The sequence below is a fragment of the Quercus robur genome, chromosome 11 (genome assembly GCF_932294415.1).
Source record: "Quercus robur chromosome 11, dhQueRobu3.1, whole genome shotgun sequence".
NCBI lineage: Eukaryota > Viridiplantae > Streptophyta > Magnoliopsida > Fagales > Fagaceae > Quercus > Quercus robur.
The window spans coordinates 43,315,496-43,433,489 of NC_065544.1; the positions used below are offsets into that span (position 1 = coordinate 43,315,496).

General features: G+C 38.1%; 10 protein-coding genes, 1 long non-coding RNA gene and 2 pseudogenes across 12 annotated transcripts; 6 read left to right on the top strand and 7 right to left on the bottom strand.

The window, feature by feature from the left end:
- Positions 1 to 11,729: 11,729 nt before the first annotated feature.
- Positions 11,730 to 12,932, top strand: LOC126705067 (toMV resistant protein Tm-2 netted virescent-like). Its single transcript, XM_050404021.1, has 2 exons — positions 11,730 to 11,960; positions 12,138 to 12,932. The coding sequence occupies exons 1-2, from the start codon at positions 11,730 to 11,732 to the stop codon at positions 12,930 to 12,932; spliced, it is 1,026 nt and encodes a 341-aa protein (XP_050259978.1).
- A 5,914-nt stretch (positions 12,933 to 18,846) lies between these two features.
- On the top strand, positions 18,847 to 27,474 carry LOC126705068 (4-hydroxy-3-methylbut-2-enyl diphosphate reductase, chloroplastic-like; annotated as a pseudogene).
- On the top strand, positions 24,004 to 24,461 carry LOC126707227 (uncharacterized). Its single transcript, XR_007648867.1, has 2 exons — positions 24,004 to 24,097; positions 24,248 to 24,461. It is a non-coding gene; the product is annotated as an uncharacterized LOC126707227 (long non-coding RNA).
- A 6,649-nt stretch (positions 27,475 to 34,123) lies between the features above and the next one.
- Positions 34,124 to 37,991, top strand: LOC126707218 (toMV susceptible protein tm-2-like). The gene has a single exon (XM_050406810.1). The coding sequence runs from the start codon at positions 34,976 to 34,978 to the stop codon at positions 37,853 to 37,855; it is 2,880 nt and encodes a 959-aa protein (XP_050262767.1). The 5' UTR covers positions 34,124 to 34,975; the 3' UTR covers positions 37,856 to 37,991.
- A 3,365-nt stretch (positions 37,992 to 41,356) lies between these two features.
- Positions 41,357 to 42,521, bottom strand: LOC126705069 (uncharacterized). The gene is made up of 2 exons (XM_050404023.1): positions 42,377 to 42,521; positions 41,357 to 42,237 (listed from the first exon to the last, which is right to left on the bottom strand). The coding sequence occupies exons 1-2, from the start codon at positions 42,519 to 42,521 to the stop codon at positions 41,357 to 41,359; spliced, it is 1,026 nt and encodes a 341-aa protein (XP_050259980.1).
- A 25,891-nt stretch (positions 42,522 to 68,412) lies between these two features.
- On the top strand, positions 68,413 to 69,547 carry LOC126707223 (uncharacterized). The gene is made up of 2 exons (XM_050406816.1): positions 68,413 to 68,522; positions 68,953 to 69,547. The coding sequence occupies exon 2, from the start codon at positions 68,958 to 68,960 to the stop codon at positions 69,405 to 69,407; it is 450 nt and encodes a 149-aa protein (XP_050262773.1). The 5' UTR covers positions 68,413 to 68,522; positions 68,953 to 68,957; the 3' UTR covers positions 69,408 to 69,547.
- Positions 69,548 to 80,331: 10,784 nt separating this feature from the next.
- LOC126705070 (B3 domain-containing protein At4g01580-like) lies at positions 80,332 to 81,702 on the bottom strand. Its single transcript, XM_050404024.1, has 2 exons — positions 81,601 to 81,702; positions 80,332 to 80,706 (listed from the first exon to the last, which is right to left on the bottom strand). The coding sequence occupies exons 1-2, from the start codon at positions 81,700 to 81,702 to the stop codon at positions 80,332 to 80,334; spliced, it is 477 nt and encodes a 158-aa protein (XP_050259981.1).
- Positions 81,703 to 83,679: 1,977 nt separating this feature from the next.
- LOC126705071 (uncharacterized) lies at positions 83,680 to 86,307 on the bottom strand. The gene has a single exon (XM_050404025.1). The coding sequence runs from the start codon at positions 86,305 to 86,307 to the stop codon at positions 83,680 to 83,682; it is 2,628 nt and encodes an 875-aa protein (XP_050259982.1).
- Positions 86,308 to 88,913: 2,606 nt separating this feature from the next.
- Positions 88,914 to 91,455, bottom strand: LOC126707224 (uncharacterized). Of its 2 annotated transcripts, none has more exons than XR_007648866.1 (5): positions 91,340 to 91,455; positions 90,742 to 91,222; positions 89,987 to 90,090; positions 89,763 to 89,831; positions 88,914 to 89,201 (listed from the first exon to the last, which is right to left on the bottom strand). XR_007648866.1 is itself a non-coding variant. In XM_050406817.1 (5 exons), the coding sequence occupies exons 2-5, from the start codon at positions 90,822 to 90,824 to the stop codon at positions 89,191 to 89,193; spliced, it is 267 nt and encodes an 88-aa protein (XP_050262774.1). In that variant the 5' UTR covers positions 90,825 to 91,222; positions 91,351 to 91,455; the 3' UTR covers positions 88,914 to 89,190. The 2 variants fall into 2 exon arrangements, 1 of the variants encoding a protein (XP_050262774.1); XM_050406817.1 differs by having other exon boundaries at positions 91,351 to 91,455.
- Positions 91,456 to 92,083: 628 nt separating this feature from the next.
- On the bottom strand, positions 92,084 to 98,097 carry LOC126707222 (serine/threonine-protein phosphatase 7 long form homolog). Its single transcript, XM_050406815.1, has 4 exons — positions 97,749 to 98,097; positions 97,489 to 97,576; positions 93,368 to 93,766; positions 92,084 to 92,220 (listed from the first exon to the last, which is right to left on the bottom strand). Exons 1-3 carry the CDS (start codon positions 98,024 to 98,026, stop codon positions 93,548 to 93,550), a joined length of 585 nt encoding a protein of 194 aa, XP_050262772.1. The 5' UTR covers positions 98,027 to 98,097; the 3' UTR covers positions 92,084 to 92,220; positions 93,368 to 93,547.
- Positions 96,261 to 96,371, bottom strand: LOC126707752 (U6 spliceosomal RNA; annotated as a pseudogene).
- Positions 98,098 to 98,101: 4 nt separating the features above from the next.
- LOC126705072 (serine/threonine-protein phosphatase 7 long form homolog) lies at positions 98,102 to 99,269 on the bottom strand. Its single transcript, XM_050404026.1, has 3 exons — positions 99,149 to 99,269; positions 98,590 to 98,696; positions 98,102 to 98,506 (listed from the first exon to the last, which is right to left on the bottom strand). Exons 2-3 carry the CDS (start codon positions 98,692 to 98,694, stop codon positions 98,102 to 98,104), a joined length of 510 nt encoding a protein of 169 aa, XP_050259983.1. The 5' UTR covers positions 98,695 to 98,696; positions 99,149 to 99,269.
- A 6,668-nt stretch (positions 99,270 to 105,937) lies between these two features.
- LOC126705073 (uncharacterized) lies at positions 105,938 to 107,682 on the top strand. Its single transcript, XM_050404027.1, has 2 exons — positions 105,938 to 107,404; positions 107,626 to 107,682. The coding sequence occupies exons 1-2, from the start codon at positions 105,938 to 105,940 to the stop codon at positions 107,680 to 107,682; spliced, it is 1,524 nt and encodes a 507-aa protein (XP_050259984.1).
- The last annotated feature ends 10,312 nt before the right edge of the window (positions 107,683 to 117,994 follow it).

Below are 117,994 nucleotides of genomic sequence, written 5' to 3' on the forward strand. Positions count from 1 at the left end.
ACTTGGGATAAGGCAGCCCTCGTGGCATCAAATGCTAATAGTAAAGCACTTAACACAATTTTTTGTGGTGTGTCCCCAGATGAATTCCATCGGACTTCTCATATCACCATTGCCCAGGAAGCATGGCAAATTTTGGAAACCACTTATGAGTGTACAAAGAAAGTCAAGAACACAGCTACAGATGCTAACTACCCAGTTTGAGGAGCTCAGGATGAGCGAAGATGAGTCCTTTGACTCTTTCTATAGTAAGCTAAATGAAGTGGTCGTCAGCAAGTTTAACTTAGGAGAGAAAACGGAGGACTTGAAAGTTGTAAGAAAAATTCTTTGTTCATTGCAGGAGAGCTTCCGTGCAAAGGTGACTGCAATTGAGGAGAAAAAAGACCTTGATGAAATCAAAGTCCAAGAGCTGATCGATTCTCTCTAAACGTATGAACTTTCATTACCAAATCAAAGAAAGAGCAAATCACTGGCTCTTAAGACAATAAATGAAAAGGTAGAAGGTCATGGCTCATCGGATAAAGATGCAGTAGAAAAGGATGTTGCCTACCTTGCAAAGAATTTTTGCAAATTTCTAAAGTTCAAAAACAGTGAGAAATTTGGTGATAAAGGGAAATTAATGAGTTCCGGAAAGGAAAAGAAAGACTTCAAAAAGAGAGAAGGGAAGGAGTCCCAATCTACACTAGAAGTCACTTGTTTTGAGTGTAATGGACAGGGCTATTTCAAAAAGGAATGTCCTAATTATCTAAGATCGAAGGGCAAGGTGTATGCCACCACTCTCAGTGACTCAAATTCCTCCATCTCTGATTGAGAGGATAGTTGTGATGAAGAAGGGAATTTCTCAGCATTCATGACTGTTGCTCATGTTGAGTCTTCGAAGGACTTGAATTTGCTTGTGGAAGAACTTGGGGAGCATAGTGATGAGGAATTCATGGGAATTGTAGAAGAATTAGATGCTAAAGAAGATAAAGATACAGCTCGTCTGAAAGAGAACTACAATTCTCTACTTCAGAAGTCAAGAGAATATGCTAGGGTGACCAAAGCAGCTGTGAAAAAGATGAAGAAAGCTGAAGAGGACTATAAAAATCTTCTAGTGAGATATAAAGAGGCCAAGTGTGAGGTAGAGATGCTAAATGGTGAGCTAACCGAGACTTACACCAAGGTAAAATTCCTTGAGCTTGATGTGATTCAAGCAAATGCCAAGGTGAAGCGAGTCTCTACAAAGAAGCTTGATGATGTCCTTTCTTCTCAAAAGACCTTATCCGACAAAACCGGATTAGGGTACATCGGAGAAAGTAGTTCAACTGTGAACATCTCCAAAGAAGTGAAGTTTGTGAAGGCCAAAGAGCATGTTGTAGTTGCCCCTACTATTGAAAAGACAAATATTGAGAAGAAGAAGAATGTAACTGACCAGTGAGTGTTGAACAAGCCCCGTAATCACTCTGTGGTTAGGTTTGAAGGCAGATCAAAATCTCTTCCTCGATCGCAAAGAGGTCCTAGAACGAATCATGTGTGCCATCACTGTGGACTTCAAGGGCACACCCGACCCAATTGTCATAAGCTGAAAGCATTGAGGAATGCTAGTGACCAAAGGCCAAGAAATGACAAGAGGACTTGGGCTGTTGAGCCATCAAGAGATCGAAATGTTGATCTCGGAATGATGGACGTGATGAAGATGATTGGTGCATTCACCAACTGCTTGGAAAACTTCACTAGAAGGTTTGAAAGTCCTAACTCTCATACCCAATCCTATACGGAAATCACCCCAAACGCACGACGTGTGGGTGATGAAGGGTACTCATACATAAGCATTACCACATGTCCATGCATTAATACTTCCTATGTTGTGTGACTATTGGTTTGTTTATTGATTATGAAATTTGAAAATTATTTGTTTGTTTCATTTTTTTTTTTTTGTTTTTTTTGTTTTTACATTATTGCTTCTTATCAATCTTTTCTTTCTTGTGTGTCAAAAATCCAAAAACCACATAAAAAGTAGAAAATCCAAAAAGATTGATCGACATTGTTGAGTTTTGTCTCAAAATATGTTTTATGATGTACCTTTGTGCAAATGGCTTTGTGCATCTACAAGCATAGCTTGTTCCCTATGCACTTATATCATTGTGGGAGAAATTTTGAAATCTTTGTGACTGTTGTAAATAGATCTTCAACCTTGACATGAATGATTAGTGAATGGTTTTGTTGATTTTGAGACATGCATAGACTTGTGTTTATATATCTTCCCACACTTTATTTTATTGTTTTTGCTAAAAGAGCTCACCAAATGTAAATCTCCAAATGAAAAGAGATATTGAGCTGCAAAAGTCTGTCGCACATATTAGTATTAGACTGGGAAAAAGGGAAAGCGCCCAAAAATTAGAAGTATATGATGCCCAAAAGGCCAAAGGCTAACTCATCAAAGTGAAATATCAAAAATTTCAGGCATTAATCTCAAAATGAGATGTGGTGATACAAATAGATCAAATGATATGTCAAACATCAAGCCAAATGAAAAGTTTCAAAGATATTGTACTCAAGCCTTTGTGGGAGGTCATATATGCATATTTTTATAATTGAGATGGATCACATTATCTAGTGCTAGTTGTGTATGTCTTGATTGAATTGATCATTAAAGTTTCACATTAGACTAAGAACTATCTCATCTTTGATATTCACACACAACACACATGTCTATGTTCAATGAATGTCATATTTATTCGTGTGATTGTACTTGATTAAATTTGTTTTCACATACTCTATCTTTGTTGATCTATCACAAAAAGATTTTTGAGTATTTTAGTTATTTTTGGAAAGTACTTTATTTTTACAAAAATTGTCAAAAACTTCAAAAATTGCTTTGCCCTATTATGGCAACTCAGTTGCAGGTAGAACTAGTCGCACACCCCAGTTGCAAGTCCACCACAGAGATTTTTCGCGACTCTTTGGCAGGTAAATGCTTCAGTCGCAAAAAGGACTTAGATTATTTTTCAAAAAATTGGATTTTCATGCTTCTCGCGGCTTAGGTTGGTGACTTGTTTGCAAGTGGAAGGTCTAGTCATGAGGGGTACACAGAGATTTTCGCAGCTCAGTTCGCGACTCTCTCGCGAGTGGAATTCCAGTTGCGAAAAACACTTATAATTTTTTTTTTTTTTCTAAGTTTTCTTTTTAGTGTTCTGGCGGCTGGTCCTGGCAACATGCACGCGACTTGTCTCAGTTGCGAAAATCTTGTGTTTTGGGCAAACTTGGTCAGTTTTTAAACCTTTTCAGTTTTCCCTCAAACATTTCTGACTATTCATCTTCTTCCTTACCTGACTCACTCTCAAAATCACTATGTCTCTCTCGAACAACCTCTGTCCTTGCATCATTTCATCTTTCAATCGTCAAGGAAAGGTTTGGGTTTTTGTCACTCACTCTTTTTCTTTCACATTTATTGCATATTCCTCTTGGATTGTGTATTTTTTTCTGATATCTGTATATCTCTTGTTTGTACATGGGTTTATGTTTTTCTGGTGAAATCATTGTGTGTATTTTGGTGGCTATTTTTTGATCTACTCTATCTTGAACTAATATTAGGTTATTAGTGACACATACACACTCATTGTCATGTTTAGCACATCTCCAGTTTTTAGGGTTTTCATTGTTTTTGAACTGACCCATTGCTAATAATGTTTGTGGCATTATGGGGTTTCTTTCTTTATGAAATATGATGCAGAGTGAAAATGTCTCCATTTAAGAGAGCAGCTGTGAAAGGAGGTAGTAACAAAGGGAAAGAGCCTGTCATTGATGTTGATGACATCTCACCTAGATCAAAAAGGACTCGTTCATCATCAGGAGTGTTCGATCCCACTAAGTTCAGATCCTATGCAGCTTTTCAAACTCATGAGAATTACTTCAGAGATGCTACACCTTTACTTGAGAGGGTTGTTGATCAATCGTCACTTTTTGACACCGACATCCCAAAATGGTTTGCCCATAAGGATTGGAATTACCTTCTTTCCGACCTTGATGTCGCCTATGAGAATGTGGTAAAAGAATTTTGAGCCACTGCAATTATGGAAGGTGGAGAACTCAAGTGCTGGGTTTGAAGTAAAAGCTTCTCAGTCTTTCCCGCATATTTGGCAGAGATCCTTCACATCAACAGACCGATGCTCAAAATCTCACTGGTTTATGATGATCTATGTCCAGACGAGGAACTTCTTCGAGGTGGTCTTGGACAAGACTTGGAATTCTCATCCAATGGAAACTCCGTTAGTGTTTCTTCTCTCCCTCCAAAATTGAGAGTGCTTACAATAGTCATGTTTCACAACTTGTACCCTTTATTCAGCACAGGGTATATGAACCTTGGACATGTCTTGTTTCTTCATGACCTAATCTCTGATGTAGAGATTGACATCTATGCTCATATCTTTCACATTCTGTGCAAAACGGTTCTACAAACTGAGTCAAGGATATGCGTTCCTTTTTGCTGTTCATTTCTAGAATTTTGAAGCTTAAAGGAATTCGGCCAACAGATGATGACTCTCCCTGCACAAAACCAAGTCCAATCACCATGCGTACATTCAACGCTAGCATTGGTCATAGTCAGAAGAAAGTCAAATCAGAAACTTGCACACCTCCCAGTGGTTCGTGCTCCAACTCATTCTCCTTTGACGACAAACTCGACAACATTGTGACATCTGTTCACGAATTAAACACCAAGACGTTCGGACTCACATCTATCTTACATCATCATAGCATTCGGTGGGATATGCAATTCACCTCCCTACAAGTTCAATTGGATCAGACTCAAAGGAAGCTAGAAGAAGATATGCACTAGCTATTCCATGACAAAAAGGGGGAGATGATGTTCATAGGGGGAGAACAATGAAAGGGGGAGAAGACTGTCAAAGGGGGAGATTTCAACAAGCAGGCCTATGTTCAATATTTCTGTTTATCATTTTACTTTTTATTAGCTTATGCTATTTTAGTATTTCTTTTAGTTTATGCCCATGTTGCTTTTGTAAGCTTTTAGGGTTTGTTTCAATGAATTTGTAGGCTTTTATGGTTTGTACCATGCTTATGCAGCCTTTATGTTATGTTGTCAATACTTCTAGCTAAATGTTATGCATTTTCTTTAAGTATTCTCACTCTTGTGCCCTAGTAGGATTTTGTTCCTAGATGCATATACTTTAAGTATTGTGCATTGGTTGAGTGTTGGGCATGCAAGTGATTTGTATTTAGCTTAGTAACTTGTATGTCCGAATGTTCATTCCAAGTGTGAATAAGTATTGTGGTCACTATTTTATAGTAATTGCCTATTTGGTCAAGCCATGGTTTATTTCTCATTCCATTTTGCTTAATCGCATTGTGCTTGCCTCATATGCCTTACAAGTTTACTGCATACAATGATCAAATTGTGTTATTGTGTTTCAGGAGTTATTTGTTCATATAATTCAAGAGCTTATCAGATTCTAGAGTTAGGTGTGAGTAAGTTTTGTTCAACTGTTCCCAACTCACATATTAAGTCTAGAGTTTGTTTTAGGGTTTTGTCACGGAATAGCCAAAGGGGGAGATTGTAAGGTTGAATTTTATCAACCATCTTGTTGACTTTATTCAATGCCAAATTTACTTGTATTTTAGCAATTAGTAACCCTGTATTTAGGTGAGAATCATGTAAGGATAGTATGTGAGAGAGTGTGAAGAAATATTCAAGATTGTGCAAAGAAGCAGGGACTCGCGACTAGATCTCGCGGGTGACTTGCGGCTTGCAAACCAACAAAAAGTTGCACACATGCCAAGCATGCCAGAAGCTGAAGAGTCGCGCTAGCTGTTGCACTATAGGACAAATGTCCCAGGCTGACTAGGCCGTTAGCTTGCGGCCTGAACTCGCGACTCAACCCAGTTGCGAGGCAAAGTCACTAGAACACCCTGTTTAGGAAAAAACTGACTTTTCACATTCCTTCTCACCCTACTATATATATACCCTTATAGCCATGATATTGAGAGAGCTTTCAGAGAGAATTTTGAGAGAGAAACCCTAGAGAAAAACAAGATTGATTCATTCACAATCTTCACATAGAGACTCTTCAAATTCCTCCACTCTCTTCCTCTCCATTGTCAAATCCTTGAGAGGTACATTACCAAAACCTTTTCTCACCATACCCATATCTGTGAGAATGCCATTTGGTGTTGGGAAAGTAGTTAAGAAGGGACCAATTTCATATTGGTGGTTGCTATGGTCAAGTAGCGGAATCCGACAAGTTAAAGAAGAAATAGGTTCGACGTAACCTCATTGGAGTAGGAGCTTGGAGGGGTTAGGTACATTGGGTAGATTAGGCTTGGAGGGTCTTCTATTGTTCATGTATCTTAACTACATTCTTTAGTGGATTGTTTACTGTTTGGAGGGCAGCCGAGAGGTTTTACGCTGAGGGCTTCGGTTTCCTTTTCGATAACACATCGAGTGTTGTCCTTGTGTTTGTATCTCTCTTCCCTTAATCTTTTCCATTTAATTTCTGCTGTGGATATGATTTTATTTGGTTTGGATTGTTTATCAATTCTGTTTTAAGCTTATGTTCATGTTCCACACATTAATTGTTTGACATTAAGTTTGAATTGGTAATTTGTAATTTGAGGGTCTAAATGTTCTTAGTGTTTTATACACTTATTGAACTTTCAACAACAATAATAATGTCAAGAACTACTTTGATGTCCAAGGGTGGGTTTATGTCTCTCAAGAAAATAGAATCCAAGACCTGTTGCTTGAAATTTTGAAGGATGTGACACCAATGCCAAAACTGAAAAAATTTATGTTGAAAGTCGAATTGAAAGACGAATTACTCCATGGTTTGGAAACTAAGTATAATCTAAACAAGGATAAACTGAAAGGGACACTAGTTGAAGTCAAAACTTGGTTTTCATTCATACTTTTCTTTTTACAATATATGGGCATAAATAGCCACTATACATAATTGGAATGCTAAATTTTAGGACTACAAATCTCCAAGCCAGTAGAGCAAATCTCTAATCTAGGAAACATATATATTTACAATCAATCTATATACGAAGTCTACCAACTTGGAATTATTTCTAGAATCTTCAACACTCCCCCTCAAGTTGGTGCGTAGATGTCGCTCATTCCCAATTTGTTGAGACCATCATGAAATGCTCGACTTGATACGGCCTTGGTGAGTAGGTTAGCAAGTTGTTCTTGAGATGAGACATGAGGTGTTTCAATGATCCTTTCTTCTAGTTTTTCCTTGATGAAATGCCTATCAACTTCCACATGTTTGGTTTGATCGTGCTGAATTGGGTTGTGGGCAATATCACAAGCTGCCTTGTTATCACAATAGAGCTTCATTGGGCTGTCATGCTTAATATTAAGATCTTTTAATAAATTACGGATCCATAATAATTCACATACTGCCTTAGCCATTCCTCTGAACTCAGCTTCAGCACTAGATAGAGCAACTACAGCTTGCTTCTTGCTTCGCCAAGTGACCAAATTTCCTCCTACAAAAGTGAAATATCCTACTGTAGACCGCCTATCTTTAATTGATCCAGCCCAATCTACATCAATGTATCCTTTGACATCCAGATTATTCCCCTTTTTAAACATAATCTCTTTCCCTGGAGATGACTTCAAGTAGCGCAAAATGCGGGTAACTACATTCATATGTTCTTCGCTTGGAGAATGCATGAATTGGCTCACGGCACTTAGTGCATATGCCAAGTCAAGCTGAGTATGTGCAAGATACATTAGTCTCCCAACTAATCTTAGATACCTCTCCTTGTTGGTTGGGACTTGATTCGGATATATGCCTAGCTTCAAATTTTCTTCCATAGATGTGCTAACTGGACTACATGCCGTCATACTAGTCTCACTTAGTAAATCCAAGTCATATTTTTGTTAAGATAGAAAGACACCTTCCTTTGATCTTGACACTTCAATATCGAGGAAGTATTTCAATGGACCAAGGTCCTTCATCTCAAATTCGAGAGCTAGATGGTTCTACAATGCTCTCCTTTCTTCTGAATCATTTCCCATTACTATCATATCATCAACATACACAATGAGACAAGTAATCATTCCTTTTTTATGCTTCACAAAAAGAGTATGATCTGAGTTACTCTGCTTGTATCCAAAAGCTTTCATTAACTTCATAAACCTTCCAAACCATGCTCTCAGAGATTGCTTCAGACCGGATAGGGCCTTTTTTAATCTGCAGACATGTTTTCCACCTTCTGACTGCATATTACATCCAGGGGGCAACTCCATGTATATTTCTTCTGGTAGGTCTCCATGCAAAAAGGCATTCTTCACATCAAATTGGTGCAATGGCCAGTCAAGATTCACTGCCAAGGATATAAGAATACGAATAGTATTGATTTTTGCTACTGGTGCAAATGTCTCCATGTAGTCAATTCCATAAGTTTGAGTGTACCCCTTGGCGACTAATCTAGCTTTGAATCGTTCAATGGTTCCACCTGCCTTGTATTTGACTGTGAAAAACCACCTACATCCAACAGGTTTCTTTCCTTCAGGAAGCTCGACAACTTTCCAAGTTGAGTTCTTTTGAAGTGGCTTCATTTCTTCATTCATAGCTTCCTTCCACCTAGGATCTCCTAGAGCTTCCTGCATGTTAGTAGGAATAGATACAACAGATAATTGATTCGCAAATGACTCACTTTCTTTTGATAGTCTATGGTAGGATACATAGTTCTCATGGGATACTTAGGATTGGAGCTAAGAACAGGTTCATAGTTTACTCTAGGCATACCTCTAGTGGCTCGATTAGGTAGTACTTTTGGAAGGAATTGAGATTCAGAATGTACCTGGGGTTGTACCTGGGGTTTAGGAAAGGAATTGACCTGAGAAAACAATTGGTTAGATGGTACTTGAAGTGCATTCGCTTCCATCTGATTCTGATTATTTTCCCCATTCAAACTAACGTCTGGTTGGTTGAGAACAGGTTGCTCACGCAGCATGGTTTCCTCCTCTGGACACTCACCACTTTTATCCAAAAATTCACCACTTGTATCCAAATGGTCCAAAGAAGGATTTAGATTTAGAGTCTGCAATTCATTTCGTCTCTCCCCCTGAATTGAGGACTCGGGAATAGTATAGTACATGTCATTTTCATGAAAGACAATGTCAAGGGTGACAAACATTTTTCGTGATGGGGGGTGATAGCAGTAGTGGCCTTTCTGAAGTGAGGCATAGCCAACAAAGACACATCGTAGGGCTCGTGGTTCCAATTTATCACGCAATGGCTTAGGAAGATGCACAAATGCCATGCACCCAAAATTTCTAGGTGATAAATTCGGAGCAGTAGGAGCAGTTACAATCGAATGAAGAACTTTAAAGGGAGTCTGAAAATTTAGCAAGCTAGAGGGTACACGGTTAATAAGGTAAGCCGCAACATTGAATGCTTCACCCCAGTAACTGGTGGGCATGTGAGCTCCAAACAAAGAGGCTCGTACAACTTCAAGTAGGTGGCGATTCTTGCGCTCTGCAACCCCATTTTGCTGAGGGGACAAAGGGCAAGTTGTCTGGTGAGATATGCCATGTTCTTGCAAGTACTTCTTCAGGTCCTGATTAACAAATTCTCCACCATTATCAGTGCGAAGAACTTGTATGTGAGATTGGTATTGAGTGGTAATCATCTTATGAAATTTCTGAAATAAGGAGCTAAATTCATTTTTTAATTTCATCAAGCAAACCCAAGTCATGCGAGTGTGATCATCAATAAATGAGACAAACCAACGAGAACCATTCAAGGACAGGTTTTTGGCCGGCCCCCATACATCAGAGTGAATCAACATAAAAGGTACTGGACTTTTATTCATACTCAATGGGAACGATACGCGGTGACTTTTTGCAAGTTCACAAATACTACATTTGAAATCTGAAGTATTTAATTAAGAAAACAACTTTGGGAACAATATTTTTAAATATCCAAAAGACACATGACCCAAGCGCCTGTGCTAGAACCAAATTTTGGAGGACTTGTCGATTTGACTCGTTGAAAGAGCTTGAGCCAACTGATGTGAGCTAGTAGGCTTCAAATCCAGATAGTACAGCTTCCCCCTTCTAGTACCACAACCAATCGTCTTCCGAGTTCGAATGTCCTTAAAAACACAAAGGTTAGGCCAAAAAATCACAACACAATACAACGCACTGGTTATTTGAGCGACAAACAATAAATTATGGTTGAGGAAAGGTACAACTAAAACAGAATCAAGATTCAAATTATCTGAGAGAGGAATTGAACATTCCCCAATCACAGGTGAGGGATTGCCATTGGCGGTAGAGACTATATGTGTGGTGGGCTGTTTCATAGACGGAACATGCTGATTGTCAAAGGTCATGTGATCCGTAGCTCTAGAATCAATTATCCATGTAATACTACTACTATCTGATGCAGAAGTAGCAATCAAAGAGGAAGCTTTTGCAACATCATTGGAAGGTTTGGTCACAGCAATAGAGGCTTGGTGGTTGTGGTTTGGCTTCGAATTGTGCTTGCGCGGTGCCTTTGCTGGATCCCACCAATCTGGATAGCCAATTAAGTCATAACATCGTGCCTTTGTATGGCCTGTCTCACCACAGTGAGTGCACAAACGTTCGGGTTTGGCAGCGCCTATTTCATAACTGCCCTTCTGAGATCGTGCTTGGTCAAAATCAGTCTTTTGAGCGAATTGTTGAGGCTGGGGCTTAAAGCGTCAAGCCATTAGAGCGGAAGACTCAGGATTATCGGGTTCAGCATTTAAGGTAGCTCGGCATATAGCATCTCAACGGACATAGGCATAGGTGTCGTCGAGGTCCATCGAGGGGTCCTTCCGAAGAGCCTCACCTCTAATCTGTTCGAATTATGCATCCAGACCACTAAGAAAGATGTGCACTCTCAACCGTGCAACAAATTTCTTATAGGTGACAATATCATCAGGATCCTTCATGATAACTTTATCACGATAATCTAATTCTTGGAAAATTTCGACAAGGTCACCGTAATAAGTTGATAGAGGTCGACTAGCTTGTTTGGTGGTGAAGGCACGTTGATTTAGTGCAAAGAGTTGTGTCTCATCCGATCCATCATCGAATGCTTTGGCAAGAGCACTCCAGATTTCCCTTGCGGTATGCAGTCTAAGATACCGCTTCATTATCTTTGGCGACATGGAGGTCAACAAACAACCCTTGACCTTTTGATTCTCTGCATACCACTTTGCATAGGTAGCATCAGTTTCCTTCGGTGGTTCAGTTTTACCCATAATAGATTTGAGCTTCTCACGTCCTGCGATTTGCATCTCTAATATTTGGGACCATACATCATAGTTAACTTCTGTGAGGACAACTCCGGCATGGAAGCCAGAATTTTCAGATTGGATATGGATTACTGGGATTGATGGTTCAAGAGTAGAGGATTCGGAAGCCATATGGTGGTAGTTGTTTACTGCAATGGTTGTTCAGAGTAGTATGGGAGTAGTTGTTTGCTGTGATGGAAATTTTTGGGAGGCTCTGATACCAAGTCAAAACTTGGTTTTCATTCATACTTTTCTTTTTACAATATTGTGGACATAAATAGCCACAATACATAATTGGAATGCTAAATTTTAGGACTACAAATCTCCAAGCCAGTAGAGCAAATCTCTAATCTAGGAAACATATATATTTACAATCAATCTATATACGGAAGTCTACCAACTTGGAATTATTTCTAGAATCTTCAACAGTTGAAGACTTGAAAGGTACCGTGGAAATGAATGATGAAGAATTCAGAAAGGCATTGTTTGAGTTCTTGGAACACATACAAGACCATACATTGAGAAATTCCTTGTCGAGTTTCGTGCGAGGTATTTACAGAAAGAATGGTGAAGCATTGCAAGATTTGAATGACAATGAATTGAAAAGTGCGTTGTTCCATTACTTGAAAGACAAGAGGTACCTACTTGTCATGGACGACATCTGGAAAACTGAAGTATGGAATGAGGTAAGTACTGCCTTTCCTAAAAACTTGAATGGAAGTAGAATATTGATTACTAGCAGAATAAAAGAAGTAGCATTGCATGCAAGTAGTCATAATAATAGTATTTATATTCCCCCTTATGAACTCCAATTACCTGACCAAGATAAAAGTTGGGAGCTCTTCTCTGAGAAGGTGTTTTAGGGAGATACATGTCCTCCAGAACTTGAAACTCTAGGGAGACAAATTGTAGAAAGTTGCCATGGTTTACCACTTGCAATTGTGGTATTGGGAGGTTTTTTGGCAAATAAGGAGAAAACACATCAAACATGGTTGAAATTGATTGGCCATGTCAATTGGTATCTGGATCAAAATAAATCATTTTGCAGAGATATATTGGCTTTAAGCTACAACCACCTATCCCAACACTTGAAACCATGCTTTCTATCTTTTGGTATCTACCCAAAAGACTTTGAGATACTAGTGATGCAACTAATCCGACTTTGGATAGCTGAGGGATTCATACAGCAAACTGGGAGTAGAAATATGGAGGATGTTACTGAGGACTACTTGGAGGAACTCATTGATCAAAGCTTGATTCAAATAGCAGCGAAGAGGCTTGATGGAGGAGTCAAAACATGTCGTATCCATAATCTTCTACGACACCTCTGTATATCGGTGAGTGCTGAAGAGAAGTTTCTTGAGGTTCGTTCAAATGTTAACCTTTCACCTATGAGCAAATCCCGTAGAATTTCCATCCACAGTGCCAACCATCCAGACATTTCTTCCAACCCTTGTGAGCCTTCAAATAGTCGTACTTTCATAGGCTTTGGGGAGGTTGTCAAGCTCGAGAGTCCTCTTTTTAAAAGCAACTACTTGAAATGGCTAGGTGAAACTAACAAGTTGGTTCGTGTGGTAGAGCTTAGTAATATGGGCATTTGTTGTTTGATCCCCAACAAAATTGAAAACCTGATCCTTTTGAGGTACTTGAGCATTTAAACTGGAGAGCTTCATGTCATTCCAGATTCCATATGCAGCCTTTGGAATCTAGAGACGTTGGACCTGAGAAATTCTGAAAGGACAAATTATAAAATAAAATGCTTGCCTAAAGGGATATGGAAGTTACAAAAATTAAGACATTTGTACTTGGATGGGCCAACATCTCTACCGAGAACTGACAATACAGTGACTTTACCGAATATTCAAGCCCTTACTGGTATAGCTATAAATGAAGACATTGAGAGTCTCTTTGCCAAGGCCAGATTTCCTAATGCGCGAAAATTAGAATTGCATTCAATAAGATGGACGGAGTCAGGACTTTTGTCAAGCCTCCATCCCTTGCGGCGTTTACAAACTTTGAAGATTTATGAACTTATGTTGCTTTCAAGTCCAACTTCATTCCACTTGACACTCGCGAAGATAACCATATTTGTAGGCGCAAACTTATTTGGTGGTGGCGTGATGAGAGTGTTGGGTAGCCTTATCAGAATCCAAGTAAGGATGAAGTCACCAAGACTAGTGGCAAGAGCAGAGAAGCATCAAGCAACACAGAGGATCAAAGACTCACTCACAGAGTTGAAGATTCTATAACAGAGCATAAACGGCAAGGCTGTATAAGTGAAGACTGATGTACACGACTTGTAGTTTAATACTCACTTAAGTGTTAGCACGTAGGAAGTTGGTTATTTCTGTAGCTTGCACGTGTAGTGGTTGGTTATTTCTGTTAGTCAGTTAGCTTTCGTGTTCACACCTGCATACATTGGTATATATATGTATTGCTTGTATTCAAGAATCAATTAATGAAATATACAGTTTTCCACTTCTGAATCTGTGATATGGTATCAAAGCAAAATTCCTAAATTCATATAGGATTTTTTTCTTTCTTGTTTCTCTCAATTTTCCGAGAAAATTTCTCTCTGTTCTTGAGAAAATTTTGTCTTCTGGAGATTGAGGTTGATTTTTCAATCGCCAATTGTCATCTATGGCTTCTACTACAAATACAAATGATTCTACAGATGCTTCCACATCTGTGAATCCATCTTCTTCATCAATGGACAATCCTATGGATAATCCTCTGTTTTTACATCATGCAGAGAATCCAAGTTTAGTCCTTGTTACACAGCCATTGTTAGGTGGTGAAAATTATGCTGCTTGGGCTCGTGCAGTTAGGAAAGCTTTACTCACAAAGAACAAACTAGGGTTTATTGATGGAAGCTTGACTCTTTCATCACCATTGGTATCAACTCCTTCGAATGTGCAAGCTTGGATAAGAAGTGATAATATGGTTGGGACATGGCTAACCAACTCAATCTCACCAAAGCTCCAATCAAGCATCATTTATGAAGATACTGCCCTAGAAATTTGGAATGACTTGAAGAATCGTTTTGCTCAAACAAATGGACCTAGAGTTTTCAACCTTCAAAAGGACAGAGCTGAGCTTCATCAAGGTGAATTGTCTATCACTGACTTCTTTACTCAACTAAAGGTGTTTTGGGATCAATTACAGAGCCTTAGTCCGTTTCCTACTTGCACATGTGGTAAATGCATTTGCAATGTCAACAAGAAACTCACTGATTTACAAATGAGAGAATCTGTCATGAAATTTCTCATGGGATTGAATGACTCTTTCTCCCAAGTTAGATCTCAGGTTCTGCTTATGGATCCAATTCCATCTCTTAGTAAGGTGTACTCCTTGCTAATCCAAGAAGAGACACAAAGATCAGTACCTAATTCAGCTTTTGTCAAGGTTGACTCTACTGCTTTAGCTGCTAAATTGACCAATGAACATCTTGGTTCATTTCTTGGTGGTGCTGTTGGGAGAGGGAAGGAGAGACCAATTTGCACACATTGTGGCAAGACTGGTCATACAGTGGATAAATGCTATAGAAAGCATGGTTTTCCACCGGGCTTCAAGTTCAAAAACAAGCCATTTATGGCTCATCAAGTGTCTTCAGATATGCTAGTTGCTCCTACTCCAATTGCTTCACCAATGCATCATCAATCTGTTTTCACTCCTGAACAGTATCAGCAACTTCATGCTTTATTTGGGGCTTCATCCACTCTACCTTCTGCTCCAGTCAGGGATGCTCCAATGGCAAATGTAGCATCTTGTTCTACATCTATTACTACTCCAATGTCAGGTATTGACCTATCTCATAGTGTCTTTTCTGCCCAAGTAGTGAATAGAAGGATCTATGATCAATGGACATGGGTGTTAGATACTGGGGCTACTGACCATTTTGTTTGCTCAGTTGATCTATTGACTTCAATCACTTCTACTATACAATCTTTGGTGCATTTGCCTAATGGGGAATCAGCTCAAATCACTCATATTGGCACTGTTGCTCTTTCCCCTTCCCTTACACTCACTAATGTTCTTTGTGTTCCCTCATTTAGTTTCAATCTATTATCTGTTAGTTCACTCACATTATCTCAGCCTTATTGCCTTGTTTTCCTTTCCAATTACTGTTTTATCCAGGACCTTTTACCTTGGAAAACGATTGGGATGGGCAAGGCTGTTGATGGCTTGTATTTGTTGCAGTGTGACAGTCTCCAAAATGTTTCTCCTACTTCCCTTGCTGATTACTTCAGCAGTCATAAGTCTACTGCTTCTTTTCTTCCTTTTTCTGCAGCAACTTCTGCAGGTTCTGCATCATCTTCTCTTTGGCATGCCAGATTAGGACATCCTTCAGATATGAAGCTTAAAACTTTAGGTCCTAGTCTTCCTTCTTTACAATTTCTATGTAATAAGACTTGCCATATCTGTCCTATGGCCAAGCTTAAACGTTTACCATTTCCTTTTAATAATAAAACCTGTGCTTGTGCTTTTGATTTAGTTCATATGGATGTTTGGGGTCCATATTCAGTTCCTACTTTGGATGGTCACAAATATTTCTTGACTATTGTAGATGATGCAACCCGAGCCACTTGGCTTTTTCTTATGAAATCCAAATCTGATGTCAGACCTTTATTTCAATCTTTTATGCTATGATTGTTACACAATTTAGCCAACACATTAAAGCCATTAGGACTGACAATGCCAAAGAGTTTGCCATGAATGACTTCCTTAGTTCACATGGCATTATTCACCAAACTAGTTGTGTCTATACCCCACAACAAAACTCTGTTGTAGAGAGAAAACACCAGCATCTACTCTCCATTGCTAGGGCTTTACAGATTCAGTCCCAAGTTCCCTTGTCTTTTTGGGGTGATTGTGTTTTAACTGTTGCATACCTCATCAATAGGCTCCCTTCTCCATTGCTACATGATAAAACACCTTTTGAGCTCTTGTTTCATAAGCCCCCTGAGTACAATCATCTAAAAGTCTTTGGATGCTTGTGTTTTGCCTCTACCATTGTTCATACCAGAAACAAATTCTCCCCAAGGGCAAGAAAATGTGTTTTCCTTGGCTACCCGTGTAATGTCAAAGGTTATAAGCTTTATGACCTTGATTCTCATGTTATCTTTGTATCCAGGGATGTCCTATTTCATGAATCTGTATTCCCTTTTGTGTCTTCTGCCAATGGTTCCATTCCTCTTAATTCCTTGCCCTTGCCATGTGCTTCACCTGTTCCTCCTTTATATGATGAGTCTTTCCTGTTTCAACCTGCCACTTCTGACTTTTCTCCTCATTCTATCACTCAAGTTCATCATAACATTGATAATGATTTACTTGATGATGTCCCAGAAGCTCCCCTTGATCCTATTGCAGATCCTATTCCTATTAGAAAGTCTACTAGAACCATTAAAAGACCTTCATACCTACAGGAGTTCCACTGCAATACTGTCACTTCTGTCCAGCCTTTGCTTTCTTCCCAATCAGGTACATCTCATCCTCTTTCTTCTCATGTGTCCTATCAGCATCTTTCTCCATCCTATAAAACCTTCTGTTGTGCCATTTCTTCCCTTGTTGAACCTCAGTTTTACTATCAAGCTGTCTCTGATCCCCAATGGCAGGCTGCCATGGCAGCTGAGATAGCAGCACTTGAGGCTAACCATACTTGGACCTTGACACCTTTACCTTCTGGTAAGAGGTCTATTGGCTGCAAATGGGTGTACAAAATCAAATATAAGGCTGATGGAAGCATTGAAAGATACAAAGCTAGGTTGGTGGCTAAGGGCTTCACTCAAAAGGAAGGCATTGACTACTTTGAAACATTCTCTCCAGTGGCTAAAATGGTGTCTGTCAAGGTTCTTCTTGCTGTTGCTGCCATTAAGGGTTGGTCTCTTAGTCAATTGGATGTCAATAATGCCTTTTTGCATGGAGATTTGGATGAAGAGGTGTATATGGCTCTTCCACAGGGGTTTCACAGCCAGGGGGAGGTTGTTTGTAAGCTTAACAAATCCATTTATGGTCTCAAGCAAGCCTCTAGGCAATGGTTTGCAAAGTTTTCAAACACTCTAATTCAGCTTGGTTTCATTCAATCCAAGGCTGACTACTCTTTGTTTACTAGAAGACATGACAACATTTTCATGATTCTCTTAGTCTATGTAGATGATGTTTTGATAGCTTGCAATGACAAGGCTGAAGTGGACAAGTTTAAAATCATGCTGGATTATAAGTTCAAGCTTAAGGATTTGGGGAATTTGAAATACTTCCTTGGTTTGGAAGTGGCAAGATCAGACAAAGGAATTGCTCTTTGTCAACGAAAATACACCCTTGAGCTGCTCAATGATGCTGGTTTACTGGGCTGTAAGTATGCTAAGACCCCCATGGAGCACAACTTAAGACTTAGCAAGTTTGAAGGTGAAGAATTGAAGGATCCCAGCCATTACAGAAGGCTTGTGGGCAGGCTCTTGTACTTAACAATCACAAGACCTGACATTACATTTGCTGTCCATAAACTCAGTCAGTTTATGTCCAAGCCAAGGAGACCCCATTTGGATGCAGTACATAGAGTGTTGCAGTATTTGAAGGGTGAACCGGGCAAAGGGCTTATGTTTTCTTCCAAGACAGACTTGCATTTGAAAGGATTTGCAGATGCAGATTGGGCTGCATGTCCTGACACTAGGAGATCCGTGACTGGCTATAGCATCTTCATTGGTGATTCTTTAGTATCTTGGAAATCCAAGAAGCAGTCCACAGTGTCAAGATCATCAGCTGAGGCTGAATACAGGTCCATGGCAGTTGCAACATGTGAAATCGTGTGGATCTTGTATTTTCTCAAAGACATTGGTGTGAGTCATGACAAGGAGGCTTTATTGTTCTGTGACAGCCAAGCTGCATTGCACATTGGTTCCAATCCAGTCTTCCATGAGAGGACAAAGCATATAGAAATCGATTGTCATGTGGTTAGGGATAAGGTGTTGGAAAGGGTGATTAAGCTGAATCATGTTAGATCAAATTGTCAGTTGGCTGATCTGCTCACTAAAGCTCTGAATTATAATCAATTCTCCATTCTTAGTTCTAAAATGGGGATGATTAATATACATGCTCCTGCTGCTCTTAAGGGGGAGTATCAGAATCCAAGTAAGGATGAAGTCACCAGGACTAGTGGCAAGAGCAGAGAAGCATCAAGCAACACAGAGGATCAAAGACTCACTCACAGAGTTGAAGATTCTATAACAGAGCATAAACGGCAAGGCTGTATAAGTGAAGACTGATGTACACGACTTGTAGTTTAATACTCACTTAAGTGTTAGCACGTAGGAAGTTGGTTATTTCTGTAGCTTGCACGTGTAGTGGTTGGTTATTTTTGTTAGTCAGTTAGCTTTCGTGTTCACACCTGCATACACTGGTATATATATGTATTGCTTGTATTCAAGAATCAATTAATGAAATATACAGTTTTCAACTTCTGAATCTGTGATAAGCCTTACAAACCTTCGAATACTCAAAGTAGTAGGAGATGGCCATCATCAGATCACTGTCGATTGTGATGAAAGAAGTTTTTGTCAACTTGAAGTCTTTAAAATGGCAAAAATGCAAGTTGTACATTGCTCTATGGGGAAAGGTGAAATGCCAAGGCTTCAACGTTTGATCATCGAGTGTTGTGATTTTTTTTTTATGCCCCCTGAAGAACTACGTTGGTTGACTGCCATTTGGAATGTGGAAGTTTTATATCCTGGTCCAACATTGGCAAAGATGGTTCAACAGTTGCAGAATCGGATGAGGAATGGATGTAAGCTCCAAGTCTATCCACCTCTTGACCCAACTTACCGAGAGAGTAGAAGTTGAGAGGCTTCATTTGTTGTGCTATGCTTTGGCGGGGGCAGAGTCCCGAGGGGGGGTCAATGCTCCTCTGTTTCGTCCTTTAGTTCACATATTGCTGGTATGATATGCTGTGTACTTGTTACTTTTTCTACATCCCTAATTATCCTAGCTCTTAAATCTTTACTGCTACTTAAAAATATAAAATAAATAAAATAAACTTTCTAATAATTTATTATGTTTATGATGATAAATTCATTTTGGTTTGGAGCACTGCCGACTCCACATGCAAGCTAGGGTGGTCACAGGACCACCCTGACTTGCAAAAAAATGTATATATACACTTGTTAAAAAAATATTATATGCTAAACTAACCTATTATGACTAATCTAATAAAAATGTTGAATACCCTGACTTGAGAATTACAAAAATTTGGGTTCAACAAAAATAAGAGTAATGCAATATTCACAACATTTTAACAATAATTTCACAACAAAGTCAATGTAATAAGCTATTGCTAATTCTAATTTGACCCAAATACTGATATTATTTTTTTACCCATCAATAACAATTTTTTGCATAAGATTTATTGTAAAAATGTGGTGGACATAGCATTACTCCAAAATTAATTCTGCCCCCCAAACATAATCCTTAATCCCTTTTATAATTTTTTTTTTAAAAATCTTAAATAACAACAATAAATATTAGCCCAAATAACAACAAACATAAACCAAACAAAAACAAGACAATACCAAACAACAAGTGAACAAATTGTTCAACAAAAAGCCAATTATAAAACAAAAAGATAAAAATCGCTAATCATTTAAATTTGTAGATCATTCAACATATTCAATAAAATAGTTTCTAATTTCATTTTTCCTTAAAAAATGGTACTATGAAAAATATTGTGGTTGTAAGTTCACTTTGATAGTGATGACAGTTATACTTTTTTTGGCTTTGCAATCGCAACAATTTTGCTCTCTTTAGTGACTTGACTCGCAATTGTAGCAAATATTCAAGTTATCGCTTTATTAGATTTTGTATAATTTAAATTTCTTAGTGACCACCCTAAAAAAAAATTCATAGAGTTGCCATTGATTTGGAGGAAGGTATCTTGGGACACTACTTAGTAAGTCTGTGATTGGGATCAATTATCTTATATTGATTTCTTAAGGTTCTTTTTTTTTAATTTTTAAAATTTTTCATTTTTACAAGAAGTTAGGTGGGAGATTTGAATCTTGATTTCTCTATAAGTGAGACTGAATAATATTACTAAGCCACAAACACACACATAAGGGAGAGAGAATGAGGTTCTAAATTGGTATTCTAAACTTAAGTTTACTGATCTGACAGCCTTCGGTTTTGAAAATGAACATGGAATATAATATCTAGCCGTTAGTTTTTTTCTTCAAAGATATCATGGAAAGGAGGCATTTACGAATTTGTTATAAGTTTTGGCAGTAAATTCTGCTGTGATTGTACTCAAAAGTAGTTATCATCGGTACATCAGTAAATGCACTATTTTCTTAGTCCTTTTTGTTCTTTTTCTTTTCAATGCTTAACAATATTTTTTCTATCTGCAATTGGTTAAATAATTTGTTTACCAAGCAGTTAATTACTTTGTATGATTCGATGAAGATTATCAATTGGGAATTAATAATTGAGCTACGTCATTGTTGTATTAGGAGATGAAAAAAAGAATGGAATTAGAAGTTTCATAAAGAAGAGCAAAATGGCTCAGTTGATAGTTCCAAAGACAATTGCACAAGCTGTCAATGAGAAACATCTTAACACACGCACAGGAGAAAAATCATAATTCTAGAACAACAGAGTTGTTGAAATTCTTGACTCATAGTTCTTGGGTAATATCCATATGATGGGAAGTGATGGTCCTCTAATTTTTTTGAGGATGTTAGGGCATATTTCACATGCATGCTGAAATATAGTAGGTATGTAATCAGACACCTTTTTTGAGGATGTTAGGGCATGTTTCAAGCTTTGCACAATCTTAAGTTTTTTCCCAATTGTTGTTCACTAGAGGCCACTTCTCATCTTAGTTCTGGCTCAAGAACTAGATATCTGCTTCTGCCTAGAGTTATTGTTTTAATTACCCTTTTGTAGATTACAGTAATTTGACAATATGAACACTTTCAGTTACCCAAAAATAGTTCAGGAAAAAAAAAAAATGTTACTCAAAAATAGATGATGAGAGATAGACTGGGAATTACAATTTATAAATTTGTATCCCCTACAAGTATAAGTGCTTGTGGGGTGTCGAGAGTAAGGATCGGGATTTAAGTTTCTAAGAGGGGGTTTCACACACATATATACTTAGATTAGACTAAAGTAGAAAAACATTCCAACTTTGGTTTATTACTAAAGATATACTAAAAGTGAGATTCCTGATTATTATGACAGGCATCAATATGTAAATTGTAATCATAGCCTGATTAGTATGACCAACTATAACACTATTATGAACCTTGATAAAAATTCAGGTATATAATTACAAGTTTTGAAACATATACAGCAAACCTCTATCAAGTAAAGAAATTTGACCTGTGAATATGATAGACAACTTATGCAAGTTGTGAGCATTAGAGCCCCAAATCCAGCATAATTTGGCACGCCGGGATCAGTCTCAGAAAAAAACATCTTTAGTTCTTGTGCTAATATTTTTGTGTAGGAAATTTCAGGTGATATCATAAAGACTTTGAAGGAGAATGGATATGAGTATAAATGGGGAAATGTTACTGTGAAATTGGTGGAAGCGTATGGCTTTTGCTGGGCTGTTGAGCGGGCTGTTCAGATTGCTTATGAGGCGAGGAAACAGTTTCCGGATGAGAGGATTTTGGTCACCAATGAGATTATTCACAACCCGACTGTTAATAAGGTTTTTCAATCTTATACTTGGCCTTCATACGCTTGAATTTGAAAGGAACTTGCCCAGTTTTGGTTTCTTTTTGCTGTTTTCTGGTGCTGAATTTTGAGAAAAATGGAAGTAGTCAACTGTGGTTTTATGCCTTTTGAAACTACTGATGTTTTATATATAGCTGATAATTATGTTAGTCATGAGTTTACTACTTTACCGACTGCATAATAAGAGACTTTTTTAAGAAAATAGTCCTTTCTCTAGGCACTTCAGGGAATTTCCTAAAGTTTGGATATTGTGTAATATGTTGCGAAGAAGTTCCTCATTGGTTTATATGGTATTTGTTCTATATTTGGTTTTAACTAATTTTGCTACTGAAGTTTTAAATCTTTATCACAGCGTTCGGAGGAGATGGAAGTGCAGAATATTCCCCTTGAGGAAGGGAAGAAGCAATTTGAAGTTGTTGGTAAGGGTGATGTTGTTATTTTGCCTGCTTTTGGAGCTGCAGTGGATGAGATGTTGACTTTGAGTGACAAAAATGTACAAATTGTTGATACAACTTGCCCGTGGGTGTCTAAGGTACCTTTTGCAGATATTGGCCTCTGTTTTGTCATGCATTTAAAAAAAAAATAGTATTCCTTTTTATATTCAGATGATACTTAATAAATTTGTGTGTAGGTCTGGAATACTATTGAGAAGCACAAGAAAGGAGATTACACCTCAATCATTCATGGTAAATATGCTCATGAGGAAACAGTAGCAGCTGCATCTTTTGCTGGGAAGTATATTATTGTCAAGAATATGAAGAGGTATGTCCAAGATGCAGATAATAATTTTACTCTGTTTTATTATATTTCATTGTTTTTGGTGTAGAACTATACATACATTTTTGTTCAAGAAATATGCTTTTACTATGAACTTTTTAACGAATGCAGGCAATGTATGTGTGTGACTACATTCTTGGGGGTGAACTTAATGGATCAAGCTCGACCAAAGAGGAATTTCTAAAGATACAGATTTTTGTTTCTGATTTGAGCTTTAATGTCAACTACTTTTGGTATAATGCAAGGTTTTAGTGATAATTATTGGCTTGTCTGCAGAAATTTAAATATGCAGTTTCAATGGAGTTTGATCCAGATAGTGACCTGGTAAAGCTTGGCATTGCAAATCAGACAACAATGCTCAAGGGAGAAACAGAAGAGATTGGTTAGTTATGGACTTAAACTATTTCAGTTTCTATTTTTATATAGTTTTCACTTACCCACAGAGGAAAAAAATCATTTGACAGGTAAATTAGTAGAAAGGACAATGATGCGCAAGTTGGAGTGGAAAATGTTAATGAGCACTTCTTAAGCTTCAATACCATTTGTGATGCTACTCAAGTAATTTTCTCCTTTCTTGGCTCATGGTATTGCTTTTCCATTAAAATTATATAAAAATGTTGTGTTCAACATTTTTAAGAATATGTAATCTTTCTTCGTATGATCTCCATCTTCACCTTATCCTCCTTGTTGCCTGTACTAAAATACAATGAAGGAAGAGAGAAGATGTTGTTCTCCTAAAACCCATTAGCAGATCTTCATCTACCCACTCATATGCCCTTGTGTAGCATAACCAACTTGCATTTTAGCCAAAAGCTAATCTGCCTTGAGACAGCTGCCACTCAATATGTTTATGTCCAGGCTTTCTGATTTTTCAGGTGGACTTCAACTAATTTAGTAATTTGTTTCATTGTCAGGAGCGCCAAGATGCAATGTACAAGCTGGTAGAGGAAAATTTAGATCTAATGTTGGTGATTGGTGGGTGGAACTCAAGCAGTACCTCACACCTACAAGAGATTGCAGAAGAAAGTGGAATCCCCTCATACTGGATTGACAGTGAGAAGAGAATAGGTCCTGGCAACAAAATCGCATATAAGCTTAATGTGAGTGTGAATGCATAGAGTTCCAATATTTCAATCAATATTAAATTTCAAATCTTTTTCCAATTTTCTCTCTCCCCCACTTCCTTTTCTTTAAATACTTCTTTGAATTGTTTCAATGTGACTTTGCAATAGCATGGGGAGTGGTTGAGAAAGAAAGCTTTTTACCAGAGGGTCCCATAACAATTGGTGTAACATCTGGTGCCTCTACTCCAGATAAGGTAATTTTATTATAGTCAGAGAATGTTGTTTTTACCATGGCAATCCTTTGTCATAAGCTAGTGTAACTCCCAGCCATTATATGTCAAGCTGAATTTTAATGATATTGGCTATAGAAGTGAGATAATAATATCCTTTTGGATTTTAACTAGGTTGTTGAGGATGCCCTTATCAAAGTGTTCGACATCAAACGTGAAGAGGCCTTGCAACTTGTGTAATTAGGTTAGCTTCAGATGTATACATTTGCCAAAGTATCAGTGTAACCATACAACTAAACAGGAGTATAATTGAAGAATCTATGTTATGCAGTCCCAATGCACCATCGAATTTTTATGTTGTATTGAAAGGTTATGGTTATTGTGGCTATCATGTTTTGAATTTCTTAATTAATATGTTTAGTGACCCAAAATTTTTCAAAACTACTAAGGTGGTATGTTGTGATTGGTAAAATGTGATGTCAGTCAGTGGTGAGCCAAGTAAAAATGATTTTGTAATACTCACTACTTGACACCTCAGCAACTTGCGAAATAAGTTGCGAAAGAAATTGTGCCTCTAACATTACTTGTGTACATAATATCTAGGGGTGGTTATGTTTTCAAGTTGATTCTTTGAAGACGTTTACTGGAAAGAGACTTTAAGAGAGTGTAGGGCATTGGTGAATTTGTCAATAGTTTTGAGAGTGAAGTCTGCTTATTGGTCTACTCGAAACTTCTGTTCAATTTACCTACTTTCACTTGGTGTAAACAGTATGTCCAAGTTGCTTTTTGATCAATTGAACTTGAAAGTTCAAAAACGTGTACAAAACACCTTTGAACGTTTAGACCCCCAAAATACAACTTAACCAATACAAGCAATATGTCAAACAACTAGTGTGCGGAAACTTAACACATGCTATAATACGAAATTGGTTAAAGACTATCTAAGCCATAACAAAATAAAACCACAGCAGATAATAAAAAGGCAAAGATAGAGAGGAAGGAAGATGCAAACACAAAGACAACACGCGATGTGTTATCGAAGAGGAAACCGAAGTCCTCGGCGAAAAACCTCTCCGCCGCCCTCCAAGCGGTAAACAATCCACTAGAAAATACAGTTGGGATACAAGGACAGCAATAGACCCTCCAAGCCTAATCTACCCAGTGCACCTAAGCCCTCCAAACTTCTTGCTCCAACGAGGTTGCGCCGAACCTTTTTCTTTTCTAACTTCCCGGATTCCGCTACTAGACCGTAGCATCAACCAATGAAGATTGGTTCCTTCCTAACTGCTTCCCAGAAATCCAAACAACTGTCTCACAGTGATGATGATGGTGAGAACCAGGTTTGGTATAATGCCTCTCAAGGATTTGACAATGGAGAGGAAGAGAGTTGAGGAATTTGAGGAGACTCTAAGGTAAAGATTGTGGGTGAAACAATTTGGTTTTTCTTTAGGGTTTCTCTCTCAAAATTCTCTCTGGAAGCTCTCTTTCAATCGTGGGTAAAAGGGGTATTTATACTGGAGTGGGAGAGGAATGTGAAACGTCAGGTTTTACAAAAACAGGGGTGGCTCGCGGCTTGACCTCGCGGCTTGACCTCGTGGCTTGACTAAGTCGCGAGATCCAGTCGCGAGTTAACCGTATGGCCAGTTGTCCTGTTTTGTCCTGTAGTGCTCCAGCTAGCATAACTGTTCATCTTCCAGCATGCTTGGCACGTATGCTGCTTCTGGCGGCTTGCAGCCGCGAGTCACCCGCGAGTCCCAGCCGCGAGTCTCTGTTTTCTTGCACACTCTTAAGCAATCTTCACTCTATCTCACTCACTACCCTTACAACAAACCCACCTAAATACAGGGTTACTAAATGCTGAATTACAAGCAAATTTGGCACGGAATAAAGCCAATTAGATGGTTGAATAAATTCAACCTTACAGAACTTTTCACAAAAATGCACGAACACTAGTTCAGTTGATGGTTGGAGCCAAGATACAGCTGTCCGCAAGAAACATCTCAATAAATAGAGAGAGAGAGAGAGAGAGAGAGCAAATTTTAGTGCAGAGAAGTAGTTGAAAATAGCCCAAACCCTTGAAAATCAGTAAATAATGGTGTCCTGAATTTAATTTCCTTGGCCTATATAATTTTTGCCCCACGTGATGGAAAGTGATGTTCTTCTAATTTTTCTGGGGATGTTAGTGCATTTCACATGCAGAATATAGGAACGAGTTCATTTTGCCTCTCATTCTTATACAACTTACATATTTGTCGATGTATGATTCATTTCATCACTTTCCCACTAGTATTTGTGAATATTAATTCAATCAACACTTGACGTGAGTATTATTTATGGCAAAATGTACGTTAAGGGTGTGTTCCCCTAGACTTTTAAGAATATAAATATATGATAGTGATGTAATCAACGGTCCACTTTGCTTTATTTTGGTGTATTCGGTCTATTTCGGTTCACTTTGGTCTATTTGGTCCACTTCAATTTATTCAGTCCAATTTGATCCATTTTGGTACACTTACTTAAGAGTGGGAAAAGATAAGTTCGGGTTGAGACTTGAGAGTGCCTATTCTAATTTCTAAATCTTAATTCACCTATCCGGTCCATTTCAGCCTACTTAGGTTCATTCAACCAGTTTGGTCTATTCGGTCCATTTTATTTCACTTTAGGCTATTTGGTTCACTTCGGTTTATTCGTTCCATTTCGGTGCACTTACTTAAGAATGAGAAAAGATAAGTTTGGCTTGAGACTTGAGAGTACATATTCTAATTTCTAAATCCTAACTCATTTATTCAGTCCATTTCGGCCTACTTGGGTTCATTCAATCCACTTTGGTCTATTCGGTCCATTTTATTTCACTTTGGGCTATTTGGTTCACTTCGGTTTATTCGTTCCATTTTGGTGCACTTACTTAAGAATGAGAAAAGATAAGTTTGGCTTGAGACTTGAGAGTACATATTCTAATTTCTAAATCCTAACTCATCTATTCAGTCCATTTCGGCCTACTTGGGTTCATTCAATCCACTTTGGTTCATTTTGGTCTATTCAATCCATTTTGGTTCACTTTGGTCTATTTGGTTCACTTTGGTTTATTTTGTTCATTTCGGTGCACTTACATAAGAATGGGAAAAGATAAGTTTAAGTTGAGACTTGAGAGTACCTATTCTAATTTCTAAATCCTAATCCACAAATATATATATATATATATATATCTCAAGTTTGTTCCAATATAAGCTGAATGTGAGTGTGAATGCATCGATTTCCAATATTCAACTAATATTAAATTCCAAATATTTTCTCATTTTTCTTTCTCCCCCCCCCCCCCCCAAAAAAAAAAAGGGAGTGTGCATTTTTTAAATGTGAATTTGCAATAGCACGGGGAGTTGGTTGAGAAAGAAAACCTATGAAGCATAGACATAGACATAGATACAGGCATGGGTACAGGTAAGGGTACGGCCATACGACATGTCAACATGGTGATTTTTGAAAAATTAGAAGACGAGTATGACGGGGATGCATATATTAATTAATTATTAAATACATTTTTATTTTTAAATATTGTTAAGCATTTTTGTTCATTTAATGTTAAACATATATAAATTTAAGAGCAATAAAGGATAATAAAGTGAATTCATAACTAATATATGATGTTTAGAAATTAGAATACAAACCAAGAATAAGATCTAAAAGAGCAAATAAAAGATGAGTAGATAAGTGTTTAAGATTTAAATTAAAAACAAATAAAAGATAAGTGCCCCTCTTGTACGTCATGCAATTTTTTATTTTTTATTTTAAAAGGACACAGGTGAAAAAGTGTTCTAGGCTTGTCTCATTTCTGAAACAAATACAACAACCCAAATGAAGTGTCCCCAATTTCCTGAACCAATCTAACACTATTATTTTTGCCATTCTTGATGATTGCAAGCAACTGGCTACCCAGATTTCCTAGGTATGGTTTAGCCACGATTATAGGGAAGTAAATAGATGCGCACATGGCTTAGCAAGGATGGGAAGACAGGAATCCTTTGATTTTATTTTGTATGAAGCTCCTCCATTGGAACTTCGATCTTGTCTTGATTTTTATGTTTTTGGTCTGTATGTTAATAGGTGTTGTCCATAACCTCTTGTTATTTCTTAATTTGGAATGAATTATCCTTTTTTTACCAAAAAAAAAGAAGTATATGTACTTTCTAGAAGAAAATTTTCTACCAGAGCACCATCATTTAGCTATTGCGATTCTTTTCCTGATAGCGGGTCACATGTATAGGACCAACTGGGGCATTGGTCATGGTATAAGAGATATTTTAGAGGCTCATAAAGGTCCATTTACAGGGCATGGACATAAGGGCCTATATGAGATCCTAACAACGTCATGGCATGCTCAATTATCTATTAACCTAGCCATGTTAGGATCTTCAACCATTGTTGTAGCTCACCATATATATTTGATGCCCTCTTATCCATATCTAGCAACTGACTACGGTACCCAACTTTCATTGTTCACACATCACATGTGGATTGGTGGGTCCCTTAACAAATTTTTTTCATAGGTCCCTTAAGAATTGGTGTAACATTTGGTTATTCTACTTCAGATAAGGTAATTTTCTTACTGTCAAAGAATGTTGTTTTAACCATGGAAATCCTTTGTCAAAAGCTAGGGTATATCCCAACCATTAAATGCCATACTGAATTTTTAATGATATTGGCTATGGAAGTGATACATGTACATGTCTTTTTGAATTTTAACTAGGTTATTGAGGATGTCTTTATCAAAGTGTTCGACATCAAACTTGAAGAGGTCTTGTAGCATGTGTAATCAGATGGTTGTTGTGACTAGCATGTTTTGAATTTCTAAATCAATTAGTTTAGTGACATTGACGCAACAATTTTCACAACTAAGGTGACATGTACTGTGATTAATGACATAACAATGCACAATAAAAATAATGTGGGCTATATGATATTGATGTTGCACCACTCATAACACCAAACCAAATTGTGAAATAGGTTGTGAAAAAAAAAAAAAATTGCCCCTATCATTACTCTGTGTATTGAATATCTAAAGGTTGTTATGTCTTCAAGATGATTCTTTGAAGACATTACTAGAAAAGGAATTTAGGGTATTGGTGAATTTTTTCATCTATATTCTCTAGCCAAGATATTCCCTGGAGAATTAAGGGTATCGACTGCGATATTTGATCTATACTCTCACAAGCCCCTCTCTGTTAATTGGATTCCTAAAGGGGCAAATGGCACTACGCATGCCTTGGAAAAGGATTATTATTGAACAATGTATTTGGCTCTTTTAATTTGGGCTGTGACCCTCCTTGTTTTGAATTTATAATCAGGGTGGAGGTCAGCAGACCACCCTTGAAATTCTCCTTGTTTGTAAATAAAATTCTCCAATTCATAAAAATAAAAAATTAAAAATTTTAAAAATTAAAAAAAAAAATTAAAAGAAGAAGAAGAAGAAGAGTTCAATATACCAGCGGTCCATTATGTTCAATAGACCTACTTTAACCTGGTGTAAACAATATATCTCACATTGAGTTTAAAGTAAAAAAATTAGTTAAAATTGTTGTAAACTGTGATGCTGCCAATTTAATACTAGATAACTATTGTGGGTTTCAATTAACTCAACTAGTAAATCTCTGATGGTTGTATAAGAGATCTGAGGTTTAATTCATGCCTAAACAAAAAACTGATTGGTGTATTGGTCTGATGATAAAAAAACTATTATCAGGAGCGGACGCCATAAGTTGAAACTCTCTATAAAAAAATAAAAGGGTAATTACAGTAAACCCGCCTGGGGTATGGCCCGTTTTCACTTTACCTACCCGTGGTTCAAAAATTTACACTTTGCCCACCTGAAGTTAGTTCTGTTAGCCTTCCGTAACCCACCTCTTTGTTTGCCGTTAGAAAAACACATTTTTAGGCAAAAACAAATATAATAAGAATCAAAAAGTAAGGGTTTTAAATTAAGAATTGGGCAACCAAATTTACTGTCATTATGTAACACACCAAGCATACAGCATGTTTTGGGACTCCCACCTTTTCTCCATTTGGATATTTGAATCATGCTTCTTTTCACAAGTTCTTCCAAGTATATTTCCACTGTATCCTCAGGAGTCATCCCTGGGGTTTGCTTCACAAATCCCTCTACAAGCCATAAACGCAGCAACCTTCTCACAGGAATATCATAATCTTTTGGGAAAAGCCGTAAATAGAGGAAGCAAGGCCTCAAGTGGAAGGATAGATCATTGTAACTCAGGGCCAAAACATTTGAGAATTGGACTTGCTTACTATCTGGTAAGCGTACCTTTTTTAAGAATAATTCCCAGGTGTCTTCGTCATTTAGCGAGTTGAGCTGATGAGGCTCTCCTCTTGTATCTGCTCTTAAAGCAATGCGATAATTGCTAAGTCAGCATGACTTTGCTACCATTTTTTGTGTCTGGAAAGGCATCAAGAAGTTTTTTCCATACATCAGGTGTCTGCAAATCGTCCAACACAACCAAGTATTGTTTCTCCTTCAAAATCATATGGATCTTCTGTGTCAATTCCTCTTTCATAGATTTCTTATCAACAATGAACTGACATTCTGTTCCAATGTGCTCAACAGCACATCTGTAAGGTTCCCAGAGGCAAGAACCCATATCGGCCTCCATCCCGGTCTCAGCCTCCATCTCAGCCAAAATGGAGCTCAATCTCGGATTGACCACTATCTTTGCTTCATGGGTTTTTTTTTTTTTTTTTTGGGTTGTGGGTTTGATAATGATCTGATTGTGGTGGGGTTATGGGTTGTGGCTTGTGGTGGTTGTGGATTGTGGGCGAGGTGATGGTGGTGCTAAGTTGTGGGTTCTGATAGTGGTGGTAGTGGAGTGGGTGGCAACACTTTGTCGGTTTCAATATATATATATATATATATATTTTTTTTTTTTTTTCTTTTTGATTGTGGGTTTTATTTGATTTTGGCTTGCTAGTGGTTTGAAAAATGAGAGGGATTTTTGGTCTAGATTCAAAGGATTTAATTGGTTTTGGATGTGTAATTGAAAATTTTGAAATATATTTACAAATGTTGTGTTCTTGTGTTCGTGAGAAAAAGATTCAATGGTTCATGTTTTTGATCCGTGTTATGTTTGATTTTTAATAAAATGGTGTTTTTCTAACGTCTGAGGGTGAGGTGGGTAATGGATGGGTAACAGATTGAAGTTCAGGTGGGAAAAGTGTAAAGTTTTGAACCACGGGTAGGCAAAGTGAAAACGGCCCATACCTTAGGTGAGTTTACTGTAATTATCCCCAAAAAAAATAATAACTAGATAACTACAATTGAACTATTTTCTGTGAGGCTTGAGGAGTCAATGGTCCAATTATTTATCTGATGATATTTTACAACTTTTTTTTTCTCACAATTGTAATGTGACAATGTGAGTGGTAGAGAAAAAATTGTAGGTTTGTGTATAAGAAGTAGGCAACCACCCACAATATGCCACTAAATAATTATGACAAAAAAGTTGTGAAATAGTTTGTAGTGCTAGAACCACTCATTTAAAATATAAGTGTTAATAAAATTTTATTTTAAAAAGATTCATTTTACCAAAATTATTGGATTTTAACTTTTAAGATTATAATTTTGTATTATAAAAAATGATAAATCCACATACTTTTTAACAATTTTTTTATTATTATTATTAAGAGAATCATTTATTATTATAGTGAAACCATTAATAATAATAATAATAATAATAATAATAATAATAATAATAATAAAACCACGGGTGCGGCTTGTTTCTAGTGGAAGTTTCCACTGGACACGTTGGATTGCGGAGTCGTGGACACGTGTCCATTCTTGGACACGTGTTCTAATCTTGATGTGTTTAGTGGAAACTTCCATTGGACACAAGCCCTTCCCTAAGACAAGAAGTATGAATTCTTAAAAAATAAAAATAAAAGAACACAAATATAAAGAGTATTGTCCTTTTTGCTAATTTATACTTCAAACTGCGATACTGATAAGTGTTTACCAAACACTCAACTTTTTCAAAAAGCATTTTCTGACAACTTTTATTAGACACTTTGCTTTTTTTTTAAAAACACAATTTCATACTGCACTATTTAAAACCACCACTTTTTCATAAAACACATTTTAAAAAGTTGAACCAAACTCACCCTTCGTTGTTTGGCCTATAAAATTTATAAAGATAGGGTGCACTTCTTTTTTTAACAATTGTTTATACAACATGTTTTAATTAAACATTTTTATTTTTATTTTGGATTTAAGGGAACGGTGTTTCAATATATACACTCCTTTCTTGTGAGTAGGGCTATCTAGAATGATCCGAGACCCGACCCACCTGAGGAAACCGACCAAATCCGATCTGACTCCGGTCGACCCAACTACTCTGGTGGTCAGCGGTGGATCTTCAACCCCAGAAACTAATTCCGGCAGGTTGGTTTTGGTTTTCCTCTTCTAAAACCCGAAAAACCCGAATCGACTGAAGAAACACAGAGTCCAGCAAAAATTTCCATATTTCAAAAAAACCTAGATTCCGGCCAAAGTTTTCCAGATCTCGGCGAAAAAACTCCGATTTTGACGATATTTCACTTAGATCCGGTGAAATTTTGACCGAATCTAGCGAAATCTCATTGAATCCGGTGAGGTTTTCGTCGGATCTAAGTTTTTCTCATTGTCTTCTCAAATTTGTGACTCCGATCGACCCGCCCGCCACCTGTTGATGGTTTGATTCGCCTGATTCGATTACTCCGGCTATCAGCAGTGGGTTCAATATTTTGCCACTCAATTCTGGCGGGTCAGTTCCAGGTTGGGCACAAACCCGACCCGGATTGACCTGTGGATAGCCCTACTTGTGAGACATCCCAAAAATCTATTTGATTGTTAATGTGGATGATAAAATAGTTCCCATTGAAGGAACTCGCTTTGTGGTCCTATCTAGTCAAATTTTGATTATTCACATAATTGATCATTCTTCGACTTTGTTGTACTTCTAAGAATTATTATTATTTTATTTTTTTTTGGTTAATAGGGAAATTTATAAACAACAACTACCCAACAGAAAGAGCAGCTGGGTCAGAACAAAGTCTAGTACAAATAGACCCCGAAGAGTCTCTAAACAAAAGCTGGATAATCTCCACAGGCGGAGTTTCCAGCAAAACAAAATCCTGCCCACCTCTAGAACCTGCCTTGGCTAGCCCATCGGCACAAGTGTTAGCTTCTCTAAAGTAATGGCTGATCTTCAGAGCTGGGATTAGGGTCATGAATTGTCTGCAATCATCAAGAATAGGGGCAAATTCAGCTGAAGAGCTTTCATTGTTAGAAAGTAAATAAACAACAGCTTTAGAATCAACATCTAGTTCAATAGCTAAGAATTATTTTTGAACCTTTAAAACACGTCTTTCAAATTAAATTAATTTACTTGTCAAATATCAAATCAATTAGTTTTCTAGGCAGTCACCACAACATATCATATATATATATATATATATATAGACAAAACTTACAAAACTTCAATTAGATTTTACAATTGAAGTATAATTTTGCATTGTGTCCTAAATTATGTATTTTAGAGAGAGTTCTATTTTTTAATTTGGAGTCAAATGTGAGACCACATCATAAATGTTAATTCAAGTGAGTTATTGCGTACAAAAATCAAAGAGTTTAGAATTAATGAATATAATTTTTTTTAAATTTAAAAAATAGACCATTAATATTTTTACCTATTAATATTCTTACAAGACTTTTTAAAGAATTAAAAAAAATAAGAATAACTATTAATAATTTTTTTTTTTTTTGAAATCAGTTATCAATAATATTTAAATTATATATATAAATTATATCATAATTTTAATGTATTTTTTTTAGGTATACCTCTCTCTCTCTCTCTATCTCTCTCTCTCTCTCTATATATATATATATATATATATGCACGAAGATACAACCCAATAAATAATATGTGTCGGCAGACGGCAGTACTGTAAAACGGACATTAATGTAATGTCTCTAAACAGCCAAAAATAAAAGGATAAGAAAGCAGTACTCATTATTATTGATCTCACAACAGACCAACAAGCCCATGAACAAGACAAGAACATTGCTGTTTGGACTGCCAAACTTTTCAGCTAAGAATTTTAGAGCTGGTACATGTGTTTGAAAACACTTTCCTTCACTCCTCCCTTCATTTCTAACTTCAAGTCCACATGATTGATAGTCATCATAAAACACTTTCGTTCATCCTTCCGGACTTTCCTTTCCCAACAACCCTCTGCCCCCGTGAGATGGCTCTCAATCAAGTCTCTCGGTTCTAGCAGCCCAGATTGGTTCAAGCTCAGCCTCATTCACTTCGGCCCGTGCTCTCTCTACCCCTTTGCAAGATCATTTTCTCTCTCTTGAGTTTTGGTGAGCAGTTTCTCTCTCCCTCTCTTCTCCCCTTTGCCAGATCGGTTCATCTCTCTCCTTAATATCGTATTTTTGTGATTTGGGTCTCCGATCTAAGGATTTGGGTCTCTGATCTAAGGATTTGGGTTTGGGTTTTTTTGTTGTGGTTGTGGTTTGAGGCTTGGGCTGTGGTGGAGCTTGTGGTTGTGGGTTTTCTGTGCATTCGTTTGGATTTTTTGGTGGAGGTGGAGGTTGTGGTTGTGTTGAGGGCTGTTGGTGGTGGAGGTTGTGGTTGTGGGTTTCTGGGTTTGCCGGTGGTGGTGGTGGAGCTGAGTTTTGTGACCAAATAAAAGTGTTGGATTTTTTGAGTGATAGTGGGGTTTGGGTTATGAGTTATGGATTTTGAGTTTGAGTTATGAAAACTGGGTCAGCCCTAAACCAAACGAGCCTTAATTGATTTGTACTAAGTTTTAGTGTTTTACTTTTACCCACAAAGAAGGGAAAATAATTAAGCAGACATGGTAGATAGTGTTGTGAGTTTCCTGTTGGAGAACGTGACTCAGTTGCTCTCCCAAGAATCAAAATTGCTAGGGGGAGTAGAGGATCAAGTGAGGTCACTTCAGAATGAGCTGTCTCTGATCAATGCCTTCCTGAAAAATACTGATGGGAAACGACATGACAATGAGTTGGTGAAAGAGGTAGTAAGCCAAATAAGGGACGTAGCTTATGAGGCTGAGGATGTTATTGATACGTTCATCATGGCTGTGACAAAGTACAGAAGAAAAGGCAAGCTGGGGAAGTTAATCCATTCTTGTAACCGAGCAATATCGTTTCACGAGGTTGCAAACAAGATAGAGAGCATCAAGATCATCAACAAGGAAATTCACGACAATAGGAACAAGTACGGCATAGAAATAGCTGAATCATCCGGAGGAGAAACAGAAGCAGAGGTGAAACTACACAAGCGCAGGAGATACGTAGAAGAAGATCACGTGGTGGGCTTTGGTCATGACACAGAGGCATTGGCGAAGCAGCTTATTGAAGGTAGTTTGCATCTTAATTTTGTTTCAATCATTGGCATGGGTGGCTTAGGTAAGACCACTCTTGCTAGGAAGATCTACAACGACAATCATGTCAAGAACCACTTTGATTTCCATGGGTGGGTGTATGTCTCTCAAGAATATAAAATCAGAGACATGTTGATTGAAATTTTGAAGGGTATGACACCAATGCCAAAATTGAAGAAGTTTATTTTGAAAGTTGAATTGAAAGAGGAATTACTTCACGGTCTGGAAGCTAAGTATAGCACGAACAAAGATAAATTGAAAGGGACAGTAATTGAAGACTTGAACGGAATCAAGGCAATGAATGATGAAGAATGCAGAAAGGCATTGTTTGCTTTCTTGGAACACATAAAAAAAAAAAATTTGCCAAAATGGTTGTCAGATTCCATGTCAGCTTTCGTGGAAGGTATTTACGAAAAGAATGGTGTAGGGTGGCAAGATTTGGATGAAGATGAATTGAGAAGTTTGTTGTTCGATTGCTTGAAAGACAAGAGATACCTAGTTGTCCTAGACGACATTTGGGAAATTGAAGCATGGAATGAGGTAAGTGCCGCCTTTCCTAATAACTCGAATGGGAGTAGAATATTGATTACTAGCCGAATAAAAGAAGTAGCATTACATGGAACTAGTGTTAATAGTGTTCCTATTCCTCCTTATGAACTCCCATTTCTTAATGAAGATAAAAGTTGGGAACTCTTTTGTAAGAAGGTGTTCCGAGGAGCTTCATGCCCTTTAGAACTTGAAACTTTAGGGAGACAAATTGTGGACAGTTGCCAAGGCTTACCACTTGCTATTGTGGTATTAGGGGGTCTTTTGGCGAATAAGGAGAAAACACATCGAACATGGTCGAAATATATTGGCCATGTCAATTCGTATCTGACTCAGGATAGATCAAGTTGCATGGACATATTGGCTCTAAGCTACAATCACTTACCCCGACGCTTGAAACCATGCTTTCTATATTTTGGTATTTACCCAGAAGACTTTGAGATACCAGTGAGGCAACTAATCCGACTATGGATAGCCGAGGGATTCATTCAACAAATTGGGAGTAGAAATATAGAGGACATTGCTGAAGACTACTTGGAGGAACTCATTGATTGGAGCTTGATTCAAGTGGCAACAAAAAGGCTAGATGGAGGAGTCAAAACATGTCGTATCCATGATCTTTTACGAGACCTTTGTATATCAGAAAGTGCTGAAGAGAAGTTTCTTGAGGTTTGTTCAGATGTTAAGCTTTCACCCATGAGCAAATGTCATAGAATTTCCATCCACTTTGCCAATAATCCATACATTTCTTCCAACCCTTGTAAGTCTTCAAATAATCGTTCTGTAATAGGCTTTCAGGGAGTTGTCGGGCTTGAGAGTCCTCTTGACAAAGGCTACTACTTGAAATGGCTATGCAAAAGTAACAAGTTGGTTCGGGTGGTAGAGCTTAGCAATATGGCCATTTGTTGCGCAATCCCCAAAAAGATTCAAAACCTGTTTCTTTTGAGGTACTTGAGCATTTCATCTGGTTTGCCTCATGTCATCATTCCAAATTCCTTATGCAACCTTTGGAATCTTGAGACGCTAGATATGAGAAATTCTAAAATTGAAAGCTTGCCCAAGGGGTTATGGAAGTTACAAAAATTAAGACATTTGTACTTGAATGGGCCAACATCTCTACCTGGAACAGACAATGAAGAGGGTTTACCCAATCTTCAAGTCCTTACTGGTATAGCATTAAATCACTACACTGAGAGTCTCTTTGCCAAGGCCAGATTTCCTAACCTAAGAAAATTAGGATTGTGTTCATCAAATGTGCACGAGTCAAGGTTATTCATATTGTCATTGTCAAGCATCCATCCCTTGCGTCATCTGCAGACTTTGAAGGTTTGTAAATATATTTATAAACTTTCAAATCCTAGTTCACTCCAGTTGATCCCAACAAAGTTAACCTTGCTGGATATGCCAAATTTTTCTCCATCTTTCGGAGTGTTGAGTAGCCTTACCAACCTTCGAATACTCAAAGTAGTTGGATGTGACAATTTAGTACTTGAATGCGATGAACGTAGTTTTTGTCAACTCCGAGTCTTCAAAATGGCAAAATTAAATCATATGCAATGGACTATGAAGAAAGGTGCAATGCCAAGGCTTCAACGTTTGGTCATCGAGCGTTGCAAGTTTTATATGCTGCCCCTGGACGAACTATGGTGCTCGAGCGCCTTGCAGGATGTGGAAGTTTTCTATCCCGATCCACAATTGGTTAAGGGGCTTCAACAGTTTCAGATGAGGGATGGATGTAGGCTCCAAGTCTATCCATCTCTGGACCCATTCCCAACAACTAATTGAGATAAGTAGTCTGTTGTGCTATGCTTTGGTGGTCAATGCTCCTCTCTTTCCTGATTATCTTAGCTGTTTGTTAACTTAAGCCTTTACTGTATTTGTTTTTTGTTTATGGACCTGTGGTGATAAATCCGTCTTGGTTTGGAGGAAGGTATAATCTTGGGATTGGAACACTACTAAATTGAAAAGCTTTTTTATTATTATTATTATTATTATTATTTAGTCTGTGTTTGAATTCAATTATATTATATTAATTTCTAAAGATTTTTTTTTTCAGTATAGATTTCCATCTTTTGTTTTTGTTTTTTGTTTTTGTTTTGTTTTTTTTTTTTTTTTTTTTAACAAGTAGGAAGGAAATTTGATTCCATGTGACATTGGTTCTGAAATAATGGGCACTGAACCTTTATTTTGTTTTTATTTTATATATATATATATATATATTTTTTTTTTTTGTCTTTTTTGATAATTCAAATAACGTTGCTTTTATCATAAAATGCTTCGACAAAGATATCTTGGAAACGGAATGCAATGCATCAACGAATTTGTCATATGTTTTGATGGTGAATTCTGCTTGTGCTTGTACTTAAAACTAGTAATTATTAGTTTTTTTTTTTTTTTTTTTTTTTGAGGGGAAACATCGAAATTTTTATTAAAAAGCGCCTCTTAAATCGGCTTGAACTACAGAATAAAGATGTGGTGGAACATCCTCCATCCACACTAGAAAATCTGGTATGCCAATGGCATGTCTAGCCAGACCATGAGCTAAAGAATTACCTTCTCTAAATGTATGAGAATAAAGTAATTTGACAAAATGTGAGGATAAACTTTTCGCCTCATCTATGAATAAACCAAATGGAGCTAAAGGGACTGAATCTTCTGTTTGAGTCTTAAAAACTTCCAGTGAGTCTCCTTCTAAGATAGCTTGTTGAACTCCTATGTCTGATGCCAAAGAAAGGGCTGTAACAGCCGCCATCGCCTCAACCTCTCTGCTGCTATAGGCTTGATGCAATAGTTTCGAGCATGAAGCTATCACTTCACCATCTCCATCTCTTATCACCACACCTATCCCTGATTTATTTTCGTTTGGAAAGATCGCGCCGCCGTAATTGATTTTCAAAAACTCACTTCTCGGAGGCTTCCACCTGCTTCTTGTCCGACGTGTTTCCTGTTGTACCTGAGGTGCACGAACTGCATTTCTCCTTTGGAATTCCAGTAGCCACATCCTGGCGGTATGGGCAAGTTGGTGAAGACTTTCAGCTGGTATATTGAGTCTTACTCTATTCCGCTGGTTCCAGATCATCCATACCGTTGCTGCAAATAATTCAACATCCTTTTTCTGCATAATCAACCACGACCATAGCTCTTTGAAATCCAGGAATTGCACTGAACTTCTGAAGCCCCATAACTCCGCTTTGTCCCACACCGGATCCAGTTCAGGACACTGCCACAGAGCATGTAAAGAATTTTCTGTCGAGTTGCAGCAGCGCTCACAATCTGAAACGTCAATGACTTTGCGACGGACTAAGGCATGCTTATCCCTGTTTTGATGATCTTGTGCAACATCACCCAGAGCAGCTGCCTCCTCCTTTAGAAATCTGTAGCCGGATTTACAGCTGTAGACACCATTGCTTGAATGGGGCCAAAACAGAGTATCCTCGGCTGAAGCTTGGCCTAAAGGAATTTTTTTAATCATCTCAGCATCCTCCCTTGTGAATAGGCCGTCAACCAGCTCCTCAACCCACTGCCTACTCACTGGATCAATGAGTGTATCTACCATTGAATCCTCAAAGTCTTGAATTGGACACTCCGGTAAATAAGGTGGGTGCTTCCTTGGCAGCCAATGGTGCTGCCATATCTTAATCTTCTGCCCATTACCAATCCGCCATCTAGCACCCCTCTGTAAAACATCCCTACCATGTAGGATACTCCTCCAAGCGTAGGAGCCCATCCGTGAATCTGTAGCTTCCATAATAGTCATGTTAGGAAAAAATCGGGCTTTGAAAACTTTGTAAAATAGTGAATCGGTATTGTGCAATAAACGCCATGCTTGCTTTGCAAGGAGAGAATCATTGTGCAAAGCAAGCTCTCGAAAACCCATTCCACCTAATATTTTTGATCTTGTCATATCTTCCCATTTAACCCAATGAATCCTCCTTCGGTCTCCTCTTTGGCCCCACCAAAACTTCTTGATTAGGCCCTCAATCTCATTACATAAGCCGATCGGAATTTTGAAACACCCCATTGTATAAGTAGGGATAGCTTGGATAACCGACTTAATCAACACTTCTCTACCCGCCTGAGAAAGTAACTTCCCTTCCCACCCTTGGAGTTTCCGCCACACCTTTTCTTTAATAAAATTGAAACTAGCCTTTTTTCCTTTACCCACAAAGGATGGGAGACCCAAGTATCTTTCATAATGCGTTATTTCTGACACACCCCAAGCCTCCTTGATAGCCCTCTTCGCTTCAACATTTGTTGCTTTACTAAAAACGATTGTGGTTTTGCTCTTGTTCACTTTTTGACCTGAAGCTTCCTCATATTGATTCAGCACTTCCAAAACCTTTCCACACTCCTCCATAGTTGCCCTGCAAAAAAGGAGACTATCTCTGCAAAAAGCAGATGTGTTAGTTTTGGACCCCGTCTGCATAGAGAAAAGCCATGGATATCACCCCTCCTCTCAGCCTGCTTTATCATCCCATTTAACCCCTCAGTACGCAACAGGAATAGGAAAGGAGAAAGGGGGTCTCCTTGTCTTATTCCTCTTGTGGGCTTAATCATACCACATGGTTCACCATTCACCAAAACAGAGTATGTAACTGATTTCACACACACCATCATCAGATTTACCCATTTTTCATTAAAACCCATCTTCTTCATAATCTCTTCAAGAAAACCCCAATCAACCCGATCATAGGCTTTACTCATATCTAATTTAACTGCCATATACCCATGGGAACCAGCATTATATTTTTGAAGGCAGTGTAAGGTCTCAAAGGCCACAAGAATATTATCAGAAATTAATCTATCTTTAGTAAAAGCAGATTGATGTTCTGTAATGATGGAAGGAAGCAGCTTTTTTAGACGGTTGGCTAAAACTTTGGAAAATATTTTATACAACACATTACAAAGGCTAATAGGGCGAAATTGGTTTGCATATTCGGGAGAATTAACCTTTGGTATAAGAGCTATAAAGGTATGATTCAAAGGAGTGGGTAAGGTACCTGAGTTCAACCACATCAGGATTGAAGAAGTGACATCATGACTAACAGTGCCCCAAAAATGCTGGTAAAAAAGGGGAGGCATTCCATCTGGTCCAGGTGCTTTGAGAGGCGCCATTTGATTCAACGCCTTGGTCACTTCACTCTCTTCAAACTTGCAGCACAATACTTCATTCATCTCATCCGTAATCATTGGTGGTACACATTCCAAAACACTTGGAGTCACACTTCGATCCGTGGATGCAAAGAGTGACTTATAATAATCAACTAAAACTGCACCTATCTCCTCCTATTGGACTCTCCACACCCCCTCATCATCTCTAATACTCTCAATCAAATTTTTTCGATGCCTTCTTGTTGCACAACTGTGAAAATATTTAGTATTTCTATCCCCCTCCCTTGCCCATAACAATCTGGACCGTTGTTGCCACATGATAGCTTCCTTATCAAGCAAAACCTCAATTTCAGCCTTCAAATGCCTTACTTGAAAATTATTACCACTGAGAATGGCCTCCCTTTCTGCCTTGATGAGCATTTTTTTAGCTTTCTCTAGCTCCCTTCGGACATTTCCAAAAACATTCCTATTCCACCAGTTTAAATCCTTACCACACTTCTCCACTTTATTCAAAACCTCTCTCCCATCTTCGGCCCCACTAGTGCAATACCAAGCGGCTTTGACAACCTCTTCACAACTAGTATTAGAAAGCCACATTTCCTCGAATCTAAATGGTTTCTTCCTCCTAGGATGTTCCAAACCCGAAAAGACAACAAGGATGGGTTGGTGATCGGAGGAATCACAATGCAAGTGATGTACCCTCGATCCTGGAAATTTAAGGAACCAATTATTTGTGGCCAAGCCTCTATCCAATCTTTCCCAAATAGAGCTACCGTCTTCATAGTGTCTTGCCCAAGTGAACTTTGGACCCACAAATCCCAAGTCCATAAATCCACACTCATCTAGAACGTCTCTAAAAAGTTGCATTTGATTATGAGACCTTAAAGCACCCCCCACCTTTTCATCTTGTCTGACAATTTCATTGAAGTCGCCCAAACACAGCCATGGACAAATTGGGTAGGAATTAAGACACCTAAGTTTGTTCCATGCCTCAATTCTGTTAGCCGTCTCTGGCTCACCATAAAACCCCGTTAACCTCCACTCACTCTCTTCACCTTTATCAACAAAAGCATCAATATAGTTTTTGCATGACCACCACCACCGTTAATTTCATCGAAGCCTTCCAAAAAAGAACCAATCCACCACTTCTACCCACTTTCGGAACCACCCATCTATGATCAAACCCTAAACTACCTTGAACAAATTCTAGCCTTGCTTCATCTGTTAGTGTCTCGGCTAAGAACACTAAAGAGGGATCTTTTGTCCGAACTATCTCCCCGAGCTCTCTCACTGTACATAGGTTCCCAAGCCCACGACAGTTCCATGCTAAGCAACTCATTGATTTTGGCGGGGCTGATGATCAGCCTCCACCAATAAAATAGATACTCCTTCCTCATTCTGAGAAGCCTGAAAACGTTTTGGTGGCAACTCGGAATGATCCTCTGAATCCCTTCTCTCCCTTTTCTTTCCTGAACAACAGTCACTACTTGCAGCAAACTCTTGAGTCGGTGGCCTGCCTCTGCGTGTCCAGGTTGGTAGAATCCGCTTCTGCCCTTCTTGTTTCAAAACCCTACTAGGTACGTGAGATGCATGTGCTTCATTAATCTGATCTGGCCCCTGTTTTCCTGAATCATCACTTACCAACGTGGCAGCTGTAACCGACCCCTCACACCTGTCCAAAACCACTTCAGTCAGCGCCGTTTCTTCCAAATTTGGAAGCTTTAAATTCTCTTTTATCACGGCATTATTGGAATTTATTGGTGACGTGATTTCAGGCTCCACGAAATAACTGGAATTTAATCCAAAACGACCGTTGTGCATTAATGGTTGGTCGTCGCTCCATCTGAAACGGTTGTCACCGTTTTGCTTCTGCCCCGGCATGGCACCAACATCAGAGGGCTGTGACTGGGCTGTGTGATCTTCTGGCATTGGTTGAGACTCCGTACTAGCTTCCGTGTTAGTCGTCTTCCTCGTGGAGTAATACCCAGGGACATTGATCATACTCTTTCGTGACATACTGAATGGAGCAGCTCTTAGATATGACCCGAACTCCCTCTGTTCAGCTTGCAATGTTCCTTCACTCTGTATCCAAAGATCGCAATCCTTATCATCGTGTGTAAGACGTCCACACCAGTAACATAAATTCGGTAGTCTCTCATATTTGAAAGAAATCCACACCTGCTTATCCTTGTTCAGGGAAACTAACCGACCTCTACACAAAGGAAGAGTTAAGTCTATGGATACTTGGATGCGCAAGAAACTGCCGCCATCATAAACTCTAGGATCCGTAGGACGAATCACCTTTCCCACAGTGCTACAGATTTTTTCTGCTGCTTCCATAGTCATATATCTCATTGGGATTCCATGTATCTGCACCCAAAAAACCGTCCTGTCAAACTTTATTTCTTGTAAAGGCCCCTCATTCTCATAGCGATGCATAACCACCAAATGTTTGTCGAAACTCCAAGGTTCGCTACTCATGATTCTGTCCACATCCTCTTTCTTTTCAAAGGAGAACAGAACCTTATGATCCCCAATGATCTTAACCTTAAAACCATTTCGAACTCTCCATAATGGCGTAAAAGTTCTAGCTATGATATCCACGTTAATGGCCCTTTTGGTGAGAAATTTTGCTGCCGTAATGCTATTTTTATGGATGTCTATTATTGCACTATTTTCTTAGTTATATTTTTAACGGTGCGTAACAATCTTTTTTCTTATGTTACTATGTATATCCTTCTCAAAAAAAAAAAAAAAAAAAGTTACTATGTATATCAATGACTAACACTCATTTCAGATGTGTGAACCAAGCATGACAATGTTCAATTGTAACTCACAAGGCCTGTTTCTATTTGCTCCTGGTAAAATAATTTATGAACCAAGTAGTTAATTACACTAGTAAGTTGCTTGTGCGATGCACGAATACTGTTGTAATGTTTTATATAAGATGATTTTGAAGAATGTTGTACATATATTATAGGATAATTATTATAAAACTTTGTCAATCAATAATAAGTTCATCATAAGAAGTATCAATTATAAATTACATACACATCCATTATAATTATTTAGTTCAAGCAATTAGAAATAAAAAAAAAAAAAAAAAAAAAAAAAAAAAAAAAAAAAAACTTTGGAGGAATATTGTAAAATAAAAGTTGATATAGAATGTGTTTTTCTCTTTTTCCTTAATTATAAAACAAAATACACATCCCAAAGGACCCAAATACTCACAGTTTTTCCAAAACCCACAAGTTCATGTCCAACCTTAACATCGGAGTTAATCTACGAAGTTTGCTAGTAAAACTAAATTCAAAGTAAACCTTAGTCCCTAACCATATTTTTTATTCCAAAGTAGGTATCCTTTGTTTTTGTTAAATATATTATTAGTAACGCGATGTGTTATACCATGTTGTATATGCTAGAGTGGATGCGGAAAATGAAACATAAAATAGGAACACTAAGAACACAAATGTAGGTTACGTAGTTTAGCCTTGTCGGTCTATATTCACGGAGGAATCCATTAAAAGTTACATCTTTATTATGTAAGAGTATAGTACAATAACTTATATTTCAGTGAATCCTAACATGAGTATATATATATAGGCGACTAAACCCTAGACTACTAGTATAAGTAAGAGTGGGCTTAGGCTTATTACATTGGGCTAATATGTCTAATATATCTCTAATACCCTTCCTCAAACTCAAGGTGAAAACTCGATGAAGACTTGAAGTTGGATAAGCATGAGAAGATCCCTTGGAGATGTCTTGAAGAACACCTTTGAAGAAACCACAATGAAGAATGTGCCAATTGACCAATTTTGGAGCTTCAAATGAAGCAACGGAGTCCAAGATCGGAATCTATGCAAAAACTGAGCAAGATTGGCCTTTTCAAAAATTTTAACTTTTGGTTAAAAGTCAACGCAAAAGTCAAGCCCAAAAGGTCAAAGTCATTAGTTAGCCAAAAGTCAACGGGTCAACGTCAGTCAACATGTTACACTATCTGGGTCAGTTTCGGGTTTCAGGATCAGGTCACAAATCGGGCTGCAGATCTGCTGACATCATGCGATGACATGAGCATGGGTTTTCGGCGAGTGGTTGGAGTGTGAGGGAGTGTATCGGCGCATGGTAGCAAGACAGAAATCTAGGAAGCACGTGAAGGTGCGTGTGATGTCAAATGAGAGCCAAATTATCGGATTCCATTAAGCGGCAAACGACAAGGCCTACATGGCGACGCATGTGTCTAAAAGCCGATCTAGAAGTGAAGAATCTGTGGCGACATGTGGAGTAAATGCTAGAATTCTTTTCAGCGCGTGGCGGCATGTGAAGATTCCGGTGGAAACTAGCTTCCTAGGTTTTCATCACAAGATGCCGCGGAGCACTTCTGTGTGATTAGTTTCAACAGGCGAAGCCTCGATTTGCGCAGATCTGATAGGGAGAGGCACAGATTGCTTGGGCTTAAGGATCTTGACACAGTAATGAGCCATGGCGGCTGCATGGAAACTAGATCTAATGTTAAGTAGGGGCACTGTGAATCTGTGCTATCCATGTATGAATCTTCTTTAATATGTAGAAATGTTTGTTTGATGCCAAAACGAAGTTTGGCTCTGATATCATGTTAAATATATTATTAGCAACGCGATGTGTTATACCATGTTGTATATGTTAGAGTGGATACGGAAGAGGCATAGAATAGCTAGGAACACGGAGAACATAAAGGTAGGTTACGTGGTTCAATCTTGTCGGCATACATCCACGAAGGAATCCCTTAAAGGCTACATCTTTATTATGTAAGAGTGTAATACAATAATCTATGTTACAATGAACCCTAACATAAGTATATATATAAACGACCTGAAAGTTCAAAAACGTGTACCAATACACTTTTGAACGTTTAGACCCCCAAAATACAACTTAACCAACTCAAGCAATATGTCAAACAACTAGTGTGCGGAAACTTAACACATGCTATAATATGAAATTGGTTAAACAACTATCTAAGCCATAACAAAATAAACCACAGCAGATAATGTAAAGGCAGAGATAGAGAGGAAGGAAGATGCAAACACAAAGATAACACCCGATGTGTTATCGAAGAGGAAACCGAAGACCTCGGCGAAAAACCTCTCCGCCGCCCTCCAAGCGGTAATCAATCCACTAGAAAATACAGTTGGGATACAAGGACAGCAATAGACCCTCCAAGCCTAATCTACCCAGTGCACCTTAGCCCTCCAAGCTTCTTGCTCCAACGAGGTTGCGCCGAACCTTTTTCTTTTCTAGCTTCCCGGATTCCGCTACTAGACCGTAGCATCAACCAATGAATATTGGCTCCTTCCTAACTGCTTCCCAGAACTCCAAACGACTGTCTCACAGAGATGATAATGGTGAGAACCAGGTTTGGTATAATGGCCTCTCAAGGATTTGACAATGGAGAGGAAGAGAGTGAGGGAATTTGATGAGACTCTAAGGTAGAGATTGTGGGTGAAACAATCTGGTTTTTCTTTAGGGTTTCTCTCTCAAAATTCTCTCTGGAAGCTCTCTTTCAATCGTGGGTTAAAAGGGTATTTATACTGAAGTGGAGTGGAATGCGAAACGTCAGGTTTTTCCAAAACAGGGGTGGCTCGCGGCTTGACCTCGCGGCTTAACTAAGTCGCGAGTTCCAGTCGCGAGTTAACCGTATGGCTAGTTGTCCTGTTTTGTCCTGTAGTGCTCCAGCTAGCATGACTGTTCATCTTCCAGCATGCTTGGCACGTCTGCATCTTCTGGCGGGTTGAAGCCGCGAGTCCAGCCGCGAGTCCCAGCCGCGACACTCTGTTTTCTTGCACACTCTTGAGCAATCTTCACACTATCTCACTCACTACCCTTACAACAATCCCACCTAAATACAGGGTTACTAAATGCTGAATTACAAGCAAATTTGGCACGGAATAAAGCCAATTAGATGGTTGAATAAATTCAACCTTACAATCTCCCCCTTTGGCTATTCCGTGACAAAACCCTAAAACAGACTCTAGACTTAACATGTGAGTTGGGAACAGTTGATCAAAACTCACTCACACCTAATTCTAGAAGCTGTGAAGCACTTGAATCATATGAACATAAACTCCTGAAACACAACAATACACCATGATCGTTGTAAGCAGAAAATTATAAATGCATATGAAACAGGCAATATGTGATCAAGCAAAGATGGAGTTAATAAACAAACCATGGCTTGATCAACCAAGTGAACACCACAAGGTAGTGATCACAGTGCTCATTCACACTTGGAATGAACACAAGGACATACAAGTTAACAAGCACAAGGCAAGACACTTGTATGCACAACACTCAACCAATGCATAGCACACAAGGCATATGCATCTAGGAACAATCCTACAAGGGCACAAGAGTGACAGTACAACAATCACAATGCAGAACATTTAGATTAAGGTACTGATTTCAACATAGCATAAAGGCTGCACTTAAGCATGGTACATACCACAAGGCCTACAAACTATGCATAAAACATAAACCCTAAAAGCTTACAAAAGCATATGGGTACAAAGCACATTAAATTGAATAAAAACTTAAACAATATAAACTAAAATTGCTTAAAGTTTCTCCCCTTCAAAATGATGAGAAGCTGTGATGCACTTGGAACATATATACTTGTAACCTGAAACACTTGCACAAAACACATTAGACCCTCAAGGTAAAGCAAGTAATAAAAGGACAAGTATAATGTAACAAGCAAATTACGATCAAGTAAACATGATGTAAAACATATGAGCAACTTGATCAAACACCAAAACAGTCATATAGAAATGACTACAATGATCACATAGTAAAACAATTGATCATCCGAACATGCATTCAATGAAGCACAGTAGCATAAGGAAGTATACATGTCCAAAACAAAAACATGATGCGAAGAGAATCACAAAACATAACTCAAAGCACCATAAAGCCTGTGCTAGTTCAAAACAAAGTTTTCTTATTATCTCAATGTCTTCTCCCCCTTGGTATATGCATCTCCCCTATGGAATATCTCTCCCCTTACAAATGTGCATGAGAAATAGAATTTCTCCCCCTAAGGATGTGCACAAGAGTCATATAGAAATGACAAAACACTCCGACATACTCATTAGAGTATACTCTCCCCCTTTTTGTCAGGAATAGACAAAGGGTCAAGGAGAAACAAGGGCAAGAGATGAAGGTACGAACAATGCCAATGATGCATGAGGGGAAAAATGAAAAAAAAAATTTTTTTTGAAAACAACTTTGAAAATAACCCTCAATATGCAAAACACGCGATTTTCGCGACTGAGTTAAGTCGCCAGGGCAAGCCGCCAAAACGCTCAAAGACAAAATTTTGAAAAATTTTCTAAGTGTTTTTCGCGACTGGAGGGTTTACCCGCGAGGGAGTCGCGAGTTGAGCCGCCAAAATCTCTGAGTAACCCTCGCGACTGGACCTTCCACTCGCGAACAAGTTGCCAAAAATGACCCGCGAAGACGCGACTGAGTCTCGCGACTTGACTTACCCGCGACTGAGTCGCCAAAACAGGGCAAAACTGGGTTTCTTGAAAAATTTCAGATTTTTTTTTTAACAAAATACTTTCCAAAAACACCTAAAACACTCAAAAATCTTTTTGCGCTTGAATTAACAAAGATTGAGCATGTGAAAACACATTTCATCAAGTACAATCACACAAATGAATATGGCATTTATTGAACATAAACTTGTGTGTTGTGTGTGGATATCAACAATGAAATAGTCCTTAGTCTAATGAAAAGTTTCAATGATCAATTCAACCAAGACATACACAATTAGCACTAGATCAAGTGATCCATCTCAATTATAGAAATATGTATATATGACCTCCCACAAAACTTGATAACATATCTTGGAGCTTTACATTTGACTCCATAACATTTGATCATTTTGATCTCTTGAGACAATCGCCTCTCATTGTGAGAGTGATATTTGATATTTCACTTTAATGAACAAGCCTTTGGCTTTTTGAATAAACATTCTCTTTAATATAAGGTCGCTTACCCTTTTTCCTAGTCGAATACTAGAATGTGCGACAGGCTTTTGCAGCTCAATATCTCTTTTCATTTCGAGATTTACATTTGGTGAGCTCTTCTTAGCAAAAACAAAAATAAAGAGTGGGAAGATATATAGACACAAGTCTATGCAAGTTTCAAGATCAACATAACCATTCACTAATCATTCATGACAAGTTTGAAGATCTATTTACAACAATCACATAGATTTCAAGATTTCTTCCACAGTGATATGAGTGCAAAGAAACAAGCAATGCTCGAAAATGCACAAAGCCATTAGCACAAAGGTACAAGGCAAAACAAGTTTTGAGACAAAACTCAACAACGTCGATCAAGCTTTTTGATTTTCTACTTTTTATGTGGTTTTGGATTTTTACACACACAAACCAAAGACATAAAAGTAAGATCAAAACAAAAACAAAACAATGCATATAAAGATATGCATGATGCACAAATGCATGACAATAAAGCATCTAATGCATGAAGGGTCCTACAAAGATCGAAAGAATTAGATCAAGGACCAAAGGAGCAAAAGCTCAACCATAGGAACCCTTCCTCATCCAAACAGAACAATTGTTTGGAATGAGTGTCTCATGAGAAGTGAGACGAGGGTTGGAAGAATGAGAACCGGAGATGCACATAGACAAGGAGTTAAGAGCATTAAACACTTTCTTTAACAACATGCTATTATCACTCAAATCCGGTTTATCCTTTTTAGCACAACTTCCAAGAAGCTCAAGTTTTTCTTTTCTTTTGATTCTTTTAAAAGCATGAAACTTAGAGCATTGAGGTCTTAGATGACCAAAGGCACCACAATGGTGACACACAATGTGTTTAGGTCCACTAGGCCTTTTGGGAAGGGATCTAGCAATATGGTTTTGTTCCCTCTTCAACTTATGACATTGAGGTCTTATATGACCAATCACACCACAATGGTGGCAAGTTGGAACAAACTTAGATCCATCCAAAGCCTTAGGTTGAGACCTAAACAGAGGCTTTGACTTAACAGCCTTTCTCTCCACCTTTTGATTTCTTTTATGTGGAGGAATGTACACCGATTTGTCCTTTAAGGTAGAACACACACTAGGCACAAAATCGGGTATCACAACATGATTGCAACAAATATTTTCATCCTTTTTAACAATAGGTTCAGCAATCAAACACTTGGCATGCATCTTAAGAGATTCATTTTCACATTTAAGATCATCAACAAGTTTGTTAGACAAAACAAGTTTAGCATCCAAGTCCATATTCAAACATTCAAACTCTTTCAGCTTTTCAAGAGAAATTTCAGCAAGTTTTTTATATTTCTCAACCAATTTGTTGGATTCATTGAGCTTAGCAATCAAATCATCATTTTCACAAAATAACTTGCTCAAATTCTTTTGAAACTTCTTAGCATTTTTCTTCAAGAGTTTGTCAACAACACCCATGGATTCAATTAACATGTCATCACAATTATGAGGATTAGCACTCATAGAGGCATTTTCACAAACACATGGCATGTTACAAACAACAATATCCATAGAAGCATACAAAGCATTATCCATGGCAAAACACACAAGGGGTCAAGGATCACACTTAGGTAATAAAACCAAAACAAGTGTACCCGCTCTGATACCAAATGAAAGTTCAAAAACGTGTACCAATACACTTTTGAACGTTTAGACCCCCAAAATACAACTTAACCAACTCAAGCAATATGTCAAACAACTAGTGTGCGGAAACTTAACACATGCTATAATATGAAATTGGTTAAACAACTATCTAAGCCATAACAAAATAAACCACAGCAGATAATGTAAAGGCAGAGATAGAGAGGAAGGAAGATGCAAACACAAAGATAACACCCGATGTGTTATCGAAGAGGAAACCGAAGACCTCGGCGAAAAACCTCTCCGCCGCCCTCCAAGCGGTAATCAATCCACTAGAAAATACAGTTGGGATACAAGGACAGCAATAGACCCTCCAAGCCTAATCTACCCAGTGCACCTTAGCCCTCCAAGCTTCTTGCTCCAACGAGGTTGCGCCGAACCTTTTTCTTTTCTAGCTTCCCGGATTCCGCTACTAGACCGTAGCATCAACCAATGAATATTGGCTCCTTCCTAACTGCTTCCCAGAACTCCAAACGACTGTCTCACAGAGATGATAATGGTGAGAACCAGGTTTGGTATAATGGCCTCTCAAGGATTTGACAATGGAGAGGAAGAGAGTGAGGGAATTTGATGAGACTCTAAGGTAGAGATTGTGGGTGAAACAATCTGGTTTTTCTTTAGGGTTTCTCTCTCAAAATTCTCTCTGGAAGCTCTCTTTCAATCGTGGGTTAAAAGGGTATTTATACTGAAGTGGAGTGGAATGCGAAACGTCAGGTTTTTCCAAAACAGGGGTGGCTCGCGGCTTGACCTCGCGGCTTAACTAAGTCGCGAGTTCCAGTCGCGAGTTAACCGTATGGCCAGTTGTCCTGTTTTGTCCTGTAGTGCTCCAGCTAGCATGACTATTCATCTTCCAGCATGCTTGGCACGTGTGCATCTTCTGGCGGGTTGAAGCCGCGAGTCTAGCCGCGAGTCCCAGCCGCGACACTCTGTTTTCTTGCACACTCTTGAGCAATCTTCACACTATCTCACTCACTACCCTTACAACAATCCCACCTAAATACAGGGTTACTAAATGCTGAATTACAAGCAAATTTGGCACGGAATAAAGCCAATTAGATGGTTGAATAAATTCAACCTTACACGACCAAATCCTAGACTACCAGTACAAGTAAGAGTGAGCTTGAGCCTATTATATTGGGCTAATATGTCTAATATATCTCTAACAGTTTTGTATTGTTTTGTCATAAATTGTAGAAGGGTAATGAGACATATATTTACCATATATGTTTAAGAAATTAAAGAAATCAGCATAAAAGTTTTTCTTAAAAAAAAGTACCACCATCCTCCATATTTCAATGTTTGATCAAATTCTATTAATGCTCAAAATTAATAAATTTTTTCTAGTGAGTACAGTTAGTGCCAAATTCAGATTTGGGAACACTTTGTTTTTTTATTTTTTTTAAGTCTCCCAAACTAATATGAATATGACCTTCTGCAATATGCAGTCATTTAACAATCTGAAACCACAAAGGTTAAAGAGTGATTTCAATATATATTTGGATGCCTCCATAACGCTTTCAAATCTTCATCTTTCATAGAACATTTTGTAAATCATACATCATACTATACATATAAGCATGTACATGCCTTAAAACTATACGTTATTATCAATTAAAAAAGCAAAGTTTCTTTTGGCTAGGAAATAGGAATGGAATTACAATCTTTAAATTAATATAGCGTCATTGTCTGAATGCTCCACCATCTAGGAAGATTACATAAATTTCATCATCGGCACATATAACTCATTGTCTTGCACTGAGTTCATTAAGAGCCAAATGAACTAAAATGAGATCTATTGCACTGATGCTTATTTACATCCAAATAACATTCAAAATTGATCAAGAATGAAAAATATCCCCATTTTTTTGGGAATCAAAAGCATATCTTTAATTAACAACAAAGAATCAACATTCATAAAGAGCTAAGTTAAACTCAAAAGAGAAATAACACTTAATTGAAATAGGCATGAAAAATTAAAATTTATAGTGTTGATATCTTGCAATAAAATATAGTTGAACCAAGTATTCCATATAAGGCCTTCAAGCCCCGTAGCAAAACCAAGCATCACTTTGTCCATAGAAAAGCATAAACCTCTACACCTACAATCATTATTTTTCTTTAAACCCATATGGTTTCAGTTACATCATTTGGACAATGAAGCCTTACCCGATCAAGAACAAAAAGTTCCTCAAACATCCCCACTTCTATGAGTCAAGAATCCAAGAACTATACTCTTCATTTGACTGTTCAAGAAATGCTTTAAAATATTAATATGGATTGCTTGCCAGCTACAACCTTAAAAAAATATTGATTTTTCTGTAAGTATAAAAAGATATAAATGTAATATTTTATATATGCCATCAATGCATGCTCAAAGAATGTCCATAAGGAGATGACAAATGCAAAATATCAATAATAATTTTTTCCTAGATGATCATCCTGTGAACCAAAAATTAAATTGAAATCTTCAAGATGGGACAATTTCATACTTACCGGTATATAATACTAATAGTTTAATAAAGAGCTTATTAGAGCATTTTCATCTGGTCCTTTAAAACTAGATGAAATGCAAAATACGTAAGGATATTCGTTAAAAAAAAATAGAAAAAGGAATGTTGAAATAATGCCTTTTGAGTGGAATCTTGTCGAATGTGTGGATTCCTCTGAGAACCTCATTGAGCCCATGCTGTAAGGACTCAATTTGTAACAACCCCAAGATGGTATTGGGTTCGTATGTTAAAGGCCCAAACAATATAATTTGTAGAGCGTGGGTTTGAAAGGCTAGGCCTTGGTCACCAAACGATGGTTGGTTGTAGTTCTCATGATAACATTCATGAGGGAGAACTTGGCGTATCTGACTAGACCTTTTCCCGGCGCAGCTTGGATGGCTCCGGTCATTGAACCTCATCCGAGGAGTTTATGGAGTTTCGTGCTCTTATTATCCTCCTTTTTTAGGACTCCATGGTTCGGAAGACGATTTATCCCCCCCCCCCTTCTGTATTGCTTCTCTTTCCTTTTTATACTAGCATTTACCCTCTCTCCAGTGTCCACGTATAAGCTCAACTTTCTGGGGTTGAGACTTGTCCTATCAGCCCATATCTAGAGTGGTTGGGGGTGGTTGTAAAAGCTGAAGAGTATGGACCTGTCAGGCGCAGAGTTCTTTATTGCAGTACTGGCAGCCTTTTACTTGAGTCGCTCCTACACTGTGCTCGCCCCTTCTTTTAGGGGTATTCTGGGATGCCGAGAACAAAATCGTCCTCAATCATATCCTTAGGTCGTTCGGACTTTCATTGTGCGTCCTCGGCAATATCCCTCCTCAGCTCGGGTCTTGGGCCTTAGTATAAAGTGGGCTGGGGTCATAAATTCTCTGACCCCACATTAGCCCCTCAAAATCCTGATGTCCGACCCCTTGGTCGGAGAGGAGGATTTTGATTATGCTAGACTTACATCACGGCTTACCCAGCTTTGCCCTTCATAAATGCCGGTGTCTCTTCATTTGCCAGGGAAAGGTGCCTAGTTATGAGACATTCTCTTAGTTTTACTCACGTCGTGCTCCTGCCGTTTCAATGCACGAGGCGCGTCTTTAATAAGTTCCCTTTATGAGGTAATTCACATCCAACGGTTGTATACGGCGTTGGGAGTCGAGTGGAAACTATCTCATTTGTAGCTCTTCTCGAAAATCTGTGTAGATTAAATGCCACCAATCCTTCCCTCCATATAAGAAGCAAGGAGGGAGGTTATTTCCTTTACACACAGACCCCTTAGTCTTTTCAAAATCCTAAACCTCCATCTGCGCTCAAAGTTTTCATTACCAGCGCAACTAAGACTTAGAAGGTGATATGTTTGAGGCAAAGGTGAGGGTGAAGGGACCACACCCTCTTCAAAAGCATTGGGTCTCTCCGAAACTTAAGATGGCTCGGTCAGGGCAAGGTAGACAAAGACTCAAGATATTTTTCCTCTCTTTCGAGCATAGCTAATATGACACCTGCGTTATAGGAGTCAGGGCTGATGCGGGGATTAACCATCCCTGCTTCTTCCTCTCTTCCTTCACTAGTGCCTCATTTTGCCTCCGCTTCTTCTTCTTCCCATCACCGGGGCCATCCTGGTGCTTTTACTTCTTTTTCTTCTTCTTCTTCCCTTCCATCAATGGGGTCATCCTGTCATGCGTAATCACTACTAGAGCAGAGTTTAGAAGAATTCGTTGTTTCCTTGTATCTTTTTATTTTTACTTTTCTTTTTGCTTTTGTAATTAGCTTCTGGAATAGGCTTGTTTAAGCCCCTCATTGTACGCTGTACTATTTCTTTGTATTAATAAAGAGATGACTTTATTTTATCCTAAGTACTCTTTCTTTTCTGCAATGATCATATTGTGAGTGGATGTGCTATTGTATGATTATTTTTTATTCTGAACGATACTTAGGGCCGAAACCCTTGTTAAGAAAAAGATATTATTCTAAACTTATTGAAACTAATCGGCATAATAATGCCGACCTGAAAAATTTTACACATATAAGACTAACCGAGATAACAGCTGAACGCTCGGTATTGCGTATGAGGTAATCATCCGAGGATGGGTAACCCAAAATGAATTACCTGTGCGGGTCGCCAAGTACTAGGGTGCTTTGCCATGTTCCTAATAACGTTCATAGCCTTAACCATTTTTGGCATCCGGTCTGAGGACCGAAGTATGACCGTACCAGACTTAAACGCTCGTTTGCATCAGTTCCCTTAAAGCTGAGGATCTGAGGACAGGTCGGGACCTTCATTCTGTCTAGGACTCAATCCGATTTTTAGTAAATAATCTTCCCATAGGTCTGAGTAACCTAGAATTCTCCTTAAGTAGTTGGTTTCTCCCAAGGTTTGAGTCCGAGGACCATACAATACCTTGGTTCTATCCAAAACTTAGCTTTTTAAGTAGTTGGTTTCCTCATAAGTTTGAGTCTGAGGACTATGCAATACCTTGGTTCTGTCCAAAACTTAGCTTTTTAAGTAGTTGGTTTCCCATAGGTTTGAGTCTGAGGACCATGCAATACCTTGGTTCTGTCCAAAACTTAGCTTTTTCTTTAAGTAGTTGGTTTCCCCATAGGTTTGAGTCCGAGGACCATGCAATACCTTGGTTCTGTCCAAAACTTAGCTTTTTTAAGTAGTTAGTTTCCCCATAGGTTTGAGTCCGAGGACCATGCAATACCTTGGTTCTATCTAAAACTTAGCTTTTTAAGTAGTTGGTTTCCCCATAGGTTTGACTCCGAGGATCAAGCAATACCTTGGTTCTGTCAAAAACTTAGCTTTTTAAGTAGTTGGTTTCCCCATAGGTTTGAGTTCGAGAACCATGCAATACCTTAGTTCTGTCCAAAACTTAGCTTTTTCTTTAAGTAGTTGGTTTCCCCATAGGTTTGAGTCCGAGGACCATGCAATACCTTGGTTCTGTCCAAAACTTAGATTTTTAAATAGTTGGTTTCCCCATAGGTTTGAGTCCAAGGACCATGCAATACCTTGGTTCTGTCCAAAACTTAGCTTTTAAGTAGTTGGTTTTCCCATAGGTTTGAGTCCGAGGACCATGCAATACCTTGGTTCTGTCCAAAACTTAGCTTTTTAAGTAGTTGGTTTCCCTATAGGTTTGAGTCCGAGGACTATGCAATACCTTGGTTCTGTCCAAAACTTAGCTTTTTAAGTAGTTGGTTTCCCCATAGGTTTGAGTCCGAGAACCATGCAATACATTGGTTCTGTCCAAAACTTAGCTTTTTGAGTAGTTGGTTTCCTCATGGTTTGAGTCCGAGGACCATGCAATACCTTGGTTCTATCCAAAATTTAGATTTTTCTTTAAGTAGTTGGTTTCCCCATAGGTTTGAGTCCGAGGACCATGCAATACCTTGGTTCTGTCCAAAACTTAGATTTTTAAGTAGTTGGTTTCCCCATAAATTTGAGTCTGAGGACCATGCAATACCTTGGTTCTGTCCAAAACTTAGCTTTTTAAGTTTGGGGGGATTAGCCTCTCTGCCGAGGTGTGGGACGTTGATCTGACGTTGGAAGCCCCTAGAACCGTCCGCGCTACTAGCGCCTCGAAGTGTAGCCCCCAGTGGAACTTTATGTTGGGGCACAACAACGAGCTACTGGAAGTGATGGAGGGACTTTCTCGATCCACCGCCTGGGCCAACGCACAAGCCTTTCTCACAGACGGCACCAATTGTAAGTACTCAATTTGTAACGACCACAAGATGGTATTGGGTTCGTACGTTAAAGGCCCAAACAATATAATTTGTAGAGCGTGGGTTTGAAAGGCTAGGCCTTGGTCACTAAACGATGGTTGGTCGTGGTTCTCATGATAACATTCATGAGGGAGAACTTGGCGTATCTGACTAGACCTTTTCCCGATGCAGCTTGGGTGGCTCCGATCATTGAACCTCGTCTGAGGAGTTTATGGAGTTTCGTGCTCTTATTATCCTCCTTTTTTAGGACTCCATGGTTCGGGAGACGATTTGTCCCCCCCTTTCTGTATTGCTTCTCTTTCCTTTTTATACTAGCATTTACCCTCTCTCTAGTGTCCACGTGTGAGCTCAACTTTCTGAGGTTGAGACTTGTCCTATCAGCCCATACCTAGAGTGGTTGGGGGTGGTTGTAAAAGCTGAAGAGTATGGTGAAGAGTATGGACCTGTCAGGCGCAGAGTTCTTTATTGCAGTATTGGCAGCCTTTTACTTGGGCCGCTCCTGCACTGTGCTCGCCCCTTCTTTTAGGGGCACTCTGGGATGCTGAGAACAAGATCGTCCTCGGTCATATTCTTAGGCCGTTCGGACTTTCATTGTGTGTCCTCAGCAATATCCCTCCTCGGCTCGGGCCTTGGGCCTTAGTATAAAGTGGACCGGGGTCATAAATTCTCCAACCCCACATGCTATTTAAGACAACAGAAATTAAATCAATGGACTTCAAGATTAATTTTCCTCAAGTCTGAAAAGTAAATTGTAGTCTATTAACATAAGAGGGCATCAACTTCTAGGAAAGTTGACACTCCTAAAATTGAAGTTATATGAGCTGATCATTTTTTTAATTCATACCAAAACTTGTATTTGGCCAAATGCAATCCAAGTCGTGTGGTTTCCAACAATATTTTAAAAATATTTATATAATCTATGAAGACCAATAATTTAGTTCATCAAAAAAAAAAAAAAAAGACCAATAATTTCATACGTATGGTGTTGTTTTAGTCTATCCTATGACATATCCAAGCAACAACCATGCATTGCCCATTTCCCAACATTATCCACTTGTCTAAGCTACACATAATCATAAATTAAAATAAAATTAGAAAAGAAAAGGAAAGAAAAAATGTGTTGAGAATAAATTAAAATACTAACTTCGAAGATCGAAGCGGAACCTTTACCTTTCTCTATTGAGACCTACAGGAAGGTCAACAGTAATCAAGTCCATTAAAGCCATGTGCTACATAAGATTAGAAATTGACTCAGGACCCTTTATTCCATGATTAATCTCTCCTTTCCTTTTTTAGTCTACAAACCAACCAATTTACAGTTAAATATTTTGAATTCTTCTAACTTTCATAGTTGCAGAATTTTTTGTCTGTTTTTATTTATTATGTTTTCATTTTTTGTTCTTGGTTTAGTGACAAAATTCTCAAATTAAGCAAACCATACACATTACAGAAAAGAAAGCAAAACCAAAATAGTGTCAATTTTGTTAGTATATAGCTTAGTCTAGTCTAGCCTATTGGGCTTAGCCCAGTATACTATATTTGTAGTGTACTCATATTACTTGTACTTTACACATACTTAGCCTATTTAAGGCTCTCTATTGTACAGTGTTACACACACATAATATACATCAATATACAAACTATCCAGTCTTTCTATCTCTCACTTTATATTCTTAACATGGTATCAGAGTCATTGCTTTGACTTTTTTGGTACCTGTGGTCATCTCTAGCATTCTTCCGTTGCCCTCGCTTTCATCAAGTAGCCACTGTTAGAAGCAAGTTATTGCCATCAAGCCACATCTCTTGCAACCCTCAGATCCAATCTATTCTTCGATCAACTCGTCGAACCACGGCCACGAATTCATAGATAGACTATCCCGAACAAAACCCAACCGGAAACATCCAGAGTCGTGTCTTCACACGTCCCCATGCCCTGTTGAAGCTTTCTACGAGTTGAACACGCACCTCACACGCCATCACGCTCCACTAGATCTTCCCATGTGCCAACACACTCTATATCCACGCGCCCCAGGCCTTCCACGTGCCAGTCACAGTTTGCATGTTGCCACATCAGCCTTAAGGTGATGTCATCTTGCCATATCAACATCCAGCATTAATAGCTATGTCAGCAAACGTCACCTTGTTAACCTTCTATCGTTGACCGTTGATTGCTGCGTTGACTTTTTTGCCAAAGTAAAAAAAAATTTCAACATGGCCTATCTTGCCCAGTTTTTCACATAGATTCCTATTTTGGGTTCCACTTCTTCATTTGAGGTCTCTAAATCCCTCTTTTTTTTTTCTTTTTTTTTTTTCTTTTTCTTCATTATGGCTCAACAAAATGAACGTGATATTATACATCCTATCATCATTATCTTGGATGCTCCTACTAGCTATCATGCATGGTTTCTATAATGTGACTATCTTTCTCAAGGGTCTCAAACTATGGACTTATGTAATTGGTTTGATTCCCAAGCCAGTACCAATACCTAAGTTCAAGCCACAACTGATGCCAATGTCTCCAAGACTACTGTTATAGAGGATGATTTTGAAGCACGCCTAGAAGAGCGGGGGAGTATTCATAGTAAGATCTTGTCTTGGTTTATCAATATCTCTGTACCTTCCATCTATAGTCTTCTTCCTCGTCTTGGTACTACTAAGGCTGCTTGGATATTTCTGTCCAATCGTTACAATTACACTAATGATTCAAGCCTGGAGTTCCATATTAAATTAAAGGCTTATCAAATGTGCCAAGAGATAGGTCAGTCTATTTTTTTATTATTATTCTTAGACTTCTTCTATATGGGGACAACTCTTTGCTGTAGATCCTCCACTACTGTATCTTGAGGACATTGAACTTTTTGCCAAATATTGGACCGCTGTCAATTTATGCATTTCATGATGGGTTTAACGTGAAGATTTTAAGCCTACTAGGGCTTTTTTGGTTAGTCGGTCTCCTACTCCTTCTGTTGATGCTGTAGTCAAGGGGCTCATCTCTGAGGAGAATCATCAGCCTTTTTATCACATGTCATCTTCTGACCATGTGTTGGCTACACCCTTTCCTCCCCCATAACCTCTTATTGTTGCATTTACTGTTCCTCCACGAATAAACTCTTGGTGTCCCACCTCTTAGTCTTCCAAAGGTACTCGTTGCGAGTTTTGCTATGCTAAAGGCCATGATACCTCTGTTTGCCGCAAACTGCAGAAATTCATGCAAGAGCAGAACAAAGCTCCTCTTCCTCGAGCTGCCACTATATGTCCCTCTGATCTATCAGTTTCTACAGGTCCATCTTCGACTTCCTCACTTACCACAATTGATATTAAGACAGTAGTTCAACAAGTTTTATCTTGAAATTCCACTGCCCTTTTTGTAACCTCAGGTAAACATTCTTAGTTCTTTGATACTGCATGTTGTAACCATATGACCCCTAATAAATCACAATTCTTTGATAAGGCACCTTTAGTACATCCCATTTTTATTTACACTGCTGATAGAACTCTTATGCCTGTTAATTATAAAGGAACAATCTTCTCCCCTTGTTTATCTCTTAGTGACACTTTTCATATTCTAAAGTGTTGATGTGCAGGATCCCTGGATGGGTCAAGTGCTTGGGACAGGTGTACACAATGCATTTTGTACACCTTATGACCCAGGCCCTTGTTCCACAATGATGGTAAAATTCTAAAGCCCAAGGTTGGTTTAGGGTTTGATCAGATTATAAATTGACTTGAGGAATATTTATATAGATAATGTAACTCCTTTATGAATAAAATAAAGCTATTTTTGGAAAATAAAGGTCATAGAAACCCTAGGGTTGCGTACGCATACACGCGTATGCGTACTTAGGTTTGATATAGGTGTACGTCCACACGGACACGCGTACGCAGCTAGGGTTCTAGAAGTTATGAAAAGCAGGTTTTTCTGCATTAAACCTAAGGTTTGGAATGAATTCCACATCGTCTGGGAGTTATTCCAAACCTCCATTTTTCAACTATATGAACCTTTACATGCTATATTTCAAAAACACAATAAAAATTCTAAGGAAAAATCTAAAATTCACTAGACATAGAAAGAGGGAGTTTTTCATAAAACATTCTCAAGTCAATTTTCTTTGGATTAAGACCTAATCTGGTTTTGATCTTCAAATTTTGAAGTTTACTAATCAATTTTGTTTGGTTGTAAATAGATTTGACTGAAAGGAATGGCCAAAATCAAGCTTGAAAAGCTTATTGTTTGAGGTATTGAGTTCTAACCCTTTTCTTTTCATTTCCTTGTTTTAATTCTATTTTTACTTATTTTCTTGTTTTGTTTATGTTTTAGTATATTTAGGTATCCTAGGGTTTAGCAATTTTCTGTTTTATAGCATGTTTAGATTGTTAGATTTGTTGTTTTAAGTTTTGCTCTATTTTCCATATTTCTGGTTTTTGTGTTAGGGTTCTTAGGGCATGTATGCTTATGCATGCTTCTTGCATGCGTACGTAGACTCGAAGTATGCATACGCATACAACTGGGCTATGAACACATGCCTATGTATGCAAAGCCTATTTTGAGTTTTCTACTTCTATTTCTTTATTTCTTTTACTTAATATGCCTATATTTTGCTCCTTTTTATGTTGTTTGAGTCTTGGGTTCTTTGTTAGATTATTTTTTTACCTTTTAACATGCTAGATTAGGGATTTTTTCCATGTCTTACTTTAATATGCCATGAACATGCATCATATGATCATGCATTGATGCATAGGTGCTGTGATGCATAGGTGCTCTGATGCAGTGATGTAAGTCATGCATTCACATGAACATGCATTTTGGATGATGTACATGATGAATATGCTTATTTAATGCTTTGATACTACACCTAAATGTTTGGAACACATTTGATATTAATACCTAGCTGCCATATCTATGTTTCTAACCTTGGATATCTTATTTGCTTGCCGCCTTGGATGAGATGACATGTAATGAGATAGGAATATGCTAGGGTTTATGATGATGATGCCATGATAGATGTATTTTAGGATTTTTGGGATGATTGATGCCAGGTTGATTGTTAGATGTAAGTTAGTGTGTGTGTGTGTGAGTATAGAATGCAATGTTGAATATGCCATTAATGAAATTAATAAATAAGACACAATGAGTGAAAGCTGACCCATGGGTCGGGCGATTTTGGGTGCCTAACACCTTCCCAAAATCGTAATTGAACTCCGAATTCATACTTTGGTAGTAAGGTCAGTCCTTTCATGTAAGGGAACTGTATAAATGGTTCCTAGACCTAATCTTGGTGGCAACTCTATCTTTTCTCTGCCCTGGTCTACTCGGTTGAGGCGTACTCCCCTTTCTTAAGAGAAAACTGTTGTACCCATAATGGCAACTCCACTGGGGGTAGATAGTTTGATTCTAATGTGTCTAATTTCTTAATCTTAATAAAGGCTTGTTCAATATTTGTTTGCACACACTTTTAGTTGGTTCTTTTGTTCCATTACCTCAGTTGGTGATGAGTGGGAAGTTAAGTATGCTCCATTTGGGCCAAAATCTTTTGAAGTTCATCCCACCAACTCACAATCTGTGCCATTGCCTATGATGGGCTTTGAGTACGCCAATGGTTTGCTACTAATCCACAGTGGTCCATTTAGGCCCAAGGTTGAAATCATGGCTCACGTAGTTGTGAGTGACCTCTATACTTATCTATCCTTTTAGCTCTAGGGAGCCTACCCACACTTAGAGAGATCTTAGATCCTATCAAAAAAAGGGTATCCTTTATATCTCTTATTTGTTCAACCATATACCTTGTGTTCACCTAATTCTAAAGGATAAACAAAGATAAAAGATGTAAAATTGAAGGATGGCACAAAATTTATGGCACACCCTAATACATTGGAACAAAAAGAAAAGAAGTTCTCACATATAAAAGGCTTGTCCCAAAGTCCAAAGGTATGTATTAACTTGAAAGGTTCATAAGACTATAGCCTAATTGCTATCATAAGTCCAAATCAAAAGGTCTTTTGAAAAAGAGGACCTTGAGCCTAAGGTAACAAGTATGCTATAGACTTAGCATCTAACATCTTACAATGTCAAATATGAAATTCCCTAATCTTTGGTCTCCATGTTTTATGCCAAGGTCCAAAATGATGAGAACTTCATGAATTTTGAGAGGAAGGTTACAATATATTCTAGATAGAGGGCTACTTTAAAAAAAAAAAAATGATGATGATGATGATAATGGAACAAAAATGAAGAAGAGCCCAAAAGCGATGAATACATTATAAGCCCATATTTGAGACAAAGGGTTGAAGATCTCTAAGTACATTCTAATGAAAACCCACGAGAGTAAGATGAGAGTTTTATTGTAAATGGACTAAAGCCCAATGAAACAAGGAGCAAGATCCATAAGAGGAAGGAGAGCAATTTTGTAATTGGGCCTTTATTAAAATGGACTTAAAGACATTTCTAAGAACACCTAATAAAGGACTTTTGATTGGGACATGGACTTAATAAAATGAGACTTCTTTTCAGGCACCATTGCACCACCAAGATCAAGAAAGCACGTCCCCTCTCCAATTTGGGTCCGAGAAAAGAATGGAAGACATTTGGTCCCGATTGAGGAAACTTACCAAGAAGAAGTATTTCAAGGAGAGGCATTGCAAGGGGAAGTATCTCAAGAAGTGATGGCTGCTCCAATTGATGATGAGACCACACAAAAGATATTGAAGGCAATAGAGGAACAAAGCGATGTCCTCAAGAAGATGGGAGGGCGCCTCACCAAACTAGAAGAGGCCAAACTCAAAAAGCCCATACATGTGGAGATACATGATGAAGAAGAAGGAGATGATTGGGATGAAAGGGATAAAGCCGACTATGAAAGAAACAAGCAATTTGAGAAGTTCACCGTGAATACCATGGTCATGAAAAAAAAGATGGACAAGATGCAACTTGCCTTTCGCAAGGATGATTGTCTCTACAATATGGGTGGCATAAATTCCAAGACTGCCATTACATTGCCTCCAAAGTTCAAGATTTTGATGTAAAAAAATTTGATAGGATTGGAGACCCAAAGCACCAGATTAGGAGATATCTAAGCATTGCTGAAATTATAGCTCGGACCTAACTAAGACTAAGGTTTGGAATGAACTAGTAGAGTTGTTTGTGGTTCAATTCTTCTTCAATACTATGATTGATGTAACTTTAAGGGATTTGTAGACTACCAAACAAGGAGTAGGGGAGACATTTTCCGAATACATGACAAGGTGGAAAGAGAAGGCATCTAGGATGGTTAATAGACCAAATGAGAAAGATCAAGTCAACATGATCAACAAGAATTTGCTTTCAGCATATAATAGTAGGTTTTTGTCATCACTTATTAGTTCTTTTGGAGAGTTATGTGATTATGGAACTAGGGTTGAAAATGCTTTCAATAATGGACAATTGGAGGAAGGTGAGAGTAAGCATCCAATCAAGAAGACATATGGAGGAGGAGTAACTACTTCCAAAGCACCCAATCCCGTGAATGTAAGTGCCATCATACCTCAACAAACCTTAGCCTACCCAAGCTTCACAAAGAAAGCCCGCTGAGAATTTTTTGACCTAGGAATGACCCTTGCCTAAACATATGAGAACCTAACTTCCAAAGGATTCTTCAAACCTCTAGACCCCACACCTAGGCCTAATCTTGTACCCTACTTGGAACCTTAATGAATATTGGCACTTCCATCAGAAATCTGGCCATAAAGCTGGCAATTGTTTCCGCCTCAAGCATGAATTACAAGATCTAATAGACAATGGATTTCTCTAAACCCCAACATTATTTCTAAGCCTAACATTAGGAAGAACCTTTTGTCTGATTGTCACTGAGCTCCTCCTCCATATCAAAATTGGGTGCAAATAGACTTGAATTCAGAAGAGACTTGCTAAGTATTAGTTTCTTGTTGCTTTTTCAGGTGGATTATGAGGAAAATAGAAGTAATCAATTATGGTTAAATGCTTCTCGAAAGTACTGGAGTTCAATATATAGCAACTAGTTTTGTTATTGATGGGCTTACTTATTGTATAATAAGAGATTTTTGAAAGAATAGTCCTTTCTCTAGTCAATACTGTTAATTTCCTTAAGTTTGGATATTGTGTCATATCTTGAGAAGTTGCTTATTTAGGAAAAGGTTTAGGTACAAACTAAATTGTAGCTAATGGCTACAGCTCTGCTCAATATATTTTTGTTGGATGTGAATTTTGAGAAATTTACCATTGGATTACATTTTCTTTTTATGTTCTCTATACTTGCAAAATTTTCAAGAGATCAAAGATTAATAGCTATGTCATCAATCAAATATTTAAATTTTAAGTTTTTGTAGGGTAAAATTATTAATAAAAATTAAGTTTATGGATTGAATAGTAAATCACATGCCAAGTTAAGAATGAAAATTTCCTTCAATTATTATTATTATTATTTTTTTACATTCTTGATTGTGTGTTATTAATTTTTTTTTTCTTTTGTTGGACTTTATTTCAATTGTTGCAAAAGCAACTAACATTAAGCAACAATATTGTATTTTAAATCAATTGTTTCTCACATAAATCTTTTTTAAAAATGATATCAAAATTTCATTATACTTAAATGGTAATGGACCACTTAACATAATTAATATAAAAAATAAATATATTTGATCTATGTTACTAATAGGATAAATACAATAATGTTGATTCCACATATACATAATATTACATGTCACTGAAAGGAGTTAGGAAATGGTTAGGTTAATTTTAGTGAATACACAAATATTTAATTTTTGATGGTTTTTGTGCCAATTGTTGTCAAAACAACTAAACATGAGAAAGAATGTCATTTTCTAAATCTATTATTATTGTTGTTGTTGTTGTTGTTGTTATTAAAATTATTATTATTATTATAAAAAAATTTTCTTATGTAGAATTTATCAAAATAATCAAATAAATTTATTTAATATAAATAATTAATGCACAACTTAGATAATTAATATATGCATTTACACTATTGGCTAATTGAATGAATTAATACTTTTTTTTAGAAGCCAATGAACTAATATTTTGATATAAATGCAAACTTTGTTAAAGTTGAAGCTTAGACAAAGAGAATCTCTAGAAATATGCTACATTGCAAATCACATGCTCTCTTATATGAGATCTCTACTTTTATATATATATATATATATAAACAGAGATATCATATAAGAGAGCAACTAGTTATATATTCATTTTTAATTAATTTTGGTAATGAAGTCTCAAATGCTTACTCAGCATTTGGAGGAGATGGAAGTGCAATTAATTCCCATTAAGGGAGGGAGCAATTTGAAGTTGTTAATAAGGGTGATGTTGTGATTTTGCCTGCACACGGAGCTACAGTGGCTGAGATGTTGGTTGTGAGTGACAAAAATGTACAAATTGTTGATACAACTTGCCCATGGGTGTCTAAGGTACTTGATGGGACTGACGAAATCAACTACAGACAAACCTAATGTTACAGACGAAGTTATCCTCATGGACGAACTAAAACAAATGCCTCCATCACTGACGAAGGCATCAAGACCATTCAATGCCATCAACAACACCTCGGACGGTTACAACAACAGCTATGCAAACCGTTAAAGGCACATTAAGACCCCCTCATTAAGCAGGAGGCGTTACCAAGAAGGGCATTAACATCCCATGATTCACCACAACGGTCAGAATCTAAGGGAACCTATATATAAGGCTCTCACATCACCAACAGGAGGTACTAAGATACTCTGAAACACATTTCTTGCTCTGTGATATTACATTACTTTTTCATCGATAACTTATTGATATTGACTTTGGCATCGGAGACTCTATGGTAGGCACCACACCGGTGACCGCTTTGAGGACGCTATCACCCGGGCTGAAGATCGGTTCCATCTGCCATCTCTAACTGACGAACTTACACTTCATTAGTACCTTTTGCAGATATAGGCCTCCCTTTTTTGACAAGCAATTATTTTTAAAAAAAGTTTAATTGGTATTGTATTTTATATCACATGATATTTGAGATAATTGAAAAGATAAATTATTCGATTTGAAGTGACTAGCCTCCTTAACTTAAGAGAGAGAATATATTTTTTGGTTAATTTCTATTTAAGTTTCATTCCTACATTCATTGTACATAAATAATACGCATAAGAAGTTAACTATCCTAACAAATAGGAACCAACTCCTATCAAATACAAATTTGAAAGAATATCAGCCTAATCTAATATCATTTATTTATCATCATCTACTATTGCGTACTCATTCAAATTCAAATCCTTTTATTATGCATAATTATTTGCCATGTGGCCATAGGACACAAAGTTCCCTTCCCCTTGAAGATGAATCCTTTCCTGAAGATTGTGATATATATGGAAGTAGTCATACCGTATTTTGCACCCTTGGTTGGAGAAAACTTGATGTCAAATTTTGAAGTGTTGAATGATAAGAAATCTAATATTGGATACTTGCACCAATTCTTCTACCACTTATGTGAGTACTTGGAACAAAAGAGCCTTACTTTATCATTGAATTCATCGGGAGTGATGAACTTAACATGTGGAATCAAGAATAAGGTCTATCTTTTCCACTTTATCCATCTTTTGATCTTCAAACTCAAATTTCATATCAAGTGCACCCTCCAACGTATTATTCTCGTGAATTGTGGGTGATTCTTAGAGTATGTAATTATGATTCTCCAAAATTTTGTGAGATCCTTGAATTGTTGGTTGTTCTTCAATCTCCAAAATTTCATTGGATTCTTGATCCGTTGGTTTTTTCTCAAAGACCTCTAACATTTGGTCCCACGTATCTTGCATCCTTGCTATTCCTTTGGACATGTTCCTTAAGAATATCTAACATTTGGTTGATAATCTAGATGAACTTTCCAAAATTTCGGATCAATGCTTTGATATGGGCCAGACATGATAAGCTTAATGGGCGGCCAAAATGGGCAAATGCCCTTTTTTCGGAAATTAAACATCTTTGTGCCCTCATTCTGAAACTAAATAGGGAAATGCCCCTCTTTTGTAACTCGATAATCCTAAAATCGAGTTATATGAAATACTCGATACTCTAATAATCGAGTTATACACAGGTTTTTCCCGCACTGCTGGCATTTTTTTTTGAATCTCTACATAACTCGATTATTTAAAGATCGAGTTAGTTATACTGTTATAAACCCTGATTTCGTACTGTCCTTGTGTCAGGTGGAGTGTTTCAATGTAACTCGATTATTGTAATATCGAGTTATAAAGTATACTTGATATCCGTAAAGTCGAGTTATTCTCTTATAATTTCTGCACACCTTCTCCCACTTAGTGTGCCTTGCTCTCTGCTGAACTGAGGACTTTCTGCTGAACTGAGTTGGAACTCCTCCACGGATCAACAGCGGCTTTCTTCAAACTCAATTGAAATTTGTATCACCTCAGGTAAAAAATTCACATCACAATTTTAGGGCAATGTTATTTTCATTTGATATTGTACTAAATTTTGATTTTTTAGGTTGAATGAATGTGAAGTAAGTACATTGGTGTGATTTTGGTTATTTGTTGTAGTAAACGTTGGTGAGAAGAGAATGAAATAATTTCTTTACTATAGCAACATTTTGTATTGCACATAATTATCATTGGTCAGACATTTACAACAACATTTAGTGTTGAAGACAATGTGTAGACATTACCAACAATGTCTATTGTTTATGGTCAAATGTTGGTGTTAGTGTTAGTATTTCATTTTTAGCATGCAATAGTACACAATTTTATGAATGTCTTTGCTGTGTACCATTCTATGCAGGATTACATTATTTAGCAACAGTTGATACACACTGTTAACTTGATCATTTGGTGTTATTGTATTCAGTGTCAATGTCTGGTTCTGGCAACCCACAACTCTATAGGCCTCATGATGTGTTCACTGCTATGGGTCGTTGTTGGGTATTGGAAGATGAGTTCAGCTATCCAATCAATCCAAATTTGCGAAATAGTGCTTACGTTCACAATACCATGAGACAGGAGTGGGCTTGGTTATTTCGTGAACAACAAATATTTTATGATGAGTTGGTTGGTTTTAAGTTGCCAGTGCCTCGGCGACTCGCATCACAAATGCCCAGAGACAGCATCGACGAACTTCGTAAAGCATTGAACCGCATAAGAGAAGAAAATAATCGAATGAAGATACGTCTTAATCGATATCGGACCCAAGTCGAGATTCGAGAGTCAGTGCAGGAAGGGTGGTACGAGCATGCACAGTTCATGCAATCACTTCTTGCTGATCCCATTTATCAGTCAGACGTGGAGATGTCAGATGAAGAGTAATCGTGTCGTGTCGTGGTGTAATTAGATTTTGTTGGAGAACTATTTTGCTTAACTATGTGTTATATGTATGGTTGCATTTGTACTATGTAAACCTTATTATTGATTATGAGAAGCATGCACGTTATTCGTAATGTAGATTATTCTCACATAAGTCATAAAAGTCAAATATTCTCACACATGATGTTTTTCAATAAGCACGTACGACATAACACAGAAAACATAAAATAACTTACACTAACATTATTAACTTAACCATAGACATAACACACACACACACACACCACAGTGGCATTCATTCTGATAGGTAGTCCTCGTAGTTGAGGACATTGTTACGTTCTGCCGGAGTGAGTTGCCTGTTTGTTGCAACGGCTTGCTCCTCCGCCAATTGTAGCATATGATACCTGGACCTACGAAGTATCATAAGATTGTTCTCTTTTTTTATTTTCGTCACTGCACGCTCATATTGGTGCATGTTTTGTCGTGGCAGTGTGAGCGAGCTACGCTCGACAAGAGGCGCTCCGATTTGCAGGAGATCAATGTGCAGAGCGTTGGACTCGTTCACGCGAAAGTCCCACTCCTGTTGCAATCCGGCATAGTATTCCCTCTCGTCAGAATCTCTTTGCGTTCTATAGTTATTTGGAAAACGAGGTAGCATCCAATTACGCATTGACATTGGAAAATGTGACTTTAGATCGGTATGTGTAGAAGTTTTGCAAGGGTAGATGTATGTAAATGGGACTTCGGTATGTGTAGATGTTTTGCAAGGGTAGATGTAAATGGGACTTTATTTAGGGGTTTTGCAAGAGCAAGTATTCAGGTGGATGTGAGTATAAGTATTCACGTGAATAAAGATGATATGAGTTGACAGTATATTGTTCAGTGGCGTCTGTTGGTGCATGTGATTCGTTGAGGTAGCTGTTTCATATGGCTATAGCTTGTGCTACAGTAGCGGGCTGGTGATGTGTACTGCAAAAGAGGTTGCGTATTTATTCACGTGAAGACTATTCAACATTGATGTGCTTCATCTGACATGATTTGACGAGACAATGTTGAGCTGTGTTAAATGTATCATAAACTTCTCAGGGATGCTATAGGTACATCCTTTAAAAATGCTGCATTGCAAAAGGATGCATAGCTGTGTATTGACGTGCGTGTAGGTGATATGACTGGATAGGGTTCAACAGTGCAAAGCTATTGAGCAGCACTACGAACATCAATGTAGCAATAGGACCAATAACACTCGAAATTGATGCACAAAATTTTCTGCGTTGCTATGTGTATTGACGTGAGTGTGGATGGGTACTTCTGGTCAAGGTTCAACAATACTGAGCTATCCACCGTAGCTACAGTCATTGCTCCCTATGGTGGAATTTGGCAAGTGTGATTGAAGAAAGCTGATAACAACATTAGGTTTTGTAATGGTTGGCAGGATTTCGCTGAATACCATTCTATCTGTTATGGCTATTTTTTAGTCTTCAGATATGAAGGAAATTCAAGCTTCCATATTGTTATATTTGATAAGACTGCCACTGAGATTCAATATCCATGTAGGAAGAATTGTAAATTGGAAGATCATCAGGTAAAAATATCAAAAACTTAGATGAAGATGATACAAACATTTCTTCCTTAATGTACAAACCCATAAAACATGAAGTCAGAGAAAAGTTTGTTCTTAAAAAATTACAGATTATGTCCAGAGGAAGAGAGAGAGAGCAATCCAAGCAGCCAAAAAATTGAAGCCTAAAAATCCTTCTTTCATGGGTATCTCGTGGCCACATAATATGGTGAGCCTTTATACATAATGTGATTATGATGTTCTCTTAAATATGGCTTGGAAACATATATGGGAAGCAAGTATATTATTGGGAAGCAATTTGTCACACATCAATGTCTTGTGCTATTACCCTCCATCAAAACATATTAAGCAATGAGATTCGGGGAAGGCTGGGTTGCATTTTCGAAAGACAATAATTTAGAAAAAGGAGATGTCACTGCCAATGAGGTGATCGAAAGGACTCCTGTTGTGATTAGTGTCTCAATATTTCACTTGGTTGACCATCAGAGTTTGGACAAGGATAACCTATTTAAAATTTAAACTAGTGATGTTTATGCTTATATTTAATTAGGGACTTTGATCACTACTATGGTTTATTTCTCTGACCAGTTTGGTATGTCTTGTTCAAAACTATTCAGAATTCCTGTGCTTTATCTGACATGACTTGTTGAGACAGTACTGAGCTGTGTTCAATGTATCATAAACTTTTCAGCCATGCTCTGCATCCTTGAAAACGGTGCATTGCAAAAGAAGGCATATCTGTGTATTGACTGGACAGGGTTGAACAGTGCGAAGCTGTTAAGCAGCACATGTAGCACTACGAACAACATCTGTGTACCAATGGTGGACAGCTCACACCCAAAATTGATGCATAGCCAATTCAGGGATGCTCTGCCTCTTCGAAAACGGTGCATTGCAAAGGGTTGCACATATGTGTATTCACGTGAGTGGGGATGGGTACGTGTGGTCAGGGTTCAATAGTTTCGAGATGTTGAGTATCACATGCAGAACTACATCAATCAAGTGTAGCAATGATGGACAGCTTACCCCCAAAAATTTGCTTACACTTTTGAAGGGTCCTCTGCATCCTTGAAAATAGTGCATTGCAAAATGTTGCATATCTGTTTATTCACGTGAGCATGGATGATATGACTGGACAGGGTTCAATAGTGTCGAGTTGTTAAGCAGCACATGCAGAACTGCGAACATGACTTCGCCGAACAGTGCCGAGCTGTGTTAGCCTTTTCCAACCTCACTTGCCAAATGCTAGTATTACGAGCAGTGAGTGTAGCAACAGTAGAGAGTTTTATCCCCCTGTTTCCCTACAAACTTTTCAGGGAGTCTTTGCAGGTAGAAAATGTAGTTACATATTCTCAACATCAATGTAAAATTACATGAAGAAAACTATGCTTCCAAGTTTTACATCAATGGCTTCCGATCATCACAATTGCAATATTAGGGAGCTTTCAAGCAATGCTACAACAAACCAATAACTTGAATGAAACATTTCAAAGGCTGATCAGGCTTTTAGGCCTTTACTCTATTTTTAAGCAAACCAAATATCGTTGTGAGAGTGTGTTGGGTGAGCCATATGGATTTTCAGTGAGTGAGTGGTTAGTCTGGTTTGGACGAGTCTTTATGTAATGTATCTATATAAAGTAGGACACTATTACAACTAAGATACACAGATACGTGCATATTATATCGTGACTCAAACAACTCATATAAAAGAATTATTCGAATTATTGAATCATATGCGCGGTTGGTCTATGTGGTTTGGATCAGTCTGTATGTATTGAATCTATTAAATTTTCCTACAAGTAATGTGCAATAAATATAATTTGGAGGCATTTCACTTCCTAAGGTTTTCCCTACATTACAAAGCAAAGGACATTGTTCGTCCATGACCCACATTACTTGAATGTAGCAACAAAGAACACGTATGAAAAAAATGAGAAAGTGATTTCACATAAACTTAGCCAAAAGTAATAAACAGTTAATTTTTAGAGTTGCAAAAGTTGAACATACATAATCATCATTTGTCACACATTAACAATAACATCATGTATTGCACATAATGTGTAGACATTAACAACAACGTCTAATGTTCGTAGGTAGAAATTTTTGGAAATCATCATTGCTTGAATCTGAGAAGTCTGAAATATCTGTTTCATCATCTAACGCAGTAATTTCATTAATAGACTTCATGGCTCACTCTTACGCCTTCCCCTTTAGATGCTTCCTAGCTTTTTGGATTGCGTAAAAATGGTCTAGTCGCCTTTGCATTTGATTGTTCTCTTGTTCAAGACGAGCAAGTATGTTGGCAGGTTCATCTCTAGGTAACTCGGCAGAGCGTGCCTTAGGAACTCGTAACCCGTGCCATTGACAATACACCTCTAACTCACACCTCTTCTCGTATAGGGTTGACCATGGTGGTTCTGCTATAGTGAACTCTATTGCGGTGGTATCTGTACTTAGTTTTGTAGGTTTGCCGACCATGATGTGTCCGACGCTTCCAAGACTCTCATACGTGTATATTGGCATATTAACGAAATCTCTCTTCTTTCCAACCCATTTTCCTCCATAGTGGTCTGTGTATGTATGTAGTTGTTGATCTGTTGGAACTTGTGATGATGCATTTGTTGAAGTAGGTCCAAACTTGTTTCGCATTGTACGATTTGATGTTGAGGCATTGCGACTCATAGCTTAATCAATCTACGAAGTTAGCGGGGTAGAAAGTTAACATTATATCACTGGTGCATTTATAACCTCATTTCACGGTCCAGGCATTACAATTTCACTTATTAGGGCCTGTCATGTCAAACCCTTCAGGAAAAACACTATATGAACAGGATTTTAAATGTTCCTAATGTCACATCAAAGGTGGGCAGTAGTTGCAACAGTAGATGTAAATGAGACATCTGTGCATCCAATTTCACAATTCTGTATTCACTTGAGTGTGGGTGTGAAACAGTGTCGACTTGGGTATCCACATCGTGTAGAGCACCGAACATGACTTGACTAAGCAGCAGCGTCTGTTGGCACATGTGCTGCGATTGAAGGAGTTTGATATGACTACAGTTGGTGCTACAGAAGCAGGCTGATGACGTGTGTTTAGAGTTGGAACTTGGTCACCTTCAAACTTCGCTATATTAATTGTGTTTTGTCTTTCACCAGTAAGTTCGTAATATTAATTTATTAATTATGTTTGGTCTTTCACAAAATAAATTATGAAGATCACAGTGTTTTCTGTGATTTGGTCATTTTGAATGTCTGTAAACATCATGGTGTGTAAATATGACGGTGTTCATTATCTTTGGTCATTAAACATTTACAGGTTAAAAGCATCACTTTGGTCTCAGAACCATCACTCTTACAAATTATGTAGCGCCATAGGCTGAAACACTGAAATTTCTCTTGTAATCGTAGCCAATTGATGTGAGACTGCATTTGAGGGAATACCTACTTACTCGACTATTCGATCAAACATCGTGGTCAAAGACTTGTCGGTTTGAAGCGAGGCCCAATTTGGTCTGAATACCACATCTGTTATACCGTAGATGTTGGTGGTGGCTTGAGCTCCTGGTTATATCTGTTTAATTGTGGACTTTACCTTTACAAAATCTTAAACATCAGGGTGTTTATTATCGTTGGTCATTTTCAAGGATGGTAGTCAAAACGCTCTTCCCATAATTCGTGACTGTTGGTTAGAAGAGATTGCACATAGGTAAAACCATGTTCAACCCTGAAACTAAGCTCTCAAACAAACGCGTGCCATAATAATTTACAGGTTGAAAGCACCACTTTGCTCTTAGAACTTTGATGTTAGTGGCTTGAGGTCACTGTTATATCTGTTTAATCGTGTTTGGTCCTTCATAACATACTTAAACTTCACGATGTTTATTATCTTCAGCTCACTGTTATCTAATATATTATGTAAGCGGCCACCACTTCAGGTTTGGATTCCTCATATTTGATTAAAAAAAAATCCGTTAGACCTAATGCTAGAGTGAATGAGGTCATGCCAAGTGTCATTTTTATCTTTTTCGACGAGTCTGCACTGCAAGGTTTCATCAATAAATTTTGTAATGAAAATATGATGCATGAGGAATAGTCCAGGCGAGGATCAAATTCAGAATAATATAATTGTTGATTTAAGATCGACAAAAATATCCAATTAGTGGAAAATACATGTAAGCTCAGCAAAACCTCCAATAAAAATAGTTGCCTGAAGTCAAGATATAGCTTCAGCCATTGTTCCAAGGAAAATCTCCTAGGTGGTTCATCGTTAATATCAAAACCTGTAAACGAATTGTGCTTTCACAAAACCTTCCATTTGTATTAATAATTACTATAATCTAAAAACACGTGAGCGTCGTACAGAATTATGAAATAAATGTTATTTACACACAGACTTGGATCTACTTGATATTATATAGAATCACATAATAACATAAAAAATTCTTAGACCATTACATCCATTTCAATAATACTAATGATAGTAACGATGGGCATGAAACTAACCATCATATTAATATATCAAATTACTTTCAACGGATACCATGTTCTTCAAATTGCCACTAAAATAAAAAAATATAGAACTGTCATACAATTCTCCAAATATGTTATAGCAACCACGAACTGAAAATCGTCCCCCCCTTGGGTACAATACCCAATGGGAATCATCAAGAGTCAGATGGTGTAGAAGGTGGAACAGGACGTCTATAGTGAGCTAAGTCCGCTCGCATAACTCCAACCTCGGCAAGAAGACCATGTAGAAGCTGACCATGGGCTGCCTGAGTCGTCATAATGGTCTCCATCATAGCATGAAGAGAGGGAGGAAGAGGGCATGTATGCGCTGCATCAACAGTGTCAACATCTATCTCATCATCACCATCCTCGGCAACAACAGATGTGGGATCCCCATGCATGTCCTCATCTTGAACATCTCCAGTAGTAGACCGTACTCGTGGTCTGTTGGATGGACCAACACTGAGGTCCACAACCTTCTTTTGGGCAGTTCGCTGTTTCAGAAATTTGGCTCCTATAGGGGCTTGGATGTGAACCAACTCGTGGGAAGGAAAGTTCTTTAATCCTAAATATTTGAGGACCCTATGGATGAGAACTGGGAAAAACAAAGCATGCCTCTTATACTTGCTCCTACGCACCTTGACAATGGTTTCGATGAAAAGGGAAGGAAAACAAATGGAACTATTGGTGACAAGGGCGTAAAGCAAGATACACCTGTCTACAGGGATTGTATGGATATGAGAGATAGGGAAAATGTTGTGACAAGCTATCCTAAAGAAGATATAATTAAGCTCAGTCAACTCACTTGAGCTAATACTTCGGCCAGAATCCCGATTGTTTGATCGTCCACAAAGAACATCCATAACATCATCAATACGAGGAGACATAGAGTTTGGATAAGTAGGTGTACAAATTATAGGTACATCAAGGGCTTTAGATACGTGCTCCCTAGTTATTGTAAACGGTACACCACGTATGGACGATGCCACCTTGTGACCACCAAGATCCTCATGCACCGATAGATTCGAATAGAATTCTCTAACCAAGTCAGCTGGAGGGGGTTGTATGTTTGTACATAGGGACAGCCAATGCCTAGACTGTAGATTCTCACGAACAAAAGGATGCAGTTCCTGTAAATTGATTTGCCTTTCTCCCCAAATACGCCTACGCTTAATCAAGGTTTCAAAGGTTTGCTCATTTTCTGGCGTGAGGAACCTTAATTGATCAAACACCACTTCAGGTTCAGATGCAGCTTTGCATTTTCCCCTCTTAGTCCTCTTCGGACCCATAACTAATCGATGGTCAGTAGTGCAAACACGAGCAGCTCACACAAAAACAGAACCAAAATGAAGTTTGAAGCAGAGAACAAAAATTGAAGAGTAACCAGCTACCATGTGTAGAAAATCATGCACACAATATACTGTCTAGAGCAGTTTACAACAACACAATGAAAACCAAATATTCTTATTCACGGGTTGTTTAGTTGGTGCAATAATTGTAATGCATTTTGGTCCGAGTCAATAATTTGAAGTTAGAGACCTAGAGTATATAACAGAAGTCTTATCATATAGGAAACATACAAGTGGATTTAGGAACTGACATATATCATACCATCGTAGCTACATGTAGTAAGTTTCACCAGCTTCTACAAAAAACAGAAAATAAATTGCACAATGTACAGTTCAGACATACAACCAGCATATATCTATACCACACACATATGGAGCCACTGGCAAGTTCATTTTGTGGAAGGAAGACAACCTATGACATAGGCAACCTTACTAACAACAATGCATTTGACTAGGCAAACACACAATTTCATCACAATCTTCATAGACATAGACATAGAAGTGTGAAGCATCAAAATGCAAAATTTGAGAATAATGCACCAACAATGTGTAATTTCAAAGACAGCAACCGTTAAAAGAGTCTTACTATGTAAAATCCTCGACGAATTTGCGCGGGAAATTGTGGGTTCTAGCCGGATGAAGCGAGAGCAATCGAAGATGTAATTTCGGACAGCTGCAAGTTCTGCAGAACTGGGGAAGAGTTAATAAAAATGGGTAATAGATTGTAATGTCCATATAACTCGATTATCTGGAAATCGAGTTACATGCAATCAAATTTTCAGCACAAGGGCTTGCACATAAACCGACTGTCCGTAAATCGAGTTATGTGTAGCACAAATAACAAGAATCCAGTTAATGGTGGAACGGCTTTCTCATAACTCGATGTTGCAGACAACGAGTTAATTTCAAATAACTCGATTATACATAACTCGAGTTATTTTTCTGGGCCCCCAGATATTTGGACTGGTCCAGATGCAATCCAAGACGAATCGAAGTTTAATGGTAGGCCTGCCACAATACTCGATTCTACTTGAATCGAGTTCTGTGCAGTGGACACTCACAAGAATTCAAATTCCTCGAGATTTAGAAAATCGAGTTACGTTGTACACATGCACCCACCCAGCCCATATATTTGGACTGGTCCAGATGCGGTCCAAGAGGAATCCAACTGTATATGGCTACCTCGCACAAAACCGAACTCCGGTAAAATCGAGTTATTTGCAGTAGAATATCTCAAGAATGCAATTTCTGTGTGTAATGGCTTGCATATAAATTGATACATCATAAAGCGAGTTATTTGCAGAGTTACTCAATTTTGTAGAACTTGAGTTATTTTCACTGGTCTCCCTTAATCTTCCTGTTAGGTGTAATCATTTCTCAACATTAATTGACAATAACAAGTAGTCTTCTAAGTTGTTCCAAAAATCATGCGGAGCCTTTTTATTTAATATTTTTTATTTACTTCTTTTTTAGTGGTACGATTCTCAATAAAATGTAAGTTTCACAGTTGAGTGAAAATTTCTTTTTCATGAAAATTTCTTGAGAAAATGGATTTAGAAATAATCCAGACTCATGATTCCTTATGACAATGATAGAATTACTTGCATTTCTACCGTGTGGATGACCCACTTTCATAAGCAGTTAATGGCAGCAGTTATGATAGGAGTCTGACAGATGTTGTTTGCAGGTTTGTTTAGTTCAAAGATGATGTTTTTCTATAAATTTTGGTGTTTTGAATGCTTCCGTGTATCCTAAATCTCTCTCCTTTTTTATTTTCCCCTTATATTCATCCTTGCGTTTGCAACACTACTGTTCTTTTGAAGGACTACTGCAACAAAAAAAAAAAAATATCATCCATTTTGTGTAGATTTGATTTCAATATAATTTAATTATCTTATCCAGAAGCATGAGTATGGTCTCTCGAATTTTAATGTTTTTGTACATGAAGGGAGCTTGGCATTGGAATAGTTCCATACAGTCCTCTTGTTCGTGGTTTTTTAGCTGGCAAAGGAGCCGTGGAAAATTTGGCTGCAAATAGCGTATTGGTACATATTTCACCAGTATTTTGTGTTATTCATTTGTAAGATACAAAGATTTTTCAGGAAACAATGATATTTTTCTTTGAGCAACGATTCATCAAGTTCATTGAATAAAATAGTACATATTTTAGTCCTTGCAGTTTACAAGAAGTTCCAACTTCATCTATAACATTTGAAAAATTGCTACCAAGTGAAATTTTGAAAATTTAGCTATCAAGCTTTTCAATTTGCCACATTATATTGATTGACACAATTGATGGATTAACTTCTCACTTATTTTTTAAACATCTAAATTTGCAAACATCAAAAATAATGACTAAAAATTATTGCACATGGTGTTATTGTATTAAAGTGTTACAATATATACAAAACATACAACAATGTCATCTGAAAAGAACAAAATCCTATAGCAATAACAATGTTGACCCCCCTAAAATAAAATCCAAGAGTCGCCATTCAATGTAATATAATTGAATGACATGCAAAAAAGGCCAAAATCCAAACAAAAGCGCATAAAAAAATACAGCATCACATTCATTTTAAAATACTTATGAAAGTTCATCATAGTAATTAAAAATTTCCCAAGAGTGAAACTCTAAACATCACAAAAGTACCCAATCAATAAAGTTGCAAACTGGGATGAACAAAATAGGGATGAATAGTAAAGTTGCAAAGTAAACACACTCTAAACATCACATAATATTATCATCACTTTGCATCCACCCTAACCACTTAGTCTTGGCACTTGAAAATGTGGACGTTTAACACAACACCGTCCCTCATAATCAGCTCAAATACGCAAACATCTCCTACTTGCAAACTATTTTCCCTCACAAACGCAGACCAACCAGCTGATACGACACATGATGAACCCCCACTTCGTTCATAAAGGTATAGCTTCACAGGCCATAATCGGTCCACAATCTGGAGCTTGACAGGGAGTATACTTGCTTTGGTGTAGTCCTTGGTAAACCCGTCTCTTGGTAAGTAGTTGATAATGTGTTGGGGTAAACTCTGTACAAGGAACAATAACAGATATTTAACAAATATATTCCAGCAACAAGTATCTAATTGATCTACATCTTTTCACCTAAAAACACAAATAAGAAAAAATCATTACGAACAAAATGTCCAGCCACAAGTATCTAGTGTGACAATCTTTCTAATTGATCTATGAAAAATGATAGTTAATGGGAGTTGCATTTCTAAATTACAAAAATATTCCATTTTAGTGAAGCTAAAAGCTTACCGCACGATCCTTGCCATTAACGTAGGATGGACGCATGATAACAGTGAAAAGGGGATTTTCTGATTTAAAAGCATTGGCTATAACAAGATTTTTAGCTACACCACCGTCTTTCTTAGGATGGGCTGATCCTGAAAGAAGTTGAAAATACGAAGTCATGCACATAAAATTAATAGAGCAGAAGCTAAACAAATCAACCAGTTGCTTACAAAAGTGTAACATTCAAACCTGAACCCTCTCCCCTATAAAAGTGTTTGATGATTTCAACAGAGCTATCATCACTCTCATCATCTTCGATCCTATGAACTTGGAGTTCGTCGTCTAAAGTATAGTCTATTTCTATTGCAGTGGCATCAAATATGAGTACATGAAACTGTGAATTTCCTTCATATTTGAAAACCAGCAAGTGCCCCACTGCTACACCATGAGAGCTTGCAAATTCGGACCAACCATTTTGAAACCAAACCCCCCCAGCATGTTGTGTCAACTTGACTTTCCATTTTCTACCATTTGGAATAGTGAGAAAGGCCATATCTGACAGGTCCACTCCAAATTTCTGCACGAACTTATCTGGAATCCGCTGTAAAAAGAATCTCCATAACATAAATGCAGGCTAGGGAAATAAACACATGCAATCAATCCTTATACACAATGCTAGAAAATAAAAGTTTGATGATGGCAGAATACTTCTTAGTTACAGCCCCCCACTCCCACACAAAAAAGAAAAGAAAATCAAACAAAATAAAATGTAATCCTACAACATTGACGTTATATTTAATAGCTATAACAGTAACAAATCTTATGAATTTTGAAACCAAATTATACAACCTAATCTTATAACCAAAATAACCATCAACAGCTGTCAACATTTTACATTTCTCTGTTGTTGTTGAAATGTAAAAAATTTTGGGGAAATGTTGTATTTTGATAATGTGTCTGTGATTTGGTTTTGGGGTGTTGGGGAAACATTGAAGATGACCCACTTTTGTTTATGGGCAGGATTTGGATTTAGACGTAGTAATTTTTGCCACTTAGCCACTTCATAAGTTTGTGAACTCTAAAAAACAAATGATAAAAAGAGTGAACGATTTCTGTATCCTAGTTTGATCCCAGGACACAGTTTCACAGTTTAAATTGAGTTATACATCTGTGGTCTACTGTAAGCCCTATCACATTTTCAAAAAAATGCCATCTGCTCTTGCTCTGTATTTATTTTTCCTCAATCTCTACCATGCGCTTATCCCTGTTTCATTTTTTGTTCATATAAAAGTGTACGATGCAAAAGTACTATGTTATGTGACTGTGTTCTTCTTAAAGTGTAACCTACGTATTGCAAAATGAAAGTTTTTCTGACTACATGTAACAAATGTACATTTTTTTCAAGAATCACAAATAAAGAAGATGAAGTGTTCGAAGTGTATATTAGCATATGATTTTCAGAGGAATCTAGTTTATAAATGGAAAAAATACTTACAAGCTTTCCTTCCTGAACAGCATTCGGCAGAATAATCTTGAAAAAATGTGGGGACCGATCAGCAGGACCATCGTCGTTGTCTCTCCGCCATTGAGAAGCCATTGTTCTGGTTCTCCAAACTTTCGCTGAGAGGAAGTTGAACAGTTGCTGCTTCGTACGTTTGAGCACTAAATAGTGGGTTGGTCATACACATAACCCGATTATTAAGAAATCGAGTTATGTGTACTGGGACTAAAAGGAGTCCATGCTGTGCGTAGTGTATCTCAGAGGAATCCATGTTGTGTGTGGTGGTTTGGAAGTCCATTTGAAGTAACTCGATATCCTGAACATCAGGTTAAAGTAGAATTACTCGATACTCAAGAAATCGAGTTATATGCGAATAACTCGCTTATAGAGAAATCGAGTTAAGATAATTGGACTGGTCCCGAGGCAATCCAAGAGGAATCTAAGTGTAGACAATGGTGATCAACGTATCTCGATTCTATAGATATCGAGTTTTGTTCAACATAACTCGGTAACAACTAAATCGAGTTAAGTTGACTGGGCTTCCTGACCCAGCCCAGATAATTGGACTGGTCCAGAGGCAGTCCAAGAGGAATCCAATTGTAGACAATGGTCTTCAACGTATCTCGATTCTAAATATATCGAGTTTTGTTCAACATAACTCGGTAATAATTTAATCGAGTTAAGTTGACTGGCTTCCCGACCCAGCCCAGATATTTGGACTGGTCCAGAGGCAGTCCAAGAGGAATCTAAGTGTAGACAATGGTGATCAACGTATCTCGATTCTATAGATATCGAGTTTTGTTCAACATAACTCGGTAACAACTAAATCGAGTTAAGTTGACTGGGCTTCTTGACCCAGCCCAGATAATTGGACTGGTCCAGAGGCAGTCCAAGAGGAATCCAAGTGTAGACAATGGTCTTCAACGTATCTTGATTCTAAATATATCGAGTTTTGTTCAACATAACTCGGTAATAATGTAATCGAGTTAAGTTGACTGACAATGGTCTTCAACGTATCTCGAAGCTACAGATAGCGAGTTCTTCTCAACATAACTCGGTTATAAGGAAATCGAGTTACCTTGACTGGGCTCAAACACCCAGTCCAGCTATTTGGACTGGTCCAGATACAGTCCAAGAGGAATCTAGCTGTGTAGAGTGCTCTCCAACGTAACTCGGTACCCTATAAATCGAGTTATTTTGAACGTAACTCGGATATAGAGAAATCGAGTAACTTAGATACTTGACAATTGAGAATGGATACAGTCGAAGGGGATTGAAAATGGACTGCAACGTAACTCGTTATCTTTAAAATTGAGTTTCATTTAGTATAACCTTTCTACTTGTAGTTTTGCTTGCGATTTGCACTGTTCACACCCATTCAGTATCGTGCTTATTCATAGTAAAAGTGGACCTGCTGACAACCATGCTGTGAACAACAAGTCATCCATACAAATCATAACCAACCACATCCATCAGTAACATTCCCCCATTTGCATTACGCGAATAAAAAAATCATCCATATATACAAGCTTATTTGTAAGTAAAGAGCCTCTATGCATTTAAATCAGTTGATGTACAAAAATAAAAAGTTCCATTTCTGCATTTTAAACATTCTTCACAATTGTATGTTGAAACTTGGACAGCATCCGCCAACAATGGTTTTCGGCAAACATGGAGTCATAGCATTTGAGTGACACCTTCTATTTGTTCTTTTCAGAAGTTGCCTCCTTTCTGAGGAGTAGCCAACACAGAAATTAGTATACAACCCATGGTAATTAATAAATTGAATTGACAAATATATATATATATAAGCTTCAAGCTTGCCTGCTTAAATGAGGAGCATCTACAGTTACACCTTGGCAACAATTACAAATCTGCAGCAAAACATATACAGTTAGGGAAATAGAGACCTCATGAATACTAGAATATGTACACCACAAACAATAAGATTGAAAGAATACTACAAATTACTGCCCACATCTTAATTATAACTCATATAATGTAATATCTAAACATGTAAAGAAGAATAACTTATGATACCCCCTTGTTACTATGATTTGTAATTGTTACCTGCTACATAGCACCATGGCTTGTTGAAGCCACATTTCGAGTTGGACATGTACGACGGTTATGACCCTCTTGGCGACACAACCCACACTTCAACTTTGGTCCATTCTCAATCCACAATGAGGTTGGCAACTCCCTATCCTCGTCATCCATCTCATTGCGGATTCTCGTGGACTTGGGCCGACCCTTTTCACAGATCAACCGCTGGTTTGGCATCACGGTTCTCCTTTCTGCTGGCTCCGGCCATTCTAACCTATCTTTTAGTGGTTGGAATATAGGCTCATAGCTGTGATACCGTTCTTCAAGGCGGTAGAAATGATCCATATACTCAGTGGCATCGTGGTTGTGTTTGGCATAAACTGCTATCAAGTGGGAACAAGGGATCTTGTTTGCTTCCCATTTGCCGCACGTGCATGTCATGTCTATGAGGGAAACCCTATGGGTGTGATCTCCCCCGCCAGTGTTCAACAGTGAAGACTGTGTCTCCACTGTATATAACCGTTGTTGCGCACTCATCCTTCTAACAATATGGAGCTTCGCCTTCTCTTGATTTTCCTCGAACTTGTCATAGGCATATTTGCACCACACTTGCCCCTCTTCCAACTTCTCTAGGGTTTTGTTTCGACGTTCATCAAAGTATGAGTTCACCTTGTAAAATGTAAACTTCACCATTGCAGTTATGGGCAAGCTACGTGCGCCCTTAAGTACCCCATTGAAGCACTCTGATAGGTTGGTTGTCATTGCCCCATATCGGTGCCCATGGTCATGTACAAGTGTCCACTTTTCTTGATTTACCTCCTTAAGATAGTCGTACGCAGCCGGGTTGACATTCTTGATGCAATCCATGGTGTTCTCAAACTTCCTAACTTGATTCGCAGTTGCTGCGTTCCATACCAAGTTCTTCAACGGCACACTATTGAAGTTAGTGTTAACATTGCTTACTAAATGGCGGAGGCAATACCGGTGATGGGTTAAGGGCGGTTGCAAGTAGCCCCTAGTGGTGTCATCGAAGCATGATTGTATCCCACGATGCCTGTCGGATATTATACACAAATTGGTGCGGTCTGTAACATAGGTCAACAGGCATGCCAAGAACCATCCCCATGTCTCCGTGCTCTCGCTTTCGACAACGGCAAATGCGAGTGGATAAACCTTGTTGTTACCATCTGTTGCCATTGCTATCAACAGCTTTCCTTTGTACTTGCCATAAAGGTGCGTTGCATCTATGCTTATCACCGGCCTGCAATGCCTAAACCCTTTAATACACGGACCGAAAGCCCAAAACGCGGAGTTGAATATACAAGTCCCCGGGACATTGGGGTCACACTTTAATGTGGTCACAGTATCCGGATCTGCATCAGACAATGCAGCTAGAAATCGTGGCAATTCTGCGTACGACTCGTCAAAATCCCCGTAAATACGTGCAACTGCCTTCTGTTTGGCTTCCCAAACCTTGTACATAGTTACATCATGCCCATGCCTTGCATGCAACATACTACGCAAGTCCCTTACCTTTCGGGTTAGGTCTTCCCATACATACTTCTCAAGTGCAATGGAGATGAACTTTGAATCCATCATCCGCCCATCAGTTGGTAGCTGGAGGGATGAGCAACTATGGGGACCCTTACATGTACTGATAACCCACATCCCGTGCTTCTTGCTGCAATTGGCCCGAATTGACCACAGACATGCCTCATTCTTACACCGCACTACCAGCCTATTGGTGTCAGACTTGATGACCTTGTATTGCTTATTATGCTCCACAGAGTAGAGGGTCAACACATATTGAACAGAGGCTTTATTCTTGAATAGCATCCCCCTTGCTGGGTGGTCATCTTTATGCCAACTTGTAAGATGTCCTGTACCCAATGCAGGTGATGGGTCATTAATATTGTCCCATGTGTTTGATGTGAACCATTCTGGGATAGGAACTGTTGTAAGGCAATCCTCCTCGTTATTTTCGATCAGTGGTACATCTAAGACCTCCGCGTCGTCCACTGGTCCATCAGTATCAATGAACTCTTCATACACATCTCGGCTGGCATCAATATCAATTCCCCCGTCCATATCAACTTGGACATGCTCATATGTGTGAGTAGACCCTCCCACATCATGTGTATTGGTGGCGCCCACCACTTCGGTGTTGTCCAAATGATCAACCGCACTACATGGTTGAGTATTGTAGGGGAAAGGCGTGGCATAGGCAAAGGGAGGATGCACGTCAACCGACAATGAGTGTGGCTCTTCCACCCCACTGGCATGCTGTGAACTTGCACTACCATGGAACCCAACAGCCTCAACAGTTACATACAAGTCGGACGCTATGAACTGGGGGGTCCGCTTAATCACTGCCCACATCATGTCCACGTCAGCATCGCAACCCAACAGATTTGAGTTGTAGACAACCTGAGTACTCACAAGTATCTGGGGGGCACGGTACACAATGGATATCTTATGTGACTCCTTGTCCAACCGTAGAGCTTCCATTATCTTCCGGTGCATTTTTCTCAAGTGTGTTCCCCATTTCAACTCAATGAACTTCTGCTTCACTGACTCGCCTTTATAGGACAGCCCATGCAAGTCATGGAAATACTGTTCCCCATCATAGTAAACGTAGAAGCAGTGACAACCCATGCCAGACCTGGATAAGGACAATTAATTGTGGTTATCATGCAGAAGATAGGGGGTTATGTTAATGCAACAATAATTAATCTTTTACAGATGCACTATGATGCTATCCTAATTATAGGTGTATACACTTGATTCGTTTGGACACAAACATTGGCCTTTTAGGGGAGACGTGCCACAACAAAGAATCAGGGTGTTTGTAATATCGCTTGGTAAGGATGCAATATGGAGTAGGAAAATGCAAACATGGTCAGCAAAACACTTTCACCTCGCAGGCTTTCTTTTTCAGCATATGTCATCATATGAATTCACCATACAATGTTTGTTTATATATATGTTTATTTAGAATGATTATATACATATTTCCCAAAAGAATTCTCAAAAATAATTATTATATACATTACTATATAAAACTCGACATATTTAGGAACAATATGTATACAATGTCACTATCACACACACACACACATATAAGATTATTCTCACATAAGTAATAAGAGCACACAATAATTAATCGTTTCTTGGACAATTTTTTCCAGGATTTTCAATGCACTAACAGTTTTTGCAATTCCTAACAAAAATGTTTCAAAAAATTGGTACCCTAAGCACATACATTATATGTAAACATACCTATACATGTGTGTGTGTATATATATATATATATACATGTGATCATATATGGGTAGGTAGCTTTGTTTATATTTACATATATTTGCATATACATACATACATACATGTATATATATATATATATGTGTGTGTGTGTGTGTGTATATATATATATATACATATATTTGGGAATGCCACATATACATCTTATGATATGGGTAAGTACGTTTGTCTATATATACATATATCTATACATACATACATTTATGTATATATATACACACACATAATGTCAGAATAAGACAGTTGTAGAAAGCAATCCAAATTATAAGTAGTTATGTAAGTCAATCCATTTATAAGTAGTTATGTGAGTGAATATATACCTGTCAGGGAAGATGTGCCAGAACAAAGAAGAAGGGGACCACAGCAACAGCACGCCTGGTGAGGATGCAATAATGACAAGGAAAATGGCAGAAGAGTTACCAAACTTTGTTCACCTCATAGGCTTTCTTTTTCAGAGACTAGACAGTGAAGGTTTTCAACACAGATAGAGCCAGACACGTGCATGGATTCTGAAATGTGGGGAGGGGGACAACATGACTCGATATTAAAGAAATCGATTTTATATAAAACTCGATACCACATAAATCGAGTTACTGTTGACAAGACGTATTGAAATGACGGCATTTCAGAAACTCGGTTAATTAGAAGTCGAGTTACATGTAACTCCGCATGCTATAACTCGATTTCTATAGATTCGAGTTTTAGCCCCATTTCCTCTACAAAAGCCCACTTCACACGTTAGAAGGTGCAACCACATTCTAGTGCAAAGAGTTCCCACCATTGCGTTTTTGTAGAGCAGGATGGGACGAACCTATGTTGTGTTTAACGGTCGTGTTCCAGGCATATACGACAGTTGGCTAGATGCGAGTAGACAAGTTCATAAATTCCCAAACGCCAATCACAAATCATATAAAGATCGAAGGGAAGCCGAAGCTGCATACATGGAGTATTTGCATGGTAATGGTATGGGCGTGCATGGTGGTGTGTCTACATCGTGGGAAACTCCAAACATATCAACCTCAACTCCACCTAGCACTTCTCAAAGCGAAGGAACCAACTATGGCAGTGGAGACATTAGGCACACTTTGTTAAGGTATCAGTTGAAAGTTGCCATTGAGGAGCGTGACCACGCAAGGAGGATCGCAACGTTGAGTGCAAACATGTTGAATGAAGTGGTGGCTCATGTTGTGGGGGATGATGAAGTTGATGCACCCACGAGACAACGTACGGATGCATGAATGCAAAAGTACGACTTCTTGTTGTGGTATTTAGTAAGATATGTATACTTCCAAGTACCATCTGTTGTCATGTGTGCTTTAAGTAGAAGTGTCATCGTTTTCCAATTGTTTCACTGGCAGATATGTATATATGGAAAAATAACCTTATTATTTTTGTTTTTGGACTACTTTGGTCTTATTCGGTCCATTATATCTACTTTGGTCTTATTCGGTCCACTGTGGTTTCTAGGAAAATCGGTGTACTACATTCTATTTACTCTATTTGATCCTATTCAGTCAGCTTTGGTCGTACCCCGTCTATTTGATTCACTGCAGTCCATTATTGTGTAGTTACAAAATACTACATCAGCCTATACACAATGAGCCACGATTAACGAATGTACATGACGTAAAAAACAACAATGAATTGCATAACCTCTACATGAACGATTTGGAAATCGTCCTCGTTGGAGGATTCACTGCAATCCATACCAATCAAAGAAAATTCAAAGTTTAAAAAAGATAGGATTGGAATTATTCATACATGATAAATCGTCCAACATTAGAAAATTATCTAAATTCTTCAAGTCAATTCTGAAAATTTTAATAGCCACAATATAGAAAGTCCAGAACAAAATGACCATGAATAAAAATTGACACCAACCAACTAAAAAAACAAATAACACAGCTATATAAAGGTTCTTGAATCCCAAACACAGTAAATAAAACCCTAAAATTATGATGTACCTTGTAATATTATTCTGAATTAGAAAAAAAATGAACACTTAAAATTTAAAAGTTACGTAAAAAGTGAACATTACATGGAATACTACAGGTTTCAATAGATACATTACTATATCTTCCCTCTAGCTAGCTCCACTGGACAAAACAGGTTCATCTCTATGAGAGTGGTCTTGCCACTGCCAATTCTGCCAACAATACGTATTTTGTGCCCTTCCTCAAATGTGCAACTGATCCCCCTCAGAACAAGTGCATTAGCCTATATTTGATCTGTTTTATCAATGATATATAAAGCCATATTATAAAGCCAAGTTTGAAGCAAATAACACAACTCTCAATCATGTGAAGATAAATAGAAAACCAGTCAGATTGGTAATGAATGCCAAAGCATTAGTCCGCTTAGATAAAGTCCGGAAGAGCAACTTCAAATCAAGAATGCTTGCACTTCCGTCAAAAGTGCAAGCATTCCTTTCCCACTAAATACTCCACAGGAGACAAAGAGGTATCATCATGTCTAAATTTTTTAGCAATCAAACCATGTAAAGCACTAAACATATGAGGATTACCCATGTCAACAGTTTGGTCAATTAATGCCAACTTATAGATCAGAAGTCTTATTAAATGCTTCTTCCACTTCTAACTTATAGGAAGCTCAAAGAAAATATGTTTGATGATCACCAAACAGACATGTAAGAAGAAAATTTTACAGCATCGTTAGTTTGCAAAATCTACAATTATTTTCATTCCCACATGATTTCAACACATTGCAGATAAGGATATATATATATATATATATAAAGCACAATGAAGGCAAATAAATGGAAAAAATACCTGTATGCCCAACAAAAGTATGTGTACATTTGCTTCCTCTCCAAAGTTTTAAAGTTGTATCACTTGAACCTAAAATCGTGGTAGCATAAAAATGAACCCCATAAGTTCATAGTGAAAGACAAAGTAGTTGATAATGCATTCCAATCTGATGTTACCAGTTCCAACTACCAACAAAATCTAAAACAATATCTAGCAGAACAGTCATCTACTGAATCATATTATACCTGTAACAAGCTCGCCTGAAGGCAGCTTTATGAGTGCTTGGATTGCTGCCTTATGAGCCTCCCAGGATTTTGAAGGTTGGCCACTTCTCCAACGTCTTAATGTGCTGTGGTGAAGGAGACATTAGATACTAACCGAAAATTATTGAGAAAAATGCATATACCTTTGTAAGCATAGATAATAATTCAAACCCAAAAAATGGCAATACACAAACAATAAAAGTAACATTCAAACAGTATGCAAATTTTTCATTAATGCCTCCATCATTTCATTAAAGCAAATGATGGACAAGATTTGATTCATTGGCCAATGACACACACAACATATATATATATATATACTGAAAATCATAAAATAAGAAGGCTAATTGATGAAAAAATCAATAATCAATTAAATGTTTCTCATTGGGTTCCCAATTTGCTACCAAAATGAAAAGGTAATATATACAATGATAAATAACAATTACAAACCCCAAGAAGCGAAAGGAACAAAACATGCACACATAACTAAGATTTTTGCCGTTTTCAGCTTTGGGTAAGTTATATTGTGAGCTGCTCTAGAACAATGCTAGAAAAAAATATAAATTCTATTCTCCAAAGTTCCTACTAACGAACTTGTAATCAAATGTACACAGATCTAATCATTCTAGAGAGGAGGGGATTTAAAGGAGATTAAAAATAATAAAATGGGAAGGAGGATGTACCAATCTAGGAATTGTAGGGAAGGCGAATCAGAAAATTAGGAGAGAGACACATACCTAGCCAAGCATTGTAGAGACTCGGATAAATGATTTGCTACAAAGGAGTTGGTTCTGCCATTGATCCGCATAAACTTCGTCATCAAACTCTTTTACAGAAAGTATCAAATTACTTCTTCTTACTTATCAACAATACCACACATTTGTTTCTCACAAAAATAACAAAAATAAAAAAACAAATTACTCTCTTACAACCCACTTTACTGTAGCTAACAACATACAAAAACACAAGAAAGTTTGGCTTCAAATGAATACCAATCCAGACATTTGTCAAATTGCAATCAAAACTCCAAGTGCAGAAAAACTTCCTAATACATCAATAAATACAATACGCCTTATGGGTTTTCTCCAAAATATCAATTTCTTGACAACAAACACATTGACAGCCAGTATTCTCCCCAAGCAATGATCCAGAAATAGATGCACAGCCACCAAGATTCTCCCCAATTAGTAGAACATTTTGCATGCTTATTCCAGTCACCTATACACATGAAGAATAAGCACATAAGGACAATCCAGCTCAATGGCCTTTTCGTGTCCACCATTGCAGTTAGGTCTAAAAAAAAAATACGACTTTAGAAGAAAAGTGAAACGTAACTATGCAGTCACCTATAGGCAGGAAGTATAAGCATACACTAAGGCATTTAATGATCTTTTCGTTTCCGCCCATATGCCCTGACAGGTCTAATCTTACCTGTTTCATCAGACACAACAGCATAATTAAATTAACATAATCAATCAAATGCACAGTACAAGTAGCTCAAGAAGATGGGAAGTGTAGACGAAGTACATACCATCACTGGTCCTGCAATCGGGAGCATGCGCACGCGGGCGTCGCGATCTCCGCAAAGCCTCCACCGGCTCAATGTCCTCAGCCGGTATCTGCTCAATCTGTACAGCCTCTCCGTGGGCGGTTTGAGATGGAGCTGACATGGTGGGGTCCACATGCACTAGAGGTGGGGTGGGCATGCCTGGTGTGGGGACAAATATGCATCCACCATCATAGGCAGATCCACTGAAAACTGGGGGCGACATACGAGGAGGGCCCTCAAAGTCCGTGCTAGCACCATGGGATGTAGTGTGGGCTGGAACAGTGCCCTGATGATCGACGCTATGGGATGGCCCAGCACCATCGCCAGGCGTGCATCGCGGTGTCCTGCCGTCGTCATCAGACAGTACCCAATCAGTGCCAAGCCATGCCTCTTCTACACCCTCCTCATTCCCTTCCTCGTAGATGGGAGCCGACTCGGTCATACGGCTGCGACCAGCTTGACCACCTCCACGATGTCCACCCCCACGAGACCCATCACGTTGCTCGCCATGAACTGGGGCCTGTGTATCAATGTCAACTGCTTCTACAAGCGCATTCGCCAATTTAAGTCGGCCTAGCTCCTCCACAAGCTCTAGTGTAAATGTAAGGTCAGTGTGCATGTCAGAACCTTCATCGCACCTCGGTATAGACCTAATCATCGTCCGAACCTAGAAAACAAGGGCGTCATAAAAGCAAGAACGCAAGTATGATGCAAAACTTGGATAAATCTGTTCCAAAATCAAAAGAAAAAGTAGCAAACATAGCTAATGAAATCCTTATATTACTTATAATTATGAAGCATCTTTAAAAAGACAGTGTATAAAAATAGGGGTTGGCCCCCCCTGTGCAAAAATTTATAGTTCCAACCCAACACTCAGGAGGTTGTATGTTTCCTGTTATGTTTATCGCTACGCAATCTAAACATTGAGATAATACTTCTAAAAAACACGTATAGTTGGTTGTACATAAGTTCAATCTTAGCATAAGTGAAAATATCAGAATTTCACTTCTGTATCTAGGCTTCACGAGATTTACAACTCCATTAATATCACATTGCAATCAGGACACATATTTTGAAGTTATTATTTCCTAACGTACACGCCCAAATCAAATGAATTGAAAATATCAAACGCAAGCTTCAAGTTTCAATTAAGGGAAGTACCAAAAACTTAGAACATATATCATACTTGAATCTAGTATAAATGCACATCTCCTTGCTGCATACTTGCAAGATTTTAAATGACCTTTAAGCTGTTGGGAATTGCATTCTACCAACAGTTTAGTAAGGGACTTCCCAATCCTAGAGGTAATATCTATCAAGGAATATGTAATACATTAATCAGTCCTGGAGGAAAGGCTATCTAAACTATCATGAAATGTGAATTTATCACTACTACACAGAGTTGCACCGTCCATTTTAAAGTACAAGCCAACCAAAAACAAAAAAAAAATAAACAAAAAATAAAATAAAATACAATAAAACCCAACCCAACCTACCCTTTTTAAAAGTTGAATGTAATTATATGAACAAAGGTGTGGTCATCATTAGTCATTGCCCATTAACCATTCCTCATGCAAACAAATTGGATCAAGACAAATTCAGTTTGTTATGAACAACTTAAATCATGCAGTATTTTGACTTTAAAACATAATGACATGTCATGCAGTATTTTTTCACTTTAAAACAAAATGACAGAGAAACTTATAGAGATGTAACAACGATAATTATTGTGGACTTTTGCATGCATGATAAAGCTGCTGAGGATATTTAATCCAACAATGGTTTCATCCATAAAATAGGAATTGTTGCCTCACCATGAGTTCCCAATACGCAGACTCTGGTGTTATGTACCGCCTTGTGTGGCGATTGTACCACATCATGTACTCAACGAGATACGTATCATCATCGTCTAGGAGATCGGACCCGCGAACTACATTCACTCGGTTGGCCCATTGCCGAATAAAGGGATCATGTTCTACCTCCCAGTTCTTCTCTCATTTACCCTGAAGGGATATCTTGTGAAGGGTAGTCGACGTATCCACGACACTTGGAACTGGTTGCTTCATCCCAAACTGACGGAGGACTCGCTCAGGATGATGCCACTCCACTATCCAAAAGAATATCAACGGCACCTCGGCCCTCCAAATATGCTGCCCAGCAGTGCAATACGCAGGTAGGGAGCCTAGCGTATGCGTGTACGGCTCCCATACAATCTGCATAAGTAGATTATGTTTGTGATAGTGAGACATCATACTAATTTAACATTATGTTTGTGATATGTAATATGCAAAGCATGGAATTTCTAGCTTCTAGTCGTACACAAAATCTTCAGGGATTATTGGGCAGAAACTAAAAGAACAACAAAATTGACCTGCAAAAAATATTAAAAGATCTAGGTTGTTCATGTCCACCATTTTCAGCCCCATGTTCATATGCTGGACAGGGTTCAAAGCTAACTGACACCATCAAATACTAGGGTTTTCAATCTGAACCAAACTTAGAGGAGGGTACTACAGCATCCTTATGGCTGTAAGATGAATCCAAGTTGATGATTTCGCAAAATCTTTTTATCGTAATAGAAATATTGTGCTACATTAATTGCATTAGTCATTAACAATGTTTCAATGAATGAGAACAAAATGACTATTATAAGGTCTACTGAAGACATTGCATTTCAAGTACCACTTTATATTGCAAGAAATGGAAGCTATGTAAATTATTACATGGTATAATCCTCATCAAATACTGTTATTATATTTCTATGTAAATATATATTTCTTATAAATTTTAGTGTTGGAAATTACGTAAGCCTTTTAGTTATCTCAAACTAATCATGTCAATGTCTAAAATTACATTCCTCTTGAAGAATATGGTGAGCAGCATATTTTGCACGCTTCTAAAATTATATGAATAAAGTACTCATTAATAATCCATAGCTTTTAATAATTTTAGGACTATTAAGGCAGCTAAAGTGGGGACAACTTAAGGAGTTGCATGCTGCAATTAAATTGTGCTCTCCAACTTTGGTGCAAGGAGCACGAACTAACTTTTCATTTAGGTCAACAACAAGAGGTAATGTGTCAAGCGTCTTTATGTTTTCTCATATATCACTGATTAACAATTATTTGTTTCTTTAAACTTAGGCCATTGTTTTCCAAGAAGACAATCGAGGCTGTGCATATTCAAAATATACCACTTGAATACGTAAATCGAAGTCAAATAGTATTCTACTAGACTATAAAAATATAACCTTCAATTCAGCAAAGGTAATTTATAACGTACAATGTAACAATGTTTTTTGCATCACAATAACAATGTTTGTAATCCTGGATACCCCTATGTTAGAAGAAGAAATACTAAATTGTCTACTTATTAGGCAGAGCAATAACTATGGTTTTAAGCTCATAACATTTTATTAATTAATTACAAGTGATTTCACAAGCTTAATTACAAACCGTACAAGCTTAAATTTTATTTGTTTAATCAAATTTGTAGCATATATTGAGACTATATGCAAAAACAACCGACTAAAGTAGAGCGTGATAGTAATCTGGTGCAATTGTACATATGAAACTTCTAGCCAAGAGAGTTCGATCGTACCTATGAAACTTATATCTATGCCCAAATGGAGCTCACACACTAAAACCACCTGCAGCACCAGTGGCACCAATGAATTGTAAAGAGCTTAGATTCACATTGACTACCTATGAAAACACCATCAACTAGAACATCCCAAACGGATGTTTAGATAACATAAAAGTTTATATTAACCTTAGATGGTCACTTAATACTAAATATTGCTATGTTCTGTCACAGGGGTAGTGAAATGCATAAACTCCAAACATTAGTAAGTTTTTGAAGGCAAAGCAACAATTGAGACTATCTTCGGTGCTCACTCTGGCATCCTAAACAACCCCAAATCTCACAAAGGGTTTAACCTATACCCTGGACTCTCGAGTTCCTAGTGGGGGGGCACTAATGGCTTTGTATTTTGGAAATTTCACAGTGTGGACCCAAGCAATGACAACCATCCAGCATTGGACAAGGACAAGCTATGGCAATGGCTTAGCCTATGGTCACTCTATGACATTCAAGGCAGAGTAACTCCATCCTTTAGTTTGCTTAATTTCAAATTTCAATGAAAGCCAGAGAAGTGATCATGTGTTTTACGGGCCAATGATCAATAATGTCATCATTCCCTCTGTTTCTGTACTTAGGCGAAAAATGCAAATTGGGGTTATATTTTTGCTCTCATGTCATGATTACACAATAATTAGATAAAATTTTCGTAGTTTAACATTTGCAGCTTTCCCAACGTTCTAAATTTAAAGAATTTTATCATTTTATGAGATTTAACAGCCAACTATATTACAACAGTGAAGAGAAGCTCTAACTCAGCAAATTTAATTCAATGAAAATCTGGAATATAATTGTGGTAATATCTAAGTCAACCACCAAAACTATAGCAAATCCAGAAGGTGTGAAATATTAATAAGCTTCAACAGTTCTAAAAAAAATTTCTATTTTAAAGCTTTAATATTGAAGTATAACAACTATCAAAGATTCAAACTCTCTCTAAAAGAATTATGAGCACAAGTCTGGGCTAACCTGTTGAGCAAGACTCCAAAACGCATGTAAAGAAGCAGAAAGTGCAAAAACAACGAAGAAGACAGTGAAGCAGAATTCACGCAAGGAGTAGGGAAAGAAAAAAATTTGGACCATTTCTCGATTTATGCGTGTCATCCTTGCGCAGGGGCCATGCGTTTTGAAAATATCATTTGTATTCTAATATGCCTTGATTCCCTTGTTCTGAAAAGACCCATATTTGTCAAGTTTATAGTAGGAAATTTGTTGTTTAGAATTTAATTGATATCTTCTGCGTTTACAATCATTCGCCTTATATAAAGTCTTAAGAAATATTGTTTTGAAATTTTTTAGTTCATTTTCATAGCAGGCTAAAAGTTCTATTTTCTCATGTTAAGTAGGTTGAAACGGTGTATAATGACATAATCAGAAAATGAACACAAACTTTTGATTCAATTAGTAGCTGGAAAGAATTTAAAGATGTCATCGTCAGTTTCGAAGATGCATCATTAAAATCAAATGAATTACTTGAGCACACAAATACAACCAAAGACAAATCTGATTATCTTTGGTATACTATTAGGTAAATTCATTTCTCATTGAATTATAACCAATTACATAATCCAATATGTGCGTCTTCTCTTCATTGCATCAGCTTAATGACATTTGTAACAATTGGTGGAGTTTTTGTTTTTTGGTTGCAACACAAGTTTGAACTCACTGCCTTGCACTAAACCAAGACTTCATGCTCAATCTTTTGCGCATGTTGCACATGCTTCAAACATCTTGGAAAAGGGACAATTTATTCTGTGTTTTTTTTTTTTTTTCCGGTGTAAATCACAAACGTTTCCGTACATAATGAAGAATATAGCCAAATTCTACTTTATATATATATGACTAAATTTATATATAACCCATTGATTTAACCCAACTTAACCTGAGTCATGTTAGTTGGGTTGCATTGGAAAAAACCCTTCAATCCAACCCAATTTGGAAAAAACCCTTTGATTTAACATTCAAGAATTTTTTACTTTTGTTTTACTTTATGTAAGGACGAGCAAGTATTCATGCAGGTGCTACAAATGGAAGTTCTAATGTGAAGTACTTCACGATGGACATTCCAATTGAGTTAAATGATGGGATGGAAATCCAAGTATCAAACAAAATGATTGGATGGTATTATGAAATCAACTCATTCCTACAACAATCCAAGAATTCAAAATAAAATAAAAATTGAGGGAAACGAAAATAAAAGCATGTGCGGTGCATTTGAGGGAAACGTGCTCGGCCCGTAGTCATAAGAATTGAGGGAAACGTGGTCATAAGAATTCAAACTAAATTAACCGAATACCTGCTCGGCCCGTACTGTAGCCAGTGACGCCCGGTACGCAGCAAGGACGTGTGTGGCATGCTCTGCGGTGCATTTTGGCCCGCTCCACCTACCAAACATGAGGTGTCGACAAATGCTCATTACTGAACCTTACATTTAACAAACTTTGCTTTTATATTTCACATCCATATACTAAGCATTGATAAGTTTCTTTCGTTTGTTAGTTTGGCATATTTTTAATTATATGAAAGAGACAAATAACGAGAACTCAATGAACGTACCTAATGGCAAGGGGCCCTGAGTGCACTGGCGGTAGAGGCGGCCTCACAACAGGGCATAATTGTGGGAACCTTGAATAGGCCCATAGCTGCACCAACAAGAGTGCTCCTCCAATCTGCATCGCATCCTTCTTCGATGCACCACAAAGTTGCCTATACAGCCAGGCCAATGCTGCACTACCCCAGCTATACCGTCTCGCATTGCTGACTGGGTTGAGCAACTGCAGAGGCAGCAGTGAGACCCGGTCCGCAGACCTGTCCATGAACAAGAGGGCCCCCATCCGTACAAGTAGGTGGTAGCGGGCATGTTGCTGCACGACTTCGTCAGCAGCGTCCACAACTAAGGGATCGGCAAACTATGCATCAAGCCAGGTGTATCTTATCCTCGCCCCAGCAAGGGTAGACTTGTTTAAGTTTGGTATCGGGGGTGGAGGTTTATGGCCCAACAACTGTTCGCACAGCTCACTCCATTTGTAGTCTGCCTTCCCAGTGACAGGCAACCCATCCACCGGAAGCCCCAGCATCACCTCCATATCTTGCAAGGTGATACCCATTTCTCCATGGGGTAAGTGGAACGTGTGCGTCTCTGGACGCCACCGCTCAACCAACGCCGTGATCAAGGCGTGGTCGACCTCCATATCAGGAACCTTGAATAAACCAGTCAACCCTGCTGCATCTATGTGTTGCATGATACGTGGATCTAACCCACCCTGTGGCAATACACATTTACGGCGTCGAACCTTTATCATGCCAGGCGCCTCCTGCACACGGACGAGTATTCTGTTAAGAGATTAAACACGAGGTAATTATAAAACAAACATGTATTAATAATACTACTACATACCTCGTCAGCGGCGCACCTCCAAAGTGGACTTGACCGATGATTCGGCTGCTGGGCCAACTGGGTATCCACATCGGGTCCAGGCCGCACTCTATCTAGTGCCTGCATATCTGACATGGCAGCAAATACATTGTTAGCAATTTTCTAACAAGTAAACCACATTTAATATAAAATAAAAGCATAGATTCAGTAAGACATTATATTTTGAGCACAAGATTTTCAACATCACTTCTTAAATAAATAAGAACTTGCCATAAAAAAAATTATTTCAGAACTATTTAAATCACTTCTTAAAGCTTCGGATAATTATTAATTAACTATTTATGAAAATATAAGTTATAACACCACTCGATTTGCCAAAACCCCTCATCAAAACCCCAAGCACATTTAAACTCATTAATGAGAAAATCATCATTGCAGCATATAAAAGACAACAAAATTCTCATCTTCATTAGTAAATTTACTACTTCCTTAAGTTTCAACAAAATAATCAAAATCCCACACAAAACGCAACCTAACATTAACCAACATCAGAAAATATTTCAGAGGGAGAGGACCGTACCTGTAATCAGCGGCGGCGGGAACCAACGACGACTGATGGAGACTCGAGGAAGAGTGGGGAAGCCTGATCGTAGAGTGAGAGAGACAGAGTGTGGAGAGAGAGTGATGGCAGAGAGCGAGGGAAAGAGAGTGTACAGGGAAAGCGAGTGACTGAATAGCGTTGTGAGACATTAGGGTCCTATTGATTCAAACCGCTGAAAATAACTCGATTTCCAGTTTCCCGAGTTATGACCGTCTACACAAACATTTTTTTATTGGGGAAAATTCGAAGGGTCAGACTAACTCGACTATACAAATATCGAGTTATTCATTAAAACTCGATTTCTCTATTGTCGAGTTACAAAAGAGGGGCAATTCTCTATTTAGTTTCAGAAAGAGGGCAAACGAATGTTTAATTTCCCAAAAAAGGGTATTTGCCCATTTTCTCCTTAATGGGCAGATCTGGCTTTTTTTTTGGGACTGCCCGTGGAAACTTGTGTGAGTTGCTTTTTTTTGGGCTAGTGGGCTGGGTCAGGAGTTATATTTTGGGTCATGTCAGAGTCATCAGACAAAAAGTTGGTGTTTATAAAACTGGGTCGGGCTTTCTCTTTTAAAAAAAAAGTTATTTACAAAAGTTGCAATGACGATAATAGTGGCAAGACAGGAACGAGAAATAGGCAGATTGGCTAGTGGAACTCCAGCAATTCTTGATGGGGCTGGAAATCTCAGGGAAATACCTGTGTTGCTTGCCTCTAATACCAAATGATATCAACTGGGATAATTGAAAAAGATAAATTAGACTCTTATTGGTTAATTTTTCTGCTTAAGTTCCGTTACTCATAAGAAGAAAACTATCCTAACAAATAGAAACTTACTCCTATCAAATACAAATTTGAAACAATATCAACCTAATCTAATACCTGTTCATTTATCATCTGCATAATTATTTGCCCTGTGTCATTGGGACACAACAATATCTCAATAAATTTGTGTGAAAGTCTGGGATACTGATGCAGCGTAGGCGTGTAGAAGCAGAATCTGTAACACAAAATTACTACAATTCTTCCATGAAACCTAAGTTCCACAAGAACACTAGGCTAGTAGGCAAAATAATAGAGAAAACATCTCTAACAAACTTTTATTAATCAACGCATAACAATCATAATCAACCCCTCTATAAAGAGTATTTATAGGAATAGAATTTCTCCTACTCCTTTTAGGAAAAGAAATAATAAACCTACTTCTACTTGAGAAAGGAAAAACAATTTAACTAGGAAAATAAAAACAATTAAAATCCTAATTCAACTAGAAAAAAGAAAACAATATAAAATATTAAAATATTTTATTCTTCCTTAACCAATCTGCATCATTCTCTCGGGATTGGGGAAAACTCGTCCTCGAGTTTTGTGGCAATCTTCCACGATCAATTGGAACCCCGAATAATCCTCTCCATCCTATTCTTCTGTGCAAGACAAGACGAATCAGTATGCTATTTATCAATATTTTCTCACTCATAATAAATCTTGATGTACGGATTTTTATTCTTAACTTCTTTTGCCACGGTGGGATATATGAAGCAAGTACTAAAAAAGAATCTATGCACACATCTAAAAACTTCATATTTCCTCCTCGGCAAAGATTACTTCAAATCACTCGTTCATGCCTCTTATTGACCTCTATCAATTCTTGTTCAATAAAATCCTCCCAGAAGGGATCAATAACCTTTTGTTTTTGAATGTCGAAAGTCTCATCAACAATGTGAGTTGTGGGCTCATCTCGTATGTATATAACTTTATTTTTATCATGCTCAATCTTTTCTCCTTGACTAAAATCTTCAGGATAGTCATCATAAATTGGTGGAGAATCGCAATCTACTACATAGACTCTTTCAATGTATTCATTCTCCTTTTTGATATCGTAGTCCTCCTCCTCGACATCAAAATACTCCTCCTCCTCCACATAACGTGGATTTAGATGGCAGTTTTGAGGTCGATTTTCAACGGATAAGGCGGTGAGCTGCTTTGAAAGTGCATCAAAACACTCCTCCGTTCGTTGAAAGAACACCTCTAATTGTGCATCGCGTGCAACCTCATCACATTCATACACGTCATCTATGGCAACAGGTTTTCCCCCATGTACTTATCTTTGTGCCATAGTAGGAACCTAACCTGGCTCTGATATCAACTGATGCAGCGTAGGCATATAGAAGTAGAATCTGTAACACACAATTACTACAATTCTTCCACAAAACCTAAGTTCCACAAGAACACTAGGCTAGTAGGCAAAATAATAGAGAAAACATCTCTAACAAACTTTTATTAATCAACGCATAACAATCATAATCAACCCCTCTATAAAGAGTATTTATAGGAATAGAATTTCTTCTACTTCTTTTAGGAAAAGAAATAATAAACGTACTTCTACTTGAGAAAGGAAAAACAATTTAACTAGGAAAAGAAAAACAATTAAAATTCTAATTCAACTAGAAAAAAGAAAAAAACATAAAATATTAAAATATTTTATTCTTCCTTAACCAATCTGCATCAAATACTGTTGAGAAGCACAAGAAAGGAGATTACGCATCAATCATTCATAGTAAATATGCTCATGAGGAAACTGTAGCAACTGCATCTTTTGCTGGGAAGTATGTTATTGTCAACAATATGATAGAGGTATGTCCCAAATGTAAACTTTCTCACTAGAGGGTCCCTTAACAGTTGGTGTAACAGCTGGTGCTTCTAATCCAAATAAGGTAATTTTCTTATTGTTGAAGAATGTTGTTTTTTTACCATGGAAATCCTTTGTCGTAAGCTAAGGTATTTCTATTTCCTAACCATTATATGCCATTCTGAATTTTTTAATGATATTGGCTATAGAAGTGATATAATCATGTCCCTTCGGATTTTAACTAGGTTGTTGAGGATGTCCTTATCAAAGTGTTCGACATCAAAAGTGAAGAGGCCTTGCAACTTGTGTAATTTAGGTTAGCTTCAAATGTATACATTAGCCAAAGTATCAGTGTAACCATACAACTGGACAGGAGTATAATTGAATAATCTATGTTACGCAGTCCCAATGTACTGTCAAATTTTTACATTGTATTGAAAGGTTATGGTTGATGGTGTCACAAAAAAAGCCAAGTCCATAATTCGTCCATATGTCTCGTCCAACGAAAGAAGCTACATATGGTGAACCTCGTCCATATATGGACGAGCAATACCTAGGGAATCTACTTATCATTTACGAAGGATAAGCCTTCCAAGATGGTTTCGTCCATCTTCCACTAAAGGTGGACGAGCTCACCGTAGAGGCCTCGTCCATCTTTACTAAGGATAGACGAGTTCATCGGCTCGTCCAACCCCTAGGTAACTTCCACAGCGGTTATGGAAGTTACCCCCAATTCTCCGGACTCCTCGACATTGGGAACGGTTACCAAACAGATAACCGTTCCACACACACACTATATAAGGTTTTTTCGATGAAGGGTAAGGAGAGAGACAATTTTACTTTTGAGAAAATATTTCTTCGTTACAGAGAGTTCAAAGTAACTAACTTGATCATCGGAGGATTTTTGGCCGGTCCCCACCGGTCCCCTCTGATTCTATGTTCTTTGTATTACAGGAGATAGTCCAAAGATCAACGTTCGAGTCTTGTCAACCCACTGATATCCAAGGAATCATCAGTTGGCGCCGTCTGTGGGAAGGAATTGTTTCACAGTTTACTTCTCCGTGACAAAGGGTTGATGGTTCAGACTAGATCAAGGGCTACTAGCCCAGGCCATCAGGGAAGTAGCAACCCGCATCGTGATCGCCAGTCTGCACCGGTCATGCAGTCATCTGCCCAACATGCACAATCTATGGGAGACGCTATGGCGGAGTTGACTCGCCAAAACCAAGAATTACGAATGGAGATTAACATGAGGAGGCAAACACATGAAGAGCGTGAAGGTGGACAAACACAGAGTCATGGCGGAAGAGAGAATACCGAAGTTGGAAGTCAGTTTAAAGGCACCACTTCACGAACGGTACCACACTTCAAGGAAGAAATGGACCAAATGAAGAGAGTTATGGAGGAAATGAAGGAAAGTATGAAAAGGGCGAATCCAATAGAAGATTTGGTTCACAGGACTGATTCTCCCTTTACGGCTTCCATCAACAGTCACCCCCTACCATCAAAGTTCAAGTTGCCTTCTCTGGATTCATATGATGGAACACGTGACCCGTTTGATCACATAGCCACTTTCAAAACCACCATGCATCTTCAAGGGGTGCCTGATGAGATAATGTGTAGAGCCTTTCCTACCACCCTTAAGGGTTCAGCGCGAGTTTGGTTTAGCAAAATACCTCCAAATTCGGTGAGTTCTTTTGAAGAGTTGAGTAAGTTATTTGTTAACAATTTCATTGGAGGACAAAGGCACAAGCGTTCCTCGTCCAGTTTGTTGACAATAGAGCAAGGAGAGAACGAGAGCCTTCGGTCATTTATCACCCGTTTTAACAGAGAAGCTCTCAGTGTGGATGAAGCAGATGATAAGCTTCTACTGGCAGCCTTCCACAACGGGGTGAATTCGGATTTGTTTATTCACAAGCTCTATGAAAAAGAGCCCCAGTCCATGGCCGAACTCGTCCATTCGGCTCAGAATTTTATGAATGTAGAAGATGCAATCATTGCTAAGAAGAGGAAGAGGTCCGAGAGAATGGACGCAAATCCCAGTCGTCAGCACGAGCAAGGTACTCGTCCAAAGAAGGGACGGCCGGAGGAAAGGAGAGACCGAGAAAGTAAGAAGCCAAGCCCTCTAGTACGGAACCAGCAGTATACCCCTTTAAACGCCCCGCTTGAGCAAGTCCTTATGCAAATCAAGGATGATCCTTCCCTGAAATGGCCGGAGAAAATGAAGGGTGATCCCAACAAGCGCAACAGGAACAAGTATTGTCGCTTCCATAGGGATCATGGTCATGACACAGACGAGTGTTTTGACTTAAAGCAACAAATTGAAAATCTCATAAGGCAAGGGAAGTTGAGGGGTTTCCTTGGACGAGACCAGAGGGACGAGAAACAGAAGGGAAAGATGGAAGAATCATCGCGGCCATCACTTGGGGAGATAAGAGTCATCATTGGGGGAAGTTCAACTGGCCAGTCGTCCAAGTCCAAGAAAGCATACCTGAAGGTAGTACAGAGCATCCAGCTTTCTGGACGACCACCGGGAGCAAGGTCTACGGACGAGCGGACAATCACTTTCACGGACGAGGATGCTGACAGAATTCATCACCCTCATGATGATGCCCTCGTCATCTCCTTACTAATTGCAGATTACACAACCAGAAGAGTGCTTGTGGACAATGGAAGCTCAGCAGACATTTTATATTATCCAGCTTTTCAGCAGATGAGATTAGGACGAGACCAGCTCCGTCCAGTGAACTCCCCCCTAGTAGGTTTTGGTGGGATGAAGGTGCAACCAATGGGTACCATTTCCTTATCCGTGGTAGTGGGGGCATATCCGCGACAAATTACCAAGGATGTGAACTTCCTTGTGGTAGATTGTCCATCCTCCTACAATGCCATCATTGGGAGGCCAACTTTGAATAGTTGGAAAGCTGTTACCTCTACTTACCACTTATCAGTCAAGTTTCCAACAGAACACGAAGTAGGACAGGTACAAGGTGACCAACTGGCAGCAAGAGAATGTTACTTGGCCATGCTGGCCATGGATGAACAAGTTCAAGCAATGAATATTGAAGAAAAGAGGGTTGTAGCAGAGCCTACTGAAGCATTGGAAGATATTTCCTTGGATGAAGATAACCCTGAGAGGTGTACCAGGGTTGGAGCAGATTTAGAAGAGAAGATTAAGACGGACCTCGTCCAATTTTTGAAGAAAAACATCGACGTGTTTGCGTGGAGTCACGAGGATATGCCGGGTATAGACCCTAGTGTCATTACCCACCGTTTGAATATATGTCCTTCCTCCAAGCCTGTGCGGCAAAAGAAGAGGGTGTTTGCCCCTAAGAGAGATAGTGCAATCAAGGACGAGGTCCAAAAGCTGATGGTAGCAAAGTTCATTCGGGAAGTGTACTACCCGGATTGGTTGGCCAATGTAGTAATGGTCAAAAAAGCGAATGGCAAGTGGAGAATATGCGTGGACTTCACTGATCTGAACAAGGCTTGCCCCAAGGATAGCTATCCGCTACCGCGCATTGACCAGTTAGTAGACTCAACTGCAGGCCACAAATTGCTTAGCTTCATGGATGCCTTTTCAGGATACAATCAGATAAGAATGGACGAGGCTGACCAAGAGAAGACATCTTTTGTCACCAGTCAAGGTTTATTTTGCTATAAGGTGATGCCATTTGGTTTAAAGAATGCAGGGGCGACATATCAGAGGTTGGTCAACCACATGTTTCGTCCGCAGATTGGGCGGAATGTGGAAGTCTATGTAGATGACATGCTGGTAAAAAGTCAGGACGAAGGAAGACATCTAGACAACCTGCAGGAGACATTTAAGACATTGAGGCAGTATCACATGAAGCTGAATCCTAGCAAATGTGCCTTTGGAGTATCATCAGGGAAATTCCTTGGCTTTATGGTATCCCACAGGGGAATTGAAGCAAATCCAGATAAAATTCAAGCAATATTGGACATGAAGCCACCACAAAATACCAAGGAAATCCAATCCCTCACTGGACGAGTTGCTGCGCTTAACAGGTTTGTCTCTAAAGCTACTGATAAATGTTTGCCATTTTTTAAGGTTCTCAAAAAAGCATTCGAATGGACCGACGAGTGTCAGAGTGCTTTTGAAGATTTGAAGGTATAACTTACCATGGCACCGTTGCTGAGTCCATCAGTGGAAGGAGAGGAATTATATTTGTACCTAGCAGTAACCCCGCATGCCGTGAGCTCAGCATTGATAAGAGAAGAAAATAAAGTGCAAAGACCTGTGTACTATACGAGCAAGGCATTGAAAGGAGCGGAAGGACGGTATCCACAAATGGAAAAATTGGCCTTCGCACTAATCACAGCTTCAAGGAAGCTGAGGCATTATTTCCAAGCACATGTCATTAATGTTATGACAAATCATCCGCTCAAAAAGGCAATGAATAGACTGGAAGCTGCAGGACGATTAATCCAGTGGACTGTGGAGCTAAGTGAGTTCGATATCAAGTATCAACCAAGGCATGCCATAAAAGCTCAAGCCCTAGCAGATTTTATTGCGGAGTTTACCCCAAGTCATAATGAGACAGAAGACAGTAAGAGATGGATCGTCCATGTGGATGGTTCGTCTACACGGCATGCAGGAGGAATTGGTGTGGTCCTGCAATCCCCAGAGGGAGATAAACTGAAACATAAAGTCCGTCTACAGTACCAAGCGACTAACAATGAAGTCGAATATGAAGCCCTCCTCAAAGGGCTAGAATTGGCAAAGTCCGTGGAAGCCAAGTCCATATGTGTCATGGGGGATTCCCAACTGATCATGGGGCAAGTGAATGGGACGTATGAAGCGAAGGAAGAACGAATGAAGAAATACCTTGGTAGAGTGATGCTTCTTGTGAAAAGGTTTGAAAAAGCTGACTTCGTTCAAATCCCAAGGGAGGAGAACGTGGAAGCTGATACTATAGCAAAAGAGGCCTCAGCAGATGAATCATTAGAGAAGTCAGATGAAGTTCAATATATGCCAAGTATAGATGTCCAGGAAGTACAGCAGGTGGATAACAGAGAAAATTGGATGACTCCCATTGTATCATACTTGAAAGACGGACGATTACCAGAAGAGAAGGACGAGGCCAGAAAGGTGAGGGTGAGATCAGCTAAATACGTCCTTATGAATGAAGTGCTATACAAGAGAGGTTTCTCTCAACCTTACCTTAGATGCTTAGCTCCGGACGAAGCAAACTACGTGCTGAGAGAAATTCACGAAGGGGCATGTGGCAATCACTTAGGAGCCAGATCACTTGTCCACAAGGTCGTCCGTGCAGGATATTATTGGCCGAACATGCAAGCTGATGCAAAAGAATACGTTAAAGTCTGCGACCAGTGCCAACGATTTAGCAACGTCCCCAAGCAACCATCGGAATACCTCACCCCAATGGTGGCACCGTGGCCCTTCGCACAATGGGGATTGGACATTTTGGGTCCCTTCCCTTTGGGAATAAGGCAGATGAAGTTTTTAGTGGTGGGCATCGATTACTTCACCAAATGGGTGGAGGCAGAACCGTTGGCAAATATCACACAACAGAATGTGAAAAACTTTGTGTGGAAGAACATTGTATGCAGATTTGGAGTGCCGAAGGTATTGGTATCTGACAACGGACGACAATTTGACAATGCACTCTTCAAGGACTTTTGCTTACACTTTGGAATTCAGAACCATTACTCCTCGCCTGCACACCCCCAAGCCAACGGCCAAGCTGAAGTTGCGAACCGATCCTTGTTGAAAATCATTAAGACTCGGCTCGAGGGGACAAAGGGAGTATGGCCAGATGAATTACCAGGAGTTTTATGGGCATACAGGACCACAGTGAGGACCCCTACAGGGGAGACTCCTTTCAAGCTAGCCTATGGAAGTGATGCAGTCATACTTGCAGAAGTACATATGGCTAATCACACGGTGATGATGTATCAAGACAAGGATAATGAGGATCAACTTCGTCTGAACCTCGATCTAATAGACGAGGTAAGGACCAATGCAGAACACAGGGCAGCAAAGTATAAGAACCTCATGGCTAGGCAATATGATGCGATGGTGAAGCCTAGGCGTTTCAACATAAGAGATCTCGTTCTGAGAAAGGTCTCTTTGTCAACCAAGAACCCAGCACATGGGAAGCTGGGCCCAAACTGGGAAGGACCCTATAGAGTTATCAACTGTAAAAGGCAAGGATCCTACTATCTGGAGGCCCTGGAAAGGAGAAAGTTGGAACATCCTTGGAATGTGGAGCACCTGAGGAGGTACTACCAGTAAGAGTGAACCCATGGACGAGACTGGGTCTTATCTGTCTACTAAGGTACTACTATGTATGATGCTGTTTGTGTTTGATACTACTATGTTTAGTGTTGCTTGTGTGGAGTTTGAAACTACAATTTTAATACTTACTATAGTTGTGTTATGGACGAAGTCATGAAGTATGTATTTATTAAATAAAAAGGCATCAGTGTGCATATGCCTTGTCTGTAAACAATATTTGTGTTATGTACAAAATGTTTGTGTGAATTCTCTATGATATTGTCGTCCAAGTCAATCCTCAAAGAGGGTTGAAAGATCCAAGACGAACAAAATCTCTGGACGCAGAGATGTAACGTCTAAATTTTCTTGAATAAAGCAGGAAAAACCACATCCACACTCGTCCAACTCATGGACGAGGCGGAGACAACTGAAACAGTCCAAACTCTGGACGAGAGAAAAAGTTGGCAAAAGAAGTAATATGGTAAGTAAAATTAGTTTGCAAGTCCTAAGATGAATCAAGCTAATTAAAAATACTACCTGCTAAGACGAGTTAGACTACATGAAAAGTATGTATTCTCGACATGGACGAGCTAAAGCTGGAGTTAAAATAGCTTAGCAGCATTCGTCCATGCAAAGAAAATGAAGTCACTCGTCCATGCAAAGAAAATGAAATCACTCGTTCATGCAAAGAAAATAAAACTTCATTCAAAGGGTGGACATCCTACGTCCAAAAACCCTTGATTAGTTTGAAAAGCAGAAATAGCATACTTAAAAAACCCGTCCTAAAACCATGGACGAGTATAATGTATTCTTGTTACATAAAGAAGGTCCAAAAACAATGGACCAAATACAAGAAAAAAAAGAAAGAAAGAAAGCCACTAAGGTTAAAAGTCTCGTCCTAAGAAGGGGGAGCATTCACAACTGGTTCGTCCTGAGGCTGGGTACTAGCGTCATCTTCCACGTTGACGTCATCAGGCCAGTCTGGAGAAGAGAGCTTGTGGCAGCAGCAAGGTTAAGCTTGATTGCGCTAAAGTCAACTTCAGGAAAGTTCTCAATAGCGTCCATTCTGAAATCTTCAAAACCAGCTGCATAATTGCGATCCAAAGTGTCTGTATATGCTTTGGACGACTTGAACTCAGCCACAGCGTCCTCTTTTGCCTTGGAGAGACGAGCATTCAATTCATCATTCATCTTCTGCAAGTGATCAATGCGCGTATCCTTCTCCACTGCATCCGTCCTTAGCTCCTCAATCAGCTTGTTACGTTCCTTGATCTCGTCCTTAGCTTTTTCAGCAGCCCCAGCCCATTTCTTACAGTCAGGGTTCACCTCCTGAATCCTTGTCTCCAACAAGACTCTCGTCTTGTCCAGCTCTGTTGCCTGTCTAGACGCTGCTATAAACTTTGACATGGCCCATGAATAGACAGAACAACATAGAATGATTAAATGAGGAAAAGTTGCTAACTGAACAAGGACGAGAGATACTAGCATACCTTGAAGAGGTCATGGACGCCTGAATGCTCAAATTCCTTCAAGCCCATGTTATAGCACATGTTTATATCCTCGTCCTTGATGGCTATCTGGAAACGTTCCCAAGCCAGGTCTTCATTTGCAATGATATTTGTAGAAGGTTGGGACGAGCCAAGCGTAGTAAATTTGGCCAAAGGAGTTCTGGGAGGAGTCTTGGACGAAGTGGATTCAAATGGAGTGGACGAGTCCACATCGACTATCTGGACGGCAGGCTGAGACTGGGGTGGTTTGGACTTGACCACTTTGGACGAGCCTTGTTTAACCCTTTTGTCTCTTCGACTGGGGAGCCCTTCCAGGTCAATGTTCTTAGGCAAGAATTTCCTTTTGTCCCCAGCCGTTGGACGTGTCTGACCCTCAGGACGATCTTGGGCCTGACCCTCAGGACGTTTCCCTTCTCCTGCGATCTCCTTCCCTCTGTTTTCTTTCATTGTTGACATTCCTAGGACGAGATGAACAAATGAGGAATGTATACATAAAAAAGAAAAAGAAAGGGAGGTTTAGCTAAAAACTTACTTTTTCGCACAGTAATTTCGTGGGCGATAGCTTCGTCTGAAGGCTCAGGACCTAAACCCCACTTGGCTAGACGTCTAAGCGTGACAAGAGAACGAAAGCTCCTATCTGTGTGTAGACGAGCCCTGTGGACGCGGTCACGATGAAATTTGCTCAAGGACGGACGTTTGGCAGCTACAACACAATGAACAAACAAAGGTTAGAAATTGTAAATGTACCAAATAGGAGTAAGAATAAAAATAGACAAGGGGAAGGGACGTACCTTCTGGACGAAGGTTCCCTAGGTCCCCAGTGTAAGGGGGAAAGGGATCCCTGCCAACGTCCACAGGGTTCCCTGCCCAGAAGCCTGAAACAAAAATGAACTCCGTCTTCCACTTCCTATCAGACGAAGCTAGGGACTTGATCAACCTACAATCATTCCCCCTAGCAGTAAACTGATAAAAACCTTCAGATTGACTTATGGCAGAAGGTTTATAACAATAAAGGAACTCGTCCACTGTAAGAGGACGGTCCCCACCAAAAACTTCCCTCCACAAAATTTGCATGGAGATAATTAATCTCCATGCGTTAGGATTGAATTGACAAACACCTAAACCTAACTTGACTAATAACTCCCTAGCGAAGGCATTTAAAGGAAACCTAAGAAGTAAAATTCATAGACACCTATTCCAAAACGGGGCTCACAACACCACTCTCCACGGACGGGCAGCCTAGGGTTAAACTCGTCCGGGATTTGATACCAGGATTTAAGGCTACCTAACCTTTGTTCGTCCGTCTTAGAATGGACGCCTACAGCGCAACTAAAGACGGTCTCTACCTCGTCCGTAGGATTGGACGGAGAACCAGCTTGAGAGCCAGAAGCTCTCCTAAGCTGTTCTTGGATGACCTCAATAGGGAGCCCAGGGGCCCCAGAAGAGTAGTTCTCGTCCGTGCTTCCTCCACTCTCATCACTAGCACTGCTAGAGCTAGACCTATCACTAGTGTCCTCACAGTACTCGTCTATAACCTTATTAAGGCTATTAGTAGACGAGGAAGCAACAGACATCTCTAACAAGAAACTTAAACCTAAAGACGAGGAGAAGAAGAGTACCTGGCTCTAGACGGAAGAAGACTCTAGACGCAGAGAACTCCTAGACGAGGCTCTAGACGATGGATGTCAAGGAAGAAAATCTCTGGAATGAGGAGGGTTAAGGGAGGCATTCCACTATTTATAGGATGCTGACCTGGGTAATCGAAACGACCCAACCAATACGGAAGCGACACGTGGCATCTACCTCGGAAAAATAAATCGACGGAATCAGTCTCCAATAAGAAAATGACACGTGGTGCAGTAATTATTAACCAATTGTGTCCAAGAACGTTCAACCCTTTGGACGACTCACATGGACGAGGGGGCAACTGATGGTGTCACAAAAAAAGCCAAGTCCATAATTCGTCCATATGTCTCGTCCAACGAAAGAAGCTACATATGGTGAACCTCGTCCATATATGGACGAGCAGTACCTAGGGAATCTACTTATCATTTACGAAGGATAAGCCTTCCAAGATGGTTTCGTCCATCTTCCACTAAAGGTGGACGAGCTCACCGTAGAGGCCTCGTCCATCTTTACTAAGGATAGACGAGTTCATCGGCTCGTCCAACCCCTAGGTAACTTCCACAGCGGTTGTGGAAGTTACCCCCAATTCTCCGGACTCCTCGACATTGGGAACGGTTACCAAACAGATAACCGTTCCACACACACACTATATAAGGTTTTTTCGATGAAGGGTAAGGAGAGAGACAATTTTACTTTTGAGAAAATATTTCTTCGTTACAGAGAGTTCAAAGTAACTAACTTGATCATCGGAGGATTTTTGGCCGGTCCCCACCGGTCCCCTCTGATTCTGTGTTCTTTGTATTATAGGAGATAGTCCAAAGATCAACGTTCGAGTCTTGTCAACCCACTGATATCCAAGGAATCATCAATGGTCATTCTGGCCATCACGTTTTTTGAATTTTTGAATCAACAAGTTTGGTGGTGAACCAAAAATTTCCACAACTACTAAAATGGTATGTTGTGAATTGTGATTGGTGCACAATAAACGTGATGTTAGTTAGTAGTGAGCCATGTGAAAATGATTTTGTAATACTCTCAACTTGATTCCTCAAGCAACTTGTGAAAAAGTTTCTCTAGCATTACTTGTGTACGTACTATCTAGAGGTTGTTATGTTTTCAAGTTGATTCTTTGAAGACATTACTGAAAAGGGAGTGTAGGGCATTGGTGAATTTGTCATCTATTTTGACAGCAAACTCTGCTTATTTGTGTACTCGAAACTTCAGTTCAATTTATTTACTTTCACTTGGTGTAACTGTAAACAACATATCCCATGTTGTGTTTAAAGTAAAAATTTAGTTAAACTGTTATCAACAGTTGATTTATTCTGCTATAATGCCATTTTAATAGATATCTATTAGCCTATTATCATTAAGCTAATTTTATTTCAATGTTTAACAATCATTTTGGGATTTGTTTGAACAAGGCATGAAAATGTACAATTGTAACCCAAATCTTCTGGATGTTCAAGAAAGAAAATAATGGAACAGATGAGTATATATAAAATTGAAATCACGGTTTCAACTTTGAACCATGGCTACATCAAACTGAAATAGAATTATTAATTAAAAATTAAAAATAAAAGCAATTTAAACACATTGCCCCCTTACAATGTAAAATTAATGATGCAGGAAATACGACTTATAAATTTTTATCACCATTCTTAAGTCCAGAACAGCATTCGAATTTTGATTTATAACTATAGACATAATTTTTTTTTTTTTTTTAATGTTATAGTGCTGATTATTATAATTGGGGTCAGAATGTAAAAGCCAGATCAATATGACCAAATATAACATTATTATGAACCTTAATTAAAATTGAGGTTATATAATTATAAGTTTTGAAACATATACAGCCAACCTCAATCAAGTAAAAAGAAGTTTGACCTGTGAATGAGAAAGAGAACTGGTGCAAGTTGTGAGCATTAGAACACCAAATCAATCATAAACAATTGGCACCCCAGGATTAGTTAAAAAAAAAATCATGTTTGATTCCAACACAAATAAAAATAAGCTGTCTAAGCAAATCCTATTGCATCTAAAATTACAATTCTTGTACCATTTATGTTAATTGGGAGCTTAGAGCAAGGCCGTCAAATTCCATAAACTTTCCCTTCCAAGTCGTGTAGGACAATTGTAACAAAGTGGACAAAATGGACCAAAGTAGACCAAACGAACCGACTTGGACCGAATTGGACATATATAATGGACTGAAGTAGACCGAATGAACTGAACTGATGTGTAAAATCATATAGTATATAACAAAGAACCAGTTGTATATAGTATGCAAGCTGCTTAAAGTCCATTTATGGACTAAAGCAAGCATTTAGAATGATGTACAGGAATAGATGCCAAGACCTACTTAAGTTAATGTAGTTGTTATATGGATATAAATAGTTTCTTATTGGTATCTTGATCTTGTCAAAACTCTTTGGTATGGTATTGAGCAGTTATGTGATATATGTGAGGGTTTTGCTTCCGAATTCTGTCAATGCACATAAATTCTTTGGTATCGAGCAGTTATTTTGATATAAATGTGGGTTTTGCTTCAGAATTCTTTCAATGCAAGTTACCAGACAATTCCTTACCCAGGGCTGGTGTTTGGTGGAGAAGTGAAGGTCAATACAGTTTTTTCATACGAGATTCCACTGGTGTATCCGATTCCATACTGATCCTTTTTGGTGCTCTAAGCCAAGGTGTACAGGTTAATTACCTCTATCGACATATCCATAAGAGTTTGGCTTCCTCTGGTACATTTTCTAATTGGAATTTTCTTTTATTTTAATGAGAAATTATCACATCATCCACAACTAAATAAGTGGAGATTAAAATAACTAGAAATATTTAATTAAAAAGGTACTGGAAATAAGTCAAATCTTACCTATAATACCCTTTTAGTTCTTTTTAGCCAACTTTATCTATGAAGGCTATAAAGAAACATGTCATCGTTATAGATGATATGCGGATATTTCGCTTTGATTCCACAACAAATGACATGCTAATTTTCCCTCAAAGCATGTCCTATCTCTTAGAAGAGAACCACACGTACCATTTATTTGGGGTGGCTTTGTTAAATATTAATCCAATTGTTTATTAATGTGTTGGAAGTGGTAACTATTGGACTTTAATTACATTTATTGCTTCAGCTTATGTTTTTGAATTTTGTTTTATTTTTTATTTTTTATTTTTTATGTATAAGCTCTTTTTTTTTTTTTTTCTTTTTTTTAATGAATAGGCTCATGCTTTTGCTTAGCTCGTCTGTTAATTGGCTTTTTGAGTTTTTTCTCCTTCATTTTAATAGGCTACACTCTTCTAAATTAAGATCACTAAAGCAAGTAATTAGGGGAAAAATCACTACTGCAAGTAGTTGACTTGAAAATAGAAAAGAAATCTTATGATATGGTCTCGAGACCTCACTATTATAATATGAATGGGTTCCATGTATTATAAGAGATTAATGGTCTCATAAGATATCATCTCTTAGAAAGTAAGGATGTGCATGAGTCAGTTAGAAAGTTTTTTCAACCTAACTTGTCACACGTGTAGAAATCAATCCAACCCACTTAAGTCGGGTTTGATTGCTCATTGTCCTGTTTTTGAAAAATGCCTCCCAAGGGTAGCTCTACATTTAGGGGTTCAAAAGAACCCCTGACTTGGTAAAAAAATTGTTTTGACCCCCATAATAAAAATTCGAACACCCATAACCCACAAAATTTTAAATTGTGTATGATCATTTTAATGTTACTTTCACAATATTTTTAAAATGATTTAATTAATTTCATAATAAAGGTTACGTGACAAGTTCTAATTGATTTTTATATGGACCAAAAACTCATATTACATTTTTACCTACTATTAACAACTTCCCATCTAAATTTTGCTATGAAATTTTCGTGAAAGTGTTAGGTCAATAGCACTGCTTTTAAAATATTTAATTTTATAAGAAAAAAAATGTTCAAATTTTTGCTCATTCATTACTGGAAACTTCAATTCAAAGAGCTCAATCAATACTCGTTCTTTCTGTCATAAACTCAAGTTCATCCTCTATCTAAACAATTCCATGGTTTACATTCTTGGCGTGCCGTGGTAACTGATGGGCCATTGTATTCTTATTCGTCGTGTATGAGAAATCTCCACGATACTTTTACTGTTACAGATGTTTTTGCCACAGGCAGAAGCAAGAATTTACTTTTGGGATTGAGAAAAAGTTTCTGTCGGAACATTCCTTCCCAATTTTGCAATCAAAGCATTGTTGACACTGGCGGGGCCCAGGGGGCCCCCTGAGTTTTGAAAATTTCTTCTAGTAATAGTACTAAAATAAATAAAATATAAAAAATAGGAAGAATTTAATCACAGTGGCCCCCGTAATAAACAATTTTGCTAAAAAAAAAAAAAATCAAATCCCTTAAGATAGTCAACAGATTCCTAGTATTACTTTTATAATATTTTTAAAATGATTTGATTAATTTTACAATAAAAATTAAGTGACAAATTATAACTAGTTTTTTTTTGTTGAATTTAAAACTCATATCATTTTTTTTTATTTACTATTAACAATTTGCCATCTAAATTTCATTATAAAATTTTTGTGAGAGTGTTATGTTAGTAGTCCTGCTTTTAAAATATTTAATTTTATAAAAAAAAATGTTCAGATTTTTGCTCATTCATTAAATTAAAATAAAATAAAACCATCTCTTAAAAAAAAAAAAAAAAAAAAAATTCCTGGGGCTGCCCTGCTCCCAACCTCCAACAATTTTATTTTACCAGGAAAAAAAAAAAGGAATTTTCATTACTGTAAACTTCAAATTCAAAGTGCTCAGTCAATACTCATTCTCTCTTTCATAAACTCAAGTTCATCCTCTATCTGAACAATTCCATGGTTTACATTCTTGGCGTGCCGTGCTAACTGATGGACCATGGTATTCTTATTCGTCGTGTATGAGAAATCTCCATGATACTTTTACTGTTACAGATGTCTTTTCCACAGGCAGAAGCAAGAATTTACTTTTGGGATTGAGAAAAAGTTTCTGTCAGAACATTCCTTCCCAATTTTGCAATCAAAGCATTGTTGACGCTGGAGTCTGGCGGGGCCAAGGCTCCCTGAGTTTTGAAAATTTCTTCTAATAATAGTACTAAAATAAATATAATATAAAAATAAAATAAAATAAAAAAGAGGAAGAATTTAATTACAGTGCCCCCTAATAAACAATTTTGCTATTAAAAAAAAAAAAAAAAAAAAAAAAAAAACTTAAATCCCTTGATATAGTCAGCAGATTCCTTGTCCAAATAAACACACACACAATTGCAACATCAAACTTCACAAGACACGACCCAAACTTCCCAACCCCAAAGATACAAACTTCACAAGTCACAATCGTTTATTCCCAAAAATAAAATCTGAATATATCAACAACAAAAAATTTCTCTTACGCCGCCGGCTGCTACCGTGCAAGTGGGACCCTGACTCCGCCTCCGCTGTGGACTTGTGGTATGAGTTTTTAACTCTCTCTCAAAGTCTCTGTCTAATACATATGTTCTGCAACTACATATATATATATATATATAATTTTTTTTGCTGAAAAAAAACAAGTTCAGCCGTTCAACTTCCTTTTGATAGAAGAGTAGACTCAGTCGAGTATGTTTTTGTGGTAAAGTTATAAACTTGTTTATTCTATCCATTGGAAATATTGAGATTATAAAATTTAATATTTATGTTTTTATATTTTGCAATAATTTATGAGGAAAAGATTTACAATTGATGTAAAAATGATCTTTCATGTTATTTGCACCAATTTAGTTCAGAATAAATTATAAGTTGTTTTAGTGACATGAAAGAGTTTTTAAGTTAAAGTTAATTTGTGAAATTAAGATTTTTTAGTAATTTTATTTATACATAAGAACTTTATTGTGCTTACCTTGACCCCCTTGGGAAAATTTCTTAGCTCCGCCACTGTTTAGAGAGAGAGAGAGAGAGAGGACTTGTGATGAAGAGCTCAAAAAATACAACACCAAATCATATTAACCCAAAATAGTGTTATAAAAAAATTAAAATGATTCATCGACCTAAAGATGAGTTGTAAGAAAGAATAAAAAAATTATTCAATTCATGCTATGTAATAGAAGAATATCATATTCTTATATATATACTATCTCTTTAATGCAATAGGATAACATTTAACAATCAAAGAAAATAAAAAAGATAACAACTTAACAACACAAAACCTGATTGTTTCAACTCAAAGTAGAGTTCTAAAAAATATAAAAATTCATCAACCTAAAGTAAAGATACAAGAAAATAAAAATCTACCAAGGAGAGAGAGAGAGAGAGATCATATTTTCTGTCTGAGAAAAATATGTATAAAATGAAAAGTGACATTAAAGTTGAAATGAAATGGTAGAAGTGAGAGAGAAATGTTAAAGGAAATGTAATAGTAAGGTGCAAAATTAATAAGAAGAGGAAGCGTAAAAAATAAGAGAGAAATGATTCGAAATAGGTGAATTATGTAGCTGCTAATGTGGCTCAATAGAAACGTAATAATAATACCAAGCTTTAATTTTTTGATATTATATATAATATAGATATGACAAGAAGAAGATACTAATATTAAAATTCCTTATATACTTCTCGACAAATTGATAAATACATTGATCAATTTTTTCTTGCAAAATATAAGTGAGCAATAGAAACTTCATAAAATTAATAAAGCATGCCATATAAATAATTTTAAAGAAAGTGTTTAGGAAGCATTAAAACAATATAACAATAGCATGATTTTGTGGATAACTGCTCCAAACGGATTTGCTT

Bases quoted from the DNA above. Each gene is read 5' to 3' on its own strand.
- LOC126705067 (XM_050404021.1), top strand. From the start codon at position 11,730: ATGAATGATGAAGAATTCAGAAAGGCATTGTTTGAGTTCTTGGAACAC. The intron at 11,961-12,137 runs GTAAGTACTGCC...AAGGTGTTTTAG, and splicing joins AAACTGAAGTATGGAATGAG to GGAGATACATGTCCTCCAGA.
- LOC126707218 (XM_050406810.1), top strand. From the start codon at position 34,976: ATGGTAGATAGTGTTGTGAGTTTCCTGTTGGAGAACGTGACTCAGTTG.
- LOC126705069 (XM_050404023.1), bottom strand. From the start codon at position 42,521: ATGAGTTGCTTAGCATGGAACTGTCGTGGGCTTGGGAACCTATGTACA. The intron at 42,238-42,376 runs GTAGTTTAGGGT...TTGTTGATAAAG, and splicing joins AAGGCTAGAATTTGTTCAAG to GTGAAGAGAGTGAGTGGAGG.
- LOC126707223 (XM_050406816.1), top strand. From the start codon at position 68,958: ATGTCTGGTTCTGGCAACCCACAACTCTATAGGCCTCATGATGTGTTC.
- LOC126705070 (XM_050404024.1), bottom strand. From the start codon at position 81,702: ATGGCTTCTCAATGGCGGAGAGACAACGACGATGGTCCTGCTGATCGG. The intron at 80,707-81,600 runs GTAAGTATTTTT...TTCTTTTTACAG, and splicing joins CTGTTCAGGAAGGAAAGCTT to CGGATTCCAGATAAGTTCGT.
- LOC126705071 (XM_050404025.1), bottom strand. From the start codon at position 86,307: ATGGGTTGTCACTGCTTCTACGTTTACTATGATGGGGAACAGTATTTC.
- LOC126707224 (XM_050406817.1), bottom strand. From the start codon at position 90,824: ATGACGAAGTTTATGCGGATCAATGGCAGAACCAACTCCTTTGTAGCA. The intron at 90,091-90,741 runs GTATGTGTCTCT...CCTTCACCACAG, and splicing joins TCTCTACAATGCTTGGCTAG to CACATTAAGACGTTGGAGAA. The intron at 89,832-89,986 runs GTATAATATGAT...CCACGATTTTAG, and splicing joins TTCAGGCGAGCTTGTTACAG to GTTCAAGTGATACAACTTTA.
- LOC126707222 (XM_050406815.1), bottom strand. From the start codon at position 98,026: ATGGGGGCCCTCTTGTTCATGGACAGGTCTGCGGACCGGGTCTCACTG. The intron at 97,577-97,748 runs GTACGTTCATTG...CATGTTTGGTAG, and splicing joins TCAGGGCCCCTTGCCATTAG to GTGGAGCGGGCCAAAATGCA. The intron at 93,767-97,488 runs GTATTCGGTTAA...CTACTTATGCAG, and splicing joins CTACAGTACGGGCCGAGCAG to ATTGTATGGGAGCCGTACAC.
- LOC126705072 (XM_050404026.1), bottom strand. From the start codon at position 98,694: ATGCAGGCACTAGATAGAGTGCGGCCTGGACCCGATGTGGATACCCAG. The intron at 98,507-98,589 runs GTATGTAGTAGT...GTCCGTGTGCAG, and splicing joins GGAGGTGCGCCGCTGACGAG to GAGGCGCCTGGCATGATAAA.
- LOC126705073 (XM_050404027.1), top strand. From the start codon at position 105,938: ATGGCACCGTTGCTGAGTCCATCAGTGGAAGGAGAGGAATTATATTTG. The intron at 107,405-107,625 runs GTATTGGTATCT...ATGGGCATACAG, and splicing joins GCAGATTTGGAGTGCCGAAG to GACCACAGTGAGGACCCCTA.